At 40.8% G+C, this 143,094-nt stretch overlaps 9 protein-coding genes across 16 annotated transcripts; 5 read left to right on the top strand and 4 right to left on the bottom strand.

The window, feature by feature from the left end:
* The first annotated feature begins 24,926 nt into the window (after positions 1 to 24,926).
* Positions 24,927 to 30,444, top strand: agtr1b (angiotensin II receptor, type 1b). The gene is made up of 2 exons (XM_086305153.1): positions 24,927 to 25,206; positions 29,262 to 30,444. Exon 2 carries the CDS (start codon positions 29,353 to 29,355, stop codon positions 30,442 to 30,444), a length of 1,092 nt encoding a protein of 363 aa, XP_086161279.1. The 5' UTR covers positions 24,927 to 25,206; positions 29,262 to 29,352.
* Positions 30,445 to 31,595: 1,151 nt separating this feature from the next.
* Positions 31,596 to 35,973, top strand: cpb1 (carboxypeptidase B1 (tissue)). Its single transcript, XM_086306365.1, has 11 exons — positions 31,596 to 31,740; positions 31,985 to 32,060; positions 32,139 to 32,263; positions 32,376 to 32,475; positions 32,550 to 32,651; positions 33,299 to 33,403; positions 33,494 to 33,604; positions 33,721 to 33,811; positions 34,178 to 34,380; positions 35,214 to 35,298; positions 35,604 to 35,973. The coding sequence occupies exons 1-11, from the start codon at positions 31,676 to 31,678 to the stop codon at positions 35,789 to 35,791; spliced, it is 1,251 nt and encodes a 416-aa protein (XP_086162491.1). The 5' UTR covers positions 31,596 to 31,675; the 3' UTR covers positions 35,792 to 35,973.
* Positions 35,974 to 37,729: 1,756 nt separating this feature from the next.
* Positions 37,730 to 51,064, top strand: LOC147322051 (glycogenin-1-like). 2 transcript variants are annotated; one of them, XM_086306362.1, is made up of 8 exons: positions 37,730 to 37,887; positions 40,001 to 40,136; positions 40,256 to 40,430; positions 40,527 to 40,689; positions 47,707 to 47,833; positions 48,918 to 49,134; positions 49,780 to 49,818; positions 50,080 to 51,064. In XM_086306362.1, the coding sequence occupies exons 1-8, from the start codon at positions 37,881 to 37,883 to the stop codon at positions 50,242 to 50,244; spliced, it is 1,029 nt and encodes a 342-aa protein (XP_086162488.1). In that variant the 5' UTR covers positions 37,730 to 37,880; the 3' UTR covers positions 50,245 to 51,064. The 2 variants fall into 2 exon arrangements, with proteins under 2 accessions (XP_086162488.1, XP_086162489.1); XM_086306363.1 differs by lacking the exon at positions 49,780 to 49,818 and having other exon boundaries at positions 37,734 to 37,887.
* A 990-nt stretch (positions 51,065 to 52,054) lies between these two features.
* Positions 52,055 to 56,270, top strand: bdh1 (3-hydroxybutyrate dehydrogenase, type 1). The gene is made up of 5 exons (XM_086306361.1): positions 52,055 to 52,578; positions 52,892 to 53,002; positions 54,003 to 54,144; positions 54,233 to 54,385; positions 55,006 to 56,270. Exons 1-5 carry the CDS (start codon positions 52,366 to 52,368, stop codon positions 55,470 to 55,472), a joined length of 1,086 nt encoding a protein of 361 aa, XP_086162487.1. The 5' UTR covers positions 52,055 to 52,365; the 3' UTR covers positions 55,473 to 56,270.
* Positions 56,271 to 56,550: 280 nt separating this feature from the next.
* On the bottom strand, positions 56,551 to 82,644 carry LOC147322049 (SH2/SH3 adapter protein NCK1-like). 4 transcript variants are annotated; one of them, XM_086306357.1, is made up of 5 exons: positions 82,279 to 82,642; positions 71,232 to 71,282; positions 70,664 to 70,904; positions 60,752 to 61,503; positions 56,551 to 60,659 (listed from the first exon to the last, which is right to left on the bottom strand). In XM_086306357.1, exons 3-5 carry the CDS (start codon positions 70,887 to 70,889, stop codon positions 60,459 to 60,461), a joined length of 1,179 nt encoding a protein of 392 aa, XP_086162483.1. In that variant the 5' UTR covers positions 70,890 to 70,904; positions 71,232 to 71,282; positions 82,279 to 82,642; the 3' UTR covers positions 56,551 to 60,458. The 4 variants fall into 4 exon arrangements, with proteins under 4 accessions (XP_086162483.1, XP_086162484.1, XP_086162485.1 ...); XM_086306358.1 differs by lacking the exon at positions 82,279 to 82,642 and adding an exon at positions 81,956 to 82,221; XM_086306359.1 differs by lacking the exon at positions 71,232 to 71,282 and having other exon boundaries at positions 82,279 to 82,644.
* Positions 82,645 to 84,126: 1,482 nt separating this feature from the next.
* On the bottom strand, positions 84,127 to 87,659 carry slc35g2b (solute carrier family 35 member G2b). Its single transcript, XM_086306356.1, has 2 exons — positions 87,277 to 87,659; positions 84,127 to 86,150 (listed from the first exon to the last, which is right to left on the bottom strand). Exon 2 carries the CDS (start codon positions 86,122 to 86,124, stop codon positions 84,874 to 84,876), a length of 1,251 nt encoding a protein of 416 aa, XP_086162482.1. The 5' UTR covers positions 86,125 to 86,150; positions 87,277 to 87,659; the 3' UTR covers positions 84,127 to 84,873.
* Positions 87,660 to 117,247: 29,588 nt separating this feature from the next.
* On the bottom strand, positions 117,248 to 123,598 carry LOC147322047 (Golgi reassembly-stacking protein 1-like). 4 transcript variants are annotated; one of them, XM_086306354.1, is made up of 9 exons: positions 123,317 to 123,598; positions 122,695 to 122,775; positions 121,925 to 122,128; positions 121,076 to 121,162; positions 120,833 to 120,963; positions 120,589 to 120,733; positions 120,124 to 120,235; positions 119,910 to 120,032; positions 117,248 to 118,506 (listed from the first exon to the last, which is right to left on the bottom strand). In XM_086306354.1, exons 1-9 carry the CDS (start codon positions 123,380 to 123,382, stop codon positions 118,274 to 118,276), a joined length of 1,182 nt encoding a protein of 393 aa, XP_086162480.1. In that variant the 5' UTR covers positions 123,383 to 123,598; the 3' UTR covers positions 117,248 to 118,273. The 4 variants fall into 4 exon arrangements, with proteins under 4 accessions (XP_086162480.1, XP_086162477.1, XP_086162478.1 ...); XM_086306351.1 differs by having other exon boundaries at positions 117,248 to 118,542; positions 123,317 to 123,592; XM_086306352.1 differs by having other exon boundaries at positions 117,248 to 118,542; positions 120,595 to 120,733; positions 123,317 to 123,591.
* Positions 123,599 to 125,035: 1,437 nt separating this feature from the next.
* Positions 125,036 to 126,713, top strand: LOC147322046 (elastase-1-like). Its single transcript, XM_086305152.1, has 8 exons — positions 125,036 to 125,083; positions 125,174 to 125,268; positions 125,410 to 125,516; positions 125,663 to 125,791; positions 125,914 to 126,050; positions 126,143 to 126,285; positions 126,396 to 126,545; positions 126,633 to 126,713. The coding sequence occupies exons 1-8, from the start codon at positions 125,050 to 125,052 to the stop codon at positions 126,648 to 126,650; spliced, it is 813 nt and encodes a 270-aa protein (XP_086161278.1). The 5' UTR covers positions 125,036 to 125,049; the 3' UTR covers positions 126,651 to 126,713.
* Positions 126,714 to 128,558: 1,845 nt separating this feature from the next.
* Positions 128,559 to 141,085, bottom strand: csrnp1b (cysteine-serine-rich nuclear protein 1b). Its single transcript, XM_086306350.1, has 5 exons — positions 140,760 to 141,085; positions 134,428 to 134,626; positions 132,406 to 132,665; positions 132,014 to 132,310; positions 128,559 to 131,909 (listed from the first exon to the last, which is right to left on the bottom strand). Exons 2-5 carry the CDS (start codon positions 134,606 to 134,608, stop codon positions 130,917 to 130,919), a joined length of 1,731 nt encoding a protein of 576 aa, XP_086162476.1. The 5' UTR covers positions 134,609 to 134,626; positions 140,760 to 141,085; the 3' UTR covers positions 128,559 to 130,916.
* Between the last annotated feature and the right edge of the window lie 2,009 nt (positions 141,086 to 143,094).

Raw genomic sequence — 143,094 nt, 5'->3', positions numbered from 1 at the left:
GTAAGGTACACTTGGCAGATGTAATGCTAGGACCTAGGTTTTCCAGAAGAACTTTGCATTGTAAGCAGATAAATGTTCTTCACCTCAACAGTCAGTATATGAATGTTGTCATATGACACTATTTGTATTGCAAGTTTTTACACTTAACTAAGATTTTTAATTAACAGACCAGAGGATTGATTAGTTGTGTTCAACAGAACAAACCGTACCATCTACACCCAAGTATCGTTAGTAACCTAATCAGAAGTCAAGTGAAAACATCAGTAGGATATAAAATTTGACCCTACTTTCTATCATGTGGATGTTTTTTCTTTACTCTTAAGAGAAATGTATTTCCTTCAGTGGGATGTGATGCTTCAAAAGGATTTCAAACAGTTCTGCAGCAGGACAACTTATATGTATTCTCTTTGGTTGATCTGAACTAAAAACACTGGGCCTGGAAACTAACCACCCGCACATTTCCCTGTAGGATGTTAGTATAAAGTCATTTCCCTGATGTTCTCACAGAGACTAAGGGCAGGAGCTCCTTGTTTCTGGTATCCAGAAAAATTGTGCAGTAGCTTCTATCACTATGCCAGTATCAAGTTACTTCAAAAACTATTAAATGTATGTATTATATTATGTATTATATAACCCTTGTAACCATTAAACACTATCATCACTGCTCTAGGCATTTTTCCATGTGTTTCCCACACTCACCGAAATGGCAGCTAAGCTTCCTTTATAATCTTATGACCCCTCAACCCCTCCTATGAGCTCTATTTTAATCTCACTTTGTTTAATATCGGTTTGCTCAATTTCTATTAATATAAAGTTCTATAAAGTTGGAAATAAATTCTAACTTGTTTATTTTTTCACACCGTAAGGCCGCAGCTGGGATTTAAACAAGCTAAATGCAGTCAAATTGATTGGGCGGCGTTTCATAACACAGATGCACAATGGCCAAGTCAGTCACCTGATATTAACCCAATTGAGCATGCATTTTACTTGACTAAACTTCGGACAGAAAGGCCCACAAAGAAACAGCAATTTTCAGTTTTTAAATCTGTCCAATTACTTTTGAGCACGTGAGATGAAGGGATCGTGTTAAAAAGGCTCTCGTTTCTCACATTTCTATACAATTTTTTTGTTCAACCCACTGAATTAATGCTGAAAGTCTGCACTTTAACTGCATTTGAGACGTTTTATCCAAAACTCATTGTGGTAATGTACACAACCAAAATTAGAAAAAAAAGTTTTCTCCTTCCAAATATTTATGGACCTAACTGTAAATCTTTAATCTAATGACATGTAATACTCTGTCATGTAATACTTTGTCCTGTCAACAAAATATAACGTTAACATTATAAATAAAAGATATGTCAGTGATATGACATTTTATAAGATTTTATAAGGTAGTTTAAGTACATGGGATAATCATTTTATTTTTATTTTTTACAGTGGTCTCAAATTGGCATTAAGAATAATGTAATTTTACCATTAGTGGAACTGACCACTATATTTCCAGTACCATAGCATCCCTATTATCTGTCAACTCACAAAGTGAACGACTACTCTGTTATGTAGTTGGACACACTGATGCCAAAAGACCAAACTGTCCAGCTGCACTAAATTCTTTATCCAAGGACCACAGTGTGTCTCAATGTCTTTCGTGGTTCAGTAAATTTAAACTGCTTCATGAAAGGTTTAAAAACTAAACATTATTCTCTTTGCTAGAGTCTTTACCATTCCTCTCTGTGTGTTAGTTCATGTGTGTGAGGATGGCTGAAAAACTGAGGAAAGCATTTAATTCTCTGCTCACTCCATGCAACCTTCTAAGAAGCACAAAGAATTAATTCATTGATACGTTTATACGCTGCTAATATATCTGCACTGTTATTTTTATTACATCTCACACTGAGGAAACGGTATCGCATTTCGTTTGGCAGGACTGTTTGTTAAAATGTTTTATTTCATTACAAACTATCTAATTCTCTGGCTTAAGTTCTAAGCCACCCCGCTTGCTTTTGTTCCTCTTATTTTTCCCCCCTTCTTTTCTTTCCTCCTCACTTCACTAAATGTACCCAGACTGGCTGTGATGGTGTGTGCTGGAAGTTTTCCATGCATCATAATTGTTTCGCTAATTTGCTATGCTAATTGAGTAATTAATTCAGGAACAGGAGATTAGAAGGGGGCAAAAATACAGAAAATAAATAAACAAGTAAAGCGTTGAGTGTTACCGCCGGGGCTACCGTTTTGTTCTGACATTAGGGATGCAAACTGACTCAAATACTCCAGCATGTTTGCTTCCTTTGCCCAAGGCTAGCTGGTTGATGTGCTTGGTGTGCAGGCACAGAGTTAGCATCTCCAACTTCTCACCATGGAACTCACACATATTCATCCGCTAACTGCATGCTTCGACACGTCAATTGAACTCCAATGGTGTGGTCAAACTTAATAGTCGTCATTGTGTACACATCTAAGATTTAATTGCCGTTTCATTGCTGACACCTTAAACTGAACACATAAAGGAGGTCATTTGAGTGTCACAGTAATTTCAAGATTTCACATTTGCGTAGAAATTTCATGAAGCGGAAAGATGGAAGGTAGCTTACTGGGTGTGACGAACAGACGGGAGGAAACTCTTTTTCTCATTCTATGGGAAAAAAACACGCAGACCCTGCATGCTGGTATCTAACAACAGTGGAAGAGAGATAGGGCTAAAAACAACAACAGCAATAAAGTCAAAGAGTGTTAAAATATCAGTGAGAAGAGTCTCGTTGCAGCGTATCTCTTGTGGAAACACGTGAAGGTGTCCTTGGTTCAGACAAGCAGCATACCTGCTACTCTAGGTAAACATTCTGGCCCACAGGCTCTTGTGTGTTCTGTCTTTGCTAATTTATTGTGCTACTGATCCAATAAGAAAAAAAGTTAATATTATTTAAGGTAAACTGCGAAATAAACTGCATCTGGAACCCTTTTAAACCAGCGCAAAGGCTCAAAAATATCTTTAATGTTGAATTCTGGTTCTCCATCAATAAAATGACCTTTCACTTCAAGGCTTTTGTGCAATTGATACAGCAAACCACAAGATGGCACCCATACAGTTCCCAATTTAACCCATTGGGCTCATACTGAATAAAATATTTGTGATTTCCACACTTTGGATAAAGGTTATCATTCCCTCCAAAGCATAAAATGCCCCTTACCTTTCATTTTATGCTTTCAGAGTAGTAAATAAAAATTGTAAAAAAAAAAAAAAAAAAGATTTACTTGAGTTAAATGTTTATGTCTCAACGTTTCTTTCACTAAATTTAAATATTCTTTAATAACCATAACACACAGCCATACTGTATTGAGTAAAAATGACTGGGTATACCGAAGTAACCCCAGAAAGCCTGTTTCTAGACAGGAGACCTAATTACAGTATATTAATGAGAAGGAGGAAAGAAAAAACATCTCAGACCAGTATAGGCATTAAAATAAGAAGCTTTCATTCAGCAGTTCATTTATGTCTCCACTATGTGGCAGAGTGGAGACGTGAAAAAGACTTTTATATGGTAAATAAATAAAAAGGCATAGAAGTGCTTCATTTCCCGTTCATCAAATCCAAAAGGGCTGAGCAATTAAAACCAAAGATGTCCAGACAGAAATCACACAAGTTATATTTCTGTTACAGTAGCAAAAATGCTATAAGATTGTGGAAAATTACAAATCCTATCAGTGGAAAAGAGTACAACAAAGTGCCAGATGTGCCTGGAAGTGATCTGGTGCCCTACTAACCACACGTCAAACAGTAGAGCTGCTCGTACTATTTGCGTCGGTCAGCTGCAGTGTACAAGCTCTGTGCGGTTATCGTGCCTTGGTTACAGACAGCCTGCTTGGTGATGGCTCTGTCTGTTGTCTTAATGGATGCACAGCTTCAGAGGCAGAGTATTGTATGTGCCTGATTTTGAAAGCCTTCAGATGACGTTAGCAAAGTTTTATTCATTACTCAGTCAGAACAGCTGGCTTCCCTGGTGCTATATTTATGGTACAGAAGTCATTGCAAACATGCTGAACTGCAAAAGTGCCTGATAGGGTGTTTTTTTGTTTCATTAAATTTACCAGACATATGATAAAATAACTGCGAAAATAGCTGAATGATGTAAGCTGAGACATTAACTCTCATTGATTTAGTCAGCATATTAAAACAGAACTTATTCACTAGATAGGACGGCCTTGTGGAAAACATGTGTTTATAAAAAAAGAGGTTTGTAAACCGAGTCATGGCGTTGCAGAGGAATCCAAGAAATTTAAATTCCTTCCATTCCAATACCTTATTTCTTCAGTTTCACTCTCCCTCGCTTCCTTCTTGTTTGACCTCTTTATTGTTTTTGGACTCACTGCTTCAGTGCCTTATTTGTTTTATTCTCTCCTTCCTATAGGCTCCATTTCTTAATCCCTTCCTTCCTCAATTTCTATCTTAAGCCCTAAATTCCTTTTTTCATGAATACTTTTATTCCTAACTTCCTTTAGCCCTCAGTCCTTAATTTTCCAAGAGTTCGTTTAAGTCTGGAACATATGAAACTCTACCCTGTCTATATAAAGGCCTCATGATCATTTTATTAATCTCACCAATAGACTTCTTTTATTTACAGAGTCAGATTCTTGTTATTTAACTCCTGTTTGCCATTATCGTGACTGGTCCAAGGCACACTACAAGATAATGTGTGTGGCTGTCTGTGGTGACCCTCCTCATTTTTTCCACAGGCCAGTGCCTGTGATCCCTAAAATGAATCACTAACATGTCTGGCATATTAGTGTTTCTATTTTGTAATATCTTGTATCTTTAGGCAATTATGGGAGAGTATTTTCACAAGATTACTGTGTGTGACTCAAAAGATATGGATAAAAATAATGAATTCGGCTGTAGCTTAATACTAAAAAAAATGATAACAACAACTCTAAAACAGCGCCATTAAAAACAAAACTTACAAAGTGCTTTGACAGACAAACTGGTACTTGCTGTTGACAGTACTCAGAAAGCAAATAACACACAAAATTTAAACAACTAGTAGAGTAGATGGAAAAATGGTAAATGCAAAATCCATCCATTTCCTTTGGCATATGCGGTTCAGGGTGGTGTTGGCCTGGGGGCTATCCTAGCCATCATAAGTTGTGAAGCTGGTGCATTCTGGACAAGTCGCCAGTCTATCGCAGTGCTAATACCAAGAAAAACAATCATTAAGACTCACATTCTTACTTACAGCCAATTACAGTCATCAGTTTATTTAATGTGAAGGCCTTTGAGCTGAGGGAGGAATCCCACATACAAAGAGATGCAGACACAGGCAACAGTGCTAACAGTGGTTAACATTGTTACCTTACAGCAAGAAGGTCCTGAGTTCTGCGCCACCATCTGGTTGCAGCATTTCTGTTCACTTGTGTTTACGTGGGTTCTCTTTGGGTACTCCAGCTCCTCAACAGTCCAAAGACATGCAGTTAGTTATGCTAGGTTAACTGGTGTCTGTCTATTTTGTGCTAGCCCTGCGTCAGACTGGTTACCTGTCCTCTCACCTTGTGATAGCTTGGATAGGTTCCAGTAGCCCCGTAATCATGATAAGGGTAAGCGGAAGATGATAGATGGATGGATAAAAAAATACACCATAAAAATGTCTACAAAGTGTGAAATAGCAGGAAGGGTTATCTGATGATCTAATGGTGCACATCGGTTTGCGTGGAGTCAACAATACTGCTATGTAGCATGGACAAAGACCTCTAACTGATCAGTAAAATATGTAAATGCAGTAAAAATTATACGATATTTCTATTAAAACCAGTACGATGCTAAACTGCAGCTTCTGAACTAGCCAGAGGTGAGAACGTGACCTAAAGTTAAAATAGTAAATCCTAGAGAAAGTGAGCGTGTGACTGACTTTTTGCAGGTCAGAGTTTAAGAGCTCTGGTTGAATTCTGGACATTTCCTTTGTTTGAGCTGTATTGCACAATCACCATGAGAAACAAGCCTGGGAAACTTCTTCCAACTAAGCCAACTTTACCATGGGGGAAACGGTTCCTCCTGAATGGATAACATATGTTCTTTACTTAATGCAGACATCATTACAAGAAAATGTATATGATGGTTGTTAGCGGGAATATGTGAAGATGTCCCTCAAAAGTCACTTGAAGTGAGCGTTTCCTTAAAGTAAATTGCCCTAGGGAGCGTAGCTGGTGCTATATGCAACATGAAACAGACACACACTAAAGGAAATGACAAATTAGAAGAAGAATAACACGTTATTTTAAGTGTCTACATCTGGAGATTGTTTTTCCTGCTCTGGAATAAGTGAATATGGTCATAAGGGCCGATACAATCCTGTTTGCAAATCCTTTTCACCCAAATTGACTTGACGACCCATGTTTCAATCCAACAGATATCCTCACAGCAAAAACAGGTCATGAATAAAAACTTGGCATTAGACGGGTGTGACACGTAAAAATAACAGAGGGATGAATCATTTCAACAAAACTCGACTCCTTGTGTGAACATGTTGCTCTAAATCCATCCCTCTGAGAAATTAAAAACTAAGAAATCACAATGCATGTCAAACAAAAAAGAAAATGGCTTTCTACCTTAAGGAAACCACCTGCATGAGTGAATCATCTCATAGTTCATTTAAATTCTGTTCCAGGCTTGTCACACACGTACAATAAGTAGAATCAGTCAGTGGTTAATTCACATACCTAATTCGGTCACACTCCAGACAGAAAACAATGCCAGAAAAAAAAATCATTTACAGAGTAATCACCAGCCTTACTTTCCATGTTCTGCCTTGTTATGGCTTTAAACGGGTCTGAGTCATTGCAAGCAATCATGGTTTGCGCTGTTGTCCTTTTTCTAATGTAATTAAACGGGCGATAAGACAAAAGGCTATTGAGCAGCGGCTGTTGTGAGGGAGGTCAGCTGCAAATTAAACCCTGATATTTGGAAAAAGTTCTTTTTTTTAAAGTATGCATGTCTGAAAGAGAGATGTCGGGTAGAGGTGTGTGCATGATCTGAGCAGCAGGGCAGACACACTTAGGATTGATGTACCAGGGTGTCTCATGTTCATGTCTATATGGCCCTTTTAATCTAATGAAAAATGAGAAGTGTGCTGTAACTTTGTTAAGAAGTGGGTAACACAGCCAGGGGAAATGGAAATAGGGCCAGGTTTGCAGGCCTCCTGCACATTCAGTGTAAGAGCTAACCTGATTTTCAGTGCCGTCGCTCAGAGACCAATATCTGCCTGTATCAACCAAAGCCCATCAGGAGGGATTGAATAAACATGATGGACAGTTTTCTGAGGACCTATTAACTGTCCTGTCTGTTTAACAATAGGATGCACGTCCATCCTATTGACTTTTCCATCAAATTGAGGGATTCAGTCTCCAAAGGTGTGACCTTCACTCACTCCTTTCCACTTACCCTTACGATATGAAATAGATGCTGTTCAATTTATTACAGAAAATATTAGGAAGATGGGAAGTTTGAAAATGAGATGAATGTTTTCCTCCACGTGTGACAAAGATCCACATGATATCCATCTGCGGTTGGGCCCAAACCAAGTAAAAGGCAAGAGGCTCGTGTGGAAACTCAACTTTAATCAATCAGTATTACTGCCATTGGTAAGTAATGCTTTTCAAATAACCAGCACGACTGAAGGAATTTAGCCTCTGGAATAAAGACAGATTCAACTGTTTTCTCAGCATGAGTGGTACATTTCACCTGTCAGTGAAGGATTAGATGTGCGAGGGTGTATATTTATTTGCTGTGCAGAAGATGAGTCCAAGTATATATCCTGAGCAAACTCAGCACATCATTTCAAAAAATGAATGCAATAATTAATCTTTTTTTTGCAGAAAAAAAATGAATTGAAGTATTGCATTTCACTTCCAATACTTCAGTCCTGCCATATCCCCTTATTAATCTTTATTAAAGAAAACAGACTCTCTTAGAACACAGAGTACAGTTTCCTGTGTGTGATGCAGTGATGCAGTTAAATGCTAAATGACTGAGAAAGGAAATGTTTACATTAAACATTATTATGCATACAATTAAATCATCTGATTGCATGTGAAACAAATCAGGTTTACCGTAAGCCTTCATACACCATGAAAGAAGCTCATATATATGGTAATAATTCCACTTAAGGATCAGGACTGCAGAAGTCTGGTAGCAGATATTGACATTCCAGGTATTAAATTCATTAACTAAACTGAAAACAATTGAACCATCTATTTTAATATATCAAAATCCACTTATGCAACTAAGATAGCTGATATATATGTGTGGGCATCTGTGTTAATATTAACAGTTTCTAAGTTGACTTTCCCAGACATTTATAGACATTTAACACGTGTTGCTGAGATCATAAAGTTTAGTATCTCAAAAACCAACAGGGTCTATCCTCATCCCAAGTAATACACAGGTGTAAAAGGAGTACATTTAAGATCAAGCGATATTGTCTTTATGTGTTTGCAATAAATCCTCTGAAAATATCATATATAAACTGATCCACACATTATGTTCAGTTTTTTCCTGATGCTCTGAAAAAACATTGAGTTACAACTGAAAAATATTTTCTCTAATCCAGTAATTTACCAGCTATTGATTAATAATCATCAACAACTGCATGAAATTATGGGAAAGGGATGTTGAAGCTAGGTTCAACAAAAGAGTTGATGATCAGTGAGTAGCGGGGTGACTTCTTGTCGAGAAAGAGCACTGATGTTTACTTTGAGAGTATAGAGAAGGTCAGAAGGAATATTGCACTGTGGCTTTCTCAAGGTAGAGAAAGCATGTGATAGGGTGCCAAGAGAGAAACTGGAGTACAGAATGGAAAAATCAAGAGTGGCAGAGAAGTATGTGAGGTTGGTGCAGGGCATGAATGAGGACAGCGAAACAGTGGTGAGGTGTGCGGTACGAATACTTCTTGTTTGCAATTCCAACTGACAGGCAGCAGTCTCCGTGGACTGTTTCGAAGGCAAAGTTAGAGGGTGAAATGGTTGGAAAAAGGAAAACCACAGGGAAAATTCATGAGTCTAGTGAAGGAAGACGTGCAGAGGGTTGGTGTGACCAAAGAGGCTGAGACAGGGTGAGATGGAGGAAGATGGTCCATTGTTGACTCATAAAAAAAACCTAATCGAGGATTTAAATACTCACTTGTCTCACCAACAGATCAAAACGCTGCAATTTACTACGAGCTGATACAGAGAAAATGTTAAATCTTTGCTTCTAAGTATCTTAACTAATTTCATATGAGTCTATTTTCACTTGCCTGTGCACATTCACTCACATGTGTATCTGAGGAGAGGACAGGATAGGCTGCATACATGGTGTTGATGTGGACAGCTTCCAACAACAGCCGTGTGTCCACTTATCCAATTCCTCCCATCCACTCCTCAGTGATTAATTAGGAAAGTGAGGGGAATTAGTCTATCAGCAGGCTGAGGGAGAGGATGAAAATATTTACAGAGCTCCCAGGAAGGGGATTTCATTAGGACGTGCCTCGTGGTGAGTCGCCTCCTCTCTGTTCATGCCGACACAGAGAGGGAGTACATTGAAACTTGACCCTGTGTGTCCAAGTGCTCGGTAACTGTGTTAAATGCCACAATGACAAATACAATTACTCAGTTACTTACAAGTTTATGTCGACAGACATAACAATATCAAACAGAGTGCACACAGTAAAAATGCTAACTGAACTCCTTCAGAACATAAACGACTAAACCACTCTACAAAAAGCTTAAAATATTAAAAACACTAAAGCATGAAACCACTGAGACAGAACGACTAAAGCTTCAGGAGGCACATTAACCAGTCCCTCCTCTCAAGGGAAAAAAAACCCATCCACCCACACAGTCTGGGGAAATTGGTAAGCCTCATCCATTTGGCTGATGTTTCTTACTTTACTGTATGTTGATTGGAGTCAGATATCCCACTGATGTCTTATTTCCTCAAGCTCTTCTGCTTATATCCACTCCACTGACCTCAGAAACACACAGCACAATCACCACTGTGGCAGCTAAATGCCTCCGATTATCATGGAGGAGGAAAACGTGCATTTAGAAGTCTTAGACTTTGGTCCAAGAAAACAATGGCCTAAAATACTACTGCAAACATATTTTTTAAAATGCTTTAGCATCTATGGTTATTAGTTACCCTTGGTTTAAAATATTTATTTAGATAACATTCTAGTTTGATTGTCTGGTATTCAATAAAGCCAGTCAGTGAGGCATTGGGGCTTAATGAGATATTCAATGTGAAACACTAAAACTGCAGGAAAGTTACAATTTATCTATTAAACACTTGCACTGTACCGTAAAATAAAAAGTTATTACAACAGTTGTCTTCATTTTCCTGCATTTATATTCGTTTGGTAAAGTCGGTTGCCTTGAATTACTTCTTATTTTAGGTGGGGTGCTTTTTGCCTATTATTAAAAAATAATAATAATAAAATAAAATAAAATAAATAAAATACTGGATCATTTTTGGCTCCAGTTGGGGGATTCCCTGGCTTACCCTTTAAGGCCTACCATAGAACCAATCCTGCCAGAGCTTATGTTATATTTTTACATGCTGTGGAGCCATTTTTGGGAGCATGACCCTGTGTTCTACTCTGGCTGAGGATCTAAATCTCTTTTATGCCCGTTTTGACAGGGAGAACACCGACCCTGTCCTGTCCCCTCTCCCCTCAACCGACCCTGCTCCGGTCCTGAGCACTCATGAGCTGAGGCGTGTGTTCCGGAGCATTAACACCAGGAAGGCGGCCGGGCCGGATGGAGTGCTGGGCCGGGTGCTAAAAGACTGTGCTGCGGACCTGGCGGACGTCTTCACCTCTATATATAACACCTCGTTGTCCTGTTCACTGGTACCATCCTGTTTCAAAGCAGCAACCATCGTTCCCATCCCAAAACAGTCAAATGTCACATGTCTGAACGATTTCAGACCTGTGGCACTCACCCCCATTCCCGCCAAATGCCTGGAGAGACTGGTCATTAAACACATCAGAGCTGCTTTTCCACCATCCCTGGACTCGCACCAGTTTGCATACAGGGAGAACCGGTCAACCGAGGATGCGATCGCCACAGTGCTGCACACATTACTGAAGCACTTGGAACACAGGAACACCTATGCACGGCTCCTCTTTGTAGACTACAGCTCGGCTTTTAATACCATCCGGCCATACAAACTCCGTCCCAAACTCCACCAACTGGGACTTAACTCTTCTCTGTGCAACTGGATTGTGGACTTCCTCACTAACCGTAGACAGAGTGTCAGAGTGGGTAAGAACACCTCTTCCACCCTTGTGGTCAACACCGGTGCCCCTCAGGGGTGTGTTCTGAGCCCTCTGCTATACACTCTCTTCACCCATGACTGTATTTCCTCCTGCGCGTCCAATCTCATTGTTAAGTTTGCAGATGACACTACAGTGCTCGGACTTATATCCAACAATGATGAGACAAACTATAGGACAGAGGTGCAACAACTAGAGTCATGGTGCCACGACAATAACTTGGTCTTAAACACCAAAAAGACCAAGGAGATCATTGTAGATTTCCGGAAGAGGGGTCATAACAACCATCTGCCTCTCTTCATTGGCAGTGAGGCGGTGGAGAGGGTGAGCAGTTTTAAATTCTTGGGGGTAACTGTGACCGAGGACCTGTCCTGGGGCAACCATATCACCTCAGTTGTACGGAAGGCCCAACAGCGCCTCTACTACCTGAGGAGACTGCGGAGCGCACACATTCCCAGATCGCTGATGTTGAACTTCTACAACTGTGCCATCAGCAGCGTTCTGACGTATGGATTTCTAGTGTGGTTCCCCAGCTGCACCAAGGCCGATCAGCAAGCACTCCAGCGGGTGGTGAAAGAAGCTGGCAGAATTATTGGAACAAGTCTGCCAGAGATCAGTAATATCTTCCCCACTCGCTGTCTGAGGAGGGTGCACAGTATCCTGCGGGACCAACATCACCCTGCGCGCCACCTTTTCCATCTGCTGCCCTCAGGGAGAAGGTACAGGTCTATACAGGCCAGAACATCCAGACTGGCCAACAGCCTGTATCCACAGGCTGTGAGGCTCCTGAACTCTCTGCCCCCCTCTCACGGACAATAACCATATCCAACTTCTTAATAGCAATGAACTGGTCTGCATTGGTGCATCATATCTTTATTCTCTTCCCCCTCCTGCCCCCCCCCCTCTTTCTTAAATAGATAACTATCATATCTGATATCATATCTCACAGTACAATAATATTGAATGGGTTGCATTGTTGTATTTTGTCATGTTTCTCAGGTCTTTGTCTGAATTTCTACGAACATTATTGCTAAGGATTGTCTTATTGCATTGGAGTCACACTGGGTTAAATATGTACACTTGGGTTTTAAGGGGTATTTATTATTTTCTTCTTTTTTTTGGGTTGTATGGAAGCCCCAAACGCAATTTCATTGTTCTTGACAATGACAATAAATAAATAAATACTAAATAAATACTAAATACATTTCAAGTTGATATACATCAATACAACCATTATAGCCCAAACTTTAATAATATGTCTGCATTAAGTGCATAGTAATTACATAAATTGCAAAAAAGTGCAATAAACTACAAAAAAATTGAAAATAGTTTTTGTTTTTTTAACATATATTTCTAGTTAGAGAAATTTAAGAGGCTTATCCCTCAAAACTGTAAATACAAAAAAGTTGCACAAACTAGTTTCCCACCACAGGAAATTTATTTTAAGTGTCTTCATAGTTTTATTTTTGAAATACACCAATTTCTATATACTGCAGGAAAAACGAAAATAAATATTGTAATGCAAATTTGCAAAAACAAATCAGCATATGCATCAAAATAAACTATTTCCAGCAGTGCAATCTTAGTTCTAAGCATCCCAGAAATGACACAGAAAGTCATAAAGTCAAACATAACTTTTAAAAACACCAGTATAGGCTCATAAGGCCCTGATGGTAAAAAAACTGCATTTCCGCAAAATGACATCACTTCCGGTTTCGGGCAGGTCATGGCGGACATGCGATGGCTCACGCTGACGTCTATTCCAACGTAGGAAGTGTTACAAACAGCTGATCGGATCGGCAAAGCGTGTTTCTGGAATATTATGTTTTTGTTGCTGCAAGCGCTTTTTATGCAGTTTTTGCAAAGCTATATGTGGAAGGAAACTGTGACCTAGGACAAGCTGATGGCATAAGATGTAAGTACAACTCCTCCGGTTTCATATGCAAAAAAAATTATTGCGCTAGCTTACGTGGTTGCAGTGCTACCAGGATTTAAAAATAGTTACGCAAAACGGAGCGTGCCCGCGCCCACCGGCTTTAAAGGGTTAAATCCCAAAATTCTGAGCTAGTTATTCACAGAGGGAAGGTAATTTACTCTGTTATGCTCAGCAGTATGTTCTTTAAACTTAAACAACAGATGATTTCACACATGCACTGCAGCCCTGAATCTTTGGAGACTTTACTCCAGCTCCCCCAGGGCTCATGCATGAATTGTGCAGGTAAGTCACAAGCAAGTGAATGGGCATGGCGTAGTCTGCCTCAGTATGCTCCACAAAGGGAGCGACTCCCACGACTAAACCAAACAGAATAATTCCAGTGCGACATGTGAGAAAAATGCAAATTCACAAAACATCCTTGTCTCACTAGTAAGTAATCTGGAACAGTGTTTGGGGGTGAGACATATAAAAACACAGCAAGATTGTTATCTGGCATGCCACTAGATTAATTATTCAATAGCAATTAGAAAATGCCTCTTTTTTTCATGAAGATATTTCATTAAACACTAAAGTTTATGCAGTTAAGTGCTTCTAATCAATGTATATCTTGTGGATTGCAGTAGCAATTTGGTTTGTTAGTCATGCATCATAGTAGAGTTTTTGTTGGCCAAAAAGTAGAGCTGTCAACAGAAATGCCAAAAATATGATGGAGGTCACTTAGAAACAGAGTCTCCAGGGAATAGTGCATGCACACAAAGAGAGCAAGCACTCACAAGTTTATGTCGGGCACAAATGTTGATCACATTTAATTAACCAAATGTTAGTATTGCTCTTTAGAAAATAGCTGTGCACCATCATCAGCTTTATAAAGCATTAGCAACACTGGCCTTTAAAAACTTGTGTCCTCTGTGTCCAACTTCTGGTAAACTCAACATAATTCTCCAGGACATTATACTCACATTCCACGTTCTTCTATACTAGGAAATGAGTCACAATATGGCAGCTAACAATGTTCCCATTTCCAGATATTTATGTCTCTACATCCGGACGCCATAGAACCAACAGGAAAGAAGACTAAATTAAAAAACCTGTATGAGCTCCTCCTTTCCTTGGACTATGTGTTGATTGCAAGACCTCGGTGCCATCCGATGACTGGCACTCCTTTACAACACAACTCCCTAAGTGATTCCACCTCAGCAGAAAAAAGCAGCCAGACAAGCCGTTTAAAACTTGCAAAACAAAAAGGTCAGCAGACACACCAGGGACTAGCTAGACTTTAGACATTTTCTCACAAAATATATATATATGATATTTTCTAGTGTGCCTGTTATCTGCGCACTGGAGGGATGGAGAGATGAATGGAACAAAATTCTTGACCTGTTCTTTACTTTAGGTCAAATGAACCCAGCGTCCCAGAGTGCGCAGCAGACTTGCAGGAATAGGATGACGAACAGAGATGACGAAAAATGCGAGTGAAGGCTATTTAGAGTCGGGTTTTCAGATTTTAAGCTGTTGTCGGTATAAAGTGTTACTGGTACAGCTGAGCTAAGAGCAATATTACAGCTAAACAGTATGTTCTCATAAAAGGTTATTGCTTCCATTAACTGAGTTATGGCTCTTATGGCGCACGAGGGATAACGATGTGAAGAGAAAATATACCAGTAACAATTGTATAGAGTTTGTCAAAGTACGAAAAGCAAAGAATAAAGTGGGCTCGTAATGTCATGTTATTGCTTTCTGGATGTATGTTTGTGATTTTTTAATACTTCCCATCACCTCTCTTCCCACCTTCTAGCTACTGATTTTCCAGTTTTCAACTGTCCAACTCTGATTGGCCTGTGCACCCTCAGGTTCTGGTTCTTGGCTGACCTCGAGAGGAATACAGTCAATTTAATTAAATCAACATTTTGACCTTATCTCATAGCAATATGTTTGTTTGTTTTTTTAAGCAGCTGAGGTCTGTGCAATCTCCTTAGTAATCTTATCATCCTATAGTCCTGCAGTGGCATCAACAATAATAGATATCAGCACTGCTGGGTTGACGAGTGGCGTTAACATCTACTCCTTAAAATAGTGATTTTCGCCCTTTGTAATGCATACTGTGTTGCTCAAACACACAAAGAAAAAAAGCAATAAATATATATTATATATGTAAAGATTATGTGATGACTCTGTATTTCATGTTTGTAAATCCAGCTATCACAACCACCTAAATGATTTCAGACTGGTTGCCTGTGTTGAAACTGCTTGAAAACTGGTGAAGTCAGAAATGTTGAGAAAAACCAAGCATGGTTTCGACCTCCTGCAGTTTACTAACAGGCCACATAGGAGCAGAAAATGCCAAAGAAACCTTGTTTAACCTAATTGTTAAACAGTTGGAAGGAAACGGTTCTTATGCTTGATTCCTGTATTCCAGCACTTACACAATGCTGGAATTCAACACAATTCAGCCTTGTATTTTTGTCAGCAGACGTTTAGAACAATTGGACCTGAATACAAATCTTGTGCCCTGGATTGTTAATTGTAAGAGGACTCAAAGAGTCGAGATAAACTGAGTTCTGTCGGCTCAAGTCGCTTCTCAACTGGCTCCCCCACAAGGATGTATGCTCTCGCCCTTGTTATTTATCCTGTACACCAATACATGTCAGAGCAGGTATGAAAACAGAGCCATTTTAAAGTAAGCAGATGACTCTATTATTGTTAGGTGGCTTCAGGACAATGAGACCATCCTCGCACTGTGAAGCTGTGTGGCATTAAAGGGCACCAGCATCATTCATGCTAGAGGCAACCTTCTGAGTTCATTGATTTTTTTTATTTTAATCACACTTTAATGAAGTCCCTTTTTTCACTGTTTTCACTTTCGTTTATGTCATTACTTGGTTATGGTTTGGTCACAAACTCACATCTACCTGCAGGTGCACATAAAGCAACCTGAACCTGAACCACAGTGAGTTACCGCTTATGGTCACTCACTCACTAAAAATACTGGTTTCTTGCTGTGCGATGATGGAACGAACATACACACGAACACACACACCTGTGGCACAAATGTCAGTTATATGCAGAAATAATGAGATTAAACGGTCCTAAGTGTCACATTTGCACTGTCCTACTGATGGGGCTTTTTTATATCATGTGGTAAGCATTGTGAAAGCGTAAATGTTTTACCCAAACCATTTCATTTTCATAAATATGTCCAAGTAGTTTTAATGCACAACTCTGACAGTGAGTGAAAATGAAACTGAAGTTTACAAAATAAAATATAAAACAATCTAAAATATGGTTCCACGTAGAAATCAAACATCACGTCTCACGTTTGGGTGCATTTCTGTTTGTTTGTTTTTCCTTTTTTTTGTTGTTGTTGTTAGTGGTCACTTGACATTTCAAAGCAGTAGCGTCTCGAACGTATTTAATAAATTACCAATGGGGGAGAAAAAAAGCAGCTCTCAGCAGCGGGATACTCTTTAGCCTCGCAACTGAGGACTCTTGCAAGTGTGACACGGTGATTGCAACACAAAATACTTTGTTTGAAATATAACCGTTTGGAAGGAGAATATTCAAATGTCATTATATAATCGAGTACTTTAGAAAATTGGATGTTTGATTATGGAAAAACAGAATCAGCGGTTGCTTGTCTCCCATGTGGTTGGGAATGGAAAGCTGAGCTCCACCAGAACAGTTGTTTGACAGCACTGCTGGGGAGATATAAGAGTATCCACCTAAAATCCCACACTGTGTGCTGAAAACTAAGAACAGCTGTTTGGCGTAGCGCTCTGTTGCAGTTTGAACTCCTTCATATTTCAGATACACTTTACAGAATCTGCTTTATGTACACGTGTAGTTTGTTCCCTTGCCATGTGATGTTTGGGTCGACTCATCCACAAAAATCCAAAATTCACAGTTCTTTCCTTTTAAATACCTTAAACACTGCTCAAAATGTCTGCTCACATATTTATTCGACACAGTCGTTGAAGCCTGAGCTCTTTCGTCAAAACATCACATACGAGTCTGTTTGTTACTACAAAAACATTACAAGCATGGTTTGAGTCACCCTCTTCCTGGAGGACGGGGGTGTTTATACGGTCGGAAGAGCCCCAAGGCTGTTGACTCAGTTGAGCCCAAAACTCCCAACAGCTACAGAGAGTACAGTATGGCCCAGCGGGTGGGGGGGTCAGGGGAAAAGTGGACACAAGATAAGATACTTCACCTTCCTATTCACACACGATAGGCTCTTACAAAAGCTGGATGACTAATATATATTTTTTAATTATCATATTTTTATACATTTTATACATATTCTGTTTTTATATTATTATATTGTTTTGCGTGTAATTTGGATTTTACTCTCTTTTGGTTAATGACTCTTTTACAAGAATGAGAAAGACAATTCAAAGCTGTTAACATGCTGTTTACATAAGGAAAGCCTGCTAGGGATAAGAACAGGTTCCAGACCCCTAGTGCGCCAATGCGCTTGTGAAACTTCTCTGACCCGTGCACACACAATCACATGCATAAACACAAAAGACGCACAGAAACCCTGTGTTTTCAACACACACACACACGCTCAATGAACTTAACACGAGCAGCCTAAAAGTAAGCAACATAGCCTCAGAGGGACACATGCCGCAGAACTTTATTCAGTTTAGATTTAGGTGACATAAGAATACCCAAAGTGAGTTTATGCACAGACACACTGACAGCACACGCAGCCAAGTAAAAAGCATAAAGGAACATGGAGACAAATGTATATGTTTACGCTCTTACAATTTGTGTCTGAGATGCCTAAATGGAATAAAAAATCACTTTAATAAACACAAACAAACCTTTAGAGTAAGATACTCACTTCCTCGCTCGAAGGCAACGGTGCATTATCCTCGATTGAGCTATAAAGCTCCTTTGGCTGAACAGATACTACTTTAAGAAAGTAGAACATGTCTGCATTACAGCTCACTGTTTTATTGAATTCAAATGTCATCCAACTGATAAATCTCAACAGACCAGAGGGAAGTATTAATGCATTTTTAACCTCCATAGATCTAATAAAGAGCCCAAAATATTCATGGGAGAGGTTACACTCAAGGAGTACCAGCAAGCCTCCCTCGGTGCGCACCCCTTCAGTATTTTCCCATCCATCCCTGCATAGATGCAAAACGGCAACCTTGGGGAGACCCGACCTAAACAATGTGACTCTCAGAGGCCTTTTTAAAAGCCTTCCCACCACTTTCCCTCCAATCTCTCAGATGCTTCCTGTTTGTGTAAAAGATTTGTTGCTTTTTGCATATCTGTTCTTTTGCTCCAATTTAGAGGAGTGTGCGGGCCATACAATTTTACAGATCCAAGGTCAACCACTGAGTCACTGATTTCCATGATGTTTTAAAGGAATTAAAACTTAGGGTTAGTGGTAAAACCGTGGCAGATACAGGTTGTATATGTATTCCTGACTCTTCATACCACCTTAAAAGTATATTGTAATGTGACAAAACACACTTTGTGCACTGTTACTCGTAATCCCTGTACACGCCCCTCCCTTCATCCTCCTACACAGCTTCTAAGTCAGACTCATGCGGGCAACAGCACTAACAAGGCAGGTCCATCGAGTGTGAGAGATGCAGTAAATATTTTCTGAGCCTTGACTGCCCCAGAGGGATGGTGCTGGCGCTGTCCTTGACACTTACGCAGCACACTGACAAAATAAAAAGCTTGTTAAAGTCACACTGGACAGGCCCCTCTTGGCCCATCAGGGGTGATGTATGTAGTGCTGGATGTTTAGGACTGTCAGGAGCTCAGACGTTAGTTATGAACAGATGGATGTTTCTTATATCTATACAAAGCATAAGAGTGCCAAGCCTCCATTAGATAAAATATATGCCATGCATGTGTTTTGATGGAGTCCACCACCATTCCTGTGATATCGTACTAAGTTAAGCTCACTAAGCTCCCACTCATGAACATTATTCTTTTTAATACTATAACCAAGGCAATATTCTAAATGTAACCACCTACATTAACTAGATGCGTAATTAAACTGCCCTCTATATCTTCTTTAATAAATACCACCAAAAGTTAAATGGAAAGGTACTCCAAAAAAATATTGCTGTCCAAGAATGTATCCACTCAGAGAGATAAATATCCCAACGATTACATAATGTTCTGCATACCACAGTTTGGGGACATTAAGATGGTACAAGTGGGAGGGTTCTGTAGCCAACTGATACAAAAGAGATTTATGATGTGAATTCAGAGTTCATATTTGGCATCTAAGCTCTGACCTCGGCTCTGCCAGCATCCACCAAGTTCAGCAAAACATGGATCGGAAAGAACAAAAAATAAACTTTCTTCACCTCTGAAGGGAAAATTGGTCTGCATGTTAATGAGAGTGTGGGGAGTGAGTTGGAGGGCGGGGCGGGGTGGGCTGCTTTTAACCATGTAAAGCACTTTGTGCTACATTTCTGTATGAAAAGTGCTTTATAAATAAAGATTGATTGAGTGATTGATGTCGAACAGTAAAAGCAGTTTAAAAGTAGATTTTGCAAAGTAAAAGCAGATACAACTATCAGAGCAGACAGTACATAGATACAAGATGAAGTCAGCGGCTGAATAATAAAACCAGAAATTAATGCAGACATCCTGACCGAAGTGTAGCTGAAATGTGTGTAACTGGTGGACTTGTTTTGTGGCCAATTCATCCAACCAAACATTAGACTTTTAACTGTTCAGTGCACACTTACTTAGGCTTACAGAGAAGCATGCACTGCAGCATGAAATCATCCAGGAATAACATCAAAAAAAGGAAAATATGGTGCAATACCACTTCAGCCGCACTCACATTCCAATATAAGCATCCACAATGCAACATGTATCCTCATGCCAAACAATAATAACCAGGCAAAAAAGAAGAATTGAAGCCAAGGACACTCGATATATAGTGAATGAAAGACAGCAGTAACAAAAGCCAAGATATAAGCCACAAGCATACCTGTCAAAGACCAACTCAACACCAAGCAGATATCAAGCAGCAAGCTCTTACTTTGACAGAGGAAGCAGTGATCTTAGCAGGCTTTTTGAAGAGTCACAGCAGCTTCCACGCCAAGATTTGAAGATCATGTGGAATATGGCTTAGCTTAGAAATGCCTTAATAGCTAAAAAGAAAAGTAGCAGCATGCATTTTGGTGGATTTGGGGGCAGAATGAGCATCACTGCTTGACACTATTGGTGGTTGAAATGGTCTTATTATTTGAAGACAATGCTTTCAATGTAAGTCATAGAAGTGGTTTTTAGTGCAGCGGTTCTCTACATTATTTTGTAGCCTGATATCAACTTATAATTATTGCCCAGCTAGAATTTGTTGCTGTTTTACATGTCTTTACATTTGAGTCAGAGAACAGCTGTTTTTCTATTACATGATAATAATAATTCTCAGTGGATAAACCAAAGTTGCCTTAAAAAGTAAAGTACAACTTCTCACGTGTCAGATGGGTGTCTAACATTATTTGCTGTTTAGCATTGAAGCGTTTGCTGGGGGAGGGGGGAAAGCTGCCATTAGTGATATTAGTTCCACCTGTGATTCTCATACTGTGAGGGGTCTAAATGTCCAGAGAAACGCTGAGAAACATGTCTCTGGGCATTTTTTGATTACGAGTCTTAAGGGAATGGTGGGGAAGTGAGTTTCATAACAATATCTAAAGCAATGGTACAGTATGGAACTGTTTAAAACAAAGGGGAAAAATGTGGTTGGGCTTATTAAGACAACATGTCCATCAAATCCCAAACATAAAGAGAACTGCTTCACTCTGCACATATTGTTTTAATAGAGAATTTTTTTTTGTGTTATTTAAAAAAAGATATTTTGGGGTAAAGTTTGGATACAAACTTATGAGGAACATGTGTGAAAAGAAACATGTAGTTCTTGTTCTGCATATATTTCTTTTGATCACATTAACCTGGCTCCGTGTCGGCAGAGAGTCTGCAGATGGAAACTAGCCCAAGGTTATAATCTGGCATATTTACATTTGTTAAAATGTTCATTAATATGTATTGCCCCTCTTTCTAAAAAAATAAAAATAAATAAATAAATAAGTTAAACATGCAATAGGTTCTCTCAGAGATTGGCTTTGATAGAAACACGCAGCACGAACCTGTCAAAAGCTGACACAGCACACTTTGTTTCGGAAATTTTAAATATTTATACACATCTAGAAGCTACAAATAGGCAAATTAAAAGGAAATCTTGAACTCTTGAGTCAGGTTATAGCGGTGGCGGTTTAGTTCCATTAGTGAGGGACCAGTGCAAATTAATCCAAACTTAAGATGCTTCCTGGACTTCCATAATGGCAACCCATCTACACTACAAGCCTTTGGAATTGACCACATTCATATTTTAACACAAACAGGTGACAGAGGAACCTTTTACAAAGGAAAATTTTCTGGATAATCTACAGGCCACTAAATACTCTGTTCTAACTGGCAACTTTTCTTTTTTATAGACCTTCATGTTGTCTGTAATTGATGCTGCTGTGTGTGTCTTGCCTGATTTGGACTAAATTTGGTGAATCCTTTTGGGCTTGGTGTTTATATCCTTTTTTTTTTAGGTTTTATTGGTGGAATATTCGAACCCTCACCCTTGTGGGAAGCTTTCTATTGGTGAAACACAGCAAGAACAGATCTGGTTTGCTCATGGCACCTCAAGTAGAAGTGATTTTGAATCCAGGAACTGCTGCAACTCAGCAGTTGAAGTCAATAAAAACTTTGTTCTGAGTAATAATTTTTATCCTGTGCTCACACATTTTCTATCCTTGTGGGAGAAGCCTTTTCCAGGTTCCCCAGAGTAACTTGGAATTACTGAATGGTTTAATAATCATGTGGCTTTCAGGTTTTCAGCCCATGTTAACACTTACTTGGCCCAATGTGTTGGACGTGGATCTCCATTAACATCTTTAAAACACCAAATGAGGGAACAGATTTTAAAATAATGTTTTTCCATCCCTCCAGTACATTTCCAGAGAACATTTAGAATCAATCCCAAGATGCATTTAAGCTGTTCTGCCAGTATGTGGTGGTTCATTTTCTTGCTAAGACACTTTATGCTGTTAATTTTTTTTCTCTCCAGTTTGTCACCCGTGTTCATTTTACAGCTCGAGCTCAACTTCAGAACTCACACAGTATTGTCTTTCTTCAGCAGGTGGCTGTGTGCTGGTTTGGCATTTTACCGCCTGTGTTGCTGTGGTGTAAAAAGTCTATTTCCCCGCAGTGGTCTGCTACCAGTAATTACCTCAGACATCAATTTATTCTACTACAGCTTAAGTGCTAACACGGCTAATCTTGTTAGAGTGATGTGATTAGCAGGAACATCGCCCAAGATCACACCTCCAGGGTATGAGCAGTTGAGATGAAGCCTTGGCCTCTTTCTGGCCTCATCCAGCCACAACTGATGAATTATTCTGTAAAAAAAAAAAAGAAAAAATGGATTTACTTGGATTTTATGATAGTTGCATGGGTTCATAAAAGTTGCACAACTATAACTTGGATTAAACATTGATGCATTTATTGAGTGCATTAAAGAGGACACTGTCAGAATATGTAATTTTACCTTTTTAATGCACCAACTTCAATTAAATAAACTCTATTCTTTCTATAAAAAGAAAACAAAAAAAGCTTTAGGAACATTAACTATGTCATTTCCCTTCTAATCTTTTGCATTGCTTTTCCAAATATTTATTTATAATTGACTTATGTATGTATGTATGTATATATATGTATATATTGTACTATTCTTAGTTAGCGTATTGTCTGTCTTGTCTTAATGTTGGTTTAAAATGGAGCACTGTAACAAAAAATAATTTCCCCCAGGGATCAATAAAGTATTCTGATTCTGATTCTGATTCTGATCTCTGTTTTAAGATCACCAACATCTGGTTCTGCTTGTACCCAAGGAGTGTAAATCATTGTTGTAGTATGGGGTGTTGCAACAACATCCTGTCCCCACTGAGAATTATTTGCTTTGTGGAAAATACATGTAGTGATTCTGCACTCTCTGCTCACTTCCTGAGAGGGCTCAAGGGTCAGATATAGACAAGATAATTCTTGTGGCAGCGAGGACCGTAAGGACGAAGGGATACCATACAGATGCTCAGTGCTGTGACAGGATACGCAATAAGATAACATTCGCCTAATGGATGGTTCTTATCATTTGCAGTAATTGAAGACATAATGGAGCTTGATCATAATCCCCTGGAGGTGTAAATGGCTCTGTTGCTGAGCAAAGTGAGTTACTCTCCTCCACAACCTGCCCTTCCTGAAAAATGACAGGTATAAAAAGCGAAGAGCTATTTGCTGCACGTCACGTATTTTCAAAACGTTTTCCAGACCTTTGTACCTGCTGCCTTTTGACCCCCGGTGACCTTTGAAGAACCGCCTGCCATAAAAACCTCAGCAAATGTGATCATTCTCAAATGACCAGGTCACACCTGAGTGAGCAAAAGTCACCAAACAGGACTTCCACTTAGCCCAAAGTGTTTGCTTTTCCTTTCTTTCCTTGTTTGTCTTTAGCCCAGGCGACGGCTTTCTTCAACAGCCGCCACTGAAACTGAGGGGATTTGCAGGATGGCTGCCACGCCACCTCATCTATGACTTATCCATGTCAGCGACATTTGCAATAGGTTGCAGCAGAGAGGCGAGGATGTGACCTGCTTCTCAACACCTGTCAGACCTTGAGAAAGAATAGGGGGAGACGAATAACAACCAAGCTGTGTCTGACGGTTCTGTGCAATCCCTAAAAATAGAAATTCCTTCTTAATGCAGCTGGATTACACAAGCGCGCAGACGAGTTCTTTCCTTTTCGTGCCTGAGTTGGGTTTTTCCTTCTTTTCTTTTTGATCACACATGAACTGTTTTAGTGGTTTAATAAGTCACTTTCATCAAACTTACAGCTTCAATAGAGACAGTTTGGCCAAGGGGGAGTTGTAAGCTCTGAGGTATGCATGCACATAGATTTACACAATGCCGAGAAAAGGTCCATATGTTTTAAAAAAAAGCGTGGCAAATGAGTGACAGATGAATCGCATACTGAAATGCAGGAAACGCTTTGAGGAACCCTAGCAAGAAGTGGGGAAAAAATAACAGTGTCCCAACTCTCAGGCTCCACCCAACTGATCTCCCCCGACATACACACACTTTTTTGAGCCCGTGTTGCATAGTGATTCAAGGGGATTCTTGTGGCAGCTATTAATAAAGTGTGTTGACAGGCTCAGTCATAATCAGACCCTGGCCGTTCCTTTCATGCTGTGCAGAGGACGAGGGACGGTGGGACTGTCATTGGATGAGAGCTGACATAAGTGGAAGGAGAGAGGTGGCCAAAATATTGAAGTAAGACTTAAACAAAGTGCTGTCTGTGATTATGAGCATGATTTTGCATAGTCAATTAAAATGCAGAGCCAAATTGAACACCTTTAAAGGATTATGCAACAGGGCTAGATTTGGAATGTTAATCATCTCAAGCTGTCAGAAGTAGTCAATTTCATAAGACAGAAAAAAGTTGATGATTAAAAGCAGACGTTAAGGGAGAGGAGGGGAGATAGTGCTTGAGGTGCAAGGGGGAAAGTAGAGAGGAGGAGGAGAGAGAGGAGGAGAGGAGAGGTGCTATTGTGTAAGAGCTCATGTGTGGTTGTTTGTGTATCTGCAGAGTCTGTTGGCCAGAGTGAAAGATGGGTCAAGACAATATGTAGCTGACTGGCTCCAGTGTAACTCATTCATCACTGTAGAGTGTGTGTTTGTGTGTTTGTGTGTGTGTCAGAGAGAGAGAGAGAGAGAGTAGTGGTGGGGTGAGGAGGGGGTTGTGTGTCAGACGGTGTTCCTCCTCGTCCTGCTCCAGCGGTTAAGTTAAATCAGAAGCAGTCAGTGACACGCTGCGGTGGTCTCTCTATCTCTCAGCCCGTCCTGCTCTGAAAGCATCAACAGCCTCCTGGTTCAGCACTGCAGGTAAGCACTGACACTGCCTCGCTTTCAGGAAGGATTCTCACCAACTTTCATCTTTGCTTTCATTGATGAACGTTAGCATTTTAGGGATAAGTTAGAGAAACTGTTTTCTGCTGATTCTTGGTGCAGTTTGAAAAACTTTTTTTCATTTACTAAAATGACTAATATTACTTTCAGAACCTGCAAATGAAAATAAAACAACACAACAACATACTGGCTTTATTCACGAAGTAAATCAGCGCAGTTTTATTCCTTCTGTTTGTTTACTCTGTCTATGAAATTCTTCTGTGTTTAAAACCCTTAAACCAACTACAGTAAATCTGCGGTAGGAATGAGAAGAATTCAGAACCTAGTCATGCCATCTATACAAACCCAGGTCTTATATCTCCATAGAAAATTGGATCCACTTCCTGATAAACAGTATCTCCGTGCTCTTTGAAAATCCTCGCTTATGAAGAATTTAATCACAAAAAAAACACGTGAAAAGGTGAAGGAAAAGCAAACCAGGGGTAAAAAGAACTGATGGAATTTAATTTATAGTTGTGTGAGTGAAGGCGACAAAATTCATACTATTGAAGTAATAATGAGGAAAGAAGAAGTTAAGGGACAAAATAAAGTGCTGCAGACTTTTCAGAGTAAAAGTTGCTGTCAAAGTTTTTAGGAGTTTCATTCCCCCCTCTCGTGTTTCCATATTCAAGAGACTTGTTGTTCTCAGGTTATACGAGGTTTTCTTTTTTTAACAGAATTACCAAAACAATTGGAAAAAAATAAAAGATAGCAGGATTTACAGTCTCCTAGGTTATTGTAATTCAAAGTCGTAGTACAAGAAATGATTGGAAGCCTCTCAGGCACAGGTTTGTGTTGTTTGATTGTGTACGTCACATGAAAGCGCAGTTCTATAAACAGAAAGATGCAGACATAACTTCTGGAGCCAATATTTCCATTAGCTGCCCAGCTGCAAGCCATAAGTCAAGTCTTTGATTAGTTCATGGACACTGTCACAATGTCATACACACATGTATTATTAATTTAAACCCTTTGATGTTTTTCTATTTCTGGATTCATGTTAAAATGAGAGCTTTACTGTATCACTTTTTTAATGCAGTGGCAGATTCTTCAGCAGTTTAGGGAGGTTGCCTCACTTCAAGAAGCTCATGATTTAAAGCAACACCATGCAAGCTGAGACGGAGGAGGAAGTGAGTTGTAGGAGGCTACGGCTGAGATGCACTATGCAATTAGACACCATTGTTGTTCACCTTCAGGGAAAGGAGGAAATTTAAGGTTCAGGTCTTGTTGTTGGTTAATTAACTCATGCTGAATTTGTATTTCTTTAACACCTTTAGAGATGCAGGATGCACAAAAGTCAGAGGCACCCATTGTTGCAGAGCATCCTGTTGACCAAACAGGGCTGAAACAGGAAGGTGGGGTGAAGTGGCCTGTTTCCAGTAAGATGAACCTCACTTTGTAATAGGCTGATATAAATCATTAACTCGATCAGCCACTGATTTTAGTGGTTTTCTCTTTGAACAGCCAGATGGTGGTGCTCATGTCCGAGCAGCTGGGTTCTCAAGCTAAGGGTAGCCTCAGATAGCTCAGTTGATGGGAACTTCCTCGCTGTCCCAACTTAGACAATCCTATTATTCTAAACTAAAAGTGATTTAATTTGTCCTTGTTTTAGTTTTTGTAAATAAATCCCATGTTCCCAGAACGATTCCACTTTTAAATGCCCCAAAATAGGACTCAAATGTTGCTACTATAATGTCACTCAGGATTCAGCCACAGAGATCTGGAGGGCAGAAATGTCCCCAAACTTCCTCCTAACCCTGATTTTATCATTCAGTGTAAGCAGCTTTGTTTGCAAACAACTCTGGGCCTTTGCAGCCTTTTTGTCTTGTCTCAGAGGATGCAGCTTGCGCACGGACTTTGTGAAGGTGCTGTTTGCCTTCCTGTCTGTGGTCACCCAGGGTTTATAGCTGCCATTCAGTAATGTGCCATCTCACTCAAGCTATAGCTCACTGGACAAAGCCACCCTAAATAGCCTTCTTCTAAGTCACCTTCTTTCTGTGCCACCTTATCTTTATTATAGATATTCAGCACATGGAGCCTTGTTTGTATTAACTCAACACACGTTCCCTTACTATCTTCATCTCCCTCATGGAAAAACACTGGCGTTGCACTGCACTAATAATAGTAAAAGAGTGTCCATTTTCTCTCCTATTTCCATTTCTGGCAATCAAAAATCTTCTGAGCATCAAGAGATTTCCTTTAATCGTTTAAAAATCCCCAAACTGTGAAACCGATATTCATTTTAATGCTCTTGTTTGCATGGTTTGATATTACAGTCACCCACCGTTATAAACATTAAGAAGCAAAACACCCGCACTTTGAATCCGAGCTTCGACATCTGTGTCGGTGCTTTATCCTACCTGTTACACTGGGGCCTGTGCAGGAAACTCGCAGAGATATTCCATTATTCTGCTGCCCTTGGCATCCACACATCTTCCACACTCGATAAATCCCACATCTGCAGCAGATAGGGTCGTTGCTTTAGTGCACGCAGGGTTTTTTTTTCTTATTTCGTTTTTTTCAAAGAATTCACCTACTGAAATCTGCTGAAAAATTAGGATCTTTTTATTATTCTCAGATAAAACAGTTGTGCTGCTGGAGCTCAGACTCTGAGCTCAGTAGATGTGAAGGTAAAGTGTCTGCAATAGGTTGATTCGAGTAGCTTAAACTCCAATGAGATTGTGACAGGAGCACATGGCTACTTTTAAAAAAAAAAAATCTAAATGTATAGAAACACCCTGGCTGAAATATCAGTAGTGTTTCTGTCAAAATGCGCTGTGTCCCTGCTGAGTCAGCAGTGAGACGTAAAGAGTAAAATCCTAATGCTAGCATGCCATCTTGTGGCAAAATCCTGCTCCGTTTACTCAGACTGGTAATCCAGGGAATTCCATTTCTGTCGTGACAGCTGTATAATAATAAAAGGTTAACTTCTCATTCCCAAAAGAAATCATAAATCAGTTAAACAGTTGTTCATTATCTTCAAATTGTATTTGCCTACTTATGATCTCTAAAGACAGAGTTATGTTTTCTTTGGCATCAGATTGGATTTACTGTAACCACAAATATTTCTTGTTTTTTGTGCAAGTTTGGGTAATCTCTTCAGCTATATTGTCATATAAATGAGGCTTATGCTAATATTATTACATCAGCTCCACTAATGACACCCACAAAGCTATTCTATTAAACATAAAGATGCTCAGCAAAGGAGAGAATTTGTTTTTTATATTCCCATTTCACTCTAAGCTTGTGCAAATCAAGCATGAAAAAAAAGAGAAAAAGAAAAAAGAAAAAAATAGCCCCGAGGCCAATTTTCCGCAGCACGCAGGTTTGATTTTCTCACAGAGCAAAGTTTCCACAGAGCTGAATCCCTGCTGTCCTGTTTGTTTAGGTGTGTGCTGATTAGAAGTTCTCATGCTGTGTACAATGTATCTCGGCGCGCCGAGGGTTTAAAACGTGACATGTCTTTTACGGTGACTGGAGCCTCGAACCTCTCCTCTCCTCCCCTGCTCCCTCAGCGCTTTAGTGTTTAATGGCGTTGTTATCCAAGCTCGCGCTTTGCCATGCGGCCTTCATTAACTCAGGTCATAACACGAGGCATAAATGTTCTCCTTCCGGGTGCTGACAGTCCAACCCAGATGGACCGAGCATTTGATAAACACTGTACAGTTTTACTGTTGCCCTTCATTAGCCGAGGGACGATTATAAGGCGAAGGCAGAATGCAGGCTGTCTGAATAATGACGTTTTTAAAGGGCATTTTTGGAATATTGAATAACATGCAACATCTGTTTTTCATGGCTTCTTACTTTACAGAAATAACATAAAGCGTCAGGATGGCTTTAATGTGCAGGTCTTTAATGAGCTGGTGTAGAGTGAGCATTTTCATGGGTGCTCGTGTGGATTAGCGTTTATGGGCCGTGCCAGCAGTAATGATGGCTCCTCTCCTGGGCTGCCTGTGACATTTTCTTTTTTTGTGTGTGTGTTTCTTTTATAGGACTCGCTGAGGCCCTCTCCCAAGGCCTGTATCAGTCACCACAGACCAACCCTGCCTACAGGGACCCTCCATTTGGGATTTGGTGCTCAAAATGCAAAATCTAACGACAGAAACAACAGACGGTTTAGAACTGGCATGTGGTATGTCTGGACACCATGAAATAATTTTCACCCTGGTACCCATCGTCTATGGCTGTATTTTTGTCATCGGCATTGTCGGAAACAGCATGGTGGTGGCTGTCATCTACTGCTATATGAAGCTTAAGACGGTGGCTAACATTTTCGTCCTGAATCTTGCCGTGTCTGACCTCACGTTTCTCATCACTCTACCAATGTGGGCCACCTACACCGCCACAGGCTATAGTTGGCCCTTTGGAGGATTCCTGTGCAAGGCCAGTGCAGGGCTGGTGATTTTTAACATCTACACCAGCATCTTCTTCCTCACAGCGCTCAGCCTAGACCGTTACCTGGCTATTGTGCATCCAATGCGATCGAGGCACTTCCGCACCGTGGTGTATGCGCGTCTCACCTGTGTGGTGATCTGGCTTTTTGCCTTCGTGCTCAGTGTGCCCACAGCGGTGATCAGGGATCTCCACGACATCTCACACTCTAACACTACAGTGTGCGGCATTCTGCACCCGACTGAAGAAAATGAAATGTGGTTGAAAGAGCTCCGCCTCGCCATCAGCCTCATGAAGATCCTGCTGGGCTTCCTGGTGCCCTTTGTCATCATCCTCACTTGTTATTGCCTTATTGGGCAGGCGCTGCTGGGGGCCACGCACATACAGAAGAGCTCTCGTTCGCGGGACGACGAGGTACTGCGCATGCTCGCAGCAGCTGTCTTGGCCTTTTTCTTGTGCTGGGCGCCACACCAGGTATTCCACTTCATGGAGGTGCTCACCCAACTGAAACTTGTGAACAACTGCTCCATCGTGGAACTCATTGACACCGCCATACCCTTCACCATATGCATTGCCTACTTCAATAGCTGCGTGAACCCTATCGTGTACAGCTTCGTGGGGCACAACTTTCGCAAAAACTTACTCCATCTGCTGCGTTGCTCCCGAGGTGCAGTTCCCAGGCCTCACCCGAGCATTAGCTCCAAGATGAGTGCACTCTCTTTTCGCGCCACAGAGGCACTGAGCCTTGCAGTCAAAAGTAATGCCTCCTCTGACGTGAAGTAAAGGGGGGGGGGGGGGGGGGGAAGGGGGGGGGGGGAGAGAGAAACAGGGTACAGTTGACCTCTCCTCACTCTTTCAGTTTGAGGTCAAAGACCTGGGGATGGAGACATTCCATTCTTTTTTTTTCTCCATGCCCAACTGTATTACCCAGCACTGAAACATCCACAATGATTGTAATGTTGTGCACATGTTCCTCTGTAGTTGCAGAATATTTATTCATATACCATTCCATGTCACGTAGCATGCTGGCAAATTTTCCCATCTAACCCTGTGAAATGAATGAGAGTGTCACAAAAAAGCCATATTAATATAGTATGGCTCTGCAAGAAAATATTATACAGAATTACTGAACACTTATCCCATTATTTATAAAAAGATATGCATGTTCTGCAAAATTATGTCAGCATTGTGCCTCGATGATACAGTGCAGTACTATAGTGTCTAGTGAAAACTATCCTTTGCTCTCAGCAGGTCGTTCACTAGTTGGAACAATGCTAAAAAAAAGTGCTAAGCCACTCATGAATGCTCTGCCAGTGGCAACATACATGAAATAATTGGAAATGTATTGCAAAATGTCATGTAAATGTATATTTGCAGCATATCTGACTTCAGTAACTATTTTCCGTATGTTATATAGTATAGTCAGACTATGTCCTCTTTGTGAAAATGTATATTTGTTTGCATATCAACACTGAAATGCTACCAAGTCTGGGAGTGACATGCTATCAAAAATGGAGTGCCATGTAAATAATCCAGGCTGGGAGATCATTGTCAGTGTCTTTGGTGGTTGTCTTTGTGGTATTTAAACTTGACAGTTGTGTGTTTTTTTTATACCGTGTAGGTGTACATTTTGTGAATACGAAAATATAATTAAAAAGAAATAAAATACAGTCCAAGGTGGATCTTATTTTTTAATAGCTGAGTGTAAAAAGAGACAAATCATCCTGATTAGTCGTGAAAGCAAGTCACACATTACAAAAAACACTTCTGATAACTGTGACTTATCCAAATCAAATGACCTTGGTTTAAAAATGCCTCAAACACGTCTTGAATCTATTAATCATTGACAGTACATCATGTAGGCTCTCGTTTTTCCACGTAACACCTAAAAAAAACCAGCGACACAGCAAAGGACGTATGACACATCTTTGCGTAAAAGACTCAGATTGGTGGATGTACGGCAAGCTGCGAGGTATAAGTGTCGTACACAAGGAAAGCCAGCTTCATTGCCAACATGAAGGTCCTCCTGTTTTTTGGATTGGTGGCTTTTGCCCTCGCTGACGTCACTCGCTTTGAGGGGTAAATTTACACTTTTGTTTTAAAAAAAGGACTGCATTCCTGTAAACTACAGCATGTGATGACACTAAAAATATAATGACGCAGTTCTAATAATAGAAGTACTATATAAGCCTGCATTCCCTAAGTTTGTGGCTTATGCAAAGGGTATTACTGTGTTCCAAAGAAACTGCTGAGGAGTGAAGGCAAAGTGTTTGTGGATGCTATTTTATAATGTTGATTTCTCTCACCCCCCTTTTTTAAACAGTGATAAAGTTCTGCGTCTGAAGCCTGTCCTTAATGAACATGTGAAAGTCATTAGGGAACTGGCTAACAGTGTTCAGGTACCCATCTGCTTTCACACATACAGGCACACACATATGTTTCATTGCTCAAGTGTTTGACTTTGCTGCCATCTGCAGCTCGACTTTTGGACCCCAGAAAATGCTGAGCAGGTGACTGTGGGCATGAGCGTGGACATCCGTGTGCCTGCCCAGTACCTGGACATGGTGTTCACCGTCCTGCAGCAGAGCGGCATGCAGCTAGAGTAGGTCGCTAGACAAACAATTAAACTAAAGGATATTTATCTGGATATTTTGTGCCCCAGATTTACATTCTTCACGCAATGCTGTGACACTTTTTAATTAAATCCTATTCAGGGTCTTTATTGATGATGTTCAGGAGGCTGTTGATCGCCAGATTGAAAACAAGGGTTCTCCCAGAGCCCACAGCTACACCAAGTACAACACCTGGAGCGATGTAAGAGTCGAAACCCTTAAGAGCGCCGATCTCAATTCTGATTTTCTTTACCATATTTGTCCTGTTTATTTTAGATTGAGTCATGGATGAACTCAATGGCTACTGCCAATTCTGATATGATCAGCAAGGAGGTGATTGGAAACACCTATGAGGGACGTCCCATGGTAGTTCTCAAGGTAGGCTTATCCAAATAAATATTAAAGAATTTAGTCAAAGGAGCTTGCAAAGAAAGGCGTCCGGACTTCTTTAAGTTGCTTGAAGACGTTTCACCTCTCATCCGAGAAGCTTCTTCAGTTCTAAGGTCAAATGGTGGAGAGTCCCAGATTTAAACCTAGTGGGAGTATCCCCCCAAAGAGGGACAAAAGGACCCCCTGATGATCCTCTACCTAATCGCATGAGCCAAGGTGTGAAAACAGGTGTGGGTCACAATCAGCCAGGGTTTCGGGTGAGCTCATTGTGAAACCTGGACCCATCCTATCATGTGATTTCCTGAGGTCAGATGGCCCAGGATGTGAGTGGCCGTTAAGGCGTCTGGGAAGGGATCTCAAAACTGGATTAGAAATGGCAGACAGTTGGTGTCGTAAACCACCGCCTCTTTTCAAAGATGGTCGCTCACAGTGGACGTAAATGGCTTCTTTCACTTCTCTTTCAAACCATCTGTCCTCACTGCCAAAATGTGAACACTGGCATCCTCTTTCCAAGCTCCTTAGACTATGATGACCTGGATGACTGAGAACCTTCACAGACATTAAAGAATTTATTTTTTAATTTATATTATAACTACATGCAACAATTGTTTTGTGATTACATTTAACAACCACAGATTGGTAAGAAGTCTGGTTCCACCAAGCCTGCCATCTTCATGGACTGTGGATTCCACGCCAGAGAGTGGATCTCTCATGCTTTCTGTCAGTGGTTTGTCAATGAGGTAAGGAAGATGCCAGGATGACCGAGGCAAGCACCTACAAATAAGGAATATAACTGATTACAGCACAAATTTTTTTGCAATCTTCCTCAGGCTGTGACCGCCTATGGTAGTGATTCTCAGATGACTAGCCTGCTCGACCAGATGGATGTCTTTGTTCTGCCCGTCTTCAACATCGATGGTTACGTGTTCACCCACACAAACGTACGTTACAATCCATTTAAACTTAAGTTGTTTGCCTTAGTTAAAAGAAGACATCCTTGTGCTATATCTCGAAGAATGCATTTAATGCACATCTGTATGCATTTTGGGAACTTTAGAACAGGATGTGGAGAAAAACTCGCTCCAGGAACGCTGGATCCAGCTGCCTTGGGACTGATCCAAACAGAAACTTCAATGCTGGCTGGTGCAGTAAGTATGACATATGAACAGTTAAATCTTAGACTGATAAAAGAAAAATTGGGGTAATTTGCAATTGCATTGGTTATTTTTAAATGTCAGTTAATAGGCATTCCATAAAAAGCTAAATTTATTTTTTTTAAAAATACAAAAAACTTCAGCAAAAATATCAGGTTTAAGGACAGGACATAGAACTGTACCGGTATTTTTTTTTTATATAGATTTTCCATGTATTTTAATCTGGCAAGTCAATAATATGTTTAGTTACAGTTTGGCTGCTTGGTAACATTTTTAGTTTGTAATTTATTATGTCATTTTATTTAACAATTTTAAAAAGAAAAAGAAAACTTTTATACATGGTTTTCTATGTGATTGCAGCCACTGGAGCTTCCACCAACCCCTGCAGCGAAACTTACTGTGGCACCGCTCCTGAATCTGAAATTGAATCCAAGAATCTTGCTGACTTCATCCGCAAAAATAAATCCATCATCAAGGCCTACATCACTATCCACTCCTATTCTCAGCTGCTGCTCTTCCCCTACTCCTACACCTATGAGTTAGCTGCAGACCATGACGAGCTGGTAAGTCACTGTTATCTGCCTTAGCATTGCAGTGAGTGTACAAAACCTACCTCTGAGTCAGGCTATGTATAATTATGAATTCAGTTCATTCAAATAATGATCTGTATGTGTGATATACATGAATACGAGCAAATAAAAAGTTTTACAATAGATCATATAATATAAATATAACTCTACCCACCCCATTACCGTGTTACTCTTATCTAAGGGCCACACTTAGCTGCAGCAAATCATTTACTCCCTGCTTACATGGCTCATTCTCATGGCTCTTTTACCTCTCACTGGGGTGTCCGTGGTGCTGCACAGTTAACACTCACACCCCTGCTCCAGCTCTCACACTAACTGAGGCAGATCACACGTCTCTGCCTCTCTATTACTCACTTGTAATTTAGACTGTCTTCTGACACTTTACAGAACAAAAGAACTCCAGGGATCTGTCATAACTCATCAGTCTGGCCAGAAATATCATTTCCTGCTTGTGCGTTTCTCTGGGGGTTTCATTTCCTCTTGCAACTCGCTGATGCTTTTACTGCTTTCTATAATATCACTAAAAATGTTACTGGAAACCCGCAGGGTGAAAAGCATGTATTTATAACGTGTAACAGCTGTATTTTAAAGGTGGTGTCATTTGTGTGCGTGCTTTGTTTGGTTTAAAGTGACAAATTTTACATTAAAAAGTCCTCCAAATTCAAGCATTTCCAGGCAATGACACACCTTTGCTCAGTCTGATATACTCAGATACTGTGTTGATATATATATATGTATATAGTTTAAACCTTATAATTAATTCACTCTATAACACATTTGACTTTTGTTTGTATTTTGTATTGTAGATGGCAGTTGCTAAGGGAGCTTCTTCTGCTCTGCGTAGCCTGTATGGCACAGTCTACACCAGCGGCCCCGGTGCTCCAACTATCTGTAAGTACAGCAAATAGTCACACTTTATTGTGGGAAGATTGCATATTCAGTGATAGCTTGATAACCTATTTCCACCTCTGTCATTATGCATTATGGTGTGTTCTCAGCGCACCCATCTCCATTGAGAAATGTGGCCTCTTGAAACCACAAAAGGCAATCATGAGCCACAGCTATTTCAAGCAAGGGATTCTTTTTTTTGCCCCCCCTCAAGTAAAATGTGTATGAAAACACATGTAGACTGTCCCAGGTTGTCAGAATGTCACCATCTCAGTGATTTCCCTCACTCTCTCCTCATCTGCCCTTAGACCCCGCTGCTGGAGGCTCTGATGACTGGGCCTACGACCTGGGAGTGAAATATTCCTACACCTTCGAGTTGCGTGACGAGGGTCAATATGGCTTCCTGCTGCCCGAGTCTCAGATCAAGCCCACATGCGAGGAGACCATGCTGGCCGTCAAGTACATTGCGGCCCACGTGCAGAAGAACCTCTATTAAAATGCGGAACTGCCAGGACCCCTGCCAACTCGGCTCCTCTGTACCAGCCCCCAGCCCCTCCAACCTCTCAGCCATCTCCTGCCCGTATCCATGGATACAGGGCACCACCCGCCATGTTTCCTCACTGTGCTTGACAGAATGTCAAGATGAGTGCAAACAATAAAATCAATGATCCATCCCCACACGCTGAATCAATTTTTTTATGTGTATACGATAATATTGTGTCTGGTACACAGAGGCTTTACTGCGTACGAACAACAGCAATAATAACACTTTCACTTTAGGGCTCATCATCTGCTGCAATGAATGCAAATTAAGAGGGAAACATTTTAGAAACATATACCACAACCTTTAAGAAAAAATATTGTGTAATGTAACCATAATGAAACCATAATGTAACTGTGCCAAACACCAAATGTTCTTATAGTTTCTATAAAGTGTCTATAAAGGAGACATTTAAGAAAACAAAAGAAAGAGCCACAAATTTATTGCACCCCTTTGGATCACAGTGATCCCTCTTGTTCAGATGGCACTGCTCCAGTAGCAGCGCTTAGGTGGGCGTGGGTATCTGTTGTTAGGGATTTTCTAAACAAGGGCACAGTATGTGACAAGCAAAGAGCACTTCTTGGCAGCATCTCCATTCTGCCAAGCATCTGCCTCGGTGGAGAAAATAAGGGAGCCAAAGACCAGCGGGAAATTTTACTTCACATTCACATTTCTGGGGTAAAATTGGAAAAGTAAATTTCACTGACTGGTTTTCACGCATCACAATGCAGGGGAAAAAATATGACTAGTTTTATATTCAAATAAAAGCAGTGTATTGACCCTCATCCCACTGATATATATAATAAGTGGGATGTACTATATTTTTTTTCATTGTTCCAATTTTTTATGACTTTGTCAGTCAGCTTGTTCGTAATATTGTCATTTCAGTGATTTCTATTTCTCCTTTGATTAGTGCTTTTTAAAAATGCAAATGTCCATGCAGTTTGGTATGGGCCTAAATTAAAAAGGCACTCTTTCAGTGATTTAAAAGAAGAAATTTCAACATCGTATGAAGGCTCAAGGCCAGACCAAGGACACACTGGGGAGATTATGCCTCTGTGCTGGATAGTTACACGTTTATTTCAATGATAACACAAATGATTTTTACTTTAAATTACTGAAAATTAACAGACAAAAGATGATAAACAGGCTTTTACATAATAATGTTTAGATTTCTGTTTTACAAATATGCAAATTAACTGTAACATTTTCAAAAATAATAATAGTCATCTTTTTTCTTTAGATTAATTAATAAAATAACACTTTAAGAAGATTATATTTGCTTTTTGCACTAAACAGTCCATTGCATGCATGTTAAACAGGTTGGTAAGATTGTGGTCAATATTGCCATTTGTATGCTTTTAATTCTGCCACTTGATGTCATTATTTTGATTTAAATGTAAGACAGTAAAATGACATATCATCCTCTTGCTTAATTATGACACTCCTCTTAAAGTACACTACTTGAGCTAAAAATAATTCACTGTTGTGTAATACAATAAGAGCACTGAATGACCTCCTAAACTACGGTTTGATAAATGCCTTGCTATACGCTCTTCAATCCACAAGGTGGCGACAAAGTGCCAAATGTTTACTACAGGACATCTTGTTCCTGGACGCATTACATCTTCGCCGTCTTTCATTTGTCACTGGCAGCTGTTTGAAAGGTCAGAGCTGTAGAATTATGTCCTGAGAGTGCAACGTTATCTCTGACTCAAAGAATTTTTCCCCCTTTACTTTTTCAGAGTTGTGAAATTTCCGTAACGTTAGGAGGAGGAAGCAATGCACAATATTTTCAATAATTGCAATTTTTCTTCATCTGTAGGCTGTAAACCTGTTCAAAGCGGTGTTGCTTGAGGTGCTGCTGTGTAGCGGTGGAGCATGTCAACAGCAGGTGGGTGTGTTGGGGGCTGTCACGTGACGCCGGTCTGGCTGCTGTCATCTTGGTATTTAAACCACCTCTGTATATTTAGTCGGTCCTTTTCGCCACGCAAGGCTTCTGCAAAGTCCAGGCTACAGAGTAGCTGCGACTTATTCGTCAGTCATGGCTGGTAGGTAACATTTTAACACTCTCAGCGTCGATAGTAAAAAATTCTTGTTAATTTTTTGTTTTTTTTTCTCTAAAGTTTTAAAAGTAGCAAATGGCGCGAACTTTGGTGACATTAAATGACATTATGTAGCTAATATAGTCTTTTGTCACTGTTCTCTTTGTTTTTGGGTAGTTGTGTTCCCTTGTTGAATAAGAAGTTTAGTATTCTTAAAGTGGTTACAGTCTTACTTTACATAATTAACTTGTATTTGTCGCAGTGACCAGCTACCGGTGTGACATAATTACAGTGTTACTACTTTTTATAACTGTGTTCCATTTTGTCATGTATATATTAGGAAACTGCCAAAAGTAGGTGCAGTGGACACAGTGCGATAAAATCATTTCACAGGGTACCTTTTTAGACTACTTTACTATCATTGGACCTTAGTTTGAGACCTACTACACTACTCTGTGTCCTAAGTCGCCATAATTAATTTTTAATTTGTGGTATAAGCTTACTGGGAACCGTCCCCCTGACTCAAAATGAAATGACCCTGCTGCCTGGACGGTGACTTCACTGTACCTTGGGTTGTTGCAGAGCTAATTCTCATCTTTTATGTGTTTTTTAGTGTTACATTCATATTGCAGAAGGGTTTTTACCAATTGAAAAGGGGGCGTAAGAGAAAGGAGGTGTGGCACTGTGAAAAGGCAGTGAGACAGAACAAATTTTCCTGGCAAGCTGTGGTATTTGGAACCATTGTTCTCCAACTGGCCCAAACTTATAGAAACTCTGGGCTGCTAGCATGTCAGACATACTCTATCTATTGTGATCTCCTTGCCCATTATTGGTATCTTACTGCCAGAGGGTTAGCGCATAGGCCAAATGGGATTGGTGTTGGCCTAACTGCTAGTCACAGAACTATCCCAGCTGCCATGCTGATTTCGTCATCTCAGTTTATATGTCCTCTCACAGGCAAGCCGTTGTTCTCAAGACTTGACTTGGCAGATTTTCCTCCCAGGAGCCTGAGGTGGTGGTACAGAGTAGATGCCACACTGCAAATAAAAATCACCTTAATGAGACATTTAAACCTTTATGGGGTACTTTGTGAGAAAACTTTTAGTGAGGTTAGATTGTGTTGCTCATTCAAAAACACTTGAAATAATCAGCATATGAATTATTTGGATCATTCATGCTTTAGAGAATCCACACAGAAACGCATCACCTAAAAGGCAAGAGGCTACAACTGCAGTGTAATGTTGTTGGTGTGTGTTTCATATTCCTGCAGTAAACTTTAAAAATACATGCAATGCAGTTACACTGGAGGAAAATATCTACCTATCCATCTTTCCACTTCTTCAATTCATAGTCACAGGAAGCTGGAGCCCATCCCACCTGTCTTAGGTGGCGAGGTCACCAATCTGTCGAAGGGCTTGGGGGGAAAATAGACTAGCATCTTTCCATCATTTGGTCATTCACAGAAGAGTTATGGAAATTTTTTAAATGGGATGAATTCATTGACTAACACATCCATCCATCAATTTTCTTCCCTTATCTATGGAAGATGTCCAAGCAGAGAAGCCCAGACCTCCCTCTACCTATCGAAGGGAACACCACGGTGTTCCCATGACACACCCCAATCTCTTGGGCGTGCCATGGGTCTACCTCCTAGTAGGACATTCCTGGAACACCTTACCCAGGAGGCATCCTTGTCAAATGTGCGAATTACCTCAGCTGGCACCTTTGGATGTGCAGGAGTAGTGGCTCTACTCTGAGCCGCTCACAAATGAGTGCACTCTTCAGCGTGTGGACTGTGTGGGGCAGCCCCACACTGCGAAAACGGAGGCTTTCGAAAAATATGACACATTTAAGTCATATGATGCAGTTATGTGACCAATTCAACTAAGACAACTAACCAATTCAACCACTTCATAACATTTAGAACAGAATCTGACTAACACACGAGTTTGAGAGCATTCTTAAATTGTATGTACTATATTAAGAAGCAACTTTAAGTTAAGCAACTCAGGGTGCGCCCAATCTCTTCTCATATTGGAAGCGAAGCAGGGTTGGGCGTGGTTAGTACTTGGGTGGGAGCAACCTTTAACCAATTTAATTCAGTTTTCTTTCTTTACAGATCAGGCATTTGTGACATTGGCTACCAATGACAACTATGCTCGGGGAGCAATGGTTTTGGGCAAATCCCTCCGTAAGCACAATACAACCAAGAAGCTGGTGGCACTCATTGGTCCACATGTATCAGAGCCTAGCCAGTAAGAAACTTTACCTACATTCACTTTTTCTCACTCATACACATTACTGTTCCTGTGAACTCTTGTTTTCCACATGGGTGGTTGACAGTGATTCATTTCATAGTATTGTAAATCATTAGGTCTGTGCTGAAGAGGATCTACGATGAGGTGAGGGTGGTGGATGTGCTAGACAGTGGCGACACTGCACACCTGGCCATGATGAAGAGACCCGAACTGGGCGTCACCTTCACCAAACTCCACTGTTGGACCCTCACACATTACTCCAAATGTGTTTTCATGGATGCAGACACTATGGTGAGGCTAACAGGTCATTTTGCTTCAGCACAAAGAAAATGAAGATGCTGCACATCACTGGTGTGTATAAACATGTGCTTTGTTTGTGCATCTCAGGTTCTTTCAAATATAGATGAGTTGTTTGATAGAGAGGAACTGTCAGCTGCTCCTGACCCTGGCTGGCCCGATTGCTTCAACTCTGGCGTTTTTGTTTTTCGTCCTTCTGTGGAGACTCATGGCAAACTGCTTCAGTATTGTACAGAACATGGCAGCTTTGACGGTAAGCTGCTGTAAAATGCCGGGATGCATTTTATAAAATGTCTATTAAAGGGCTATTATAGCATTTTCAGGAATGCACTTGGTTCTATGCAATGACTAATGACATGTAACATGTTTATTATTGAGATTCAGGGTTGCAATGAGTGAAAATTTATGTTTTACTCTACTTTTCATGTTATTGGCAATGATATAGCAAGGGAGGAACTTCTGCCCTTTTAAATTCCTTTTTTTTTTGAGTCAAACATGGTTTTGGAAACGCTCTTGGTAACATGATGTTTAACTGGACTTGTTTATCTTTTGCTCTAAGTAAGGTCTTTATCAAGCTCGGTGCCTGGAAACAAGGCTCGCCTGTAAGAGACTTTCGAGCTCTGCTGAGTTATTCTCAGGGGCTCACCGGGGTGGGGTGAAGGTTAAATTTGAGAGGCCCTGTTTTGCACAGAGCACCAGTTGACATTAAGCAACACTTTTCCATGGAGCGTACTGTTGCTGAATTGTAGTCAAAGCTATGCCGGCCATATCAGGTTCAGTGAAGGGCTAGAATCATCATCGATCCGTAGTTTCATGGTGCTCCTCAAGAATTTTTTTTTAATATTACATAATCTAAATGGGAAAAAATGAACACTTGCATTTTAGAAAGTAGCTGAGTAACTGAGTCTGACATATTGTAGCTATCCAAAGAGAGTCTGGTGGACATCAGACCAAGTTGCCTATTTGCTTTTGAATTTATTTTTAATTAAATTTGTGCCATGTAACTTAAAAATAATTTCAAGTTGTTGTCCACTTATTAGATTTTCTTCCAGAAGACCACGTGATAGTCTAAAGTGGCAAAAAGAGTTTCTCAGTTCATCTAAGACCATGCAGCTAAGGCGACAGCTACGTCACATGACCAAAATAATGTCATGTGCATGCTGGAAACCCATCGTATATTTCTGATTGCCAAGTCTTTGTTTTGGGGAGACTAGTGTAGCTCATAGAAATCTAGGCCAAGACTTTCTTATCTGTGGCGTTTACATTGTTCAAAAATAACGATGGATTTTTAAAAGCAAATAAATAACTCAATCATTGTCAGATGACGGGAGATACTTTTGAGTTGTACAGGAAATTTAATCCTTCATTTCCTCTTCACTGGGGCTGTTTACCTAAATGTAGCCAAAGCCTGCCAACTGGGCAGTACTGGTTAGACCAGGGGTGTCAAACATACGACTGGGCAAAGACTCCAATCCGGCCCACTGCATGTTTTTGGAAAATGTGAAAGTGGGCATAAACTTCAGATGTTAACTATATTGTCTCAAGTTTTATAGCTTTTCTTATCTTCACACTATATTATAAAAAAATGAAATTGCAAAAATGTTTCTATTTTTTTCACGATCTACCTTATTATCTGTTTTATTTAAGTAAGAATGAGTTAACAAAAACCTTTTTGTTTAATAATTACAACAGAGTCCAGGCAATGATCTACCAGAACTTGTATTTATTTCTCATAATTTAAACCCAAAGTGTTGTGCTGAGAAATTTCTTTAATGTCTTTATTATATAGAAAAACTGACATGTATCGTTAAAACTGCACTTCTTATGTTAAGATATTTCAGGGATTAAATATGAAGTTACACTTCTTTACACTGACAGAGAGAGACGCTTCACTGGTCATGCGTTGAGGTGACAGTTGTTGTGATTTGGCACTTTATAGATAAAATTGAATGTAACTGAATTGGTTTGGCCAATTAAAGTGGGTCACAATTTAAAAGGAGTTTGAACTCCCTGGTTTGGACTATAAATATCTTCTGACACCAAAAAATCGAATGTATTGTGATGAAATCTCAATTAAGTGCTTAAGTGAAGAACAGTATTTATTATGTATCTGATATGCCGAGAAAAAGCTTTTGATTTCATTCAGCTGTCAGTCCTGCTGATAGAAGGGCCGGACTCTAGACAAAATCATTGTTTACTCGGGCTGCTCTGACCTCAAAAATTCCAACAAAGAAAACAGTTGTGGAGTAAACAAAAGACAAAAGGAAGTGCCAAACTATGTACTTGTTAGTGTCACTGAATCTGTTTCCCTTTTGATGCTGTGAGACAGATTCCATCAGGGATGGGGGGTGCCACTGGAAAAACCAATTAGTTTGCTTAATATGGGCCACTGCTTTCAAGTGCCGACTCATTCTGTCACAACAATCTTTCACATCATGATTTCAACCACAAACAAAAGACATTTTCTTATTTCTTTATGAGAAAGAGTCCCTTTGGAAGCTGAAACTCATTTATCCCTTAGTGTCTTTTTGTGGATAATTTTAGAGTCCCTGTTTCAGTGTGATGCCACTATCTAAATGCTTGATGGCATGCTAATAAGTAAAGCTGTCTTATTTATAGACATGGATGGTCTTTTCATGTGCACTGGGGCATGAGGTGAAGCCGCTTTGACCTTCAGCATTTCAGTTCTGCTGTCCTGCAAGGAATGCATGATATACACGTGTACGCCTCTCTACCCCGCAGAACATGAAAGATGTATTGGAAAAGAAAAATTGCAGAGGAGGAAAGAAAGTAAGTGACTGAACCCAGAGGCTCTATCTCTGCATCTGTGGCTCCAGTGTTATCTGCTGCCAAAACAAACTGGCACCGGTTAGATGCACATTCTTCCTGTGTTCTGCTCATCCCCTCAAAATGAAGATACTCAGCTCCATATTAAGTTTTGAACTCTCCAGTGGAGGCTGTGGGTTCAGACAAACGCCAGCTATGTGTGTTATTTTAAACCGAAGCCACAGACTTTACAGTCCTATGCTTTTTTAGGAGAGACATGTGAAAGTTTTGTTAACAGCCAACATCTCGTCCTGTGTCAGTGTCATTTCAGTGACTCATTCACAGATTCACTGAACTTTTATCACATTTTGGGGGGGCTGTCATTTATTTAAGGCTCGGGTCTGGTCTAGTTGTCTACCTGTCACCCACCTCACATAACATCAAATAGATCCCTGCCTCCCAAACTTTTATAAGTTGTGTATTTATGTAAGTTGCTGCTGTGAGAAGGGGCTGCCCCAGTTCTAAAGCAGCCAAACTTGAGGGAGGGCAAATGGCTGTAACAGCCCTCCAATTGAACTCCAGGACCTGAGGCAACTCAGACGCAAACTTGCAGTCCATTTACTTAAAACCCAGAGGCCAGTGTTAATTCACGTACCAGCACAGTGAGAGACAAAAGTCTTTAAACCTCTTTGTCTGTTTGTATTATTTAAAGTTGGCTGGTCATGAATGGAGTAGGGTAAAGTTTGGAAATATTCAATGTAATTGCAGAGGCAGCACCTCAATTTTTTCTACTGACACCAACATTATCCTTTGATTAGGATTTTTTTGTTTTGCCTTTTAATCTGAAAAAAATAAAAAGGATTATTTACAAATAAAATGTTTTATGCAATAAAAATAAACGTAATGACAATAATATCCCTCCCCCTCATGCCACAAAAAAAGAAAAGAAAAAACAGCTTTGACCCGTCTGGGAATGAACATGAGAGTTCAGGGGGGTGTCCTGTGGTATCTGGCACCAGACTTTGGCAGCAGATCCTTTGGGTCCTGTGGATTTCAGGGTGTAGCCTCCTTTGAATGGGCTTGTTCAGGCGCATCCCATAGATGGTGATTGGATTGGGATCTGCAAAGTTTGGAGGCCTGGTTAATGCTGTGGGCTCTTTGTTTTTTGAACTGTTTCCCGAAGCATTTTTGCAATGTCGTGCCTCTAATGAGACAATCAACACTGTTCACATTAACTTTGGTGGGTTTAATGTTGTGGCTGCTAAACACATGCCCCAACCTGTGTGCACCCACTGAGGTAAAGCACTACCTGCAGTTTCTAGAAAATCAGATCTACTTTTTTCAGGTAGCAGTGGGAACATGAGATCCAGTTGTGTGTCCTAAACATGTGAGAACATTTCTTTAAATGCTTGTCTGGGCTTATATCTCAGCAGATGAGCTGAGGTGAAAACTAATGTGGTTTGTCACAGGTGTGCCTTTCATTCGTCTCACTCTTTCAGTGAAGACATTCAGCCAACAAACAAAACCTGACCAGAAACATTTTTAAAGCCAAGTTTGCTGTTATGTGACCATATCAGAGATTTTCACAGCATGCAAATGCCACCAAGGCAAATTACTTCAAGACAAACATTTTTACAAGAAATTACAAAACTGTTAATAAATTTTAAAACCTGAGGCTTGTTTTGTTTTCATGACTGATGTTATTAAAAAGTCAGTGCTGGAATAGACACTGTACACTATTTGCAAATCCACTTGTCTTGAAAAGATGTTACAACGTTTGAACTACACAGCAGCTGGTCCTCAGAGCCTAATTAAATCAGATTCAGTTATTTCATTATTGTAATTTTGTTATTCTAGCAAATTGTTAATCACTGAAAAATATGCTTAAACTATAGTTTATTTAGGTTTTTTATTTATGTGACTATTAGTTTTATCTATACAAGACACATCTCCTGGATGCACTGGTACTCATCTTCAGTGATGTATCCTGGGGTCATCAGGTGTTTCTGGTCTCACAACATCATACACCCTCGCCCAGGCGACCCAGCCGGGGGTGATCAGGCCCCGACTTGCGTACCAGTAGCTACCCACGGATCAGCACTCTTAATCCACAGCCACCTTGTGGCTTTCTTTGCCGCTTTGCTCACAGCCTGGGTGGCCGTCTTCTTGGCTGTCCCAGCCACACCCAGCTGGCCTAGGACTTCGCAGAGTGATCGTCCTCCAAAGCCTCTAGAACCCACTTCTATGGGCTCATAGAAAGTCTTCTAGCCCCTTCCCCTGCACTCCTGCACTAGTTCCTGGTACTTTGCACGTTTCCTTTCATTGGCCTCCTCGATCCGCTCTTCCCAGGGCACTGTGAGTTCCGGCATGATCAGCTGTTTTGAGACCTCAGAAATAATGATCATGTCTGGCCGGAGGGATGTTTTTGCAATGTGCTGTGGGAACCTTAGCTGTTTACCCAGGTCCCAGCTCCTCATTTGCCTTCTGAATGGCAGCAGAGTATTTCAGGCTGGAGTCAAAAAGTTTCCCCAAGCTCTTAACTGGTTGTTCCGTTAATGGTCCCTGAGATTGAGAACCGGAAACTTGTCCATCACCTTCCCCTTCTTCAGTACCATAGATCTTGACTTGGAAGGTTTAAAACTCATCCTTGCCCATGAGATGAGTATCTCAAGTCCTTGCAAGATCCACCTGGAACTGATGATGTTGTGATGGTGAGGTCATCCATATAGGCTCTAATAGGGGGCTGACGAACACCTGACCTTGTTAGCGGCCCTCTGCACTCCACCTCAGCAGCCTTTACCACCATGTTCATTGGAAGGGCAAAGAGCGTAACTGAGATGGTATAGCCTGTTATTATACCTTTCCTGAAGCAGTGCCAGCCTGAAGTAACTGACCCAGAAGTGACCCTAAGCCTGAAGTTGGCGTATAGTCCAGGATCAGGTCCTTAATCTTGCTGGGGACATGGTAGAGGTGTAAAGCATGCTCAACCATTTTGTGTGGGATAGACCCATAGGCATTAGTCAGGTCCAGCCACAATACGGCTAGGTCACCTCTGTTCTCGTGGGCTTCTCTTATAAGGTGCGTAACTACGCCAGTGTGCTCTAGGCAACCAGGAACTCCTGGGATCCCCCCCTTCTGAACTGATGGATCAATATAATTGTTTCTAAGGAGAAACTCGGTCAATCTCCGGGAGACAATGCTAAAAAACACCTTCCCCTCCACGCTCAATAGTGAGATGCTCCGAAACTGGTTTATGTTTTTAGAGTCCTCCTCTTTGGGAACCCAGACTCCCTCTGCGCACCTCCATTGATCAGCAACTCTCCCTTTCCGCCATATCACCTTTAAGATCTTCCACAGGTGACGAAGCAGCTCTGGGCAGCGCTTATAGACAAGGTAGGGTACGCCACTGGGACCTGGAGAAGATGCTGAGTGGGCTGCTTTGATGACCTCACACACCTCCTTCAAACTTGGCTCCGTCAACTTAAACTCTACTGATGGTGGGGCAAGGTTGATGAGAGCTTCGTTGGGTCCCAAGTCTTGTTCCCTCAGTGGGTCACTCATGGTCTCATGAAGGAAGTTATTCACCTCCTCTGCTGAGCACTCCAACCGCCCGCTTCGCTTAACCCCAAGCAATTGTTTTGAAAAGCGAAAGGGATCAGCAATAAAAGCTGCATGTTTCCTGGCTCTCGCTCTTCCCCGCCTCCTGTGCCATTCTGCTCTACGGAGGGTAATCAGCTTCTTCCGCAAGATGTTTTGCAGTTCCTCTAAAGCTTGCTTATCCTCCGCATTGGTGTTCTTGAACTGCTTCTTAAGGCTCCTAAGCTCCTGGCGCAGTCAATGAATCTTCATGGCCCTGCGGTTCATGGTATAAGGGGTCTTGTTACACTTCTCGGTCAGGGCGAACCTTTCTGAGGCATAGCTGACTATGATGGTGGTCATTGTTTTAAGCCTGCTGTCAGCATCTCTTTTGGCTACAGCTTGTATGATGTTGGAGAGATCCTCATCAAACTTCTGCCACTTGCTCCAACTGCTGGCTTAATCCGCTGTTGTGGAACTACACTGCTTGGATTGGAAGACTCTGGTGTGTGGAGGGACTGGGCTCTGTGAGGTGCCTCCTGGCCAGACTCCTCCTGCATCTCACCAGGTTCAGGACCTGTGCGTTGCACCTCACTTTCCCACTCCAAACATTACATTCTGGCTTGATGGACCTTTAGGCCACGCTGGTTCTTACACGCCTTGCCGCAGATGCATGTCTTACTCATAGTCCTTTCCGTTGCGTTGGTCATTAACCTTGAGTTCGTCCAATTGGAGATCTCATTCTCCCCCCCTGTCGGGATCTCCCGGGGGTATCTCTCTTTAGGGCTTTATATGTATGTTTCTAGAGATTTGCCTTGTTATTCTACCTCATTTGGAAAGCATCAACTGCTGTTGTTTTTAAATGTGCCATATAAAGCGACTCGACTTATCATACTGTCACACTTACCTTCGTATTTCTCTGTTGCAGGAGGAGACCAAGGGATTTTGAATGGCTTCTTTAGCAACTGGGCAACAGCTGACATATCAAAACATCTCCCTTTCATTTACAATCTCAGCAGCATAGCCATCTACACTTACCTCCCAGCATTTAAACAGTAAGTGTCTGCTAAGCACACTTAAACTCATGGAGTAATTATGAAATGCTTAAAGTCACAGGTGCGGTTTAAAAAAATTATGTGACCAAACTCTATAAGATACTATATTTACCTGCTACCCTGGGAAATTCATATTACGCAACAGCAGTCTGTCCATGTGACTAAAATCTTGTGTCTTGGATACAAAGCCAAGATGTAAGTAGATACCTGGTCACATGAATGCGTATTCACATCGTGACATGACATCAGGTTACGGGTGAGATGAGCAGCGAGATTCCAGCAGCACAGTTAGAGTGTCGCCCCAGCAGGCCCTCAGCTCTGGGTTGGATGCCCACTCTGAGCTCAGAGCAGCTGATACCCACTCCTGAAATAGAGCACTTTATTTAAAGACCTTTTAATGTTTGCCTCCAGGACTGGTCATTGTGTGCTGTGTCTAAAGCTACCCTCTCATCCTCATTGCATCTCTGTGTCTTCACCTCTGGTCTCATCAGCAGGCTTTTTTTGGTTTGGCATTTCCTGGCATCCATCAGGAGGACAGGGAAGATAAACATGTCTTTAGTTGTTTGTAGTTGTCAGCAATAACGCTTAGAGGTCTGACAAACACAGCAAAACATACCCGACAGTGTCGGGTTCAGGTTTATTTGTGTACTTGAGCAGATTGCCAGTGCTACAAAGACATCTAAGCTTGTCAGAACTGGGGTGGATCAATATATTTCTCATTCTTATTTCTCCAAAAGGATTTTGTTTCATTCATGCTAACCCAGCTTTTAAACACAGACACCCAAAAATGTTTCCTGGAGCATTAAAATTTATATTAGTGTCCAGTTCATTATTATGACCAATTAAAAACACAACAATTTAATAATATGTTTTTTGACACTAACATACAGGGTTTCTCCTAAAACATTTCTAAAACTTTTTTTATTTAAGCATATTCTATACTATTTATGTCTATGAATACAAATGTCTTTATTGCTACAATTTGATATTAAAAACTATTCAGAAAAGCTTCATTTAGTAAATCGAACCATAACCACACTACATCTACAGTACATCCTCTCATTTACTGTAATACTGGTTTCAGATATGGTGGAAATGCCAAGGTGGTCCATTTCCTGGGGAAGACCAAACCATGGGATTACACATTTGATCCCAAAACCAAACAGATTTCAGGGAGTGAGCAGGATGCTGCCACACACCCTACTTTCCTTCTCAACTGGTGGACCCTATACTCGGGTGATGTGGTCCCCATGCTGCATGAGGAGTATGGAGAACAGCCCTTCCACTCAGGATGTGTGGAGGTAAGTCGACATTTTAATTGAACCTGCACTATTTGCGACTTCTCATCAGGTATTATCTTTAAAACAGAGCTGTTTCCTTATTTTCTGTATAGTTACAAAGGCGGATAGTTCATAAGAAAAAGACATACTTTTGTTGCTATATATTTCTAAAGGGGTCACCATAGATTTTACACCACATAGTCTGACAACCATTTGATGAACCCCTGAGGCTGGGTGTGTATGTCCTCCCTGTCTTGAACCTAAGATCGTTTGCAACGAATGCACAAAACTACAACCATGGAGTCACTGGATAATTCATAACAAATGGCTAAAATAGCAAGGTCAGCATATGTGTAAGTAATCCCTGAGAGCCAAAAGTTGAGGCTTCAGACTGCTCGAAATGCTCTCAGATGTGAGCAAGAGGATCTATCCCTAATATAGTCATCTCAGACATACAGTCCCTCCCACCTGCTGATCTTTTTCAGATCCTTTGCCTGCATGGGGAAGCCAATCTCAACAGATTTAACTTAAGGGAGCTAAAAGATCCTCTTTCAGACAGTTTATGAGCTGAAACGCTCCAGTATAAATTTATAGCCATTATTTTGAACTTTGAATGATGCAAAGCTATTTAAACCTCTTTTCTGTCTTCTTATTCATCTCACAAAGTTCCAGCACAGTGAAACTGTCACTTTTGAGAGTGAACAGGTATGGAGACAAAGATTTGTTTTGTTTTTTTATAGCTCAGCAGTGATTAAGCATCCGTTGGCGCCTGGTTTATTGCTGTTGCTGCCCTTCCTCTAAAATCAGAGCTTTCACGTGTTTGCCTGCTGCCATTAATTTGGAAAGGCTAAGTGTGGCAGTTTGCCGCTTCCAAAAAGCAAAAAAAGGAAAAACAGCATGTTGTGTGCAGTCTGCGTGTCTTGTCATTTATTCATTTCCCTGCTGTTATGTTCCATATTCCTTCAGGGCGAGAGCAGGTCTTCGCACGCGCACGCACAGGCATCCCAATCCCAATCCCAGCAGATGTCCTCAGAAGAACGGAAGCAGAAATGGGAGCAAGGTCAGGCAGACTACTTGGGAATGGACTCATTTGACAATATCCAGAGAAAGCTTGATACTTTTCTCAAATAAAGAAGGATTGGCACGGGATATTTTTAAAAGAGCACTTGCGTTCTACTTGTTGCCAAGAAAATACTGCCGAAAAAATCAGATTGCAGTTTTTCTTCCTACCTTTATTTCAACTATAAATGAGCCAAGTCCCTCTTTCCACCAGCACTACCAACTCCATACTCCAAAGACAGCCCAATTTAAGTGGGGGGAAGTAATGTGAAATTTTATGAGCGGTTTTAATTCTCTCTGCAAGATTATTATCATTCAGTTTACCCTGACACTCATATATGTTCTTCTACAGTGTGAAAAAAGGTTTATAACCGAAGTGTGCTTGTTTAAAGGTGAATATTAAAATCTTTTTTTTTCTCATGTTTATGCTTCTTTTGTAAAAAAAAACAAACAAAAAAAAGGAGATGGCAACAAGAGATCAACTGGGCCATTTGTATCGGTGTGGTTAAGATGTGTAGTCACTGACATTGTCATTTTTCAGTTTATTCTTTCCTTTTTTACTCTGCAGTAACCTGACAGTCTTCTTAATATTTTCTTTTCTCAAAAGAATTAATTCTATTGTTTTTGAATTAGAAGTCTCTGTTTTACACGGATATGAAGATATGTTTACAGCACTTCTCAAGGCCGTAGTATGGTCAGTGAGCCATGCACACTAGATCTTTAGTGCCTTAATGCCTTGCTCTCTCTACTGCTGTCATCCTATGTTATCTCACTCTTGACCAGCAGCTTTTTTAGTAGATGAAACAGGTTTGTAATTTTACCACATTATACTTGACCTGGATGTTGGCTGAAAATCTTTTATCTGGAAACAATAAAACATCCTTACAAGCTGTGGAGTTGCTCAGGTGCTTTTTTGTCTTGTTGGAATTTATATTATCTTTATATTATCCTAGGAAATGGGAGCTATTTATTAAAATGTGCAAACGTAAATGCAGATACAGTAAATTTTTTCTTCTTCTGTTATCCTCCACCAGTTTCCTCAGATTTTTTTAAGGACACACTGCACAGCATGCTCAGATTTGCCTTTTTTGCCAAAGGCTACTTGGGAATGATCTTGTTTATGCAAAAATGCTATTTCATATCTGTTAAACTCTTATCTTTGACATTCTTCATAGATCCAACTACAGAAATGTGAATAAAGGATTTGTTTTTATGGGGTGGCTGTAGCGCAGGTCACCTACTAATCTGAAGGTTGGTGGTTTAATCTCCGTCTGCTCCAGGCTGCATGCTAAATATCCTTGGGCAACATACTAACCCCAAGTTGCTGAAAGTGTGTGGATGAGAGATAAAAAGCACTTAAACCGAAACTTAGAAAAGAGTGCTTGTGCAAGTGGGTGAATGGGGCAAGTTGTGTAAAGTGCTTTGAGTACTTATACATGCATACTTCTATGATAAGTTGTCTCTTAGTTGTAGAGACATCACTGCCTCATCCTTTGAGTTAGGTGCCGTTTCCATTCTTGAATGAAAAAAATTCCCCCGAAAATAGTCCAGTGCAAGGCTGCCCCCCCCTTTTTGTGCATATTGTGCCATGCTAAATGAGAATATACCTAGGCTTCAAAGTGTGCTTGCTCATTAATGTGTAATGATAAACGAGTCTTTTTATATACCTTTTATATAAGCGAGGGAGAAATCTCTTCAAAGCAAATATGCTTTATGTCAAGAAACTTCCCTCCGTGTTACTTCCGGTTCCGTCTCAATCCCGATGATAGCCAGTGTCCTGTTTTTAGAAACGGAACACTGACATGTAAAATATTAACGTAAAGCATAAAAAAAACACACCTCATGGTGACTTTGCAGTGAGAGCTTAATCCTGATACATAATGGCTGGACAGTGCTTAAGTCGGGGGCTTGTTCGTGGATCTCGGCCCGAAGTTGGTTCGAGCGACACTTAACAGCTTGCCACACGACACCACACGGTATAATGGTTACTTAGCGACGTCGGTTAGCCGAAAACACGATTTTAACCTGCAACCGGATGCTTTGCGGCTACTTTTGCGGTTACACATTACAATAGGGGACTTCCCTATCCCGTGGCTTGTCGCTGCAGTGATACAGGGGGCGTGCCGCCCGCCCGTGGTGACGGCTGTAAAGCGGACCGCTACGCCAGGAAAGCAAACACACCATTCCGACAAGATGGCCTCGCTGCCCGCGCTCCGAGCGGTACTCCTGGTGGCTCTTTCGGTTTTCCTCACGGTGGTGCTGGGTTTTGGACTCCCTGCTCTGCTGAACGCGTTCATGAGGATGCTGGGGTTGCCAGAGACGAGCGTCACCGAGTGCATAGTTGCATTGTACGCAGTTTTTGTGCTGTACGTGGCGACGCCTCGAATTCCAAGAGGACTGGTGGAGGTAATGTCACAACAAACACGGGGATTAATCGCTGGTTTGCATTTTATCAGGCAAAACATTGAAATGGAACACAGATGTCAGTGAAACGTTGTAAAATGCAAAATTAAGGCTTGTAACTCGCAGAAAATCCTTTACAAGATACGCTACAGTAATGTGGGGTGGGCAATATAAGTTTGTTTATACTGTAACAAACTGTACAGAGAGTTTGCGTTCACTTGGAAATATGCGTGTTTTTGTAAGCATTTTTTCTCTAATTTGCATATAATGTTAATTGTGTGTTTTGGGGGAAACTGTACTGTACCCATCTCTGTAGGTGAAAGGGAAAGCCGTGCTTATTACAGGCTGTGACACTGGATTTGGTTACGCTCTCGCCAAACATCTGCACAAACTTGGCTTTACAGTCTTTGCCGGATGTCTTCTCAAGGTAAGGATGTTGCTCATCGAGTCTGCATTTTTTCCCTGATTTGCAAACAGGAAGTGAGCAAAACGTTTTCCAAAAAATCTCCCATTCCAAGGAAGATGTGGTATCGATTGCACAGCTTAGCTGGAAATCAAGAACAACATGGCCACAAATCCCACCCACATGAAAATCAGAATGATCATTCCCTACCTATGTCCTTCGGGAGACCTGTTTTCACACTGTAAATACACCTTGAAACATGTGCTTTTAAGGTAAGATATCCTAAGCTTATCTCAAAAGCTGTAAAAGCGGCTGTTTCACAGCAACAGATGTCGGCAAATTCAGCCTTTGAAAAAAATGGGCGCTTCTTTAGTTGTGACCTCTGAACTTTTGTGGGAGGAGTAAAATAATAATAATAATAATAAACCATCCACAGAGCATTGTTTTACATGTGTGGCACAAAGTGATTTACTTAAGGAACAAACGAGCAGATGATAACATCAAGCACAAGAATGATAAGCATAACAGTACAGTGTAAAATGTCAGCAACAGCATGTTAGCGTTCTAGTAGAAAATTAAAAACAGATCAGTAATGGGCTCTTCAATAAATGTCTGAACAGGGGATTTAAGACTCTGCTGACCTTTATTTTTGCTTAAGGATCTCATTTCATACCTTCAGGGCTCTTTGCCACGTTTAGTTTTCACTTGTGCCTAACAAACAGATAATAATTCTTTGAGCTGGCAGTAACCCAGGCAACAGTAACCCAGATATTCACTTGTCACAACCAAGGTATGCAGAAGAGCATCTCTGCTTGTACAGTTTGTCATACCTTGAAACAGATGGGCTGCAGCAGCAGAAAGCCAAACCAGGTACCACTCCTGCCCGCCAAGAACTGGAAAAAACATTTATACTGAAGGCACAAAAAGGTTTTGATGCTCTTGCTCTTGTTAAAAGCACTGAAGCTGATTGAACTGAGACCTCTTATGCCGAGGCCGTGAGTTTAACTAATGTCCCCGCTTACAGGATAAAGGTGGAGACGGTGCAAAGGAGCTTGAGGAACTTCATTCAGATCGAATGAAGGTCGTGCAGCTGGACGTGTGCAATGAAGAGCAGGTCAACAAGGCAGTGGACCACTTCAGGGAGATCCTGGGTGAATCTGAAGCGGGTAGGTCGCTCGGTAATCAAATAGATCCCACATAAAAGAAGTCGACTTTACTCATACATTTCATTCTCTCTGACTTTCTCCTGCCCAGTTCTCTGGGCTGTAGTGAATAATGCTGGTGTGTCAACGTTTGGAGAGGTCGAATTTACCTCCATGGACACCTACAAGCACGTGTCAGAGGTCAACTTGTGGGGCACCATCAGGGTTACTAAAGCTGTTTTGCCGTTAATCCGCAGGGCGAAGGGTAAGCTGCATTTTGTTCCCTCCACTCTGTGACATATAAACAGGAATCAGTTACACAGTGTCCAAAATAACGGTGCCGAAGTGCAAAAATTTGAAAGATACATCCGCCTTTGAGTGAGCTGTGAAGAGTTATAACAATTCAAACAAGGCTGGAAGTGAAAGAACATATTAACACATTATATAACCTTTGTTATATAAACCCTTCAATGCTGATAAGCATATTTGCACTGAACATTCCTGAAAGTGGTTTCAAGTATTAAGATCCACAATTATAAATGAATATATAAAAACATTACTATAAAATAGGAATAAATTATGTTTTGAAGTAAAGCAAAAAAACAGTGTTATCAAAGTTGTGCTGAAGAAAAAAGAAAAGTTTGCAGACGCTAACAGAACAGCAGCTCTGTTAACAAGTGTGTTATGAGTGACTGTTCAACAGTGAGAGGCCGTTATTTGCTGAGCTAAGCAAATAGCCAAGAAATGTTCCTAAAGACATCTGAACTCTGGACCTGCAAGCCTAGCAGCTTTAAAAGTGCACTAAAGGCTCTTAATTCACTTTTGAATTATGATGCATTTATTTGGAGAATCTAAAATCTGTCCCCTTGTATCTCTTGACCACAGGCCGTGTCGTGAACGTGGCCAGCATGTATGGAAGGATGGGCAACATCATGAGGTCACCGTACTGCATTTCCAAATACGCCGTGGAAGCCTTTTCTGACTGCCTCCGCTACGAGATGAAAGCGTGGGGCGTAAAAGTGTCCGTAATCGAACCGGGTAACTTTATTGTGGCCACTGGCATCTTGACCCGCGACATTGTGGCTACCACGGCCAATAAGCTGTGGAGCGAGGCGCCCTCGGAGGTGAAGGAGGATTATGGGAAGACCCACTTCGAGCAGAACATGGCTCTGATGCGCTCTTACTGCAGCAGCGGGCAGAAGGATACGGTCTCCGTGCTGGATGACATTACCGATGCCATCATGTCCAAGCGTCCTCACACGCGCTACAGCCCCATGGAGCCGCACTGGTGGATCAGAATGCAGGTGATGACCCACCTGCCGGGTGCCATATCTGACCTCCTTTACTTCTAGAAGAGAAGCTGTTCCTGTGTTTAGCTCACCCTGAGAATCAGATAGCTGAAGAATATCACACTAAGTAGCAGTTACACAGATCTACAGACTAAGTGGGGTTCCTGCCATTTGGCCCTCAGCACTTGAAATCATCTAATGATCAATCAAGCCTTAACAATATATATATATAAAAAAGGTTTTGTAAATTGTAAGTAAATTATTGCACTTTGCTTTTCATGTGTCTGGCAAGAAGCATAACTTTATCTATACAGATATTCTCTGTTGAGTAGTAACTACTTTGTGTTTGGTATCAGCAGAGCCAAAATCTACTCATAGCTATAAGCGCTGCATCCTTATCCCGTGCTGTGGTAAAAATCTTTTTTAAAAAAATAGTTTCTCCTTCTAGCTCTAAATATTTTTTCCCAAAGCCTTGTAACGTTTTTCCTTATGGGAATCTTGTGGGGCCACCCCATTGGCACGAGGACCAACGCTGGCTCAGGAGAAAGCTCCTGCTGCTCTTCTATAGCAGACAGTGGAAAAAACCAGGGTCAGCTACTGTAGGACCATGGTGAGATTTTGGCCCGGCTTGGTCCGACGTTGCGTAACAACAGCACAATCACACTTTGTCTCTCGTGCTCCAAACCATCCTGCGTGAAGGGGTTTTGGAGCACGTCAGCACCGAGGTCTTTTGATGTGATAAATGGGTACGCTGGACTGAAAAAGCCCCCCCCCCCTTTGTAACCTCCCCTCCCTTCTCTGATGACAAAGTATTTTGTATATGGAATGATCCAAATAAAAAGAGTATTATATTTTAAAATATTACAAGCATGGTGTCCTTTTATTCCCACCCAAATAAGTACGAAAGACTTTCTTTTAATATTGGTTTGGGTTGTTAGGACTAGTAAATGTAATATTACTAAAGGCCACCAGGTGGCAGGAATGAATCATTTAAAAATCCCACAGCTTTCCTCATGCAATAGTGTACTGCCGTTTAAGCTGTAACCACACTGCGCTGGGTTAGGGTCATACAGTTTGTGGCTTCATACATCACCTGTTTTGTCCCAGACTGAGCAAACGACAAGATTAAAAACAGACGGGACCATTTTTATGCTGTTTATTACGTCTTTTGAACACTCTAATAGACTCTTCTAAATTATTACACCTGAAGACAATCTCCCCTCCATAAAAACAGTATTAAGAGCATGACATTAAATTTTCACAGCACTGCCTTTATCATCCGTTTTCTTCACTCTCGTACAGGGAGGGGGAGGGAAAGAAAAAGAGGGGAAAAAAAAAAAAAAAAAAGCATTGTGAGTTAAAGACCACCATAGAAATGTAAGCAGCACAAAGCACCAAAGATTTAATACCAGAGCCACTTGTTCTGAATATTATCAAGAAATCCATGAAAATAATAATAATTAAAAAAAAAAAAAAAAGATCTCAGGCTAGTTGAGCAGTCAGGAAGAAGCTTCTGCTGCGCTGTAGTTTTCCATCTTTAATAGTTTGATAGACAATCTCTTGATAATATCAGTCACAACTGACTTCAGCGGGTTTTTTTTTTTTTCTGCAGATTTCAAACCATTTTCTGTACAGCTACGAGGCTCTGCTCATGCGGCCTCCATTCTTGTAAAGTGAGAAAGATCCCATTAACGATATCTAAGCATGGAGATACTGTAGTTCTGCGTTGGAATATCAAGTAAAACGTTTAGGTACTCGGGATTTTTTTTGCTTTTTTTTCCATATTTAAGTGGCTAAACTGGAAAAGTGGATGTCTTAACACTAGTTTTACATACAGACATTAAAAAAAACAAACTATATCCTTAGAAACCGTGACAGTTTCTCACAACCAACAATAATGTGATACCGTTACTTGAGGTGCTTCATACATGGAGATTCAGGTCATGATTACATCACACCTGGTGTTACGTTTCTGAATGAACATCAGCACATAGTTTCATACTGTACAATGTAGGCATTCACTTATGTTATACTTGATTAAAATCAGCTACGGTAAGGTCACTTGAAACTACACACAATATCAACTAATGGGCATTTTATGCAGGAGATTTAAAAAGAAAAAAAAAAAAAAAAAAAAAGTCAGACAATGACATTTTCAGCCTGCATCACCAGGAAATGCTATTCCCTATAAGGAAGGACATCCCAAAACATCGCTCACTAATCACTTAACTGACGCGCATGCAAAGCTTTAACCAAATACGTCGCAGCGGAGAAGTGGGAAGCACAGGATAAAGACATAAGAATAAAAGAAGGTTTGGGGGGAGCGGTTACTAAACCTTTGGTAGACAAAAAAAAAAAAAAAGCCAAAAAAAAAAAACAATTGTGAAGGCACATTTTTAAATCCCTTCCTCAATTCTTCAAACTGGGGCACGTTGCGTTGGCATTGCGTAATATTGCAGGATGCTTACAGAACTGAAAGTTAGGGAGGGCATTTTTGCCAAGAGTGATTCAAAGTGTAGGGAAATGCTGTTTCACGTAGAGCAAAACGGCAGCTGTACGACAAACAGCCACTGATCTGGGTATAATAAAGGAAATGTGACAGAATCCATATGACCCACATACTGATCTAGTGACTGAAAATGAAGCACAAACAGGCACTAATTGTCCCTTTAACATCGTGACATAAAAATAGTTTGGGACCCAAAAAAACAAAATCACTCAAGCCATGCTGACACTTTAAACCACACATTCAGAGATCCCTCCAGAAGCCGTGCACTCCTGGAATGTTTTCCTTTCCTGCCTTAAACGTTTAAATAAGACATAATCCGACTTCAATTCAGATTTCAAGTGGTGCAGTGCAGGTTTAAAATTGGCGCTTGCACTTTTCACCCATCATAAACCGAACTGAAAGCCGATTGTTTCACTGTTTAGAATTCATCTTATACAAGTCCAGGACAGAGGAAAGTCTGCTCACAGCTCTCTGTATGAATAGCTCAGTCAATCACCTGGGGAATGGAGGGAGGGGAAAAAAGGTTCACACCCATGTTTTGTGTTCTTTGTGGCATGACTGAATTTTTTTTTTCATGCTTGGATTAACTAGACCTCCAGAACCCTCCCATCTCAACTCCTTTAGTCTCTGCTATGATATAGCAACAATTTCCCTGCCTGGGTATGCGATTCCAGATACTCTTATCCAATGGAAAAAAAAGTCTCAGTCTCCTCCTTTGCTCCTGATTCACCTCTTTTTTTTCTTTTAAATGTCCGTTTTCTCCCTTTCCTCCTCCTTCCTCTCTCTCCCTGTACTCGGGTCCAACTGGCCACAGCTGGAGAACTCATCATCGCAGGCATCGTGATCATCATCATCGTGATCGGCGTCTCCCGGAGCACACTGCTGAAGCGGCCCCCCGCCAACACTGCTGCAGCTTTGATTGCAGGCAGCACGCAGCGGCACTAGCTGCCGCACAACATTCAACAACTACTTGGTCCACTTTCACTCAAAAACAGCCATTCACTAGAAGTCCTTCACTGTAAATATAAACCATGTGTGCTGCTGAAAGCATTCAGACATACGGACATTGAACATACATTTGGTAAAACCAGCTTAATGTCCCAAAGTTTGACTGCACGTACATTTAAAGCAGCTCTTAGGATACATTAATCAAAAGAAAACAAGCACTTTCTTTATCATTTCTTCAGCATAAGGAATTGTTCTCCGACAACCCCAGTGCTGGCTTAAGCTCGACGTGTACGCTTTGCAACCACACAAACGCGACCCCTGGGTAACCCTCAACTCCTCCATTCCCTCCAGTGATCACCAATTCAGGGAGCAGTGACATCATCCCTCCCAGCCCTCCATTTTTCCTCAGAGCTCCGGCAAACCAGCACTGTATATATTTTTGGAAGCCGCGCAGTTCACCCTGGCTCACCTCACTGCCGTCCATCTCCATCCCCTTTGGCAACACTGAAGACACATCTGCTGTCACCCACACACTGGGCTGGGGGTGGAGGAGAGACCCAGGAGGGAAAAATACTTTGAGTCTTCACATGACCTTTATATGCAAAGATAAACTCCCCGTCACCCCTGTGGACTGTCTCTCCCTCTCCTGTCGGAGCTAGGCGGAAGGTGTTAGGACACTATTCGGTTTGTGTGCGTCCATGCAAAGTTAGAGGATTTAAAACCCCTATCTACGCTGCCTCGGTTTTGTAACATTCACGTGATACAGATACAGCAATATGTGAGACAAGCAATACTGTTGTACAAAGGAAGACCACTATATAGAGAGTTTGACCTTTTACAATAAGAGGAAACCTTGAAATCCTTAAAAAAAAAAAAAAAGAAAATGCACAGTGTGATATTCCAATCTCTACAACATTGATCATTACAGAATTGTATCAATAAATATATTTTGGTCACTTCATTTTTATTCGGGATTAGCAGAAGTTGTGTATTAGTTTGTCCACAGCCACAAACAGCGCCTTAAGACAGACAAAAAGAAATAAGCTATAGGCTCGGCTCTCGAGTTTGCTAACATCTGAAAGAAAATGCCTCAGTCAGGTGTTGGTTGTATAATGTGTAAAGTTAAAAAAAAAAAAAATCACATTTTTAAAAGAAACCGTTAAAAAGATTATATATTATCAACAACATCAACAACAACAAAAAAGGAAAAGAAAACTAAATGCAATAGATATCAAGGTGGAAATAACCATGGCATTGCCTATGACCTAGCACATCTGGATAATTTAAAATAGGCAACCAAGAGGTCTGTAGTTACTCTCAGGAGTCCACCTTCTTGCCGTCTCCCTCCTCAATGTCTCTCCCATGCTTTTTTACCCCACACCTCCTCTTGGAATGCTCACAAATCTGTGACAAATCACATATCATTTAAGTCCTGATGATGTGTTAAGTCTTCAGGCTTGGAGCTGAAATGTTAGTGTGTGTTCTCGTGTAAGTATCTGTATTATATGTTGATGAAAATAATGTGTAGAGGTGTGTGTGTGTGTGTGTGTGTGTGTGTGTGTGTGCGTGCATCACTGTGTGAGACAGATGGATCAGGAAGCAGCCAGGGCTTTAATCAGGTACAGTTTGTCTCCCTGCTCACTGGTGAAGATGGGAGCCTTTTTGTAGTGTTCAACAAGCTCTTCCATAGAGTTGAACTTGCGCTGTCCGATGCAGTAAAGGTTGTCCTTCAGCTGCACTTTGAAATGCTTGTTCTTGCTCTGCGCCTTCAGGGAGATGGAAAAGTCGTTTGGCTAAAAATGAAAAGAGAACCGGGGTTACTAACAGTGTTTCAAAGCACCGACACATAACAAGATAAACCAAGGAGAAGGTGGAGGCTACTGACCGATGACTCGCTGTCTCGGATGAGGAAGTCTCCCTCTGTGCCTCTTTGATTGAGCGCCACCTCTGCCTGATGGCGCGTCACCTTTCCGTAGTACCACTCCTTCCCCGCAAAGCGCCCGCTGCCTGATGGCAAGATGTAGTCGCACTCGGGTGTGGGCGGCCCAGCGAGCCCCGCTTGCGGTTTATGGGAGGTGGAGTCCAGCACAGTGACGTAGTTCTTGGGCACCAAGCCCAGCTGTCCATCCGCTTTGCGGCACTTCCACCACTCCGGGTCATTCTCGGGCTTCTCCACCACCTCCATTACCTCGCCCTTCTCAAAGTTCAGTTCCTCGTCGTTGCCTGAGCTGAACGGGTAGAGCGCCTGAACTGTGTGCAGCACTCGGTTTCCGTTCGCTGTGATGTTCACCACCGCAGCCAGTTTCTCTGTCAGCGATCCGGCAGGGTCGAGTCCGCCCATACCCCCTCCCCCCGCCGTCCCATCCACGTCCTCCGTCACATAGTTGGACGGAAACCAACCTGACCGTCCGCTGTAGCTACCGCGCCACCAGCCGTCGCTGCACTTCTCCATCACCACCACACGTGTTCCCTTCACCAGAGACAGCTCATCCTCACGCTCTGCTGTGTAGCTGAACTTGACCAGGGCGGGAAGGTTGAGGTCATACAGCCTCTCTCCGTTATCTGCATTCATATCTGGGTCAGCATTAGGGGCTGGATCTCTCATACCCCCCTTTCTGCTCTTCACTTTCCCAATTCCTAAAAAAAAAAAAAAATATGACGAATATAGTAAAGATGTTGGCGTTTGCAGGGGAATCATTATCATCATTCATATTAAAATTGAACCCAGTGAATTCGATCAGAATCTGAAAAGCAGCCGAGACATGCTTATTTGTCTACATTCAAATTTAAAAGTCATCATTTCAATTAAAACAAAAAAAGGCCAGTTCTTTGGAATTTTATTTTCCCCATAATGGTGAGGAACAAGTCTGGAATTAAAAAAAAACAAACACAAAAAACCAAAACTGCACACACTTCCCATTATAAACATGAAAATTTAAGGCAGGAAGAAAAAATCCCAGACAAATACCAGGGAGCAATAATAAGCATTATGGGCTGGGTGGGTAAGCAGGGCTAAACATCATTCCTTTTCAACATTACATTACATTCCCCTAACCCCCCGCTCCACAGTCCAAATCCAAATACATTCTTGGGGATTAGGCCTAGGTGCTGAGGAAACAAGGGGAAAAAATGCAATGCTGGTGTGCTGGGGGAAGAAAGTGAGTGGGATGGAAACTTGTTTTGGCATGGACCTATAATCTGTGGAAACTAGAAAGAAAGTAAACTGCTGCTACCCAACAGTGGTTAAAAAACATAACAACAACTAATACCATTTCATTGCTGCTAATCACATTGAACTAATCACCTGCAGCTTACAAAAAAAAATAAATAAATAAATAAAAACTCAGCAGGAGCATCAGAAATATGACGCACAGGGCAGGTAACAATTCTGCAAACTGTGAGCACTGCAAAGAATTCATGAGGAAGGTAAAAATAAAAAAAAAATTGAATGCAATGCTGTATGTCATGTGAGGACAGATAAACAATAGAACAGAAAGTTAAAGATCTTTCTACACTGCAACTGCACTGGATCCACTTTGAATACATTTGCACTAAAAACATGTTAGAAATTGTACTTATTTTTCCAAAGTAATCTCTGTAGGCCACTTGTGATCTTGTGTAACTGAAAGTCACCGTCTTCAGAATGTACTGGTACTTGTTTACATGTATATAAAAGCAACCTGTCATATATATTTTAATGGGTCATTTTGCAATGTATATTACTAGTCTGCCCAGCTGAGATTAAACTGGGCTGTATTTCACCTATACAATCAAAGGCTTTTTGACTTCCTTGTTCTAGAGTGCTCTTCCCAGTCTCTACCCAGCACCATCACTCTCCAAACACCCCCTCAACCTGACCGGTGTGCGATGATAAGGAGCACATTCATCAACGTGTTATCAACTGTGGGCTATCAGCAAACTAGCTATTCCTTTCTGTATTTGATGCCAACCTAGCCCACACACACATTTCCATAGTTGACCACTGGCAAAAGGGCAACAAACGGAGGCTAACGGTAGAACAGTCACCATGCCCGTGAACCTTTTTCCCAGCAATTGTTTCAATCAGCAAGAATTTCCACCTGACAGCCATTTTGCTACTTAAACAAAGCCCACGTGACGTTACTGTAATCATGACACATCTATGCTCTTACCGATGATGTGACAGTAAACCAGACTGAAGCTAAAACTAACCAGACACTGATATCAGATAGAGCAAGCAGACGAGAGACCCTATTCCTGATTACGTCTGCAAAGCTATTGCTTGCACAATCAAAAGACAGCTGGGTGAAATTATATACTAAGGCAGGGTGTAGTCTCCAGGACGGAGTGGGGAACGTGACTAATGTGTCACAACGCCATACTGAATATCCTTTACCACACATAAATTGCTACTGAAAGGTGTCTCTGACTCAAGGAGAGCAGACAAATTTCACGGTAGTGCTCAGAGTCCAACGTCAAATTGCTTCCAGGTAGACCCTGTTATTAGTCACACCACTGTACATAACTACAGACTCCAGACAGGGTGTTAAGAGCTGATGTCTGTAGGTGGAGGTTAAGTGCTGCGCAGATGCTAGTTATGCATCTGTGCAGTCTTTAGGACTTGAAGGCAAAATGTCAAACAACAACAAAAAAATTGTTTTTTCTTACAAAAAACAAATGTTTCCACAGCATAAATCCACTAGTCTAAGTTTTTAAATATGCATAAACATCACAGACCAAAATCTAGATTTCCAACAGCCAAAGCATCTGCAATTCTTGGAAACAAACAAACAAACAAAGAGTGATTATGCAGGTGCAGGCTCCGGGGTGTGCCTTTGCACAGTTGGAAATGGCCTAGTTAGCTCCATACAAAGGTTAAAGGTGAACTCTGTATAAATAATGCGTCTTTTACCTCCGACTGACACCGGAGACAACTTATTTTTGAGTTTTTATCTCTTTGGCCAGCCAACAGTCCTTATCAGTGTCCCTGTCACAGTTTTTATTTGGCACTTCCTGCTCCGCTCACATGAACACTTTGCATTAAAAAAAAAACAAAAAACGGAGCCACTAAATTTGACTAGATGCTCAATCTGTAGTAGTAGGATGTTCAGATTTGCCTGTATGGCTACAGGTAGACAATACCAGAAGACAAAAGAAAAGAAAATTGAAGGCACCTGCTTCTCTAAGGGCCCATCTGTAATGCTGCTGTAGGTCGATTACAAAAATGTACGTGGCTGTGCAGAATAGGGCTCTGAGCACAATCTCTGGACCTTTTATTATGTCGAACTCAACAAGGTATGTGCAGAGTAGTAAAGGCACAGTAACAAGCACGTACAGGTGGTAACAGCAAACAAACAAACAAAGTGTGTAGAGGCATTTTGAAACCTGCAGAAATTCCAGATTATCATGGCACAGATAAGAGGTAGCTGGGCTTAGTGTCTTTTTTATGAAGTAATGGTAACACATTACATAAGTGACGTACGTTAGGGCAGTAACAGGACAGTCTGAGGTTAAGCACTGCTGGATTATATGAGGGCTGAAGCTGGAAATCTTTCATCTGACCAACAGCCCACTGCAACAACTAGTAATGAAACCTTTGCCACAAAATGCCCCACACGACGAGAAGCAGAATCCTTCAACTGCAGACATGAGAGAGTAAAGCAGCGATGAATCTTAAAACCCCAAAACAAGTCAGTGCTTTCACCTCTGGTTCCCTGTGAAAAATCAATGACTGCTGAAATACGGCTTGTGTTTACCGCAAGCTTCAGACAAACGTTTTACTATAGGAAATATTTTAGAACTCACAAGTCGCTAATTGAGGTTACAGAAAGTCTCAAAGCCATTTAACACAATCACAATCGAACACAAGACCTCACCGATTGTGCCGTCATTCAGCTGCAGTGGAGTTTATGACCTCAAATTTGGATTTTCTTTCTAGTGACAGCATTTACACAAATGCCATTTTGCCAAAGAAAACAAACTAATTCTCCATATTTTATGCAATAATCCAACAAACCTATTGAAACACCTACTGGTTTTATTTCTCGTGGGACAACGTCCAAGCTGGCCTACAAAAAGAAAACGGTGTTTTTGGCTACAGATACATGTACTCTGAAAAAAGCAGATTTAAATGTAGAAAGCTAAAAATAAACACCATCTCACCACCTACAGAGTAGTTTCCGCTCATTGCTGACACCTGAACTTAACCTAAAATTCTGCCCTCACGGTGCATGTGTACATGCAGTGTGGGATTTTCAGCTTCCCCAAAAACCCACAAACCCCCCCGTTACTCTATTGCTACCAGAAAAAGGATAACAAGAGAAATGAAAAAGAACTTTGCTTTGGAAATTTTTCTCTCATTTGACGTCACATGCTCTTTCCTGTGTATTTCCTTAGAGGAGGACACAGAGGAAGGAACTCATATTGCAACAGATGGCAGTAAATAACAATGATTAAGACCATGACTTAGTTGGTAACCACCTCTGAAACAGTTGCTTTTTTGGGGGTTTATAGATGAGGTACACTCAGCAGGAGGAGAAGAAAGTGCTGGGGAGTTTGCTCAGCTACCAGTGGTAGACAGGAACTAGTTTTGTTTTTCAACTGTGGCCTCCCTACACTGGCTGGCTGTCCCATTGTCTGCTAGGACCCTTTCGACCTCCTGGCTTCCCTCCATTTCACGACTCTTCCTCTGCGGACGACAACACCCCGCGTCAGGCTGTCTGACAGTGCCTGAACACACTCCTGCTTTGGCATTTTGAGTCCTCCTGCTCTAATCACAGTCATATTCTCAACTGCACTTCTTCTCATGTTCCCTAAATTATCACGCAAACTACACTTATGTCATGTGGTGACAACACAGAGCCTCAGAAAGTGCTCTATAGATTCACAGCAATGCAAACTCAGACAATATATGTACCGCAAAAAAGCCACACTCAGTCGTATGGTTTATGTGCCAAATATAATGACAGCCATGTGTAGTTCAAAAATCAAACAAGCTAAAGGAAAGACACACAAGAGTGAGTTGGCTGTTCTTCAGTGGAGACGACCGGGGCTACCTTTTAAGACTACAGCTTCAATAAAGCTGCCAACGCGGTTGAAACGCAGGAAACGTGCAAACTTCTTTCAACTTCAGCTGTTCGAGACATCAAAAGCAAGCAGGCAGCCATCGATCTCTGTGACGGAGCAGCGCTCGGAGAGAAATACTCCTCTGTTCTTTACGCATCTGGACAGCACACCGCTACAGTCAGGCGCTACAGGAAAATTATTTGGTTAACATATGTAATCACAAAAAACCCCAAAACAAAACAGAAAACTGCACAGTAACTTTAAAACTCGTTTTCACTTTCTCTTCACCTTTACTCAGGTGACCTAAATTTAAATTGCATTTTGCTGATGCTGTAAATCATGTGTGCTCCCCCCAAATACAAACACGTCAGTTCAATTAAAAAGAAAAAGATTTCCATAACCACTGTCTTTTACATGATTGCTATTTGGACACGCCAATAAAGCAACGAGTGTCATGATACTGGCATGCTGCACAAACAAACAATAGATATTCAATTGTGGGCAGCAAGCAGGGGGGCAAAGAGACGCTCTACTGAGAGCTAATATTTATATTCCTTCAGCCACCAGTTTGTCAAAATGATGCTGAATAACAACAAAGTCTAAAACAAAACTTTTTCTATGTGCCAGCCCCCCCCTCCCCCTTGCATTTTAACTAAACCAAATAAGTAACTCACAATAGATATACAGTCTGGTTTACTTGTTCCTTTTGGATTTCTGAGTTTTGGATTATCATAAACAAACACTTTAAGTGATCTTTTGACTGTACTCTACAGACCAAATTGTGGTTATTCACTGGGAAAATAATCGGTATATTATTCTATAATAAAAGCAATCATCTATAGTAGACAATATAATTCAATTGACAAGGCGGGGGAGGGCGTTGTTAATGTCGGCAATGGTTCAACAGGTCCAGACCCTTGCTCACTTCCTCTTAAGCAATTCTTAATGGAAGAATATACAGGAAAACAAAGACGAGTAAATGTCTTTTCACAGGAGAACAACATCTGAAGGCCTGAGTAAACTTGACAACTCCCCTGCCAAACTTCTAATTATGATTACGTCTTTTGCCTTTTTGGTCAGGGAAGAGCGATCAGTGGTTTTGGAGAAAAGCCGGACTTTGAAATGAGGGAGTGTGCGACAGATAGATCCCCCCCCCCCATATGATTCAACTTCCTTCTAACTTCTTGCTTCCTCTCTGGCTTCACTTCTCCAAATGCTCAGAGAGAAATGTGCCTCAAATTAGAGTTTCCGCTCGCTGGGGAGGCTGAGAAACAGGAAAACGGAGGGAGGGGAGAGAGACAGAGAGAAAGACTAACAGCTCTCAGTTTACACAAGCAAAACATTTGTTAGCTCATCTCTGTGTTGGTTTCATCACCATACTCTGGATCCTTCAGACAGCAAGCAGACTAGTCAGTGGACACGGACACACACACACACACAAAGATAGACAGAGACAGGCGATATCACTCAGCAGTTACAAGGTGAGATTACAGCAAGCGTGTGTGCCGAAGCCTTTTGAAAACGAGTGTCAGCGTGGCTGTAAAATATCCTCATCCCACAGAGCTGTCCATGTAGCGACATTCCTCTGATAACCGAGTGAGGTGCGGGAGATGGGAACCCGGGTCCCATCAATCAGCAAAGACCCCTTCCTCCTCTTGACTACAATGACTACAGTGTTCTACATAAGCACCCTGCGTCCCTTCAACTGTAGCCCATGACAGGAGGTGGGGTGGACGGTGGGGGAAGAGACCCTCCTAGAATGAGTGGGGGCACCCTTAGGTTAGCATAAGAGAAAACACACACTGGCTATATATTAAGATATTCCTAAACAGGGTAGGGGTCTTCAAGCATGATAAAGTAATACACCTAGCTCACTGGGACTAATAGTAGAAAGAACTGGAGTGGGATTACTGTGTGTATGCATGTGTGTTCAACAGAAAGAGGCAGAGAACGATTGCTGAGGCAATTACAGGCTTCGGCTCAGCAGAAGGCTTTTCAAAAGCATATCCACCCAGTCTTTGCAGCTGCTCACACTCACACACACACACACACACACACACAAAAGCTGTTAAGACACCCTTTCACCCTCTCTTTACCAGCACAACATGTTAGCACAGAAATCAGTTTCCGCCAGCTCCAATTATGACACATTTACTTGGTTAACTAAGATAAAACTAACCAGTGTGAGAAATCACGAAGGGAAGATGAAAAAGAAAGAAGATTTGACAATTGCCGCTGCACAGCTAGAGAGAGAAAGAGAGCGCGAGAGTGAGAGGAGGAAAAAAAAAAAGCCACTCAAACTTCAGACAAAACATTTCCGGACAACTTGTAAAACAACAAATGAGTCATACTTGCTTTAAAAGCAGCTTAAGAAGACTAGAAATGTAGAAAACTCACGAAAGAAATGTTTGAATAGGTTAGCCATGTCCATTTTGGGCTTGCCGTCTCTCCCTCTCTCTGTCTCCTTCCCGGCCCCCGCTCTCTTCCCACTGCAGCTGTAGAGTTATTCCATGTGAACACCCAGAGAGCTGGGAGGATTTCAGAGCAGGGCAGCCTACTTGTGACCATGTGGTCAGGCTTAGCCAATGAGAGTGTGGGATATAGAGGCCTTCAGTCCAGCTATGGAAGGCAGAGCACAGAGGCCTCATGGAGAGGAGAAGAAGAAGGGGGGGGGTTGACACTTATACGCGCAGAGAAAGAAAAGGGAAAGACAAGGTATAAAGAAAGTGAAGGAGTAATTTCCTCAACATATAGAAGCAGGAGGGTAGTGTCCTTAAAAAAAATTATATAAGGATCTGTGAGGACATGGCAGCAGCTGAGTGAGTCAGTGAACACTCAGTGTCACATGACTGCAGTTGTTGGGAGAAACACTCATAACTTTACAACAAACACAGGAAACATGAGTACTAAAACACACACACACACACACGGATCATACCATCACACATTCTTTCGAACGATGACACTGCTCCACACCCAGCAACGGACCTGGCTAAGAAAAGAAGAAGGGAAAAGGAAAAAAACCCCAAGGTTTTCCCTCCCACATATTATTGAAGAGTCAGCCCTAAAGTTCACAGCTAAAATGCTTTAAATCTACTTAATAAATAATTAAAAACAAGAAAAAGTGAAAGTTATACATTTACAACCTTTCTATTGCTATATTTGTGTTTCATAAAGTTTGGTTTATGGTTAGACCACATTTGCTCATGTTTTACTGAGTTGTATGTGTAAGTGAGAAATAGCTGGAGTTGCCATTGCTGCAGCTGTTCATGTGAACCATTTGATCAACGGATGCACCGACAGGTGGGATGTTACGGGGAAGCTCGTCGCTGTGGTGCACGACAACCAAACACATACACACACACTACAGACAACAGAGAACAGACAGGCAAATAAACCTATAAAAGCCTAGGACATGAAGACTGAGGAGACCTAAACTGCAGCAGTAAAAATAAATAAATAAATAAAAATTTACATGCCATAAACAGAAAAACAACAAGAGAAAAAAGGGAAATCCCTGCTTATTTAAGTGAGCAAAAACAGAAAAGAAATGAGCCGCACATTAAAAACTAGAGAGGCTGCTTCCTGCCCTTACATGATTTTTCATTACGAGAGCATTTGAGCTGACAGGCTCATCTAACCACAGCACTCACGCACACACTAACAGGAAGACACATTTCACGTGTCCAACAGATAAGGGTTTTGCAAACATTTGTAATGTATACACTTATGACACACTTCTGGTTAGAAGGACGGAGAATAGCCCCATTTTTTTCTAAACTTTCGGGAGGAAAAACACCTTTCGGACAAAGGGTTTCCTCGCAGAGATCCTCCTACTCAACAGCACGCAGACACTGCCACATCACCAATAAACAAAACTGCTTAAAAAGTACCCTTTTTTCCCCTGCAATTTGATGTTATGCAGATAAATAGCAGACGATGACTAGTGTACACCTAATGGATTAGCGTAAACTGACAACAGCTATGCCATTGCGCTTTAATTAGGATAATGATGGCATGTGGTTCAAACAGTTTGGAGTTCAATGTTTAAAAAAAAGCTTCTGACACTAAAGACAAGGCATAACAAACTAGGTAATTTATGAAAAGAGAAATCACAAACAAACTGTGTTACTATGGTGCAGATAGAGGAGAAAACACCTGTGCTGTATCAATTCAAGACAAGATAAAAGAATTAGGTGCTGCTCATACAGAAACAGAAACTAGAAATTGTCCAATTTACCTCCACCTAACACACATCAACAGGAGAAAACATCAATTGTATTGGCATTTAAAAATAGAGATCACCGCCTTACCAGAATAAATGCTTCAAAATACACAATCGTGCATCAGACAACGCTCCAAGAAACTAAAGTTTCAAACTAAAGTGCACAGTGAGATGAAAATCGCTCTCTGCATTTCAACCAATCACATATCAGCCTGCGACCATTCTCCTGTGGTGACTTTCACAAGATTCATCACACGCCACAACAATGTATTGTAGCTGGCCTAGATAAACGTGCTCTGTAATGCCACTCTTCTTTTTCTTTTTTAAAGCATGCAAAACACAAAGCACATCAACCAACAGTCAAAGATGCTGCAAGGCATCAAACATGCGCAAATATTTCATAAAACATCCTCAAAGCTTTACCGGGAAATGGTGAGATCCTCCATAACACTAAACAAATTTGTGGAGAAGAGTGTTAACTTTGATAAAGCTTCAAGTCAAAGTCAGGAAATCATAACTACTTTTTACCTAGTGTGTCTTTGAGATTCTTGACTATAGATGCTTTCCTGGCACTGTTTTTCCTTTCCACATAGTTGGACGGCACAAAGCCTGTTTTGTTGGTGGCATTTCGAACCCTCCACCAGGACTTTGAGTCATCGAGAAGCCAGAGACGCTCGTTTTTCTTGATGTCCAGCTCCTGGTCCTGCTGGGCCATGTAGTCAAATTTGGCGATGACAATCACCTCTTCCGTCATCTTGCACTAGGAACACTGAGAGAGAGAGCAAGGAGAGACATGAGAGTGACCAAAGGGTATATTCTACCTCACAAACTCTTTGAATCCTTTTAAACATTAAAACATTTTCAAAATAGTGTCATCGAGAATAGTGTTATCTCATGAGCAGCAGTAGCAGTTACTTATTTACACTTATACCGAGCCTTCATATCTTTCCCAAGTATGGATTATGAGCATCTGTTTCCTGTGTCTGCTAACACTTGAGACGCATGTCCAGACTGTGGTGTTTGCTCATGTAGAATGATTATTTAGAAGACACAGCAGACGTAAATTTAGAAGCCGTTTAGAAACAGGCAGCCGTACCTGTACTGCATCAAAGCTGAGAACTTCAAGGGCTCTGACAATTCTGCTGACCTAGAAAAAGAACAAGAACGATGCGAGATAATTACTACTTGCTTCTTCTTAAAACTCTTCTCTGCAGATTTGTCGATATTACCAGGAAACTTCCTCTTTTATACAGTGTTGGCTCTTGATTTTTAAATAAAACGAACCCAGTGTGTTTACAACATTGTCTTTGTAGTGCACCAATGCCAAGATACAGATGATGTCATTAAACTATATTAGCAGAAGGCCAGCCAACATTTCCACAGTTTAGTCTCTTCAGATATAATTTCCTTCCACTAATTGTATTCTTTTAATAACAGTCATAACTGACTATCCACAATGACAGTGTACAAACGAAGCCTTCATACATTTACACAGGTGGTTAGGAGCAATGCTAAACTACCAAACTCTCTTTTCTTTTAGGCATCAAATGTGAAGCGAGAAATCAGAACGATGGTAAAGATTACTGCAACGGGGAAGCAAAAAAAGAGAGAGGCACTGTGCGTCAGAAATGTGGGTACGTCAGTGAGCGAGGCTCTCAGCGACCAGTGATGAAGGATATTATTTTAAATTTAGCACTGGCCTATAAATATTCAAAACTGTGCGCAGCGCCAATGCAAATGTTCAGCTTATATGAACAGCGATGTTTGCGATCATTCATAGGTTCCCTGAGCTATCTAAAATTATGATTTTGGAAGACTGTGATCCACTGTGAAGACTTCATGTTCAACAATGAGCACATTCACAACAGCTGGTCTCATGACCCCTGCAGCCATCAGCACAATCAGAATATGCTAGATTAATACAGCAGATACTTGGGTCAACAGTGAGGGAGTGGGGCACCACTGAAGCATCTGCTTAGCTGCTCTGATGTCACGAGAGTGGATGGAGTTTCACCTTCACCCCCCCCCGCCCCAAAAACTCCCGACTGACTCCAGGGACCAGACACTGACCTCGTTGATAGAGAGCTCTTGGTTTTTATTTGAAGCAGCAGCAGTGTCTAAGTTTCCTTCTATAGCTGGCCTTGAGATACGCCTAAACCTGATCTTAGGCAAACACAAGCAGAAGCTGCAGAGCTAAGTTTCAGCATGGTTAAGCAAGAGGAGGCGGGGAAAAAAAACGAAACAAAACACAAAAAGAACAAATTTATAAAAAAATTAATTAATTAATAAAAAAAAAAAAGGAGGTCTGGGGAGATCTTAGCGGACTAAAAAAAAAGAAAGAACAGAAGACAGTTAAAGCAACATGAGATGATGCTGCCACATTAAGACTACAACAAGTTTAGAGTCAGAAACTAAGAGGTGTGATTAAAAAAAAAATTATTTGTGTAACATAGCTTCCATAAAATGCTGGGTGGGTGGGGGGCACCTGTGGTTTAAGCTTTCCACATATGGGGTGTTGTCTTAATTTGCAAAAAAACTAATAAATAAATGAAAAAAATCATTTGGGTGTATAATGTGGTTTTATCTCATGGCTTGTTATTGCATGCTCCGTTTCCATCCTTAATTAAATTAATGAACACTGCGAGACATGTTAGGGAGTGGCACAAAAAAAACAAAGAGCTGATTTACTCTTCTCGAGAGCCTCCTTCACCCAAGACAAAAGCAACAATCTCTCCACTCCCTGGGCTGGGCTGGATAACTGTCTGCCAAAACAGGAATACAAGTGTGTATATGCGCTCCTCCTGCATTTACAACATCCCACCCTTACTATAGTTTTTCCATTTTACACTCTCCCTAGTATTTCATGACCAAATCGCAAGTGCACAGCTATTCCTCCCATTTTCAGAAAACACGCTGCAACCCATCACCCCCCACATCTAAGATGGCTAAGCACTAAGTGCACATTAACACCACAGTGACTTGCGATGCGAATGTGAGGGAGGATCAAAAAGTTAAGCGACAGATGCCCTGAGCTAATCATGCAGCTGCATACTGAGCCGAGACCAGTCGCCTTGCCCCAAAGCGCTACGCGAGAGGTCAGACGGGTCAAACTGCTCAAACGGTCTCGCATTAACATCAACTGTGGATCTCCACTTACCCTGCTGCCAGGCAGAATTAACAGGTAAGCCCAATCCGCCAGCAGCACATAGCACACATCGATCTTATTGACTTTGTGACTAAATGTTTTCACATTTATCTTTCTAACTCACAGCTTTAAAAACAAAACAACAAAAAAGGACTCCTCTTAAATTATAAAATACAGTAGAATAGCCCTTTATTGTCATCATACATGTACAACAAAATTGTAGTTCGGGAGCACTGTGCTGCTGTATACGTTCATATTTGCCGCCATCTTGCATTTGTGAGACAAAAATTAGGTTAACTAACCAAAAACGTGAAAAAAAAAAACTGTCTTTCCATTTAGAGTTGAGATGAATTAACATATGCAGAATCACCTGTAGTTGGAGAATTTTGCAAGACAAGTAAAAATAAAAAACAAAACAAAAAAACATATTCACTGATGATTCGCAGTGATGTGGAGAAGAAAAGAGGCCAACCAATAACAACAGCAACAACAAAAACCACTACGAGGGCAAGGGCTGCTGATGTGGAAATGTTCAGTGGACAAGATTATCAAATGCGATGATGTCATGACTCAATGCTCCCAGACAAATAGCCTGTGACCTTTATAATGAGTAAGTAGTAGAAGTATAGATGTTTTGAAGAAACCAAGCACTGGGAAAAATAACGTGGGTGCCAAACATAAAGCAAAAACACGATCTTTACAGACAAGCTTTGTGGTCATCAATGAGGGCACCGAGACTGCATGAAATGGTTGGAGAAGTAGCCAGATCTGGTGGTCTGTGGTAAGTGCAGGGTTTTCCCTGCTCGTGGCAGCTCTACTATTCCTCCCTCGTAACATTCAAAACCAGTCTGCTGTCAATAAAGCAAAAAAAAACAACAAAAAAAACAAAAAAACAAAACATCTCTAATATTCTGCCTTGAAACAGAATAAAAACCTGTGTTCTAGTAGCTTCTTTACTGAGAGCTTTTCCAACACGTTATTATCAGTATCATCTGCTTTAAAGGCTGAATTATAATTTAGATTAATCAAGTAATATCTGACAAAGTATCGGAAAATATTAGAAACATACCGGGGCAGTTTTTACACAAAACAGCCAGCTGAGTGTACGCTGAAACGCTGTCACTTCACAGCTAACAGCTCAAGATTGAACTCTGTGTGGGGGTATTACCACAAGTGGAATGTGTGTTTATAAAAAAAGTGGGCCTATTTGTGTCATGCTAATGTGCAGAATTATAAACCAAGCGGTAAGTCTGGCTCAACGTTATCTAGTGACAGGTCAAGCAGTGTTAATACAAGTCAACCACTCATGTTCTCAAGAGTACCAACTCTAGTCACAACTGTTTCCCATCAGCAATGTAAAACTAACCCAAATGGCATCACTGGGGTATTGAACACAGGCCAGCGATCCTTTATTTAGAGTCATCAGAAAATACCTTTCTGTTACACAAAATTTGACGAGGCTCAAGTGACGGCGTAAACCACAAACCGCAATAACTGCAAATTAGCAGTGTAATGAAGATGCACAGTGCAACTTTGTCAGTTCTTGTATTACAATAAAACAACACTGACATGAATTCACCACATCCTGCAATCTACAGCTACTGCCATAACCTCTCGAGTCTATGCATGAGAAAAAGGGGGAGAAAAAAAGCACACAAGTGAAGAGCCAGTCAAAGAGCACTCCTAGTGGACTCTTAGTGGAATGCATTTTATAGAGATGCTGTCCTGGAGACAAGCATGAGTAGAAAATAGCCAGAGCTGCACTGACGTCAATTTTTGTCCTTTTACAAGTCATATGAGAAGTTATTTGTTAAACAAAATGAACAAACAAACAAGAAAACCTCACAACAGTTGGATATTGTATCAGCTAAACAAACCAAAAAGAACAACTATGGATCCTTGTCTATCTTCACTGTGTGGGCATACAGTGTATCACTGCTCGGCAAGACTGCTGAGGCACTGAGACAGCAGCAGCATGAGCTCACAGAGGCAGACAGAGTAACCTAATCCCTGTGACAGCCTGCTAAAATCACAGGGCTCTGCTGCCTTCTGGAATGTGCTCTTTCTGCTCGCTGCTCACTCAGCCCCTCTGGCACTGCTACACTTCCTCCTTCCACCAAAATGTGCATTTTAGATACAGGGAAGGTCTGATTCACAAACTGACAGCACAGGATGGCGATGGGCCGATTAAGACATGTTTGCGCTTCTCTTCACACTGAACCACAGCAGTTGAAATCCCATGAGACTGCAGCTCATCCCAGATGTCCCAGTTTCTCTCTAAACAAAACAGAAGCACAGCAGCAAAGGGTCATGGGAGACTTGGCAGGCCAGCTGTGAGACAGGAAGTGTGGACACAAGGGTGACCGGATGATGGGAAAGTGATGCAAGCTGACAGAGAGCAGGCTTGACCCTCTTCGAGTTTAGATGAGTTCAGATAACTTATCTTTGCACTGATGCTTGTAATGTACCTTGTTAAAGAGATCAAAGATGAACTGCTGGACTACTTTAAACTTTAGCACCAAGACAGATCACATGATTTCCCACTTTAGAAAACTGTATTGTTCCAGCATCACATTAAAATTGAATTAGTGGGCCTCTAGTGTTTTGGGTTAAGCATATAGGCTAAGCTACATTCATGACTGTGTGAAAGCAGTTGGTTATCCACCCCTCGGGATCACCCTCAGCAGTTGGGAATGGCCTAAAATAGACCGTGGCTCATGTCCTTTGAGAACTGTCAGAGATTTACTCTCATAGCAACGACCAACAGCAAAAGTTTCAAGCTTTCTTTTAGACTAACTTCACATCAAAAGCCCCACTCTACACTCTAAACAAATATGTGAAAGGCCCACATAAACGCCACTGTTTGAAATATGTTGCTTAGCAATTTAGCCTGAAAATCCCATGCAAAAAAAAAAAAAAAAAGGAGTAGTGCCATTTTCATAAAAGGCAGTATTTATGTAATTTTGGCAAACTTAATGTCTCAAACACCACAATAAAGAAATTAAATCATAGCCCATGACCTTTTCAAATCTATAGCAGACAAACAAACAAACATATTCTCATATAGGCATCCATCCATATTAGAGGATATCCATTGTTGTGTCTGAGTATCTGTTCATAAAATTCAAATTAACAAACATTACGCTAAAAATGTTTTCACTTCCTTATTTCACTTCACAGTTTATTATTACAACTGCATATTCACCCTCAGTCTGGTTGTGAACTGTCTAGCCCACAGAAAGACGGTACTGGTGAAGTGACTCCTTTTCTGTGGCTGGAAGAGGGGGACGAGATGTTAAACAGAATGCCAATGTCTGTGTCTAAGCTGCACAGAGATTCACCTGTAATAAAGTCAGTTTTGATTGCTGAATTTTGATTTTTCACAAAGTCTAAATCACTGCCCCAGAAGAGAGCAATCTACCAAGCATTGCTTCAGAGGCTCACACTAACGTTGCTCAAATGAAAAGAGAAGACAAGAAATGTGAAACCAAGACGGTTTTCATGGGTCCTTACAAGTAGGCGTTTGCTAATAAAACTTAAGAAAAAAAAATGCTGAAACCGAGATTGTCAAAATGAAATAAGTTGATCTGTATCAGCCCTGAAAACCTGATCAAAGCTTCCTTATCAGAAATCACAGCAAGTTACATAACCAAAGAGTTTGTAGAAAGCCTATGATGTTGCAAAAAAGGCAAAACATAGAAAAAAATGTTACTGTAAAGCCACTTGCAAGACTGCACACAAGTCATGCTTTATCTAATTATAATTAATTATTTATAGTGAATGCACACTCTGCAGCTGGCAGCACGAGGTGATTCACCAGAAGCATGCTTTTATTCCATCCATAAGCAGATATCTGTCAGAGCTTAATACCTCTGTGGAAGAAAGGATCCATTTCCTTAGACTCAACCTAATTTAGCAGCCTACACCTCTTCATGTACACCCTGAAATTGGCAGCTCTTGTTCTAGCTGGCCTACCCACCAGGTAAAATGATGGCCACATCCAAGAAATCTTGGGTTTAAAGCAACAGTGCATCTGTGATTCTGGAGCTCCAGGGGATTTCCCAATGACTAATCTAAGTTTACAAAGCAGAAGGAACTCCAACACACAGCAGTGCAGTTTAATAAAGCTGCTCTTGGTTTGGTTTTGTGTACTGTCATGGTTCCTAAACCTGCTAGGAGTCAGTATGAACAAAATCTAAATATGGGGAAGTACTGCCATGAAGCAGAAGACCTTGTTATTGTTTCAGTAAAAACCACAGATTATTTGTAAACTGGACAGTAGTAGATATAAAATAGATAAAGGCTTCATTTGAACTCTTCCTACATCCTCAAAAATGCCATCACAATAGAACTAAACAAGCTACTTGTGGCAGACATTTGAGAAGGACACAAGTTGGAAAAATCAAAAATCTAGGATCTGCAAAAATTCCCATCCTTACATTCTCTGATAGGAGAGAGGGGGGGAAAGAACATTTTCCACAGAAACGCTCATCTCTGTACTCCCCAAATCAGTCAGCCTACACACATTTCAGTTCATTTTATTTCTTTAGGGTATTATCTGAGAGTAAAATCAATGTTCTCATGCATTTTTAATGAAAGCTGGAGATTGTTTAGCAACTTTTCCATACCCAGGGAAATGGTGTGAAACAGCACTTGTTATACATGTTGCTAACTAGGGCTGCCACGAACGATTATTTTGACAGTCGACTAGTCACCGATTATTTCTGCGATTAGTCAACTAATCAGATCATGCATCCACTGGACGTAAAACATACAGCTTATTGCACCAGCATGCATCTGCTCTTATATAACTATCATTAGCTTACAGCTTGAAGTGTTTAAGGTATGTGCTAACTAAAAAAAAAAAGACAAGATGATAGTTTATTAAATTTGAATGACATCTGCAGATTGTTTCGGTGGAGTTTAATAAACTCAGCCGTCTGCTCCTTGCTATCTAAAATATAACAGGACACCGGAGTATATTCTCGAGCATCTCACACTTCTGATAATCAGTCGTCTGCTTGACATTTATTCAGCTGTGTAAAAACTATAACTTTAATCTCAGCCAAACAGATTTACTCAGGAACAAATAAAATACTAAAAAAAATTTTTTTTTAAAAAAAGCCAAACAATAACATTTTTAAGTTATCTAAGTGACTTATATTAAATGTTTAACCTGAGTAGCGAAAGACGGCGGTGGGTTTGAAAACGATTTGCTGGGAGTCCGGTGTTCTCACAGGCTCGAGTGAGCCTTGAACCCGGCTCGCTATCGAGCTAGTGGGTAACAGACGTCTCAGAAAACGTTGGAGCGCTTTTGAAAATATGCGGTGTCTTGATAAACTGAGCAGATATTTGAGGTTTACACAGCTACATTCTCGCCTGAAAATATGTTAAACTTTATTTTGTGACCCAAAAAGAATAATAAGAGTAATATTAAAACTAACTAGCTGCCGCCATTGTTGACAAATGCGCTGGGCCGCGCTATGAATTCTGGGACACAGCTTCTTCTTCTTCTTCGGGGTTTAACGGCAGCTGGCATCCTTGTACATGCAGTGCTGCCATCTTCTGTTTCAGTCCGTTATTACACTCTTAAATACTACTACCGGTACTTATTCCTGCGTCTTTTGCGATCTTACAAAGCTTCAAACGACGCGTCGACTATTAAATTAGTCGTTGACGATTTTAATAGTCAACGTAATCGTGACTAGTCGACTAATCGTGGCAGCCCTATTGCTAACCCCTTCAAAAGATCCAGCACATTCATTTCAGAGGCAACAACAGATTTTTATAGGGATGGTCAGCTTTTTTTCTACACACAAAAACTAAAGAAATCAAAATAATCTGATTAAGATGCTTAAGTCTGCAACAAAGCCAATATCTCAGCAGTTGCTTGAAGGTCAGTTTCAAGGCGATCAGAAATGCGATAAGAAAAACAAACTGATTCTCAAATGACTGATGAGATTCCTAGGTTGCCGGACTGTTTAATTATTTCATTCTTGCTGTTTGATTTCCCGTGTGATTGCATTCAAGATCTAGCTTGCTTTAATTCAAATATTTTCCATGTTGTCGTTACAGCCAAGAGCGTTATGCCATAAAATTGAACTTTGCTCCTAGGTTTGGGTGTTATAAAATAGTCACAGGAAAATTTCCATCTAGTCACTGATCTCTATTTGCTACCAGTGGACCACAGACAACACTGAGAGGTGAGATTATAGATCCAAAAATCTGGTACACAAGAGGTTTTAATTAGAACAGTCTCATATACTGGAGCTATATGAAGGTCTAACTGTTTTTTTGTTGTTTTTTTTTGCATAACATGTTCATAAAGAACATGACAAGAAAAACGGGTGGTGTGGAAGCCACCCATGAACCATCATTTTCTTGCTCCTACTGAAAGTACTGTAGCAGACTGAGGAAGGTTTGTGGACAGGACTTACTATTGGTTTAACAAATTCACAGAAATGACCTAAGCTTGTGCCTAAAAAGCCTGCTTTCATCATTAAAGACACGCACAGTTCTTTCATTATGACAGTATTGCTTTTTTTGTAATTCAGTGCTACACAACTGCTGTCACAACAATGATAGTCGTAGTTGCACGAGTACGCACATCCTCATTATCACTTTGCCAAACCCACTGAAAGAAAACCCCGAACCATAATGGACTAAGAGAAGAAACACTGAAACTGCACACTTCTCCTACTCGACACGAGGAAGTCAAATCACTTCAAAAGAAAACAAAAAGATGGCAAATACAGCCGGGACAGTACACTTTTACAAAAGTTGGAAAACTTAGTCCAAACAAGAAACAATAACTGTGCACTTCCTTACAACTTTGCTTTAGTAGTTAAGCTGAAACTTATCTTTTTCTCCCCTTTTTTTGGTTTCAGTGTTTTGCTCATTAGTCGCCTTTTTGCCCTTTGCCAGGGCACAGAAAGCAGGAGCTGTTGCTCCGTCATATTCTGTCACAGTTAATGTATACAGAGAACGTCTGTTATTTACTCTTCAAACATCTACATGCATGAGCAGTCGGGCACAAAAAAAGAAAAAAAATGAAAGAGGAAATGGAAGAGAATGTATGCAATAACAGAGATTAAGGCGATAACATGCAAAGAGACAATTGCGGAAAAAAGAAAAAAAAAAATCCCCATTTCTCAACTTCATAAAAAGTCCAAAAAAAAAAAAAAAAAGAAAGAAAGGTGACTTTATGAACTAGCTTCTGAGCCCTGACGAGGGAAATTTTAGCCATCGTTTTGACTATCGAGAAAAGCAAAGTTGGTATTTTACCCTGGGCTGCGAGGACAGATTTGGCTGCTGGAAGCCACTGGTAGCCAGACACTCGGAAAAGAGGAAAGGGCACAGCCAAACAAAAAAAGGATAACGCCTTCATACGCATACGATTATTCTGTCATAAAATCCAAACAAGAGCACCATTATAGTGTGGGATGTATGACTATTACAGGAGTACACAAGGAGTATATCAGAGTGAAGGAACAGTCCTCACTTCTGCACAGAAGCTCATGACATGGCAGCTGACAGGTGCAATTTTTTTTTTAAAATAGGTTGCCTAATTGCAGTTTCCATGCATACATTTGATTTTCAAATGTAAGCCTTCGAGTACGAAATGCTGATAAGAATGGCATCACCATTTCCTCCTGCAAGCTGTGGATACCCTCTCTGTGACTCCAACTGAGAAGAGAGCAACAGCAGAGCAAATGCCTCTCTCTTCCTCCTCCTCCTCTCACCTCCTTGAAAACTAACTTGTGACAATAATTACAGAGTAATTCTTAACCAGTCGCTAGTATTTGGTTGCAGAGATGTGCAGGCTACTCGCATAAATCGCTCTGATATAATTAACCACAAATCATCAAATAAATACCTGCAATACAAAAACCTCAAGCTGGAATAATCTGTTGAGTGTTGCACCAAATTTTGTAGAAGGCCACACAAACAAAAGCCGCAAGGGCTCGCCAGGAGTTATACAGACGAACTGCCCCATTGTGCTTCTAAGAATGACATTTAGTCTGGCTTGGGTTGTGTAAGGTAGAAACAATGTTACGGGATAAACTAAGTGTGCAATTACCCAAAATCTTGCCCAAAACAAGATCTAAGCGATCCAACTAGGAATATGTAGGCTCAAATGCATTTTGCACGTAGTATACAGGTAGGTATTTATCCACAAATTGAGTTTAGATAAAAAAAAAAAAAAACTATTTAACAAACAAAAAAAACAATTCATTGTTGTATGTTCTCTAAGGTGAAGATTTTTCCTGCATTTGAAATCTCTGGGACAGAATGTCTTTAGGTTGAGCACTACTGATCCAAATAAACAGATACCAAGCCAACTGGGTATCACTGGGTGAAGATAGAGGTGATGGACCAGCTATGACTAATTATGGCTACTTGAAGCAAACCCCAATACCAGTGATGCACATCGAGACCACGACCAAGCGAGTTCAACTCAGTACGCAATTAAAAAACGTAATCCTGAGATATAATAAGAAAAAAATAAAGCTGCATTTAAGTATAAACTGTAAATTGGATCAAACGGTTTAACATCACTGTGGCTTCATTTAAATTGTCAGTCTTACAAATAGAAGTGTTTACGTGGTGCCCGCTTGAACGAAAAGAAGAATAAAGATGATAAAGCTGTGTAGCAGTTTTGGTGGAGTTTTTACCTTATAACCTGAGCTTGACAGCGTGTCACGCTAAAACGGCTAACATTAACCTGGCTAAGAAAATTTCCCCCATCTGCTTTTAGTGGTTACAGCCAGACTAACCGTCTGCCAGCTGGATAACAGTGTGCTGGCCATGCTGGTATGGACACTAGGTGTTTTTCTCTCTCACTCTCCTTTTCTTTTTCAGTCTAGGTTAACGTTTAGCTGTTAGCTTGCGTGAGCTTTAACGCTGGAGAACCGTTAGTGCTGCAGTCTGTATCACAGAGCTTCACCATCAGCGGCAGCTCAGATTCATACCCTGCTCTAGTCATACCAGGTCTTACCTGATTCCTGACGGCCACCTCTTCTTATGTCCTTTTGGAAATATGTTAAAGGGTTACACACAGCAGCCAAAGATGCACAGAAGCGGCATCCAGAATCCTAGCTAAGCAGCCAGGTTTTTTTTTCTTTTTTCCCCACTCCAAGACGCTAGCCTAGCTGACGAGACGCCGTGCCCCGTTGGAATAGCATTTCTGCATCAATGCATGTCATCGCTCAGCAGCATGGCTAAGCTAACTAGCAGCTACACAAGCAGTTCAGACGCTCTCTGGGTCCCGCCTGTTGCCACACGATTGGCTGAGAGAGAATCAGGAGTTTGTGATTGGACAAAGACACTGTCCGTTAATCTCACTGCAGCTGCTGGTGCTTTGCTTTCCCCTAAGCATTCGTCATGTTTTCGTCTCTGTGAGGGTAAAGAATCGATCGAATCTCTACCATTGATAGACGTGTGTATGAAAAGAGAGATGAAAGTGAGTCTGGTTATCGCATCACGTACTGTTTAATGTTTTGGTATCTAAAAGAAAGATACGTAGGGAGTGGGACTTTAGCACAAGACCCAAACTATAATTTAGGCTAGTAAGAAATTGATGTTCTGTACTATACTTGCTAAAATAAAATACATAAAAAGTGCAAGCTTGCCCTTCAGCAAGCATCGCGTTAAATGCTGCCTACGTGTTTTTAGTATATGACAACTGTAGTTTTCTCAGCATTAATAAGCATTTCAAAGAAATGCCCAGTCATCACCAACCGTGCGATACACAAAACGAATCTACATAAAATAACTCGTCATCCAATCCCATTCGGGCTCCACATGTGAAATGATGATACATCTATTAAACGTCTCTGTGGTGAAGATACTTGCAGAGTAATTTGGAAGGCTGTGCAACTCGCTGCAGGATGCAATCTGTTTCCTGCTCAAACAGATGGGCCTGCCCTACATGTATTCTGTGATCTGCACCCAAAACTAGACTATAATACTGCATGTATAGTGGATTATAAACTCCATCTAATACTTCTATTCACTTTTTAATATAAATTGGACTGTTTAAAATAAAATATGGCATGGTGGAATGTGTTTTGAGTCACTTTCTTATTAGCTTGAGAAAGATTTTGTCCACATTTTCTCTGCAAATGGATCTAGCTTGTTGTTTTAGTCATTTTGTATTATTCAATAGTAGTAGACTGTCATTACACAGGCGGATTTGATTTACTGCTTATATTGTTGCTGTAATAAGGGTATATTACTGGTCCCATGACATTTATTACCTATTTGTGTGCAAATAAGGTTATTATTCAATAGATTGTCATCAGCTGTGCACAGTCTCAGATCAATTTGCTCCATCAATATGCTTCCATTTCTACTGCATACACAAAACATTCGCTTCCTGGCTTTCTGAAGTAAAATAATTTCCTAGCTCTAGCAGTCTAAATGAAGTGGATCCTGAATGCCACCTGCTGGGCTATCAGTGAATCATGCGTTTGTGTCAGCTGTGAGCAAGCATCATCCCCTCTTTTCATCCACTCTGCATCCTCATTTTGTTCTTATTTCATTCCATTGCTTTTGCTTTGCCTTGGGGAAACGTAGAGCTCAAGTGGTCTTGGTTTTTCCCAACAGAGAAAAGGAGACGTCACTGGTGAGACACTGAATCACCCACTACAGAAAAAGCAAATGGTCTCACGCTGTCAAAAGGCAACTCTAATTCAATACAGTGCACCTGCCTCTGGGCATTAGTTTGATATGCATCTGACAGTAAACAGAAGCAGAATCCAGGGTTATAATCGCCAGTGTTAAGTATCAACTAGGCGACGGGGCCAGAGCATACGTGATAGGGAGCAGCAACAACAAAACAACAGTTTGTGCACAAAATATAAGGAATTATAGACAAGACCTTTTATTTTTCAAAGTCACATTTGGCCTCCAGTAAATTTGGAGTCTGTTTGTGGTGTTCAATTTAGATTTAATAAGAACAATATCACATAATGCCACAGCCTGCAGCCTATCACATAAAGGACATTATATTCTACTTTGTAGCTTCGCTGGCTCATCTGTAATTGTTTCTTTGAAGAAATTATACTGTCTTGGAAAGCAACAGCTTAGGAGCCACACAAATAAATACCAGTTGTTTTTTTGTTTTTGTTTTGTTTTTTATAAAAGGTTGGGCTGTTTCTAAAGTTCTTATTTTATTCCTTTTATGTAGCGTGACCCATCTCTGGGCTGACATTTACAGAGATACATCTTTGCTGATTTTACATTGACATTCACAAGACCAGATCCCACGGGGTCAATTTGATTTCAAATCTTGGAGCGTGGTAAAGCACACAAACTAAACAGATCATTTTCATGCCCAACATTTTGGCCAGTCACACAACTGATTAGACATTAAAGCAATACTACTGGGGGCAAAGTCGTCACCATGTTATATCTGCCTTTTTTTTATTATTATTTCCCACACAAATATTAAGACACCATTTTTTTTATTAGTTACACAACTGGCACTCATTTGACAACACAACAATACAAAATCATCAGATGACGACCCAGACATTCTTTGAATTGTACAACCAAGCAACATTGTAAACAATTAGACTGACATCTAAATTCATTTGATGGGTGAGTCCAGGATCTCTTGGTAATCCTGCCGAATGGCTCTGCTCACCCTGTACAGCTTGACTCCAGTCAGAGTAAACACACTAATCATGATGACTAGGCCCCCGATGACGTCATAGACAGAGGGGATCATCCTCAGAACGATGAGCTGGAGAAACATGGCAACCACAATCTCCAGGTGCTGCACGGTGCTCACTAAGGCTGGATGAAACTTATTTAGAGCATAGTAGACTCCGAGAAATGCCACAGTGGAGCAGATACAAATCCCAATTAAATAGCCCCAGGTCTCCGCATCCAGAGGAATGATGGGCTCCTGCATGATAAACATGGTGGAGGCGCCCCAAACTGTGCCCGTCCAGCCGAAGGTAAAGAGTGCGGTCCACATGCTGACCCGCTCCTTAATGGCCCTGTAGACGATCATGGAGAGGGCAGCAGTCATGCCGGCCATCACTGTCATTGTGTAGCCAAAGGCCTCCTTCCAAAACCCCAGCCTGGACTTCTCCTCATCTGCTACATTTGGCACCATAACCAGGCACAAGCCAAACACGCTTCCTACCACTGTGACTACATCAGTATAGCCCAGCCTCTCATCCAGCAGCAGGAAGGCTAGAACTGCACTGAAGACTGTGGTGGAGGCACGCCACATGATAGTGCCATTGCTAGGTGGTACTATGGCAAAGGATGTGTAAGCGCAGGTGATTGAGATTACGTTGCAGACACCGTAAAAGAAGAGACGCAGTCGATAGCCCTTGGGGCCAAAGGGGGCTTCGTGGTAGTAGAAGACCACCAGGATGGACAGCACTTGGATCACCGAGCGGATGAATAGTAGCTCAAGAGAAGGAACTTTAGAACGGTCAGCTGCTAAACGAGTAATCAATGCCACACAGCCATGAGCTACTGCTGCCCCAAACAAGGCCATCCAGGTCACCCTGGAGGCCAACACATTCGCCTCGCCAAAGCTGGCCAGCTGCCCCTCAACGCCCTTGTCTCTTTGCACACTTGGCTGCTTAGGTTGGGTTTCCATGGTTCCAAAGAAAGTCCTGCCACCTTTGCTATCTGACACCAGTCTCTTCCCCACATTGGCTTCAGCAAAGGCGCCAAAGTCCTCAAAAGAGGGTGCATCGTCATAGCCCTCATCTCCAGGCTGAGGGAAGTGAGTGGCATATTTCACCGTCACTGTGTTGGGGTGAATCTTGACCCGCTTTTTTGATCCGTACTGAAGCGAAGATGAAGATATATCCATGTTGTATGGGCGTCAAATGGGGCAATCTGAAAAATGAAGTGAAATCCATTACAGTGTAACAGCAACCAAAGTGCTGTCAAATATTTGGACTTAGTTTAGAGGTTTGCATAATTTATCTCTCAGTATCCAAACCGCCACACTCACATGTATCCAAAATACACATGTGCTGACACACAACAAAAATCTCTCACGTTACCTCGTCGCTGTTACCTTTTACCCTTCCTAGATTTACACTTGTGTTACATTGCCTCTGTGTATATAGGCTGTGTATATCCCGTGTGAGCTCATAAAAGCCAAGCAGCAAACATTGTGAGGCTGATGCAGTCTGATGGGGATGAAATTACATAACAGGGATCCACCAGGGGATGATATATGAATGTGGGCCACTTATGAGCTGAATGGAACTGCACACCATAAATAAGCAAATCCTGTAGCTATGTCGGTGTGTGTGAAAGGGTTAAATGGAGGGGAAGAGTTTGAACCTTTTCTACTTTGTTTTATACAGCGCAAGGATTTAGCTTCAGTAGCCTTACTGATTATTAATATTCATTATAAAATATAATTTTCAAAGTGTAAAGCCTAAATATATTTATATATACTGTGAGTATGAAGTAGTGCCTCTGATGTTTGTTTGTTTTTTCTTAACTCTAAAATTTATGGCTACTGCAGCATTCATTTGGGCAATACACAGCACATCAAAACCACAAGGGGGCAGATAGGTACTCTTGTTTGTCGTCTCTCTTCCTCTTGCTCCTCCTTTTTGAAATATAGATGAATATAACTTCATTACTGATAATTAACACAAGTCACACGTATATAAGGTATTAAAAAGCCTAAAGCCTAAAACAATGCTTTCTAACACCTACAGGACATTCATTACTTAACATCGTATTTTTAGCTGGCCAAACCAATTAAAGCGATTTATTTTCCACCGATGTACGAAAAAATTTAATAAGAACGTGTTTTCAAACCGATAATTATTTAAGATAGTAGACTATCTTAAATGCCACATTTTTTTCATGTCATTCAATCTCGTTGAAATCTGGTTAAATGTATATTTAGATACCTGTATTTTGACAAGCTCCTATGTGAGCCATTATAGCGCCAACTTAGCGTAGAGAGAGGAAAACATGTTATCGGTGAACGTCTTACCTTTTTGTTCCTTAAATAGTTCCTACTGTTGCACGGATCCGGGTTTTTGTCATAAAAGAAGATTTTGTCGAATTTCTTGGTCCTTACATTCGCTCATCTGCAACTGCCATTTCTCCATCTTCCGTCTCAAGTGGAGCACCTTTTCTTTTTTCTTTTTTTTTCTTTTTAAAAAAAGATGCGTGCTGCTTAGGTTTTTCGTTCTCCACTCTCTCGACGGACACTCCTTCTGCCTCTGATGAAGCTGAAGCTGCTGTTGCCGAGGCGGGTGATGATGATGCTGGTGCTGATGATGAAGTTGAAGGAGGGGATGGAGGAGAGGAGCAACTGTCACTGTCACAGCCAGCGGTTACTCTTCCTCATTCTCCTCCTCGAGAGTCCTTCCCACCTAGGCTCGCTCATAGTCATCATCCCTCAGGGAAAAGAGAAGCGCGTCTGTCATTCATCATCATCATTTTCATTAGATTAAAACCCCCATCCACTTTAAGAGCAGCATTTGAATTTCCTATGCGACTTAGTTATGGAGAGATGCAAGAAATATTAAAGTGCAACCAGGTTATTCTTATTCTCTTCTTTACAGACATTTTGAACATGTATCACTTTTACTGCACAATATATAAAGCAATTTATGTAATTACAGTATATTTCACACACTGTGCTTTATCTCTTTATCTCTTTTCAGCTCCTGGTATATTCTAAATTGCCCACAGGTGTGAATGTGAGTGCAAATGGTTGTCTGTCTCTCTGTGTTAGCACTGCCACAGAATGACAACCTGTCCGGGGTGTACCCCACCTCTCGCCCTATGGTAGGTGAGATAGGCCCAGCCCCCTAGCAGCCCTGACAAAGGATAAGGAGAAGAGGATGGATGGATGGATATTTTGCTAGACTAACCCCCTAACCCTAACCCTCTGATGTTGTGCCAGGAATCTGCTGGAACCACTCAATTCTTATTGGAGTCCTATTGGACTTCACATCTCTCAGCTCCTGGTACTTGCCTCTTTTCTCATGCTGTTTTTTCCTGATGTTGCTGTCCTCTGTGATTGCCACCTCTATCAAAACGTTGGTCTTCTACTCTTCATCAACCATCAGTATGTGTCCCTGTCCAGCAGGTGGTTGCCTGTCTTGAAGAAGACCCTAGCCCTATTGTTCTCACCCACCTTTGGTGGTGTCTCCAATCAGGACTTGGCAACCTCTAGTCCATGCATCACAGATATTTCTAAACATGGGACTATGTTTAGAAATATCTGTGATGCATGGACTAGAGGTTGCCACTTGGTTGTACCTCTCAATGTACATGCTCCTCTTACAAACTGCTACTATGCAGCATATACATTATAAGCGGACTTGAGATTCCCTATAATCCCATATCCACGGGATACCATAATAAGATTTGATAATTCTATGTGGGAATAAAGACCAAAGCCCCCAAAAACATGCCATATAAAAAGGTAAAACATCCTGAAAGGACAATTAAGGCGTGACATATGGTGGCTGGAACTTGATGAAAAGTAAGAGTAAATTTGTAGTTTATAGTCACCTCAAGATGAAGGAAGTTGAAAGCTGTTAAATTAGACTGTCGACTTTACTCCCACAGGCAATGCTACAGGAGCCTCAGCTGGTAATATAGATCATAATGCCATTAGCTGCCACTGCCTGTGTAACATGTCGGATTTTAATTGGTACCGTGCACAGAGGAAGGTGATTTGTGAAGCTGTGGCAATTAACTTTGTGTCAACATTTACATTAAGCTATTTACAGTCACCGTAAATCAGACAGCAGGGAACTGTCATTTTAGGGGTTATAACTAACCTATTAAGGGAGCCAATAAAGGTCGCTGTATAGAAGCAGCAATTATTATGAATGAACAGGTCACCTAATAGTGCTCATATGTTTGTCCATCATATGAATAAAAGGTCAAATTGCTGCATACATAAACACTACATAAACACTAATGTCACAAAGTTTGTTTCTTGATGAGGTAGAACTAGTCCAAATTTGTTGCACTGATAAATAATTTAATATATAAAGAGTACACATTATAGCCTACCTACCACCTCATATGGTTAAACATTCATCTTCAGGAAGGGCTGCAACTGCAAACTCATTATCTCACAAAGGCAACTTATTTTCTCCCAGATTACGTGTCATGTGGTGTATCAAAAATTCTTTGCTAATCAACATATCTTTTCTTTGCTTTTCCATTATTGCTCCTTATCAGGCAACCAGTCCTGTATTAAATAGGGTTGGATTCCTCACCGTGGTAACCCAGAAAATGGAAGAGAAGCTTCTAATGTGGCAGCTGCTGTAAAGGGTCCCAAATCGTTATCTTTTTCTAAGCTTAAATAAGATGCTTGTCTGCCTAAAGCTAAACCAAATCTTAAACAGTCACGAAAATAGTAACAAACTAAGTAAAATCACGCAGTGCCACTCAGGAGATTATTCATTACTGCATAATGTTTACTGGAAGCAAAATATGTTTACTTTAAAATCTTTTTTAAGGCAATTTTTAGGCATGAAACAAGGCGACACAGGCGTGTTTCTACCCCTTTAAAAAGGCTAATTATGTGTTTGCACCCAGCTAATTTTGCCACGTCCTCTCATTTTATTATTAGCGATGCATTATTTTATAACAAAAACATTGATGAGATGGAACATTTGGACTACTGGGAGGCGTTGAAAGAAGTGAAATCCTGGAGGATTTTTTATTGTCTCATTTAACCGGGGAATGGCTTTGTTCTATCAAATATCTCCAGGGAGATAGCAACATGTTAAGCTCCACTAATCCTGACTGCACCAATTTTATGTCTGGCATTTTGAAGAGGCAGCTCACAAGCAGAGGTATCTTTAAAATAAAAGCCTATTGATTGCATTATACCACCTACAGAAAGCACCGGCCCTCTGTAAGGTCTTTTCATGTAATTCCTATTCCTCTGATGCCCTGAGCGGAGAACATTCTGTAAATGAATCAGACTCTTAGGCAACAATGGGCACGTAATGACAAGACCTCGGTGGCGATAGCAAATCATGTTTGTTATTATTTGCTGTGAAGCAGCAGTTTTCAGTCCAATGTCTTTGCATGCACACAAACATTTCAAGACAACATAAAAAATGATATATTCGGCCGGCACCACATGCAGTTAATCAATGCAAAAATCTCAAGAGATACACATAAGAAGTTGTTTACATTTTTTTAAAGTTAATTTTAAGCAGTTGTTTAACTAGATTTGCCTTGTGCTTGCGTTGGTCCATAGAAACCCAGCCAGATACGAGATATGCAAATGAACAGTGACTGGAAGTCTTACAGACATTGCAAAAATTGTGTTTTACTGAAATGTGGCAAGATTTGCTAAAAAAATATCAAAAATGATTTCACATATAGTATTTCAGTGCTGGCAACAGTTGCACAAGCTGTTATATGTTACCTGACTCCACAGCTGTCACCTCATATCCATCTTTCTTTTATTTCCTTCAGAGAAGTGTTCTCTACTGAAACTGGAGCCTTGTATTACCCCTGCTTGCTTGTTGTTGAACATAGTGGAGAAAAAATGAGAGCCTCGAGGTGTTTTTGTGTTGATCACCAACTGGACCCCCCTCCCTCCACCTTCCTCGTTTGGTATTTCACAAAAAATCAACAAAGGACGTGTTTCTCATTCATCTTCTATTTTGGGCTTTAGCAATTTCTTATTGATTAAGCAATTATATCTCTGTTTCCCGAGACCAGGAGAAGATGGTGACAAGCAATCCCTTTAGTTGTTATGGGGAATGTAACAGCTGGCCTGTCACTGACATCCAATGAAATGAGCTGAAGTTGGTGTATGTGTAGTCCTTTTAGGATCTTTTAGGATTGTGCAAACCAAGCAGTAAAGACTATATGCTCGGCCCAAACGTTTTGCATTAACTGGCCAGACTAATGCTAATTATCTACATGCATAATGATGCACTAATTTATGAACACATTAACAGCAATTTTAGTTCATCCATTTGTTGCTAGAAACACATTTTGAATGTTGCAAATTGTGGTTCGGTGTTGTTTGCTCCTAATTCACTTTGACTGTGAGAACGCACTGGTAATGTGTAGCCAGCTGTCAAGGACCAAGCCAAACTGTTACCAGCATAATGATACCTGCAGACATTGCTCTGAGAATAGCTCAGCGAGATTCCTGCAGGTTTTGTTTTCTGTCTATGTACTGAACCCAAAATCAAATAGTGCCCCATACTTTCATGAATCACAAATGGGGCAACTCAGCAGCTTGTTCTAAATCAAGCCTTTTAAATTATGCATGAGCAGGAGAGGTTTCCCTTCGTGAAACGAAAGAAAACAAGAGAGAAATTATGATTTTTTTCTGAGTCAAATGATGTAATAATTATCTAATCACACACCTCAACTATGAATGAGTTATCCCTGATCTGATATGTATTAAAATAATATCTTTATTCATGAACATTCATATATGCTTTTAGAAGAAAAGATTGCCATACGCTCATCCAAAGGCCATCAGCTCTTGTAACAAAATGGGATGGAAAGCTTATTCATCTCAGAAAGGTATAATTTCACCTGGAAGCCAAACATACACCGGGGGAAGAAGGCGCATGGAGGAGTTAACTTCATTCATTTGAATCTGTCACCACAATGAGCTCATACTGTACCTTTGAAGATTATTCTTTTCATATCTGCCAGAGATCAGATACAATGATGCACTACTTAATCAGCTGCACTCATCACTGCAGATATTCCAGCAATTATTCATGTGATAATAGCCTGCAATATTATTCAAACCATCAGCTTGATAATGAACCTTTTTGGACTTTTTCCACATGTCTTCTACACTTCTTGTATGTACTGTAGCAGATGATGAAACTTAACACATTTAATTTATTTATTTTTGGATGCTCTGTTATTATTAGATCCTCAGAGCAGTTGAGGCTGAGAATAATTGGGTCCTTAAGCTCCAGCAGCTGTTTTTTTTTTTAAGAGTTCATCCCTCAGTGCGAGTACCTACTAAGTAAATAGCCAGTAAAGAAAGCTGTGATGACTTTCTTATGGGAATTTTTAATCTCTGCATAATTTGGGTGGAGGATGCTGTGGCCTGTCGTTACTTTCAGATGTTTTGCAGCCAGCTTACGTCATAGCTAGTACACTGTGTGGCTGTAGGTTGAGACTTTGATTAGAGTTGATGTGTGTGAGACGCAGATGGGTAAGTTTAAAGTTCACAAGTTTATTTTCTGTGAGTATTTGTCATGTGGAAAGCTGCGTCAAACACATTTATCAGGTACACCTGTTCATCTGCATGTAAACCAAATTATCTAATTAGACAGTCGCATGAGAGCAACTCAGTGTATTTAGGCATGTAGAAATAGTAAAGACAAATTGAGTATTAGAAAGGGGAATAACGTTGATTTAAGTAACTTTGAACGTGGCACAGTTGCTGGTGTCAGGCTGAGAGAAAGTATGTGAGAAACTACTTTTCTACTGGCATCAGCAGTTTCTGAAATACTTTTGCTTTTTTGAACCATTCTCTGTAAAACATCCAGTGAGCATCAGGGTGAAAATAAAGGAGAATGGGCAGACTGTTTCTAGCTGATAAGAAGGCAACAGTAACTCACATAACCACTTTTAAGATGAGTTAGAGCAGCAGGAAACTAAACTATGACAGCATGGCTCCATCTTGTATCACCAGTTCAGGCTGCCAGTGGTGGTGTAATGATGTGGGGCAGATTTTCTTGGCACACTTTGGGCCTCTTATTACCAACTGAGCATCGTTTAAACACCACAGCCTAAAACTAGCTTTTAGACAATGGTAATTCATTGTACTCAAATGGCCTCCACAGTCACTAGAGCTCAATCCAACAGAGGACTTCGTAATCAGGTGGAACTCATGGATATCCAACAAATCTGCAGCAAATGTGTGATTCTATCGTGTCAGTTTGGACCAAGATCTCTAAGGAATGTTTGCAGCAACTTGTTGAATCGATGTCATGAAAAATGAAAGGAGCTCAGAAGGCAAAACAGGATCCAAACCTAGAACTAGCAACATGTACCTAATAAATTGGCAGGCGAACATCTTCACATTTTTAATTCTCAGAGTAGAACTCCTCATGCAAACAATGACGGATCAGAATCTTCAAGTTCATGTACACTTTATGTTTATTATTATTTTTATTATTATTATCATTTGTTTGCATGCTTTTCTCTGCTGAGTGCATAATATAAGTGCCTCATGTATTCTTGTGTGTGTTTCATGTACTCCTGATATGCCCCGACATCCAGCACTCACAACTTACCACCCTTGTGGTAAGTGGTTAAGCTGACCATGTTTTTCTGACTAAAATGTGGTGCTAATACAGGCTGTGCCAAGAATATCACATGATATTACCTCTACCCAAACCCAAGTGAACTTGAGCTTTAACAAATTGTTCTTTTATACATTTAATAAACAGTATTTTCTATGCAGGCAGTCTAATCCAAACAAGTCAAGGATTATTTAGCTTCTATTAATCTTTTGTCCAACAGTGGCTGTTGTGAAATTAATTTACAACTGGTATAAATAAAAAATAGCCATTTCAAAACTTTGAGACCATAAACTCTGGATGCAACCAAATGGTGTTGGGACATTGTTTCCATCAAAGTTAGACTACTATACAAACCTTTTGGGAGACATTTTGCTGTTTCTCCCCCATTACTCTTGTTCAGAGGAATTTGCTTTCCAGTTCCCAACACACGCATTACATATTTGAATGGTTCCCTGCTATGCATGTCTGCTATAATAATAAATTCATAAGTCAACAAGTTTTTTTTTATTCCCATAGTACACGAGACAAAAAAAATGAACACATCTTTCAACTTTACTACACAGTTTTCATTTTTTGAAACACCTTCATTTGCAGGCATGAGAGGAAATTGGTTTCCAAGCTGTAAATGGCTTCAAGTTATACAGTTTCTAAGTTGGAATTTATGAGATAATGTTTCTGCAAGGGAAACATAAAAGTTTAAAGGCAATACAGAAAACTTTCTCATTCAGAAACCAAATATGCAACACACTGATCAACTAGCTAAAATGACGCAATCTCTCGAGCACCTGTCATCTTGGATTCAAGCTGAAAGGAATCTTATGAGAGGTGCTTAGAGAGATTTTTAAGGTGAGACAGAGTGTCCAGCGGTGGCGGACCTGACTACACACGAAGAAGCATCATTTTGCACTATCTTGGTGCATGAGACATCTTCAGTTTTCATCACGGACAGAAATAGTTAAGTCAAGTCAAGCATATGAATGACTAAGCGTGTGGCCTCTGTGCTCGTGCAGCGCAGTGAATATTTATGTCTGGCTGCACAGAGGACCCTTAATTACGATCAACAGAATCAAATCAGTTTAATCATAGAATAAAATAAAGCATCACAGAAGAACAACCGCATCCAAAAGGAAAAGTTCATTGAAAAAAATATAATTGGAAAGCCTGACTAGAACAGAAACATTATTTTATTTTATTTTTTAACCCCAGATGGCTCGACCTTACGTCAGAGTCTGTGATTAAGACATGGTCATTTCTGGTTTTGATTAGCCTGTGCCTCAAACCCCCTGGATTGCTGCCACACACTGTCCCACAAGGCCTGATGCAGCAGCCTTTGTGTGTACCAGTGTGTGTGTGCACTGATCCATAATGCATGCGGTGATTTTTGCTAGACATCCCCCTCCCTGGAGAAAGCCCTTTTCTTTGCATCTGTCTACCCAATAGAAAGCTACATCTCCTCTGATCCCATATCAAAAGCGAATGCTCAACTGAATTTATTAGATTAACAATTATGAAAATGTGTAAATGGATTGCACTGCCAGAGATGCTGTTTTATTTAAAACTCTGTCTGTTTCCCAGCGTATTTCAAAGCAAACAAGAGAGAGAGAGTAACACAATAGATGATTACAGGATGCTGTTTTGTGTTTATTTTCATCGTCGTGCAGGAACTACAGCAACTTTTAGAGTGCATCCACTGAGTTATGGTGAACACGCTTCAGTCAAATTATGAAGTGCAAAATGAAGCAAACTGTGACAGCACAAATCACACATGCTGTGTGAGAGAGCACTACAGGCGGTAGAACAATAACACCACTGATTAACGTGTTTTGCAACAGTGGTGCTGCTCTAGTGTGATGCTGTAAATTAGCAAGTTGCACCTTAAGTTCAAACTAGATTAAACTAAATCAACAGTGGTATTGATTACGAGCCTAAAAAACAGTATTTATATCCAAAATATAAATCTGATGCCAGAAGGAATTCGTGAAGCTCCGTAGATCAAGTACCACTTAGAGAGCTTAATATCTTTGGATCTGGGGCTCATTTCCAGACACAAAAACAAACCATGTCTAGGGGCATTTTCATTGCTCTAAGATATCTTTATATCTTAAGTCATTTTCACGCATGAACTCCACGCAGTGCTGGGATTCTCAGATTGGGACACTGTCCATTTCACTCATACAGCACACAGCAGGAGATATTCTGTGTCAGACACATTGTCACTGCTGGAAATACTCTGTTCGGTTTAGATGAGTGAGCTTTCTGCGTAGAGCATGCAGGAGGCAGGACACATAGTGGGACTTGGTCATTGTGAATTTCTAGATAATTACCCTCAGTATTCTCACAGGGAGAACAATGAGCATCAGATGGACTTTGTACTAAGGAGCTGCCAGGATAAAGACCATTTAGTGTCTAATCCAGCTTCATCTCTCATGAGTTAGTGCATGTGTGGCAATAGCTGTAGACTGTATGTAAAGGATGGACACTCCTTTGGGTTGGAAAGGTAATGCCAATGCAGACGCACTATAAACTAGCATCCATTTTCATTTCCACTAAGGGATGCCTCCTCCGCTTGCAAAAAAAGATGACAAACTGTATAGACATCTGTAAGAAAACAATCTTGCTCACGTGATATGTGACCTTGGGAAACACTTTCCTATTAATTATATTTTCTTAATTACTACAAGCAAGTCCTATTTAAGTCTCTATACCCCAACGGAATTCTACGAAGTCTTCTAGAAAAAAATGGGAAATCTGATGAACTCGCTAAAAACCTAAATTTAGTTTAACCCTTTAAAGCCTATCGGAGCGGGCACGCTCCGTTTTGCATAACTATTTTTAAATCCCTGTAGAACTGCAACCACGTAAACTAGCACGATAGTTTTTTTGTATATGAAACTGGAGGAGTTGTACTTACATCTTATGCCATCAGCTTGTCCTAGGTCACGGTTTCCTTCCACATATAGCTTTGCAAAAATTGCATATAAAGCACTTGCAGCAACAAAAACACAATATTCCAGAAACAAGCTTTGCCGATCCGATCAGCTGTTGGTAACACTTCCTAGTGGGAATAGACATCAGCGCGAACTATCGCATGCCCGCCATTACCTGCCCAAAACCGGAAGTGACATCATTTTCGCGGAAATGTAGTTTTGTTTTGTTTTTTACCATCAGGGCCTTATAAGCCTATACTGGTGTTTTTAAAAGTTATGTTTGACTTTATGACTTTCTGTGTTGTTTCTGGGATGCTGAGGACTCATATTGCACTGCTGGAAATAGTTTATTTTGATGCATATGCTGCTTTTTTTTGCAGATTTGCATTATAATATTTATTTTCGTTTCTCCTGCAGTATATAAAAATTGGTGTATTTCAAAAACAAAACTATGAAGACACTCAAAATAAATTTCCTGTGGTGCAACTTTTTTGTATTTACAGTTTTGAGGGATAAGCCTCTTAAATTTCTCTAACTAGAATTATATGTTAAAAAAAACAAAAACGATTTTCAAGTTTTTTGTTGTTTATTGCATATTTTTGCAATTTATGTAATTACTATGCACTTAATGCATACATATTATTAAAATCTGGGCTACAATGGTTGTATTGATAGCAACTTGAAATGCTCCCAAAAATGGCTCCACAGCATGTAAAAATATAATATAAGCTCTGGCGGACTTGGTTCTATGGTAGGTCTTAAAGGGTTAAAAAACTGTTGAAAGGTGTCAATTATGAGTTAATTGAAAGATCACAAATGGCCATAACATATAATTAATATTTGTACATTATATTTTCATCATTGCTTTCTCCTGCTTATCTTTATCTTCATCTTCCAGCACTTCCCTTTCCACCCTTGTCTCCACCTCATCATCTTCCTCCTCACCAGACAGGAGATGAGGTGGCTGCATAAACATGTATAAACATGTATAAACATGCTTATGTGTTCCTGAGATTGTTGCAGCGGTCAGCCGATTATACACCCAGACAAAGGGAAAGCTACGACATCACAAGCTAGTTATAACCAAAGTTAGGCTCAACCCCCCACCACCCAGAACCCCCACCCACCCACTGATAAGCAGGCTGATAGGATTCTCACATTAGTAAAAATGTAATTAATCCATAACATTAATATTTTACCCTTACGACATTTGAATTCAAAACATTCCTCTGTTAGAAAGCTTCACTCACTTTCATTTTGGGTTTTTTGACTTGGAAAGAAACTGTGAAATTGACGTGAGTGGTATGCAAATGCCTTTGGCAAGAACACTTCACACACCAGACAGCATCCAGTTCCTTAGTCAGAGACATCAAGATCTCTGGTTTTATCTGAAACACTTCTGCCTTACTGCTTTATGTAAAGGTGAGAACACCAAAGACTGTTAACATTTTCCTTTTGAATCTCGTTAACAGGTCCAACAGTTTTCACCTGAGCCTGACATCAAAGGCAGCAGTGGAAAATATACCTATTATAAAACATTTAGTTTCAATGGTATGGGCAAAAGCCTGAGAGATTTCTACTGTTGTTACAATTCCCTACAACGAGGGATAAAATTCAGCACATTAATGGCTGCAGACTGACACTGGATGAATCTTTTTGGGTTGAAGAGGTGGATTTAAAAAGTGAAAAGGCTGCCACTTGGGAGACCAGCAGTCAGAGTCAGATTCGCAGAAATTGCTTATAATCTACTGGTGCTATGTGGTATCAAGCGGTATCACTATTCTAAAAAGGAACTCAATCAATAGGATATTTTGTTTTACACCTCAGTGGTTTCACAGAAAAGTCCACTGAGGCGTACAACACCACTGCCGAGGGCCTGCGTAAAATCGATGTCAAACAACAGCAAATGGAAATTAGATTGACTGCAGCACCTGAGAACAAATGTTTCCCTCAAAGTCCTTTGTGAAGCCAGAAGTCTGCTAGGAAAAACAACAGTTTTACATCACAGATTACATTTAACAAGTTCAATATCTGCTGTGCTCACTTTTTCGGCAGACAGAACAGCAATGAAAGAAAGATGATTTACATGATAGCTCCCTTCATATAACTGCTGTGACAGTGCCGAGAGACACAATAGCAATTATGGCTTAATCTGGAGGCAAATATCACAGAACCACACTCCGTTATTTGATAGGGAATTAATCGTCTTCTGCATCACAGCAGTGTTGTTTAGAAAACAAGGTGGCTGGTAAGGAGAAGTGTGATACCCAAGGCCAGAGCCAAACAGTGGAACAGACACAAAAATCCTTCCATTCGTCAGTGCATGCTCGCTCACTGATATTGCCACTCTATAAATAGAGAATATACAATATGTTCACAATAGCTCAAAATGGGAAAGCCAAACTTGGATTGGCAGTGAAGCTTGCTTTCAGAAAGTGGTTTAGATTCCTGGTAACCAGTTTATTTTAAGATCAGCTCTTCTGCTATGTATCTTAATGAAATGGCCAAAATAAAACAATAATTAGTCCTTTTAAAAAGCACTGCCTGAATAGCCAGGGGCTCTGAAAGAGTAATATAGATTTTTCATTCAAATGCTGATATCAATATGTTACCAACCCTCACAGGAAGTAGACCAAAAGATTGTTGATCATCTTAATTTAGGAGGTTACTATGCAAATAGTTGACATGTAAAACTATAAGAATATATATGTATGTATAGCCAGTCGTACTGATGCAGTGCCTGCTGTGATGTTGATGAAGAGATTGCTGTCTATCTGTGGTCCCACTCTCATCTATGGCCTCGAGTTATGAGCAGTGACTGAAAGAATTGGGATACAAGTGGAAGAACTTCTTCTAAAGTGCGTACTTGGAGATAAAGTGAAGAGCTTGGATAAATCCAGAGGGGTTCAGAGTAAAGCTGCCGCTGCTCATTGAACCAGAACACCTCCTAGGTGAGGTGTTCTGGGCATGTTCTTGGAGGAGGCCCTAGGATAGACCCCCCCCAAAAAATGGTGAGCTCTTGGATGGCTTGGGAATGCAGAGCACCCTTGGATAGCTCTCCACTGATAGAGCTGAAGGAGGTAGCTGTGAAGAAGGTTGGATGGATGGATGATGACATGAAATAAATGATAAACCACTTTTGTAGAAACTGGTTTTGACCCGATGATGACACTACATGCCACCTCAATTATTGCTATTTAATCTAAAAGGGACTGACATCACTCAAAACTACAAATGCGAATCTCACGAGGAGATTAAAAATGTCACTTAGCATCTTTTTCCGAGGAACATAAATGTCACGAAGATCAATTTTCAGTCTGAAAACTGCACTGTGTTACCACCTCACAGTAATACACAAATGAGCCACAGGCTTGAAAGGAGTAACACTTTTCTTTATTACTATGGATACTGGCATGGATGCTGCAGTTTATATTCTGCCTTACGGTTTAGTTTAAAACAAAGATTGTCCTCTGGCGCTGACCTTTAAAAAAATAACTATTTGTATTGTTTGTCTTTTGTAGCTGGTTTTGAAGCAGTGAATGAGGATTTGGGCTGAGATGGTCAGAGATGAGTTCGGGAGTCACAAAATACAGAGAAACAGACAAAAAGAGTGCAGCTTTTTTTGTTTTTTCACGAGATTTAAAGACAGCACAAAATAACTCAACACTTAGTAATTAAATGTGTAACAGAAGAACCCAATTATCTGCCATTTTACAGGCTATTTGGTTTTCAAGAAAAATAAAGATAAAGTTGTAATATGGGCTTTTTGTCATTACCCCTGACTACACTCATTTTCAATCAAGCTCTTAAATTGAGCAAAACTTCTTGTCCTTGGACCGCCTGCTTGAAACACCCATGAAGATGTTCTCTCCGTGTATTAGACCTTGGCCAGGGACACTCTATTTTGATTTTGGTGAATATTGATCTAAGCAGCTCAACCCATTACATTTATCTCTGCAAACACAGTTGCCATGGCGTAAAAGCCACTGCAGAGCTAATTTTTGTATCTGCGCTACAAGGGTTGACAAGAATCAGATAACGATGTGAAATAACCCAACCAGCATAAAACTTCGATATTTTAGTCAGGCGTGGCAAGAATATGTAGCATCTGTTGTTTTCAGGGATGCTTCTGGCATAATATATGGGAATAAAATACTGCCAAAATATGCTATGAGTATGTCAAACTGAAACGGATCACAATAGCTTTGTGCACCGATGCATTTTAATCAGTGAATAATGGCATGGGGCAAGGATATAAATCATACTGAGTAAATGTTAGTGCTTTATAATAGCAGGGTTTCCATGCATACGCCACAAGATAATGGACTGGAAAAAATGTGAAAAACGCTCTGAGGTAGTCCGCCAGCATGAGACTGTTTCTATGTTTTAATGAGACTAAAAATAGGTGTTATTAAAGAGTCTCAGCAGCACTTTTCACATGCCTAATTGATTCCTTCTTAGCTTTGTTGGGAATTTGTCAAGTCAATTCGACACCGAAATAAAGATATCACCCAAGATTTGTTTCAATAGTATCTGTACATTATGTGAGTCTGAATAAACTGCCACTTATGCCCTCCAGCAATTCATTTTTCTGCAGTTTTGCCATCAATCACTTGAGAGCCACCCCACTAACTAAATATGTGTCACTGCTCATGCGCCATCTTCCCAAGCGAGAGAAAGAAAGAGCCAAAAACCTTCATCGACCCATAGAACGAGCTACAAGCCCTATTGACTGGCTACCTTTCTTGCTGGCCAATAGCTTCACTGCATGGTTACCAGATGGAGCCGGTGTTCACAAAAAAAAGAAAGAAAAACATAGACTGCCTTGGTGTGAACAGATGGGTGGCATCACATGCTGCAAGGATGCACAAATTACAGAGGAAGGCTTGTTGGCTGTAACTAGGCAGCACAATGAGAAAAGGAGAGAATAGATGTGCTGCAATCACCTGTTCAAATGAGGACTGATAGGATAAGGCTACATGCTGGGAAGGTGGAATTTGGTGCAGTCATTTGTATTCTCCAGGAGGACCTGAACTGGCCGACCTTTCACCACAGTTTATATATTTCCAATACAATTTTCCAATATATCCAAATTGATACTGACACTCCTATCAGTTTCCGCTCAGTGTTGAGCATTAATTACATAAACTTTATATAAAAGATGTGCAAAGCCTACCAGTCTTAAAGTAACATTCACATGGATGGCCGGACCATCATGGCCAGATGCATTCCTGGTGCCAGATGTTCCCCATGTAAACACGCCCGGCCATCCACGTGAGTTAAAAGATTGCATAGCTATTTAGACCACCTTCTTACAATGCTCTGTGATCCAGTTCTGATGCTCATGTCCATTCTTGGCACTTTCGGCAGTGGACAGGGGTCAGCATGCACACCCTGATTGGTCCTGCAGCCATCCAGCCCCACATGCAACAAACTGCAATGCACTTTGCATTGCACCAGCAGGAACTCCTGAAATTTTAACTACAGTAGTGCATCTATTGGATTGGATCACACAGGCCAGCCTTCATTCCACATGAGTATCAGTGAGGTTTAGACACCTATGACCCTGGAACTGGTTCACCACAGTTCTTTCCTTGGACCACTTTTGATAGATACTGACCACTGCACCTCACAAGATCTGCAGTTTTGGAGATGCTCTGACTCTTGTTCTGTCTAACCCAGTCAGATCCTTATCCCTGACCATTTTTCCTGCTTCTAAAATCAACTTTGAGTACAAAATGTTCACTTGCTCGCCAGTATAGTCCACCTACTGATATGTGCCATGATGAAGAGATAATCAGTATTATTCACTTCAGTGAATAATTAATGGTCATCTGTTATACCTGATCAGTATATATATATATATGCCCGTGAAATAACCATACTTATCACCTGATTTAGGACCTTTGTGAAATCCTCCTCTAATGTGTTTAGATTTAATGCAGTATAATGTGATGAGCTGATGCTAGCTCACAGTGTAACTGTGCCTATAATTGCCATTACCAGGATGCTGTAGATTTTGGCTTTTAAAAAAAGAAAAAGAAAAGTCAGTAACTACTGCCAGGAGCTTTAGGTTTCCACTTATGCTGTAACAAAACATACTTACGGAATAAATATCTATTTGCTTCTATTCCTATTAGTATCTTTCTGCTGCTTTTTTCATCTTCTGGTTTTTAAGAAGTCTTGTTCACAGGCTTGAGTCTACTCACCAAAGGACAGTCTGTAGGTCTCAGTGTCTGTGTAATGGATTAGCTCCTTCCCACTCATTCACATAAAACCTGTCACTAATTGAAAATGTTAGTCACAGAAAACCATGTCTGGACTCCTGCCTGGTGCTGTTATCACTGGAAAAAATACTTTAGAATATGCTCGAAAAAGAAGAAATTTAGGGTATTTCACAATGACACATGGAATATTACAAAAGACACACTGTTGCTGAAGTTCCTGTTGGATCCAACATAACAGTATTTGCTGGTTGTGAAGGGATTTTGATTCATCTGTTACTTTATCCCAAGATAGCTTCATTAGAGAGGATAGATCTTTGGCAGAGACATTTCTCCTGATGCAGACTCAAACACAGAGAGGTGTTGTGCTCTATTAAAAAATGTTTTTGAAGTACTGCCTGCTGTCATTTCCAGCCCGTGTCCTCTTTGCATCATGAAGTGACCCGAGTGCATGTGAAAATAAGACAGATGTATACCCAACCAAAAGTTACCATCCTCTTTCTCTGTCTGTTATTCGCTTGCTCTTGTGTGGGTCTGGCTTGAATGATCCTATTTATGTGACCAGGCAGCTGTCAACAGGACAGCCTGGCAGACTGCAAAGCACCCTGAAATGTAAAAAAGCTATTTCTAGGACTCTACAGAATAAAAAATTGAAGCTCAGGAGGGAGTAAATCATGCCACTGTACTGAACAGCATATGCTCAGTGGATGTGTAATCAGGTCATGCTGCTTTATTGTGTTTTCACTAATAAGGCAACAACCCACCCTCTAAAAATGTCATCAAATATTATTATAGTCTCATTTCAGTGCATCTATTTTTCCTCAAATTCACAGTTGTGTCTTCATCTTTCCTTATTAGACCTTATCAAAGACATACAATGAAAAACAAAGGTCGTGTCAACACGTGCAGCATTGTGCCTGCAAATAATGTGTTTGTGAGGCATGGGGACTGAGTGAGGAGAGAAGGGGAGGGAGAGAGCAATGAAGAGGAGGGGGTTGAAGGAGGCAGAATAGTCACACAAAATGAGACATGAGTCATGGTGACGGTGACGCAGATGGACGGGTCAGGTAAGAAGCCACAGGCAGCAGGCAGAAAGGAGATTCGTCACATTATCTGAACAATAAGGTGAAGCAAGACTCTCCAATCAGTGAGTGCTGTAACTCTCCTCCTTTTGTTGCATTATGGTATATTTGCTGCTGCTTGATGTGGCATTATCCCCAATCAGAAATTATTTGAAGCCTAAAAATTCATGTTAGACCTACTTGGAGTGTAGTATAGTATTAAGATAGAAACACACTGTAACTTGAAAATGTTTCGTGTGTTTAAAACAGCTTCAATTAGTAGCAACAGTGAATCAAATGACTGATGTACTGTGAAAAAGCAGCTTACGTTGATCCATAGAGAATTATCTCTAACACTGCAGCTGCCTTCAGTTTTATGGAATGTTTTGCATCTTTTATGTTACTGTTTTATTGTCTCAAAGCTCTTGTCAGCCATCTCAGCTGTGATTTATAACAAAAATAAAATAAAGTAAAAATCCTTCCTGAATCCATTGTGGGCTACTTGCTTAGCACCAAAAGATAGAGCAATGGAATTAATGACTACTTAATAATTGTAGCTTTTAGTGCCTCCAAAGACATTTAAGTGATTAATGTCAGGAGCAAAAATTGAGCTAAAAAAATAAAGCGTAAACAGCCATTTGTCCAAAAATGTTTACCAGATCGACTTTATAAGGTGACAGTGTACACTGTCTGGACACTTCATTAGGTACACCTTGTTAGTGCTGGGTTGGATCCGGCCTTGATTCTTTATGACCCATATTCAGGGAGGTGCTGGAAACATTGCTCAGAAGATTCAGTTGATACTGACATGATTGCGTTGCACAGGTACTGCACATCCATGATGAGAATCTCCTGCACCGCCACATCGAAAAGGGACTGTACTGGATTGAGATCTGCGGACTGTGGAGGTCATTTGAGTACAACGAACTCATTGTCTCTTTCTGACACGGTGTGTTATCCTGCTCGAAGCAGCCTTCAGAAGATGGGTACAGTGTAGTCATAATGACTCAAGAACAACACACAGGTAGAGTTTGGTGCTTAGTATTAATAGGCCCAAAGTGTGCCAAGAAACTAGACCCTACACCATTACACAACTATGTTTCCACCTTGCTGTAACTCAAACTAGAAGAACACCTGTGAGGACCCCTGTTTAATTAAAACAAAAGTAAAGGCAAAGAAGCCTAGAACATTATTAAAATTGTTGTTTTTTTTTGTTTGTTTGTTTGTTTGTCTTTTTTTAGTAAAAGAAATGCTTACAACAGAGTATAGCCTCCACTCACTTTCAATTATCCTTGCCTGATCTTCAGGGATGAAGGAAACAAAAAGTGAATGTGTGAAAATGGGAAAAGAATTTAGGTTTTTAATGGAGCTGACAAACGCACTGAATCTAATGTACCGAATCAGAGGAAAAGAAGAGCTTAATTATATGTTCTTCTGCAGCGGTGTTATGATAGCTTTTTAATTCTTGGCACAGGACTTCTCACGCAGAGCAAAGCATCATGGCAGATGGAGTCTATAAATTCATGTATACTTCCTCTGTTATTTCTATTTGTTTGGGTGTTTCTGTCTTGACTGTGAGTCAGATATTAATATCTGAATTAGAAGAGGCATTATTGTACAGTGTTACCCATAATGCTACACTGCTACATGCTCATTTAAAAAATAATATCGATTTTAAATAAATTCTGCATTTGACAAAGACATAAAACTGACAATGAGGACTGGAAAAAATGGGAAAACGTGGCTTGAGGGATATCATTGGACACTAGATATACATCTGCTGAGACATTGCTTAAAACATGAGTTAAAATGCCAAGCTCTGCAGAAATATATTCAGCTATCCCAGCATTTTTAAAGGAAGAGTGTATTCAGATTGTTTGTCTTTTGCTGCTTCATAGTAAGACCATATCTTTGGCTTCTTGTCCCAAACAATACTTACAATATAATACACTACACACGTTTGAGCCAAAGATATGGATTAACTTTTCCATGTCAGTGTTCTCATGTGTGTGGTGATGAGTAGACATTACAGTCATGTTATTATTAAATCAGCAGGGAAGATAAAAGGATCCTTTAGTCCACACTGAATTGCAGATAGATAAAAGCTCCTGGCAGCAGTCTGAAAGCAACATTATCAAAGAAGACAAATCCAATCATAGGGGCAAATAAGCAGGGGGTAAATAACCCAGATGTTTTCATAGAGCATAACTTCCATATATGAATTTAATTAGTTTCGTTTTTTTAGTTTAATTAGTTTGGTTGCTATGAGTATAAAGATGAAATGTCAAAAAGATCTTACATGTTTTAGACACATTACAAACAAATTCCCAAGGTAAATAAACAACATCATAATTTGCATAATTAACTACATGAAAGCCAGCTGAGGTCTTTTTGCATCATAAAAGGAAACTGACTGTTTGCTTTTTTTGTTTTGTTTTGTTTTTTTACTGGAATACAACTTTGAAAGCATCTGTTTTGAACCTTTTTCTACACCTGGATCTATTTCTGCCTGAGTTTGCAAACCTCTTATTAATGCTTAATTACTTCTCATATACCTACACATGACAGAACTGAAGTTAATGGCTTGTCATTTAATGTATGAGCACAAGTGACTTGATCTATTTATCTGCATGAAGAAACAGTTTATCGAATTGTATGATGGAGGTGAAAAAACAGAGTTTGTAATGCCTTTAATTGTGTTTTCCTGCTGTGCAGGTGGCATTCTTTTAGGGCAAGCAAGGCAGGCAGTGCTTGCCCAGTGAAATATAAAAATAAACATCAGTACAAAACTAATAAAGTGAACACAATCTCTCTCCACACATGCCAGAAAAAGCTCTGTTATGAAATGTATTGCCTGTTTGTATCCATCCATTAAATAACTGCCATCTCATGGCTGTAGTTGGCTATCGTCTCTGGGCTTTCTCTGTTTTTGTCTGTTTGACAAACCACTGAAGATGTATAGCGTTTGCTGTTTTCATGGGTGTGCCCATGCTTCTGTAAAAAAAGGCTGTAGCTGTGCAAGCAGACAGGTGCCTTACTTTTCTGTAAAAGTCACCCAGAGCAAGCCAAGCTGGTCAACTGCTAGCTATATATAAGACACTGCTAGCTGTGTATGAGAGTTGTTTTTATCTTATGGTCTAACACACAGGTGTCGAGGGCTGGTGTCCTGCAGGTTTTAGATGTGTCCTTGATCCATCACAGCTGATTTAAATGGCTAAATGACCTCCTCAACATGTTTTGAAGTTCTCCAGAGGCCTATTAATGAACGAATCATTTGATTCAGGTGTGTTGACTCAGGGTGTTATCTAAAACCTACAGGACACCGGCCCTCAAGGTCTGAAGTTCGACACCCCTGGTCTAACACTATGATTCATATTAAAAATCTTCCCAAAATGTTGATTAATTTCTTTTAAAGCACATGAATTACATAAGACACTTTGATACCAGGAACTATTTTTGATGCATGTGCTAAATTAAACTAACTAGCTGGTCTTTAGTCTATATGTTGGATTTTAGTGTATTGATAGTAATATTTTCATTCATCTGATTCTTGTAAAGGAAACCAAATGTGAAATGTGTGGCAGATATATGGCATTTACATTTGTATTATAAAATATAGAGAATCTTTAGCACCTCATTTAAGAAGCTTCGAACCCTCTGATTTCTCATCCAGCTCATTATGCTCCATTTTTAGCCACATGATTGTTCACTTGTCTTGTCCAAAAGCCTCTCACCACTGTAGAGCATGCAGTAAGTAAGACCACTTTAATCTGCCAAAGGCCATTACTTGAACGTAAATGGATCCTACTTATCCTTTTCGATCAGTTGATTGTTTCAGACAAGAACAGCCTTCAGAGGTTACCAGTGGGTCAGGAGAGGAAGGGAGTTGGATGCAACCAGAGTGCAATGGGAAATGTGGTCAAGGATGGAATTAGAAATGTAATGCTGAATATAATTAATTTTTAATAAAGTAGCAGTTTATGTTGTGTATATTGAATACTTTTCTACTGTTTCAGATTTTCAAAGCTTAAGTCTGGAAAAATGCGGCATTTTGGAGCTATTAATGCCTTAACATCAATTTATGACACACAAGACAAAAAGCAAAATAGTTAATTTTTCAGATATTGGGAAGACAAGGTCTTCAATTATTCTGTCAGCTTTTGTGGACAGAAGAATGCTACTTTGTGAGGCTTTCTTTTGTGTAAGTGCTCTACCCTCACTTTATGAATTTAAATGTATCATCAGACATCATTACACTGTAAGTGCTGGTAAAGACTGCATACATGAGTATGGGTTTGGTTTCACATATCAAACTGGAATTCTATGCTGCTTGAAATGTCAGGGTGGGAATCTAGGGCAGCAATTTAGCAGTGGAAAGGAAGAGAAAAATCAGCAGCTGCCAGCTGGCTAACTTCAGGGGAAAGTGCTGAAGTCACGCCTACCAAATGAGCTACATTATGGTTGGAAAGAAAAAAACTTGCGACACCCCATCAACACCTATATCTCCATCTTTTTCTTCTGCTTTCAGGAGGTTGTGTACTTTGCTGATATAGCGCAGTACAGGTCAAACCTTAAAAACAAAGCAACTGCTCAACCAGTGTAACTGGATATAACAAGGGAAGGTTAAAAAAAGTAGCAGTTCCATAGATTTCAAGATATCTTGCAGAAGCCTATGATTATGTCCTTCTGGTAATTTCTAGTTGCCATGGGGACAGGGACAAGGTAATCAATTAAAGCACGCATTTTGGTCTGCTGGAAGCAGTAATGTTTAAGTAATTATTCAAAAGAATAAAGACAGAACACAGTATTGCTATGCTATAGAGAGGGCTTGTTACAGTGTTTTTGCACTGGGAAGCTCCACTTAATTCAAAATATTGAACTTATGCATGAACCATGCATTCTTTCTTTTATAAATTTTGAATAATTAAATCAGCTTGTCTGAGTTTCCTGGCTTTTAAAGACAGAAAGACTAATTAAGATGACAAAGAGTGATTAAGGTAATGCTAAGGTATTAATTAACCTTTTCACTATATATGATGGAGTCCTGTCTACTAAAGTGCACGCAGAGAACACAATGTACTAAGTAGATATTCACCTCTAAATCAATGTAACACTCCTGCCAGAGCTTTGTGTCTTCATCTTCATTTTTGTGAGACACATGCATCTCCAGGCAGGGCGAAAACACTAAAAAGACCACAGTCACATTGTCAAAGGACACTAGATAACCATTGTGCTAACTTGCCATCAGCACTTTCGAAACATCCCACCCACACATATGTGCACACAAGCAAACACAGATTCATGCGCATCCAGAAGCCACAAACATAAACGCAATGTTCCTTCCAGCTGATGGACTGGTGTTGACAGCCTGGGCTCCTGATGACTCACAACCAGATAAGTGATTGTCCAGCTGTTTTTGAGTCACCTGAGTGCACTGATCTCTATCTTCCATAGTAATTGCAGTCACAGGTGGAGGCAGCAACCTGAACCCACTGCCATTTCTGTTTGCATTTCACTGGGTAAATATAGCCTTTGGTGTATATGGGCCTCTTCCTGTCCCCCATGGACTCTGGAAAGCTGAATAATGCTATCGGCCAATGCAAAACCTACCCATTCATAGAGACTATTATTATGACAGATGGTTAATGTCATCAACTGATAGCTCTTCTAACAGCAGCTTAATGAGATGTATAACAAATGAAATTCATGGTTACATTAGTAACCCGAACAAACGTTTAATGGAAAAGCTCTTGAGAGAAGTCGGACCATTTAAACGCAGGAGGAAGATGGACGTAAAGCTTTCAGAGAGCGGGAGAAAAGCACATGCAGCATCGCCCTGCTCTGCAAAGTGATTACAAAAAAGGGAATCTCAAGGGGGTGCCGAGTGTTTGTGCAGCTCAGCTGCTATTGGGGAATGTGGCTCTGGCCTAACCTGATAACAGCACATTTTCACTTTAGTACACAGACACACACACACACTCCCTCAAACGATTTTCCACTTTTTGCCATTGTTTTCAAATGCTCCTCTGCACGTCCCCTGTCAATTCTCACCCCCTCCCCGCTCTGTATGAATGTTATTACACCCTCTGTATCTGTGGGCTCAGGTTTTGTGAAAATAATGTGGCACACAGAACCACAGCAAGCAAAACCCAGCATTACTGAACAACAGTTACTCCAAAAATAATCATAAAGCTTTGAAGGGATTTCTCAGATATTCTGCTGTTTGATCCTGTGCTACTGAACGAGCCAAGAGATCAGAGAACTCAAGACAGGTTTTTTTTTTGGTTTTTTTATGTGTATTTATGACACATTCAACATAATGTATGTCTACCAGATTCCGAGCAATGTTCTTTTTTAACAGAATAAATGTGCTGAATGTTTCATATTTTATGTGCAAAGTGAATTATTTAAATTGGTTTATTTTCCAACATGAAAGATTTAGAATTGAAGAGGCAGATAGGCAGTTCTTCGCTTGCCCTCACTCAGCGTCACACCTCTGACAGAGCTACAGAATCATTTTTCCACATTTTTTAATCTGTATGCGTCACCATTCCCTCTAATCCCCCCACTCCCTGGCGTAGTAAGATGGTGCTTCTATTTTGCTCCGAAAAGCTGACACACTTCATTCCTCTCTATCATACTGCCAGCTCTTCCCTGCAGGAACATACTTATTTTTCCCATACCCCATTTTATCAGGTAGATTGATGCTTTTATGTTTTTCACAAATGCTGCTGCTGTCATACTCAGGCTGTGGTGTTTTTACATGTGTGAACACACACATACATGCTGAGCAGGGCCAAAATGGATGTTTGCGTTAGAGGGTGATAAATCATGCTATTGAAGGTGTTATGTTTTACATAAATAGGAGATTTTAATATGTCTGTAGCTCTGCAGGCCACTTAGATAAAGGCTGTGTTGTGCCGTTGTGTCACACCCTTACCTAACAATACTATGATGATATATTATATTTTCTGAATGATAAAAACATTGTCCTATGTTTCTGACATTCCGGTTAATTCTCGGAAAATAGCTTTTCAGGCTATGCATGCATTTGTAAATGGTATGTTATACTGTGTGCATGTCCACGTTTATATACTGTGACTGAGGAGGCCAAAACTCTACGTGCATTACCATGTGGGGTCATAGTTAACTAGTAAATGAGCGTAACACTAAGAGACATCTCCCCATCGGGTCAAAAATAAGCCTGGGTGGTGGTGGGGATGTCACAGCAAATATGTCACAGGCACAGGAAAGCAGCAGGGAACGCGCTAAGGCGTGTTTCTTCATCTGATCATATTCAGAGTGAGAGGCTGAGCTAAACCTTTATCCCTCTGCCTCATCTGCTGCTCACCAGAACAAATGGGCTTCCTGATCAGTCAGACAAGAAAGGGAGAAAACCGGGAGCAAGAAAAGCTGCAGACTCTGAAATCTCTATTTTTATAAATATAAATGTTCTGACATGATGAAAACAGATGCAGTAATTTTGAAGATGTGCCCCCAGAACGTTACATCATTACAACGTAATGAAAAATCTAAATTTGCATTTAAAAAAGAAATGGAATGAGCATCCGCTAGAGAACGACTTATGGCTTAACATCAAATTAGCTGGACTTTCAGTACGTTGAAAAACTAATTAATGCACCTGAGGGAGACATTTGGTAGTGATTTAAAAAGTCAAGCACTGAAAAATTGTCTTGTCTTTGATATTTACGCAGGACTAACAAAAACGGTGGCATCTCCTCTCCAGGTTCAGAGACGGGCACACTAGCAGATGGGTCTAGGCCTGGTATCAGCGGGGTCATCCTGGCGGAAGAACAACATGTGCTGTCTTGTGTGGCCAGCTCCTCACCCCTGCTGAGTGGCAATTAGAATGGAAATAAAGCAGGGCATCCTCACTTATCTTCCTAATGGCTGTGGCATCCTTTTTGCCTTATCTCTAGTTCTGCTGTCATCAGGAAACCATTGGAAATTGTACAAGATTAAATATCTGTTTACTCCCAAAAGGACTGCTGCAGAATTTTATGGTGTCCAGAAGGTTTTTGATAAACACTCAGAAGGCCCCCAACTTTTCACTGGGCATCACTATGGAGTGGTATGATTGCATGTCATTTTATCATTCCCTCTCTAACCGAGAAGGGTTTTTTTAGTAGTGTTTTGTTTGTTAAAAAAGTTTTTTAAAAGAGGAGGTATAGCTGGTCATTTACAAATCGGAGAAGATCGGTTCGATCCCTGGCTGCTCCCAGCTCCATGCCAGTATTTTGCCCAAATATCCTTGGACCTAAGGATATTTCGGCAAGATCCTGAACACCAAGTTGCATTCATCATCATCACTGTGCATATTAGATGATTAAAAAAAAAATGAAAGCAGTGCTTCAAGTGGAAAAGTCCTACATAGAAATAATCCATATAAGGCATGTAGGGAATGATATATGGAGAGGTTAAGTATCCTGTTACTTTAGACTTTGATAAAAAAAAAAAATTCATCTTTAAAATTATGCTTAAAAATTTACAATAGGAAATAAGAATGTTTCCTAAACAGAACTTTAGACATATCTGCACATCATTAACAGACACAGCAGCGATTACTGGCTCATATTGAATATTGTATTACAAGTTGGTCCTATAAGAGCTTTGCTGCTATTGAGCCAATCGAGGTATGCTACAAAAGAGCATTGAAAATATTAGATAAGAAACCTTTTTCATATCACCATTGTCATATTTTCGATAAATACAAGTTTCTAAATTTTACTAATTTCAAATTATTTAAATCTGCCTGTCTAATATACAAAGTTATACATGGTCTGGCGCCTCCACCAATGAGTGATTTTGTTAAACAAAAGTCTAGCAGTGTTGCCGGGCCACTGTTAGAGGTGATTGTGAATTGGCATTTAGACAGACCACCTTTTCACAGAATGCTCTGTCATATCAGGGAGTGAGCTTCTGGAATAGTCTTCTACTGTCAATGAGGGAAAGTACAAGTCTCCCCATCTTTAAGAGTCACTTAAAAGGGTGGCTGAGGGGCACACAAACATGTGATCATATTTAATAATCATGCTTTATATTGAAGGTGAAAAAGAGTTAGTGTATTAAAAAAAGGGAAACAACTATTAGTATAATGGGTCAGTGCAATTTCAGGACAGTCAGGGCATGTGCAATACTAGGGTTTGTGCAATATAATTGATGTGTTTCTGTTATTGTCATCTATATTGTCTTGTGTGTCCACTCTTCTTGTCATTGTTTGCCTAGTTACTTAAAAATATACTGTGGTATAAAATTATTATGTAAAAAGCTTATTGTTATTCACAAATACATGCCTATTATCCATTTTGTGGTGTGAATTACAGTAACAGGTTATAACATGTATGTTTCTGAATAAGCTTTTTTTTGGGAAAACAAAACAAACTTTTTCAAAAAGTTTTTTTTTTAAATTACGCATTTAAATGAACTGTACTAAACAATGAAAGGAATGCTACACACGTAGCATATCCATGTGTATAAATAATAATAATTATGTCGAGCATGTTAAAAACTGGTTTCAACAGGGAAAATTACACAAACCTGCATTTTTGCTTGTTTTTACTGCACTATCACCACCTCGAACTTCTAAAAACTACGTGTTACAATAACAAAGAAGAAAATGAATGAAAAATTAACATATACAGAGTTTTACAGTGAACTGTCTTGGAGGAGGTTTGTGCTCTCGTAGTGCTTCTTGGCTATAATATTATAATCATTTCTAAGCTCATTTTTTAAATTTGCTTTCATTTTGCAGGAATGGTTAGCACTCTAATGCACTGAATGAAGATGGCGACCGTACTATTACACCTGCACTTTTGATTTGAGCTTCGTGCAGCCACACAGAGCTGTGAGCATGTCTGTGGAATTCAGCAGAAAAACAGTGAAACTGACAATTCTTTAAACAGCTATTTTATTTTTTTCTGACTAACAACTTCCTGTGTTCATGTGACCAATAACTGTCATTTCTCAGAAACAAGGTAGAAGTACGGGGCTGGTGGTAAAATTCCACAAAAGTTCTTAAAACCAAAAACATAGGGGATGTTATGAGTCATACATAAGGGATGTTAGGGTTTCTTATTGCTGACATGATTTTTCTCTCTAACACTCACTGTTTTCATTTTCACTAGCATTATATGCTGTAATATGCAACAATAAGTCAGTTGCTTTTGTCCTACTTTCCTTTGCTTGTGTTTCAGAGCAGCAAAGACTCATGTTGAGCTAAATCTAGTGCACATAAACTGGGAAAATATCACAAGTGAAATATTTTGACTTTTGGTGCAATATGGCAGCTTTTTTTAAATTTGCACACACATCTCTTTGTAATCACCCTGGTCTCATTCAAAAGGTGTGAAATGCTGCCGATTGTCAAAACCACCAGTGTCTCAAAATTATTCCACACGTGGTTTCCTGTGGCAATGGTGTTAGGACGAATTCTCACAGGTTTCTCACTCCCAGCTAAACCCCCCTCACATTTAAACCCCCTGGGTTAAAAAAAACAACAAAAATAATCATCATCATTAAAAATAAATAAATAAATAAAATAAATAATAAAAATAAAACTGTAAAAAGTATTTAAAAATAATATACAAAAATAAAATATATAATAAAAAAATACATTTTAAAAAGTATTTACAAAAATTGATATAAATAATTTTTAAAACTGGGTAAATGTTATTTTTCTATAGGCCAGATAATATTGTGTTCCTAAACCAATCTTGTAGTTTTCAGTGCCCAGGCTTATCTAAATAGTGCCTACATCTAATTAGCGAGTGAAAGTGGAATACAAGTGAAAACAAACAGGGCACATATCACTGGTACCTGACCGAAAAACCTGTGACTTTCTCCAACAACCACCAACAAACAGTCTTTCTCCCTTTCCAATAAGAACGAGGGCTCCTCTACATCGCCTCATGTGCATCTCTGAGATACCAGTGGCAGCAGATAATGCCTTAGGATTCAGTTAAGTCCAATTCCCTTTTGTTTATACAGAGCCAAATCATAGCAACAGTCACCTGAAGTCACCCTACAATAACAGAGAGAAAAGGGATGGGAACATATCGTGGGACGATCAGCAGTTTTAAAGGGAAGAATTCAAGCTCACGTGCAGTTTAGCGTATATGGATGTCTTGTTTCCTTGAAGGAAAGAGCCACTGTGAATCAGTTTGAAGTTGTTATAATTGATCATGTTTACCCAGTGATGAAGCATTTCTGCCCTGAGGGGAGTGGTCTCTTCAATGGGTTGACTGAATGGTTCGATCAGAATGCAAATGGTGCGGCTAATATGGTACGGCTTTTGTAGCCCCGCAATTAAACACCTTTAAGAGAGTTTGGACCAATGTGATAGATGGCATTTTCCATCACCAGCATATAATGAGGGGATTGTGTAGAAGAAAGGTGTTTAACCCTTCTAGTAAAATTCCAGGGATTTGAAAAATCAATTCCAAAGTGCATTAAAGGAGATTTGGTGTGACATGACACCTAACTGGGGCAGTATACTGGATTTTCTTCTGCATGTAGTTATTGTACCTTGATTTAACCAAACTACTTTCCACTTCTCCCCAAAAAGTATTGCCTCTTAGTCAGTTTTCTACAGTACACATCAAAGACTGGTATATACACAGTGCAGACTAAAGAAATATAACCCACTTGTTTATAGAAGATTGCTTTCAGTCCAAAGGGCTAAAGTATGTGTGGAACAACAATTTACAAGCAAATCTACGGTAATGTTTACTGGAAGCAATTCTAATCTCCTGCTCAATTAGAAGCATAAAGCCAGTTGATAATGACGGCAAGAGGTGGAAACAACTTCCTAATGAATTCAAACCCCTCAGAGTGACAGTCCCCTTGCATAAATGAATGTAATTACAGCCTGTACATTGGTGGTCTGACACACAGGCACTTTCCAGGATTATTCCCAGGCTCTGAGAGAACACACTGTGAAGAACACCGCGTGATGCATGTATGCAAATACACCTCGCAGCACTTCCAAATATAGTCTCCATCCCGACAAAATATTTGTGATTAGGGTGGGAAGGTGCTGAAAGCAGAAAATAGAAGTTGACGAGCGTGTTCGTGGTGTGGATTTGTGACCACACGTGAACAGAAAAGCAGCAGTTTTTAGTATTTAATCTTTATTTTTTACATTAAGAAGTCACTATAACACTTTATTTTATATCCCTTGAACATCCACACATCCAAATCTGACCTACTTCATGTGACAGCGCCGCACATTAACCGAGCCACAGGAACAGCATTATGTGGAGACGTGTGACTAACGTGCATGCACCAATTGTATGTTCACTCTCTTCCCCCTTGTATTTATACCTTTTTCATCCTTTCCTTCCATCCATCCTTCCCTGTAGTTATTCTGTTTCACAATTTGTCATGCTGCAACGATAGGCTGAGGCAACGGGCACTATGCTGGTGCCTGTGAGCCGAGCCTCTTAGGGGTTGAGATAAAGTTAAGCTGACGTGTGGGTTCAGCTGCGTCACAGCGTCCTTTGAAACAGTCTCAGGGAGGAAAAAAAAAAAAAAAAAAGGAAAAAAGGAAGGCAAGGCATGTTCCTCCAGAGGTGGCACCTCCTTACACTCCTCCTGGCATGCAGCTGCTAGCTTTTGCCTTGGGCTGCTTCATCTAACCTCACATAGAAGAGAAGAAATAGCATATCTCCCCCTCCTGAGTGAGACTTACAATGGACACCCGCAAACACCATCCAACCCTGCACTTAAAACGTGCTGATTTGACAAGCCTGACATTTCTGGGAGATGTCCACATTGCTGCTATTAAATCTCCAACAGCGAGTGGACCCAAAGCCACCAAGTTAATTCCTATTTATATAAGAAATACAACAGATTCACAGGTGTGCCAGAGGAAAGCTTCCTTAGGAACGCCATTCCAGCTCTCATTCTGGGGAGAAAAAAAAAAAAGACAAATCCATCTCCTTCTCGTCTTTCTTCCCCCCACGCACAGTCTTTTCTTTCCCTTCATGCCCATCCCCCTCTTCAGCGGAGGATTGGAGTGCCCTGGTAAATAATTGAGGCATATTCCCTGTCTGCTACTGTAGCTTCCCCCTAATGCTTATTTATTTACATTTTTTCTTTTGGCATACTTCCAAAGAATATTTGGTTGTCCTGATCTAGCAATAAAAAGTGATGAAAATAAATTGTGCTTTGTTTTCTGATCAATAGCTTCTGGAGCCCACGTATGATCACACACGGATTGCTGGATATAGGATCAGTTTAAAGAAATGTAAATAATGGACTACATAACCATTCAAGTTCCCATCAGTAAATTTCTATTGTTTAATATCTGAAACCTCAAACTATTTCTTTTCCAGCTAAATAGGTTCCTGAAACTGACCAAGTATTTGTTCATGGCAAGACTGGATTATCCAAAGTCAATAGGAAGAGGAAAGCAGCCGGATCAAACAACAAATATAAATAATTCCTGCATAATTTTAAGAATGAGATGTGATTTATTAAAATAAAAGTTCAGAAACATCTTATGACTCATTGAATATATGAAAATGTGCAATCTGATTGGACAGAATTTTAGGAGCTGCAAGGGGAGATAAACTGGCGCCAGCTCAGTGGAGAAGTATCGTGAGGTGTTTGCTGACATCTGCTGCCTCAAAATATGAACTCCGCTGGGTGGACATGACTCATATTAGACACAGGAAATATGTCTAATGACATTTTGATTTAACAACAGCATGGACCTCCCCGCCCAAAAAAAGAAAGAACAGAAACCAAAACAGACTCATGGAGGTTCATCTTGAACATATATTTATAAATAGCTGTATATTTTCAATTCTTCCATACAAATCAGAGACATGATCTAACTAAAATCGATTAAAAGAGAAGAAACAGAAAACAATCAAAGAGCTGCGTCACACACGGCCCACTCATTCACATTAGACAGAAGATTTTGACCAAGATTAAAGGCAAAAAGGCTTAAATAGGAAACGCCTGCGATTAAATCCTTCTGTATGAGTAACCACGAGAAAGTAAAAACAAACTTTAATTAAAACCTCTTTTTTAAAAAAGGGAAAAGAAGTCCAGGTGTGACACTTAAGTCAAACATCATTAATCTACAGTGTGTGTACTGTGTTACAGTGGTTATTGTAAGAGCAACAAGGTAAGGGTAATTATTATTTTTTTACCTTGGGCTTTTAATGTGCACACCAGGATGGTTTTAAGCAGCATGACATCTTAACTAAGGCTTCATGTTGTTTGATGTTGAAACATACAGTACGCCTAAACTACAGAATACATTCATGTGTATTAACTGTATGCATTCCTAGAATTTCAAGTCAACATAAATGTGCAATTTAGCATGCAGCAGTGGCACTGGTATGCAAATGCAATTCTTTTACAAAAACAAACAAAAAAAACAGCCCCAGTGATAACAGCTTACAATCATTAACGGCAGCTTTTCTGTAACATGGTGTGCTCTTGAATATTCTTTATGAAAGTCAGCTAACTGCCTGGCCCAGCAGGCTCAAACATCTCTTCGCTCACAACCTCAACTGAGCTTAAGGGCTCAGAGTTAGCATCTGGTACCTTGGGGATTGTTGTGATACTCGGGTTTTCGGTGGTAATTTTGAGGCCAGCCATGTCTTCAGCAGTCTCTCTGATAGGAGAAGTGCTGGCAGTCAGGTCTATACCGAGCTTCTGCTCAGGTTCCTGGATGTCTGGTTCTCCTTGCTTCTCTGGAAATGAAGGTCTTTGGTCAAAAGATGAATAATCTAATAATAAAAAAAAAGAAAGAATAATACAATATTGTTAAGGTTATGGATGGTGAAACCATGGGAAATTGCTCAACTTCCTTGGTCTGTAAGGAGATATTTAACAATAATTAAGATCAAATCTCCTGAGCATCCTTTTATGACTTTTGTACTTCAATAGATTACATAACCAAAGCTCAGACTGCTGCATTTCAGACCGTGACCACTGATGGAAAGGACTGACCTGCACCTACTGTTTAAAATGCTAACTGAGTTCTTGATAACTGATATCACATGGCACATGGAAATCAGTGCATGTAGACCCATAGACATGGTCAATATGCTCAAGTTCAAGCTCTGCATCAGAATGAAGAAGAAAGGTGATTTAAATGACTCTCTGTAAAAGGGAAAATACCCAGTGAGCATCACTTCTCTGGCTGAAAATGCCTTGTTGATGCCAGATGAGAATATTTAAAGTGCTTCATGGTGACAGGAAGGCAACAGCAACTCAAATAACAACTTTTTACAACCATCGTAGGCAGAAGAGCATCTGTGAACGTACAACGTGTCAAACTTCGAAGGCCACTCTTGTCAGCTAAGAATGGGAAACTGAACCTACAATTCACACAGGCTCATCAAAACTGTACAATAGAGGTTTTGAAAAATATTGTCTGGTCTGATGAGTTTCCACTTCTGCTGTGACATTCGGCTGGTTGGGTCAGAATCTGGGGCAAACAACATGAAAGCTTGGATCCATTTTGCCTTGTTCATGCTGCTGGTGGTGGTGGTGTTGTGACGGTGGGGGAAATTTCTTGGCACGCTTTGGGCTCGTTAGTATCAGTACAGTACCCCGCCTTCTGATGGCTGCTTCTGAGACAATAACGCGCCATTCCAGTCATCTTAAACTCCCTTCTTGAACATGACAATAAGTTTATTTTACTGAAATGGCCTCCCCAGTCACCAGAGCTTAGTCGAATGGACTTCACAACTCTGCAACAACTGTGTGACGCTGTCATCTCAATATGGACCAAAACCTCTGACAAATGTTTCCATCTCCTTGTTGAATCTCTGCCATGAAGAATTAAAAATGTTCTCAAGGTAAAATGGGGTCCAATCCATTACCTAATGAAGTGTTCAGTATAGACCACTTTACCTGCTGTAAAACGTATATCTGTGAAAAAACACTTAACACATTTGGCTGGAGTAGTTTTATTCTGCAGTAAAAGAGACTAATACAAAACCACTGCATTAAATGACTCCTTAACTGAGAGGCGTATCAACAATAGCTGGTTTTAATCGTGCTTATTTTTCTTCTCAATCGGGATGTCATCATAAACACGTAATTGCTCTATTTAGCCACACAATTTAATCACGTATGAAGTACTTACCCAAGCTACTCTGATCACCTGAGTCATCTCCATAATTAGCAAACATGGAGCTGCTGCCTTCCTCGTTAGTGGAAACAGTGGCTGATAAATCTGAAGTCGGTGCATCGAGTATGGTGAAAGCATCTGAAATAAGTACAAAGCAAATGCCCATTATTCCGTGTGAAAATGCATAATGTGTCAAATGGATGAAAATGTCCTGAAGTGATCCTGTTACCTCGGTCTGGTGGCTGCTGAGTGGGTGAGATTAAAGACTGATCTTGCATGCTTTTCTCACTTTGATTCAGTGCTGCTTCGGTAGATGGGCTACATTCATCGGTAGAAGGCACCTAAGGAGAGAAAACTGGAGGTCACAAATACCTCTAGCAAGTTACAGTTAAAGGAGCAGTTTGTGGGATACAGTGGCATCCAGTGGTGAGGTTGCAGATTACAACAAAGTCAATACACCTGGCCTCATCTTCCGCTTCTAAAAATGTAAGTGAATACTAGGTCGTCACCCCCGACTGAAAAAAAACTGAGCTAGTGTAGAAGGTGGATCCCTCCTGTAGTAGATATGTAGGTCTCATTTTAAGCCATAAAAAAGATTATTCTTTTTGTACTTCTCAACATGATCCCTTGCTACCAATAGATGCCATTACATCCTGCACAGCTTAATAAATAAGCAAGAATAAGATACAACAACCTTCACCTCAGTGTGCTCGGTTGCAACTACCTCTTCACTGCTGCCAGTGAGCACTGGTTGAAGAACATTTTTATTCTGGGCGTTAGGCTGAACTGGACGAGTTGGAATTCTGTGCAAGTATCCATAGCCGATCCCACAGCCTAAGCTAAAAAATAGGGGAAAAAACCCACGGGTGTTGACATGGCAATATTTATCTACATGCTTTGATTTAAATAAAGATTAAAAAAAAAAAATCAATGCCAACCTTCCCTCGCCTCCCCACGCTCCGTTAGGAGTCACCACTACCTCTCGGCACTGATCCGTCTTAGTGTTGTACACCAAAAGCTTCAAAGGTTTCCCCTCGTTGGCTTCAATCAAAGAAAAGAAATCCTCGGACTGCAGACGTTTCACACAAAAATAAGGTTTTTGTTATTTCTTTTAATAATGTCTGCTAGTTAAAACAATTATTTCTTATTTGGAATAAAAGTCAAAAGACAAGAAATCTTACATCTTGTAACACTTGGTCAGCTCCAACTATGAAGTCATTGTATGCATCCAGGCCTGCGAGAGCGGCGGGAGAATTTGGTTCCACTTCCTAAAAGTTTTTTTAAAAATTCTAAAATCTACCAAAATTATTAACATTTGCAATTTTAAGGCCTTTGAACACAGAATGCAATGATTTTTCAGACTCACTTATTCTTAAGGCAACTGTTCAATTCAAATTTGCAGGATTTATTTTTTTTATAGTTCGGATCAAGCTCGATTTTTCATATTTTTCCACATAGGAATAAACAGATCTGACCAATCAGACCACTACATTTGGCAACAAGTGTGCTCATTGCTCAGCGTATGCACCAGTACTGAATGTGCAATGATATGGAAATAGTAAAAATAATACTATTTTACCTCAGACAGACAGCCAGACACTGCTCCGGCTAAATCAGCTCTCTAAAATTATTTCTGTACGTCCTCAGATGTGGTTGCAATTTTGCCAAAAAGAGAAAGCAGTCGAGATACAGCTTCAACTCCTGGATCAAACCAAGAAATTTTCCCTGCTGCTGTCCTCGCCTGAGAATTGGATGAACCCGGATTCTCACTTTCTTCTTTTTCTTGTTTAGAAACATCAGAATCATCTCATCATTTCTTTCAACTTCATTTTTTCACACAAAGCAAGACTTTTGTTGTGTTTATCTGTTATACGGCAGGTTTGGATCCAAAACAGGCTTTTTTTTTAGAAAAAATGGCTAAAATCAGAATTTTAGCCATTTTTCCGCATACATTCGGTGTGCAAAGGCCTTTAACCTACAGTAACCAGCAAAGGGTGAAACCTGAGCGAAGACAGGTAGATTTAACTTACCAAGACATGCCACACATTCTCATTGGCTCCTTCAAAGCTGCAGAAGCGGACACTAGCCCCCAGCAAACCCTGACCGCCCCACATGTTACTGGGTGTCACCTCCAGCTCCCTCACACGCTGGGTTTTGGAGTTATACACTTCAAGTTTGACTGCTTTTTCCACATTTGCCTTCAGAAGATCCTTCAGCAGGTCGTTTTCCTTATTCTGGAGAAACAAAAGGAAAAAGGGCTACTCCAGCTGCAACTGTGCAGATGCGTTTTCTTTCATGAAAAAGAACATGAAATGTAATTACTGCCACTCTTCCAAATGAGGTTATTAATAAAGCACTGAAAAACACTGGATTATCTCATAAAGGCAGTACCTCAAAATTATGGAAATCGGTGTTTGCCTGCTGTGTCCTACCTGCCGAGTACTTTGCTTTATATACAGAAAAATGGGTCTTGAAGATGGTTTCAAAACAGACTACAACTTGCTTTTGTCCTATTAAGTTGATTGAGATCTATAAATATGTTATTCAGCTTCATAACGCCTTTTAAAATAAGTTTAGAATTTAAAAATGTTTTAGTTTTTAGCATACTTTCAAATACAATTGAATATATGCCACATTCACAGCTACGTTGCAGGGCTTTTTTGGCATTTTCATTTTGTCCTCAACTCGTCATTTTCAATTACAATTCATACCTGAAATGTCATAAAGATAGAAGAAGTCAATATTTGACACCTAGTTACTCATTTTAACCAGGAGTGTAGTGACACAGGAGTCTACTCACAAGTCGGGCGTTTCCTATAGAGAGAATGAAGTCAAAGAAAGGCTCCAGACCAGCCTTCAGAGCAGGAGAGTCCTCTTGAACCTGAGAATAAAAGAAAATTACTTAAATAATTAAAAATATTAATAATAATTTAAAACACAGAACAGAAAACTTGACATTTGGTTTGACTAACAAACAGCACAGTGATATTATCGCCCCCCGTGTGTCAACCTAAGATATTGCAGTGTCCAAAATTTGGGACTTCTCAATGAGACGAGGTACCCGCTTTCTCGCGCGGTTAATATGTTATATGCAACTTTGAAACGTGCCATAACTAAAGAAAGTTTCTATAGTGACTGTTAAACTATTCCATTTCCCAACAAAGGCACGCGGGTTGGAAGTGTGCCAAATGCCACCTCATCTTCAACATCATCATGGGCGGACACCATTCAAGCTGAGCTCACGAGTAACTACAGTTACACGATAACCTGTCAATTACAGTCAGGCTCTGCGTAGATAGATAAAGCAGCAATTATGGTTCAAAGCACAGTTAACAAGTCACTAAGCAAAAAATGTATGAAAAGTGAGCTATAGGGACTAACAAACCGCGTGACGTGTAACCTTGCACTACTTTCTAACGTACCCCGTGGACATGATATCCACAATTAGCTCCTCCGTCCGACAGTAACGAGCTCTGCGGTAGCCCCATTGCCTTCAGCAGTTACGTTTTACTAGTTCTGACTAAATGTCACTAAAGCAGACTTATTTCAGGAGTCATTACTGGTACATACACTCCGCATACAAGCTAGCTAGCCAGCAGCTGACATAGGTTGACAGCAGGCGCTGGAGAGCCAGACAAAGCTTATAAATAATGATGACAGAAAAATCGAGTTTCTTCTTCCCGATTTTCATATCAGCAGCAAACAAGCTGAGTTCGATTAGCCGTCCTTTACAGGGTGTTCTACGCGGTTGCTTAGCAAAACATAACGCCATGCTCATTCATAAAAAAAATGCCACTTCCTGTTAAGTATTTAGATATTTTAGGCAATAAAAAAACAAAACAATAAATTACCGAATATATAAATAAATAAATATTACATAGATTTGACAGTTTGTTGCCTTACTGCGCATGTCTGTGGGAAAAGTAATTAAAGATGACAACATTTATGAAAACGAAATACTATTCTTATTCATATTCCTCTCGCCCCTCGTCTGTCCTTCAAGTTCGGGTCCTGGGAGCTTCAATACACACACACACACACACGTATGTGTGTGTGTGTGTGTGTGTGTGTGTGTGTGTGTGTGTGCGTGTGTGCGTGTGTGTGTGTGTGTGTGTGTGAGAGAGAGAGAGAGAGAGAGAGAGAGAGAGAGAGAGAGAGAGAGAGAGAGAGTATTTTATTTAAGTCTAAAACAAAGAAAAAAACATTTTTACAGTGAACCTCATGAACGATGCAATTAACTTTGTATGGCATCTTTCCTTTGAAGATGGAGAAGCCATTTATATATTTATTCTATCTTTAAATAAAAACATCGTGATGGTCAACATTGTTATCTCACAGCAAGAAGGTCATGTGAGGTTGCATGCTTGTGGGCACTCTGGCTTCATAGTCCAAATACATGTATGTGAATGTGTTAGATCCATAGATGTGAATGTGACTGTTAATGGACGTCTGTATCTCTGTGATAGACTGATCCATTTAGGGTGTACTGTGCCTTTTGCTCCATAACAAGTGGGATAGGCTCTAATTCCCCTATGACCGAGAATTAGATAAGCAGAAGAAAAAGAACTCATGTATACACTTTTGTATACGGTAGTTATACTGTACATTTTTTATTATAATGAATACACGTGTGTATTTTTATTGAATTATGATTTAACTTTTCATTGAATATTCTGCTTTTGTCTGTTTTGTGTTGAGTGTACAGTGTACAGACAGAAGGCAGCGGAACATTTTCTTCTTTACCTTGGCCGTCGATCATTTCAGACTTTTATCTGCTGTAATATTTGTCTTGAATGCACACCTTTCACAGATGGTTTGGTCGACTCTGCCATCACTAGACAGCACCTGTTCTTTTCCCACCATGATAAAATAAATAAATTAATTAATTAATTAATAAAGTTCTCTTGTCCTTAAAGTTTTCTGAGTTGAATGAAATGCAAATGTACATAAGTCTGTATTTGTAAGAGTTTCACACAGTGGTGGATTGCCACACAAAGTCTCACACTTCTCAAACTTTCAGCTTTTCATAGCAGTACATTTAATGTGAATTGATCCACATGGACTATTGATACTGGCTGGTAACTTAACATCTGCCCGGTTTCCCAATCTCAAATGGGTATAAAAGCAAACTGCAGCTTGTCATCAGTGCTCCAACATGATGCGGCTTGTGCTTCTTCTGTCCTGTATTGGTAAGCCCACCTGACTTAAATAATTTTCTGTGCCTATATTTTCTGAACGTTAAAACTATATTACCACATCTGTCCATGTGTGTGCTGAAGGGCTGATTTGTGCCAAAGAACCTCTCAACTACAAAGTTGACAATGAGAGGGTGATAGGCGGCAGTAATGCTCAACCAAACACATGGAAATGGCAGGTAAATCCTCTGAACACTAATGATATTTTTATTTTTCTATCTTTTGATGCAAATAGGTTTTGTACTGTAGTTTTAAAATACTAGATTTAGAAAAAAAACTCCATCTCCACCATATTTTCATATATCTTTAATATTTCACAGGTTTCTGTGCAGTATGATCAATTCTATGATGGCTCATTCTACCACATGTGCGGAGGATCTGTTGTTGATAGCTTCCACATCATGACTGCAGCTCACTGCATCCTCAGGTTTGGGCTCTGACCATGATTATTCTTAATGACACCATTTCCTTTGTGCATTTTGTAATATTTTAAAGTCGATCTTGGTGTCTCCTGGGCTGAACAAAAGAGTGTAAGTAAGCACTGTACTTATGTTTTTTCCATGTCCTTCTCAGCCCAGATGCTAGTCAGTACCGTGTAGTGGTGGGTGAGTATGACCTGTATAAGTTAGAAGGCAGTGAGCAGTTCATCCATGTGGAAAAAATTACAGTCCACCCTGGCTGGAATGGTGATCTTCGTTATGGGTAAGTGGCAGCATGTCAGATCACCTCTCTCAATTAAGCCTCATTTAAATATGAAATGTTAATCTCAGCAAACAAGCAACTATTAAAATTATACAACTCTATCTTTGGTTATTTTTTCTTAGAAATGACATTGCTCTCTTGAGACTCGCTGGTCCCATCTATGACAGTGGTTACGTGGCTATAGCTAATCTCCCCTACCCGGACCAGACACTGCCTCATGGCTTCACCTGTTACATCACCGGCTGGGGATTAGTAGACTGTGAGTACACCTGGGTGCTAAATGTACACATATACACACCCTATATGTGGATGTAATAAAAAGGTTCCTGCATTCTTTCTCCACTGAATCAGATGGAGGTAGCCCTGCCATCCTACAGGTGGCTCCCATCAATGTGGTGGAGCACTCGGTCTGCTCCCAGCCCGAGTGGTGGGGCAGCATTGCTCTAGAAACCATGGTGTGTGCTGGAGGGGATGGGATCATAGCAGGCTGCCAGGTAGAGGAGGTTTCGCCTCATGCTGCAACTATCATATTGTTAACAACAATACTGTGTTAAGACATTCTCACAGTCATTGCACGCTATGTTCTTATTGTTATCTGTCCCAGGGCGACTCTGGAGGTCCTCTGAACTGCTTTACTGATGGAGCCTGGAGAGTCCACGGTGTTGTCAGTTACGGCCCATCTGGTATGTGCAACCAAGTGTTCAAACCCACGGTCTTCACCAGAGTCTCTTCCTTTGAAGACTGGATGTTTTCAGTGAGTCTCTTGATGCCTCTGTGCTTTTGTTTGGCGACTATAATCTTATAAAGCGTGACTCATTATTTTATCTATTTATTTTTTCAGGTTATGGGTCTTGCTTAAATGGCACCGCATTCCTTACAATTCTCAAATGCAACCTGCAAAATAAAATTGATGTGCATCTCATTCATGTTCTGCGCAGCAGATATTTGCCTGTAGTTCTTGAATTTGCCAAAGGGTGGCAAAACCACCTCATGTTCTGACCAAACAACGTCCTGCTTTTCTCTCAGAATCAGATCCTTTTAATGGCATTCCGGTACTTTCCCACAATTTCAGAAACACATTTTCTACTGAATGCATTTGCTGTTGGTGTACTCCTTTTGCGACCAGTCCATACATGTGCCACAGTTTTTGTTTGAATACCAACACAGCGGCTACGGTTGTGACCTCCTGACCTCCCGAACCACAGTTTTAGTTGATGGAAAATTTCTAAGGATGTTTCAAACTGAGAACCTCTTTTTAAAAAAAACAGGCTTAAGTAGCAGTGAATTACAAGGACAACTGGAATATTCTTGCATGGTGTACCTGAACACCCTGTCCCAACAAGCAGAAAACCTTTTTTTCCCTCTCTTTTTAATTGTGGCCAAATGCTATATGTAGTCATAGGCTCAACATTTCCTTCTTGTCTGGAATTTCTGGCCATATGTTTGTGGTAGTAGTCAGGAGACTTCTGCATGACATCATATAAAGTGTTTTTCTCCACACCATGGAGACCAAAAACCACAGATACATTCCAGTGGTTTACATTAGAACCTAACAGGAATGTTGTTTCAATAGATTTAAGGAGAAATGTCAATTTTCTTTAATACAGTAGAAGAAAATGGTCTTAATGGTTTCCCAAATAGAAGCTAAACTAATATAAAAAAAAAAGTTTAGTAAGCAATTAGATCCCTCTGAATTTTTCATTCAGTTCAAGTTTATTCATTTGGCAACATAACAAGGCCTCAAGGTTCTTTTTACTCTAACGTAAAGACCCGAAAACCCCAATTGTCATATGATTCTCTATGAACAAGCACTACATGACGCCAGGAAGGAAAAACTCCCTTTTAAGAGGACAAAAATCTCCAGCACAACCAGGCTCAGGGAAGAGCAGCTGTATTGGGAAAGAGGAAGACAGGAAAAAACACAAACTATGGGAGAGAGATGACACAATGTAAAGGCATGCAGCCGTGGCATATAAGCACCTGTGGGAAGTCCCCCAGCAGTTTGAGCTTGCTTCAGCATAACCAAGGGATACTTCAGGATCACAGTCCTTTCAGATTTAGCTTTAAGTCTAATCTTAAAAGTAAAGATGGCGTCTGTCCCCTGAACTTTCGCACAGAAGCATTTTACTAAACGTTACGGTCGTCCCAGGGTTTACACATTTGTGTAAAACACCAAATACGTCCTGTTTGACAGATCTAGTAACAAATTGTCAATTGTAATGTAATCGTTGTTCTTTTCTAATGAACAACTAGATTAACTTGGATCCTGTGTTTTTATTGTAATGAGTGGTAAAAACTGCAGTATGGAGAGCACAATTAGTTTTTTTCCTTTGCTAGAGGTTTCACCACCACTGGTGTAAAGTAGCAGTGTACTGTAGATTACCTGAGCTACACATAATTTGAAAGTACATTAGTGTGCTTATTTTACTTTTGCTACTTTTAGCTTCACATGTTTAATGCAAACCCTGACCCCAGGAAGGGTTTGTGTCTCTGGCTGGAATTGAACCAGAAACCCTTTGCTTGGCAAACAGATGTGCAAACCGCTACACTTCTTGCAATTATTTGCTGGTCTAGAAAGGGTTAAACCAATTATAACACATATTTTTGGCTTATTCGCTAAAATATATTATTAATATATCAAGTATACCCCCTCCCACCAAAGAAAGCTAGAAATAATACCCCTAGGAGTTTTTGTCCATGCTTTTTCCCCCAACAATGCAAAAAGTTTACTTTTCAGCATTTTACAAAGACAAAAAACAGTCAAAGATTTAGAAAACATTTTTTTTATTATTATTATTATTATTATTTGGAGGGACAGGCTGTCAAAATGGCGTAGATGAAAGACACTGTTTCTGAACAGCAGGTTAATGTGTGAGTATGTAAAAAAAAAATAAAAAAAAATTAAAGCAGCTTTGTTTGCTCTGCAGGACCATTCAAGCAGAAATATGTACAACACAAAAGGCAAAAAAAGTAAGACAATTTCTTTGAAAACAATATAAATTGTACTGTAATACATTACATTGAACACTCACTGTTGCCATTTCTTCATGAGATTTGATGTTTTATACAAGAGAATCAAATGCCTGCTTGCAAAAAAAAAAAAAATGAGTGCCCTCTTCATGGCATAAGAACATATATTGGATGGACTTCAAAGTAATCAAAAAAGGCAAAAAAGCGAATAATACAGTTCCAAAATGTGCACTCGGCACTTTTTCAAAGTATACAATTAATCAGAACAAGTTTTAACAAACAGGACCTGCATGCATAATTTCTAAAGGGTCCAGAAAGGCTGTTGAAACAGCTGTAGAAAGGGTGAGATATGTACATTGACTCTCTAGTGTCCCTCGGCTCTTCACACAGGTGACAGCACAATCACCTTTGAAAGGTCTCGTTCAATAATTAATGAGGCAACTCTTCAATTTTCAGGGTTTGCGCGTGCGATAAAAATTGTATAATATATGCAGTTTTTATGCACAAAAACCCTTTACATGTGTAAGTCATAACATATCGTAAGCCAAGTCACAGACTTCCAAAGAAATTCAGAGTACAATCAAATTGATCTTCGCAATTTACTTAGTTTTAGTGGCATGTCTCTAAGATATCGAACCATAAGGCTGCCTATGAAAAATACTTCAGAATGCTGGAGAGCAATAACCTTCATAAGTATACATTTCTCTATAATTCATATATTACAAAGGTCGACCCAGATTGAAAATTACTCGCTTTTGCTTAATAAAATATTCAATTTGTCAGTGATTAGAATTCTTTTGTCATTCTACATAAATTAGTTAGAAAATATTAGTGTAATTTTCTATGTTTACATTATAGGCAGCAATACAACAGAACCATAATTTAGTTTCAGTGATTAGGGAGATTCCACAGTTTTCAGTTAAGCTTAAATGGAAGCGCTGTGCACACTCTATTAGCATGCATGGCTCCCCCCGATAAGCAGGCACATCCAGTAAACTTTACAACACCCCATTTTATTGCCAGGCGTCTTAAATTAAATAACTAGTGAAATAATGACATAATAAGTTATCCAAAAAAAAGAAAAAAAAAAGAAAATAGTTAAACTGTAAAAGAGAATAGATATTAAATACTTGCTGATGGACTTGTGATCCCATTTCCCATAACAATGCCTAAATGTGATATGGACAAGGAAAACAAAACAAAAAAAAAAAACAAAAAAAAAAACAGGAAGGAAGATTGCACTTTCAGGTGAAATATCAAACCACAGTGCTGCTTGAGTGAAAGTAGGCTTCATCAGAAATAAATAAAAGGAATTCATAAAAGGAAATAATTTAAAACAAAAGTAAAAAGACAATACAGCTACAGCTTTTAAATGGCATGAGCATTATATCTAGTTACCCTGCTCATAAATATGAAACTCCGTCATGTTAGCGTTTAACTGTTGAATCGATCCCGTTCGACCAAAACAATGCCTATTCATACATAACTATTTTTTTTCACAGATAAAGTGCTGATCAAGGAGATTTTAGAGGGATTTTATTTGTACCATAAAAGACCCTTGGGAGAGATCTTGAGGAGAAAGAGTCCACTAGCTTTAGGATTTAACACGAGGAGGACCCCTTCTACTCAAGTCGTCTGGGTGTTAGCCTAAAATCTAGGGCGCGAACAGGTTACCATTTGACTCTGGTTTTCATATGAAGGCCATCACAGCAAAGGTACATTGCCTCCAAAAGCTAGAAAAAAATCCCTGAGGTGCACATTCAGCTGTGTTGAGATTCCCAACCTGGCCCCAGAGGGTTCATTCCCATTTAGCGTATGGTTGGTGATCTTGGTTTGGTTAAACAAGCTTTCTTAGGAATTGAGAGCCACCACATCTTTTTTATTATTATTTTTAATATGCCTGATCAAATTGATATACGTTTAGTATCTCTTTCAACACTAGCTGCCGTCTCACACAGCAATCATTCCAAACTGCTTTGCTTACAATTTTGAAGGCAAGTCTGGAATTTTGAACGTTTATTAGGCGAGAGGGAAAAAAAAAAAAAAAAAAAAAATCAAACGCAATCACAGCTTCCTCCAACACTTTGACATCTTATGTGCATTTTCAAACCTGCGTTTTTCTTGCACTGTCCACAAATTTTTCGCCTTGCGTGGGTCAAACTTTCACAGACTCCATCACAGACAATTTCATGGCTTCCTCCAACAGCTGATTGTCTGTAAAAGTGGCGGGGGGTTCTGGGACGGACTCTGAAAGGCCAATCAGCGACTCCAGGAGGCAGGTCCCTGGGTCACTGGCTGCAGGGAAACTGGGATAACTAGGCAACTGAAACTGAAAAAAGTTGTCCATGTGCTCGTACTCCTTGAGGGAGTTGTAGAGGGAGGTGGGCCCCAAACAGGGGAAGCCATCGAAAAACTCCAGGTCTGACTCAGACGAGAGGCTCAGCTCCATGTCGTAGCTAGCTGAGCGATCGACTGTGGGAGAGGGCGTGTGTGGAACACTACAGCTATGGAAGAGAGCGTTTCCCTGGTTGGCATTCTCATCCAAAAGTTCTGAAATGGCTGTTGCTCGATTGTCTGTTTGATCGTCCGAAGAGTCCAGCAGTGCAGCGTCTATATTGTCATTCTCATCTGCAAAGTCCACCATACTAAAGCTACTAAACGCCTCCGTAGATGGCTGCTGTTGCTCTTGTTGCTGCTCTGGGCAACAAGTGTCTTTGTCGCTCTTATCGCCGCTGTCCTTGCTACTTCTCGAACAGTTTTCTGTGTCACTGAAACACAGTATGCGGCTCAGGCCTTTCTCATCAACATCCAGCTGGGCGCTGGGCTCACACGGACCTTCGCCTGCCTCCGAGTCCTCACTCTGAGAGTCCGACAAGTCTGTCATATCGCTGCTGCAGCTGTTCTCCCCAGCTGCTGTCATCTCTGAGCTGAAGGGGAAGGAGGGCACTGCTGGTAAGGGGGTGGCACCGGTTGTGTTCTCCTCATCCTCTTCTGTGCTGGACTGCTCCTCCAGCCTCTTCTCCAGCTCCAGCTTCATTATAGTGTGGATATAATGCGTCTGTACCCTGGTGGAGTTGAACTCAATGCGGCCCTCCATGTTTCCGCATCCATCCTTGGTACATCCGCATGGAAAAGAGGAGTGGTCCATCTGCAAGAAGTAAAGAAAAGTTCTTAAATCATGCAACAGAAACTCCTAAGTTGCTGTGTCTTGCCCGGGTGCTCTTGATAGCATGAAATTGTTGGGGCTCTTACCTGACATTTGATGCCAGCCAGGCTGCAGCTGCAAGTCTCAGGTTCGCAGAACCCCTGACAGTCGCAACCACAGTTCTCCCTGGAGAGCCTCAGCTCGTGCAGCTGCCTCTTTTCCTCCTTGTCGATCTTCTTCACACCAGCCGCTTTGAGCAGCGCATAGCGGCGCTTGGACGTGTAAGGCTGGAGAAAAGAGCCCTCGTCGACGTTGGCTCCACTGATGTCAATATCCTGCTCTGGGATGTCATCCACTGTAAGTTTTTCGGCCTCCTCGCTCTCCTGGGTTCCATTTTTTGTCAGCTGAACACAACAAAAGGAACAAAGTTTATTTGTCATGTTGAACAGGCACAGTTTCATAGATCCCTTAACCACTGCATTTCTTTTATGGTGCACACCTTCAGTTTGAGAGCTTCCAGTTTCTCTTCCCTGAGTCTGTTGAGGAGTTTTTCCCGACGCAGGAGCCGCTGCTCCACGGCAAACTCTGCGAGCGAATATGTGCGGAGTGCACTGTGGCGTTGCATCATGCCCAGAGTGCATCCTCCTCGGCTGGGAACACTGGTGAAGCCCTGGCACCGAGGGAAGAAGAACACCGTCACCTGGTCAAACGTCACATTGCCCCGCCGCGCTCGTTTGGATTTCTTAAGGATGGACGTTGCTATGGATGGAGAAAAAAAAAAAAAAGAGGCAGGATTAGAATACATGATGCACAAGTAAGAGAGGATGCTCTAAAGAGGGGGGATTCTTACTTTCGTGCCACTAGATGGCATAATTCCCCAGCACTTGTACTTGAGAGGTGTATAAATGCTGCTGAACAGACTGTAAAAGGACACCCCTCTGATTCATTGCTCCCGCCTTATCATGTACCCAATTAAAAGACACTGCTAACAGGACTCTAACACGCTTACATCCTGTAAAGTGAAACCTACACTAACCCAAGAATCCATTTAGCTTTGTAACTTGCCCTACTGTGCGACAAAAAAAACAAAAAAACAAAACAAAACACCCAACCCAGGAATTTCCCTTTGTTGGCCAGGAAAGTGGAGGAAACAGAGCCGCCAGGATCACAAAAGTGGGGAGTAAATGCTTGAGGCTTCCAGATGGGGGTGAAGGGTGGAAGTGTAGCCCTAAGGGCAAGAATAAAACCTGCCCACCCGGGTCTCGCTGCTAGCTGACAATCCCCACAAATGGCCCAGTAACTGAAACGGGTCAAAGGTTCTCTCGCTGTTAAAAAGTGCTCACGATCTTTCTATACCCAGACAAATACAATAAAACCATATGGGAGCCAAAGTAGAACCATATGTGGGAAAAAAGCCCAATTATTCAAGTTTTATTATATATTCCACTTCCTCCACCCAGGAATATTCAACAAAACTTTAGAGACTCTTTTAGAGACAAGCAACTTTTTCCCTTCTGCCTGAGTCACCAGAACTTTTCGAATCTACAAGCCACATGTGTCGGACATTACAATTATTATTTGGTGGGGAGATCCTTGTAGACTTCTAGTTCGCCCTGAACTGGCCTTAAAAGACACAGAAAGCTGGTGTGATACCTGAAGCTTGGAAAAGTAACCTTTTACCTTAATAGAGGTAAGCGGCACACAATAGTTCTACTATGTGGTCTGATCTGCTGCTTGGGGTAATACACATAAAAATAAACTACCAAGGTACAGCTTCACATCCATCATCTTCTCTGCTGTGTCTAGCAGTCACTTCACAATTTCTGTGTAAACACTGGATTATAATGATCCAGCCAATCTGCTCCTTCAGATGTGTCTGCACGCCTTTTTTTCTTGATTGTCCTACCCCCCCCCCCCCTTTTTTTTTTTTTTTTTGTATCCCTTCACCCACTCACTTTCAGCACCTGTGCTGGGTGCACGCCCGGGCTTCAGACAAGGCTCTGTGTGTTCCCAGCCTTGGCAACCTGCCATGCTTCTCTTCCTGGCTGCCTGCCCCACCATCCTGGAAACCTCACAACTGTTTGCCCTTCTCCCGTACACTGCAATCCCTTTCCAAGCCGGTCCGTCCCCTAAAGCTCAGCAGACGCACCCAGGTCGAGACACAAAACGGCCCAAGGCCGCGCGACCCACATCATGCAAGAAAAGGTGAGGCTGTGCCTGCATGCGGGGCTTTGAGAAGAAGGTGGCGACACAGCCAAGGTGAGCAGCCAGTGCATAATGTGATTAGCCATTTTGCAGCTTTAGGGCATGAAATCAAAAGAGGTATTCATTGCAGAAGTCTGAAATCATTTCTGTGAAGTGTTTCATGGCCTTCCAGCTGCCTAAATTCCTTAACCTCTCCCCCATTTATCTAAGTTTGTTATCAGAGTCTCAGCGGATGTTAAAGGCAAGAGAATGCATTATAAAAACATGTGCCATCAGCTCTTTCTGTGATTTATTATCGCTGGAGAGAGATACTCACTGTTGAAATTTGTTGCCGGGGAGCTGGGGTTGCTGGGGGTGGAATCCAGGGTGTCCGAGAAGCAGCTCTCCGCCTCCGAGTCCCAGCCTGAGCAGGCAGAGGAAAGGGAAGAGGGTGACGGTGAGGAGTAGCATGGGTCCTCATCCACCTCCTCAAACTTCCTCTTGAGAAGCCCACTCATGGCGTTAGCGCAAAAGATCTGCAGCAAGGAGGAGAGAAGGAGACGAATTAGCAAATTACTAACAGTTATTTTAACAAATCATCACCGGATCTTTATTTTATTAACCCAATAAATTATCAACTGTACATTGTCAGGCTTTTATTTAAACAAAATCAATGGTACAAGTGAGTCATGTATGCATACCAGTCTCCTGCTACTCTCAGTTGAGAACAATGGCACAGGAAGCAATCAATCAGTTCCATTTGCCTAAGTCAACAATTAGCGAACCCTTCACCCTCTTCTAAATCTCATCGGCTCAGCAAACGCATAAATTAAGAGAGACGACCAAACAGAGGTGACCTGACATTTTATTTTCTAATCAGTCACTTTAAGCAGCCCTTGCAATCAAATATGCAGTCCGAAGGAAAGCAAGGGCAATTTGCCACTGGTCATAAGTAACGTGTCCACATAGAAGTCATTGAATACATGCGCAGCTACGCATAGGCAGAATGTTTTGTTGTCCACATATCCAGAGCTGAGTAAAAGATAGAAAAGTAAAAAAATAATGCTTTCAGTGGGAGGGAGTGCTGTCTGCCCTCTAATCTTTAAAAATATTGCCTAATATCACCTTTCCAAGTATAAGATTTGTCGATGTGTTTAATGTTTATTTTTGTCGGGCAGCAACACTTTCAAAGCTCGACTAAATCCCCGTCTTTTTCCAGGCAAAATTTCAAAAAGAGCAACCGCTGACATGACAAATGAGCAGATTTGATGAAAAGCAAGGTTGCTGCTTTTGTGTTTTATGGTTAAGGGATATAAATGTGTCTCGTGACCTTAGCAAACACCAAACAATCTAATCTTCCCAACTTTTGAGAAGTTGGGAAGATTAGCAGGCGATGCTTGCTGCTAGACGGCACAGTTTATCATCACTGCGAGGACGAGCCCCTGCTATCTTAACCAGGGAGGGAGGGAGAGGGTGGAGGGAGGGAGGAAGGAAGTGAAGGGAGAGGTAGGACACAACCGTGCCGTGCTCCAGCACAGACACTCCCTCAGATGATGATGTGGAATGGGAAAAGGAGGCTTTTCCTCGTTTCACCGTCAAACTGCTTACAAATCTTTCAACATTGCAGCTGAATCACTTTGATTTTCGTCATTTTTTAAAACATACTCTTACTAAACACAGTACTGCACACATGTAAAACACCCAAACATCCTTCCAACAGCTTAAAATGTGACCATTGCTCTTTAGCACACAGCCAATTTGTCAGAAATGCTCCAGTGACTTTATAGGAACTTTGAATCCATCTGCGATCTGCATGTCTTGCTTGTCTCATCGGGATGTCATTACTCAAAGAACAGAAGAAAAAGAAGAAGATCTGGAAGCTGGTGTACAAGGAAAAGAGCCATTTTCTGCATGCAACAGAGAGCAGTTATGAAAAAAAAAATCCTTATGACAAGGACAAAGGCAAAGTCAAGGGCAAGAGGCTGACACCTTCGTATAGGCAGTGGGTGCATCTTTGCAGATGTACAGGGAGGGGGTTATTGTTATTGCTGCGGTCAGATATTGTTGTCCCCAGTGCACGCTTGATGAATGAATCACCTTGCAATAGGTCAAGCCAACTCACACTGTCGCTGCAACAAACAAAAAAAGCTCCCTTCCACACTGTAGCCTTCACATTACACAGACAATAAGAGTGGAGAAAAAAAAAAAAAAAAAAAAAAGGAGGGGGGCACTGAATCCCCCCCATCCTATCCTTCAGCTTACTCGTGCAAAAAAAATAATCTCAAAATGCCTTGTACACGTATAACTAATATTATGACATGATGATGGGATTTGTCTTGAAACCATTTAGAAACACCTGGGTGCCGCATCTGTTGCTTTGTGTGTTCCCTTATCAGACAACATGTGTGTTCTGAAAAACACCACAAAGCTCACGTCTCTGTGCACGCAGAGCACGCGAGGGTTCACCTTACAATTCTGCCACCATTCCCAGCTCCAGTTCCCAGAAAAAAAAAAACCCACAAAAAAAAACAAAGCTGTGAAGCATCCTCCAGGGAGTGCATAGCGCCAGCTAAGCAAAGTCTTTTTAATTAAAAGCTGCAGTGAGGCAGAAGGGGGGGGTGCGGGAGAGGGAGAGAGAGAGAGAAAGAGAGAGAGGTGGTGGGGGGGGGCAGTGGTGTCAGAACTGGGTCATTGTCTCTTGACTGCAGTCTACCTGACACATTGATTTGTTAATCCTGTTCAACGGGCAGAAACAATGGCGAGAGGTTAATCCTGGCAAGGGGACGGCTTGTAGTCAATCTGGAGCTTCTCAGCCTGCTCAGCCGCTGCACCCACTGAACAAGGCCAAGAGAGCACAGACAGCGGATGGAACAAGGGACCCGGGGTGAAAAAAAAAAAAAAAAGAAAAGAAGAAAGGAAAAAAAAAAGACATTGCGTAGTGACTCATTTGCAAAAGGGTGGGACAAAGATAAAAAGAGAGGAATTCGGCGCTGGCTCGTCAAGAAAGCGGTGCCTGTGGATGTCTGCTCTAAATGGAGAATGGATGTGATCGGACAGCCGAGCCAGAGAAGGAGCGCAGCATGTTTTCAGCGTGCGCTAAATTATGCATCACTGTCATTCCATCAACCGCACACAGGCAGGCAGATAAAGGACGCATCCACCGAGGTGCTCCCCAGCCAGTTGTCACAGACTTGGAAAGATAAATCTCTGGCGAGGAGATTTGTCACCAGAAGCACTACACAGCTCAAGTCAGATGCATAACTATGTCAGTTGAATAAGATTATCTTGATACATCCAGCTACGGGGCTGTTTGTACGACTTTAGAATTTCAATTCATTTTGATTTTAAATCTGCAGACAGCCCCTCAAACCCTTTTATAAAAGAGTATTCAATTATTTGAGAAGGATGTAAAAGAGTTTGAATTACTTTTAAAAAGGCAAAATGCCACGGTAAATCTTATCAAACTAACTTATCGGAAAGCTTTAGTTTAATCAGAATCACAAAAAAAGAACCAAATCATAAAAGCTTTCTTATACACATCTTTGGTTTTGCACAGATATCAACTTTCACCCTGTTTGAACTGCTCCCGTCTGCCCCTCAGCCATCAGGACAAGTCACAGTTGACTTTGCCCCCTCGCACCGCCTGTCCAGCCCTTTTGCAGCTGATAACCGTGTGGGTGGGAGCGACAAGTTGCACTAATCTTAGCCAGCCGGGAGCATTTACATGGCACACTGACAGCCTTGTGCAGTGTCTGAATGACTGACTGAGTGCTCATAAAATGTGATAATGATAAGCTTGGGAGCCTTCCCGTGTGTGTAGAACCGTGGCTGGGCAGGACAGCCCCTGCAGGCTTTCAAGGTACTGCACCTCTCACTTCCAGTTCTGACACCGAGAGGACGGGAGATAATTGATCAAAGCTGTCAAGGTGACGGATGGGCTGGATTCCAGCTCCTGCACAGCTGGGGGAAACACTGGCTCATTTCTTATGAAGTCAGCTGTTAGTCAGAAGCGCTCCACCTGCTGGAACAATGCAGGGAGCGCTCCCGCTTTCTCCTCTATAAGCCTGTTGTTCTCACCGAAGCCGCAAAGCTTGCTGTGACTGTGCCACAGAAACATTCTGTTCCTCTGCCTTGACCCGTGCACAGCGCGATTCCAAAAAGGAGAGGTAGTGGGAAGAAGGAGGGAGGACTGTACAAAACAAATAAATAATGTCATGTTTCCAAGCCACAGGAATTCCATTCTGGCAGCACTGCTCCCGCAGTAATAGTGGAAGAAGAACACAGGCTCTATCTAACCCAGATGTGTTTTCTACTGCTAACCACTGGAAAGTCCTACTCCCACTAGACACTTGAGCCAGCCACCTTTCCTAGCCACACCTGACAGGGTATTAGCTTGCACGTGGACTTCACACGCCCCAGGCTGCCATTAATCTGTTATGCAGAGCAAACCTAAATGTCCAGGTGATGCTTGCAGAGGACTATTTACCCACTGTTTGGGTTGCTTTACTCCTGCTTTAAAGGGAAGGCTAAAACAGTTTTTTCCACTCTTTACCTCGAATGGCATTCACTGTGCAGACAAAATGACATGCAGCTTTGATTTTTCTGTAACACGCTTGCAAATAACAGAAACTGTGCCAAGTGCACAACAGCAAACTTTGAGAAAACCTCTTTAGAATAGCAGTCCACAAGCAGAAAACACACAGCTTTTGGGTGTGTGTTTGGGTGAGGGAGGGGGAGTGGCTTCGGGTTCAGGGGTCATGCTCCAGTCTGGGACACTTGCTGTATGGAATGCTGAGAGAGGACAAAGCAGATGGGAGCTCTCGGCTGCTGTGTTGGAGGCTGTCAGCAGGCTCCGTGTTACCCCCTCCCCACACACACACACACACACACACACACACACACACACACACACACACACACACTCCACCCTCGTCTCCAGGCACAAAAGCGTGGGGCCATCCTGCGTGACCAAAATGAAGCAGGCACAGAGAACCTTGTCTGAACCCAGCATGCGGCTGCTGCCTCTCCCAGCTGGGGAGACAGATACTAAAAGTGTGCATGAGCTTCCTGAGGTTGTGAAACATGCACTGCAGTGCACAGGAAGTGGCCATCCAGATTATCTGTGCTGTGTCTGACAGCTGCAGGCACCACAAGGCAAACTGAATGCAGGATCACACGATGGAGATGAGGCAGTTAGGATGTGGGGATGTTATTCGCTGTGCTGCGAATTCCTTCAAATCATTTGAGAGGATTTGGGAGTGCATTGGCAGTTTTAATAAGGAGGCAGCAAACAGGTCAATTGTTATTTTAAAGAGGGACGTGGGTGCAAAATGTGTGCTATAAATGGAAAATGATGTTAAATAAGCAGAGACAATGACTTATTTAACACATCTGAAACCTCCTTGGACATTAAATGCACAGCACCGAGTGCTGTATTCCTTCTCAGTAAACAAAGGATCATTCAGCTCTCTGTAGCCTAATTCCAAAAAACATGATTCCAAAAATGATCCGGGTGAGGTCGCGCTAGAGACGATTAAATCGACTCAGGCGCTTTATCGAAAACAGACACTGACCAGAGATTAAATAAATAAATAAAAGCCCCAGAGGGCAGTGTTATACCTGGAAAAAATAATAACATTAATAAATCAAGACCTTTGGATGAGAATAACAATAAAAATAAACCACATTGATATCATTTTCTCTTTATAGTACTTAAATGAATTAGAAACTTCAGTCATTTACGCATTTTAAAAGAAAGAAGAGAAAGGTCCACATGCCGTGATGGAAAACTGATCAAACAATGAAGGAGCTCCGCATTCCTTGTCCACACCTGGCTCAAAGACTGAACTGTTACCTGCATGTGGCAAATCGCTAAAATCCCCCCCAAAATTAAAAACCTATAATTATATCGGGTCGAATAGGCACGTCGTACGAGTCCAGCCGGCTCTCTCCCCCAGCTGACCCGATCATGCCTCATGATTAATGCTAATTCTAATGACAGCAGCCCTGTCAGCTGTGTGCTCAGATGTAGTGCCTTCAGGAGTCGCTCTAGTTACAAGAGGCGCACCAGCGCCGCCGAGGTGAACAAGAACAACTCCGCACGGGCTGAATACACAAAGCCGACCTCATCAACAGTTCAGATCACCTAAATGAATCCGCAGCCGAAAACCCACAGCGGTGGGAAGCACGGCTTTCCCGGCGTGAGCCGTGAAGTTTGTAAAACGCTGATTAATCAGCGATCGATCTAAAAACAAATAAATCAATCAATCACCAAGTGAATGAAGCGGGTCGTGGAATCTCGCGTTTAAAAAGAAAATCAGTTAAATGACTTTAATTCTTTCCAGTTACCGTGAATACCAGCACCCGTGTGCTGCCACCAGAAAACAATTCATTAAAACTCAACTTTAACTAGCGGGGGCCACCACAGCCGCGTCCATTTCCAATAAAGCGTCAGGCAAAGTGTTCAAAAAGAAATCAAGCGAATAAAACCCTACCAGAGATGACACGCATAGACACAAACCGCACAGGGCATTTAAACGACTCCTGACACACGAGAATAAACAGTCAAACTATCTGGCTTCCCCCCTGCTTCCCTCCGCTGAGGTTGAACGCGTAAATTACGGTGTTCAATAACCCAGCAGCGAAACTCCCGATTCTGTTTGTACTCACCACCAGTTCAAGTATCCGATCACCATCAGTCACCGAATAGTCACGCTGGGTAAAACAGCCGACGGGTGTTAACGGTGGAAGTAATCCAAATGGCACGAATAAACGTAGCGCTTATCCCCCGCGTACACACAGCCTTTTTTTTTTTTATTCTCTCCTATTGTCTGTGCCTCTCTGCCGCACGGGGTCCGTACCAGCTGAAGCGCTTCCCTTGTCTGTAGCAGACTGCCGAGAAGCGCAGGCTTTTTCGTCAGTGGAAAACTCCCTCCTGGCGTCTAGTCTGACGCAGGCGGTGACACAAGGAGGCTGCCCACGCCGCTTCCTGCCCGTCCTTCTGTGTTTGGTTTGAGCCCTTACTACCTGCGTGAGAAAACTCAATTGGTCACTAATAATAATAATAATAATAATGATAATAATAATAATAGCCTGGGAGTAGTAGTAATAGATTGATGAAATAAACACATTAAAATACGTTTTTCTTCTTCTTTTTTATCACCCTTTTTAAATACATACTCACTATTATACACTCTAAAGGCAGTTATAGGAATCCCCAGGTTCCTCTCTATATTAGCAGCTGATGAGCAGTCACAAACTGTGTGATCACCAGGCAGATAAAAGTCCTGCTATTGTAACGTGGGTGGTGCCTAAATGTTGTATACGCTGTGGCTTATTTCCAGTTAAAGGAAAACACTGAGTAAGCTGCATGAAATTCTGACTCAGTTTCTTTTTACATGGAACGCAAAAGTGAAGTAGGCTTTAGAGGAAACGCCACCTCTTATCATAACCAAGCAATCACAACTACTGTCCTGGAATGATTTCTCTTCTTTCTTTCTTTTTTCTTTTCTTTTTTAAATTACATGGTGAAAACAGTTTAGTTAACTAAGTTGGTTAACAAAGTAACTTGAGTGGCTTGATGTTTATTTAGGGCAATGAGATGAGTTTGAAAGCCCCAGAAACTGCATGCCCATCTTGTGTAATGGATGTACACACCTATTTCTTTGAAAAGAAATAGGTGTTTTTATTATTACATTTTCATGGCTGTAGTTTCCTCATAATTTCCATATTGTTTTCCTTTCTTCTTCCCTCAAGTCTTTTTCAGTGCAATAGTTTCCTCTAAACTTCATTTGTACTTTCCTTCCTTCTTTCATTTGTTTACTTTTGGGGTGATAGTTTCCTCTTAATTTCATCTTACTTTCCTTCCTTCTTTCATTTGTTTACTTTTTAGGACCATAGTTTTCTCTGAATTTTGTTTTCTTTCTCTCAGTTAAATAAAACAAACTCTATAACAGCAGAAAGGCCCCACTTAAATACATTTAACTTCATTTGCTGACCTTGTCTTTTGTCCCCAGGGATCAAGACTGTATCATCAACTCTTTTACATCATCTCTTTTAGTTGTTGGATTACAACACAACTCTATGTGTCGTAATCACTGATGGGATTCATTTGCAACCCTTTTCTCATGAAGTAGCAGCGTCACGAACCCTCCCCACCCCAGTTGATAAAGTCCTCTCAGGTATTTGCGAGTCTAGCTGCCCACGGCGAGCGCGCTGTGGTGGTTTGCTTTCATTCCTAGCTGGACCTGAATCCTGAGACAAAGTGTTCTGCCAATGTCAATACAGGTGCTCGACTCAGATATTTGGGGAGAGGTCTCCGAAAGCTGTGTACATAGACCTATGCAAATTGTGTCCTCCTTAAAGAAGACCCCTTTCTCACTACCTACTGTGCCCAAGGGCCTCCCTTAGAGACCCACCCTGAAAGCCAAAAACAGGCACTTCAAGCCGAATGGCAGCAGAAACAGTCCCTCCGCAGCTCTCGCTGAAAACACAGAGTTTCTCTATTCAAATTAAAATAAGTGGTGCTAAAATAACACCCAACAAATGCAAACACGTAGATTTACTTGACGTCGTTTGCTTTGGAGGCAGCAGTTTCACCGGAGCCGTAAATTAGCGCTGGATCAGGACTGAATGGCTTTGTGATAATAAACATGGTAAAAACCACGGATAACTGCTCATCACGAAGCTTGTTTGTAAAAACAAACAAAAAAGGGCATGCGCAGTTACAATAAAAGTGAATAAATATCAGAAAGAAATATCAGGCACCTTTAACTTACATCTTTCTAAAGCACAAGGTTAAGTAACTGAGGATGTAAATAAACATTTAATAGTGCCATCTGTGCAGAGAGTCTCTGTTGTTATCGCTGATTGGATTGCATGCTTTATAGTAATGATTGTTTTTTGTTTTCACACGTCAAAGGTGTATAATCGAGTAAGGTGAGTGTGTCTGTGTGCGTGTGTGGCACAGCGACGCTCCAGTAGAGAGCCTGGGAGTCAGTATGTC

This window comes from Aulonocara sp. 'chitande type north' Nkhata Bay, linkage group LG9 (assembly GCF_057382095.1).
Source record: "Aulonocara sp. 'chitande type north' Nkhata Bay isolate Kocher_YH1m ecotype deep benthic linkage group LG9, A_spYH_male_GT1.1, whole genome shotgun sequence".
In the NCBI taxonomy this organism is placed as follows: domain Eukaryota; kingdom Metazoa; phylum Chordata; class Actinopteri; order Cichliformes; family Cichlidae; genus Aulonocara; species Aulonocara sp. 'chitande type north' Nkhata Bay.
This window is presented reverse-complemented; position numbering and strand designations above follow the sequence as displayed.

Bases quoted from the DNA above. Each gene is read 5' to 3' on its own strand.
- agtr1b (XM_086305153.1), top strand. From the start codon at position 29,353: ATGCAAAATCTAACGACAGAAACAACAGACGGTTTAGAACTGGCATGT.
- cpb1 (XM_086306365.1), top strand. From the start codon at position 31,676: ATGAAGGTCCTCCTGTTTTTTGGATTGGTGGCTTTTGCCCTCGCTGAC. The intron at 32,061-32,138 runs GTACCCATCTGC...TGCCATCTGCAG, and splicing joins AACTGGCTAACAGTGTTCAG to CTCGACTTTTGGACCCCAGA. The intron at 33,404-33,493 runs GTAAGGAAGATG...AATCTTCCTCAG, and splicing joins GTCAGTGGTTTGTCAATGAG to GCTGTGACCGCCTATGGTAG.
- LOC147322051 (XM_086306362.1), top strand. The intron at 40,690-47,706 runs GTAAGCTGCTGT...TCTCTGTTGCAG, and splicing joins AGAACATGGCAGCTTTGACG to GAGGAGACCAAGGGATTTTG. The intron at 47,834-48,917 runs GTAAGTGTCTGC...TACTGGTTTCAG, and splicing joins TACCTCCCAGCATTTAAACA to ATATGGTGGAAATGCCAAGG.
- bdh1 (XM_086306361.1), top strand. From the start codon at position 52,366: ATGGCCTCGCTGCCCGCGCTCCGAGCGGTACTCCTGGTGGCTCTTTCG. The intron at 53,003-54,002 runs GTAAGGATGTTG...CCCCGCTTACAG, and splicing joins TTGCCGGATGTCTTCTCAAG to GATAAAGGTGGAGACGGTGC. The intron at 54,145-54,232 runs GTAGGTCGCTCG...TCTCCTGCCCAG, and splicing joins CCTGGGTGAATCTGAAGCGG to TTCTCTGGGCTGTAGTGAAT.
- LOC147322049 (XM_086306359.1), bottom strand. From the start codon at position 70,889: ATGACGGAAGAGGTGATTGTCATCGCCAAATTTGACTACATGGCCCAG. The intron at 61,504-70,663 runs GTAAAAAGTAGT...TTTTTTTTTTAG, and splicing joins GAATCTCAAAGACACACTAG to GAATTGGGAAAGTGAAGAGC. The intron at 60,660-60,751 runs GTCAGTAGCCTC...TTTCATTTTTAG, and splicing joins TCCGAGACAGCGAGTCATCG to CCAAACGACTTTTCCATCTC.
- slc35g2b (XM_086306356.1), bottom strand. From the start codon at position 86,124: ATGGATATATCTTCATCTTCGCTTCAGTACGGATCAAAAAAGCGGGTC.
- LOC147322047 (XM_086306351.1), bottom strand. From the start codon at position 123,382: ATGGGGCTACCGCAGAGCTCGTTACTGTCGGACGGAGGAGCTAATTGT. The intron at 122,129-122,694 runs GTGAGTAGACTC...TTGTTTCTCCAG, and splicing joins CTATAGGAAACGCCCGACTT to AATAAGGAAAACGACCTGCT. The intron at 120,734-120,832 runs GTTGGCATTGAT...CCTATTTTTTAG, and splicing joins GCGTGGGGAGGCGAGGGAAG to CTTAGGCTGTGGGATCGGCT.
- LOC147322046 (XM_086305152.1), top strand. From the start codon at position 125,050: ATGATGCGGCTTGTGCTTCTTCTGTCCTGTATTG. The intron at 125,084-125,173 runs GTAAGCCCACCT...TGTGTGCTGAAG, and splicing joins GCTTCTTCTGTCCTGTATTG to GGCTGATTTGTGCCAAAGAA. The intron at 125,792-125,913 runs GTAAGTGGCAGC...ATTTTTTCTTAG, and splicing joins AATGGTGATCTTCGTTATGG to AAATGACATTGCTCTCTTGA.
- csrnp1b (XM_086306350.1), bottom strand. From the start codon at position 134,608: ATGAGTGGGCTTCTCAAGAGGAAGTTTGAGGAGGTGGATGAGGACCCA. The intron at 132,311-132,405 runs GTGTGCACCATA...TGTTGTGTTCAG, and splicing joins TGGAAGCTCTCAAACTGAAG to CTGACAAAAAATGGAACCCA. The intron at 131,910-132,013 runs GTAAGAGCCCCA...TACTTCTTGCAG, and splicing joins TGGCTGGCATCAAATGTCAG to ATGGACCACTCCTCTTTTCC.